General features: G+C 53.8%; 5 protein-coding genes and 1 pseudogene across 12 annotated transcripts; 1 reads left to right on the forward strand and 5 right to left on the reverse strand.

Annotated features, from left to right (window-relative positions):
* The window catches only part of LOC149747570 (uncharacterized), a 4,033-nt pseudogene extending 1,779 nt beyond the window's left edge, over nt 1-2,254 (reverse strand).
* A 96-nt stretch (nt 2,255-2,350) lies between these two features.
* CASTOR1 (cytosolic arginine sensor for mTORC1 subunit 1) lies at nt 2,351-6,998 on the reverse strand. 5 transcript variants are annotated; one of them, XM_022550980.3, is made up of 9 exons: nt 6,641-6,969; nt 5,976-6,046; nt 4,606-4,793; nt 4,388-4,520; nt 3,990-4,113; nt 3,418-3,531; nt 3,168-3,250; nt 2,978-3,072; nt 2,351-2,850 (listed from the first exon to the last, which is right to left on the reverse strand). In XM_022550980.3, the coding sequence occupies exons 1-9, from the start codon at nt 6,751-6,753 to the stop codon at nt 2,782-2,784; spliced, it is 990 nt and encodes a 329-aa protein (XP_022406688.1). In that variant the 5' UTR covers nt 6,754-6,969; the 3' UTR covers nt 2,351-2,781. The 5 variants fall into 5 exon arrangements, with proteins under 5 accessions (XP_022406688.1, XP_030620180.2, XP_089750837.1 ...); XM_030764320.2 differs by lacking the exons at nt 5,976-6,046; nt 6,641-6,969 and having other exon boundaries at nt 4,606-5,963; XM_089894711.1 differs by lacking the exons at nt 3,418-3,531; nt 5,976-6,046; nt 6,641-6,969 and having other exon boundaries at nt 4,606-5,964.
* A 2,377-nt stretch (nt 6,999-9,375) lies between these two features.
* Nucleotides 9,376-39,780, reverse strand: TBC1D10A (TBC1 domain family member 10A). Of its 4 annotated transcripts, XM_089894707.1 has the most exons (10): nt 39,455-39,767; nt 34,984-35,050; nt 20,211-20,310; nt 16,520-16,627; nt 12,979-13,085; nt 12,183-12,297; nt 12,035-12,100; nt 11,146-11,335; nt 10,863-11,017; nt 9,378-10,128 (listed from the first exon to the last, which is right to left on the reverse strand). In XM_089894707.1, exons 1-10 carry the CDS (start codon nt 39,750-39,752, stop codon nt 9,658-9,660), a joined length of 1,677 nt encoding a protein of 558 aa, XP_089750833.1. In that variant the 5' UTR covers nt 39,753-39,767; the 3' UTR covers nt 9,378-9,657. The 4 variants fall into 4 exon arrangements, with proteins under 4 accessions (XP_089750834.1, XP_089750833.1, XP_022406571.2 ...); XM_022550863.3 differs by lacking the exon at nt 34,984-35,050 and having other exon boundaries at nt 9,379-10,128; nt 39,455-39,780; XM_089894708.1 differs by lacking the exons at nt 16,520-16,627; nt 34,984-35,050 and having other exon boundaries at nt 9,376-10,128; nt 39,455-39,780.
* Nucleotides 39,781-46,895: 7,115 nt separating this feature from the next.
* On the reverse strand, nt 46,896-66,925 carry SF3A1 (splicing factor 3a subunit 1). The gene is made up of 16 exons (XM_022550715.2): nt 66,731-66,925; nt 63,882-64,003; nt 58,621-58,828; nt 57,190-57,447; nt 55,007-55,081; nt 54,129-54,279; nt 53,567-53,760; nt 52,469-52,586; nt 52,018-52,203; nt 51,173-51,294; nt 50,824-51,069; nt 50,058-50,265; nt 49,419-49,573; nt 48,320-48,421; nt 48,135-48,206; nt 46,896-47,395 (listed from the first exon to the last, which is right to left on the reverse strand). The coding sequence occupies exons 1-16, from the start codon at nt 66,791-66,793 to the stop codon at nt 47,294-47,296; spliced, it is 2,382 nt and encodes a 793-aa protein (XP_022406423.1). The 5' UTR covers nt 66,794-66,925; the 3' UTR covers nt 46,896-47,293.
* On the forward strand, nt 66,726-83,356 carry CCDC157 (coiled-coil domain containing 157). Its single transcript, XM_022550716.3, has 11 exons — nt 66,726-67,125; nt 72,742-73,000; nt 74,906-75,077; nt 75,778-76,423; nt 77,117-77,194; nt 77,548-77,738; nt 78,092-78,268; nt 78,437-78,605; nt 79,687-79,826; nt 80,278-80,366; nt 80,456-83,356. Exons 1-11 carry the CDS (start codon nt 67,080-67,082, stop codon nt 80,703-80,705), a joined length of 2,217 nt encoding a protein of 738 aa, XP_022406424.2. The 5' UTR covers nt 66,726-67,079; the 3' UTR covers nt 80,706-83,356.
* On the reverse strand, nt 82,248-90,517 carry RNF215 (ring finger protein 215). The gene is made up of 9 exons (XM_022550958.3): nt 90,130-90,517; nt 89,730-89,873; nt 89,175-89,246; nt 89,009-89,094; nt 88,431-88,587; nt 84,237-84,356; nt 84,016-84,159; nt 83,685-83,787; nt 82,248-83,595 (listed from the first exon to the last, which is right to left on the reverse strand). Exons 1-9 carry the CDS (start codon nt 90,412-90,414, stop codon nt 83,573-83,575), a joined length of 1,134 nt encoding a protein of 377 aa, XP_022406666.1. The 5' UTR covers nt 90,415-90,517; the 3' UTR covers nt 82,248-83,572.
* Between the last annotated feature and the right edge of the window lie 13,457 nt (nt 90,518-103,974).

Below are 103,974 nucleotides of genomic sequence, written 5' to 3' on the forward strand. Positions count from 1 at the left end.
CCGCTCTGGAGCAACTTGGTGAGCGTGGGACCTCACGGCCCTACCCAGCTGGGGTGGGGGTGAAAACCTTAAACCCTGAATTTCTGCTCAAATGCCTTCAAGGAGGGCTGAAGAGGTCACTTCTTCTGTATGAGCATGGAGATCAGAAAGGGTAGAAATGAGCCTGGGACTCTTCACGCCTGAGGTTTGCTCGTCTCCCGTCCCCACCCACCCAACAGCCCCCCCTGCAGATGCTGGACGTGGGGCTGAGGGGCTGAGGGACTGCGGGCAGGGCCCTCCCTGGGCATGGGCTGCATCTTTCTGAGAACAAGCACTTAGGCTCCGTGGTCCTCGGCCTCATGCTCAGGAGTGGCCGCGCTGAGGCAGACAGGTGGACTGGGGCTCCAGGTGAGCCAGTGAGCGCCCCCAACCTCAGTTATGAATGACCCAACCCGAGGCCTGGGCTGACCAGACCAACTTCCTTTTCCCTAGAATTCTCTGGAGCCTGGGTGGACAAGGAAGTGGTTCTGCGAGTCCCCCTCCCCTGGCCCAGGACAGCTCAAGACCTACCTGTCAGACAGCACCCAGCGCATCAGCTGTGCGAGAAGGCCAGGGTCATATCCCCTTCCCAGAGAAGCTGTGTTCTCCAGGCACTTCCCAAGCCCTGTGCCCCAAGCCCTGTGCCCCAACCCCAGGGATGTCTCAGTCTCCTGCACTCCCTGAGCAGGTCTCCCCATCTGTAACCTGCCAAGAGGCCGAGAGCCGGCCCAGTGACCCCCAAGGACCCTAATGCCCTGGGAGCTAACAATTCCACACACAATTGCATGTGTGTAGTGGAGACGCAGGTGGACATGCTGGCCTCTAGGCCTGGGCCTGAGTTGTACCAGCCCACCGGGGCAGGCCTGTGGCCTCGCACCCAGCCCAATCCCACGGGCAGTCGCAAGATCTAACCATTGCCAGGTTAGGACCCAGTGTGGGGGACCAGGTGAGACCTGACACACTTGGAAAACTGGGATGACAGAAACGCCTAAATCAGGCAGTGACTCACAAACTGACAGGCAGATGGACAGACCCCCAGAGCTGGACGTGCGGCCAGGAGCTCTCTAGCTACAGGTCAGGCAGCCCCAAGAATTCTGGTTCTAAAATCCCCATCTCAGCCCAGGACATTCCTCGAGCCAAGGCCCAGGGCGGCCCCTCCAGGGAGAGAAGCAGGACCCTCCCCAACCCAAAGACAAACTACAAACAAACACCCCCTTCCCAGGGTCCAAGGGTATAGGATCCTGAGGGAGTTGCCTCCTAGGTCTCAATGCACTCGGGGAAACGGAGGCCAAGGGGAAGGGGCTGGCCCAGGGCACCCGACCGCCACTCACCGGGCTGGGCTGCACTCCCTGCTCCTCTGATCTTTAGCCCCCAGGTTCCCAGGGGCAGGGCGGGCGCACTGCCAGAGGTCTGGACCCGTTCTGGCTTTTCTGGGGAGCCACCATGACCTCTGAGTACGCTGAAGTCACACCCTTCTTCCCTTCCTGAGCGCGGGCGGGTCTGGGCTGAGGGCACCCGATAACCTCCCCAGCACATCTGTGGGGCCCCATCGGGCCACAGCGGAATCCCAACTCACAGAGCAGGGAGGTGGCCCCTCTGTGACAGGAAACCCCGGCCCAGATGTGCAGAGCCTCTGGCCCCAGCGTGCAGCCATCGAGGGGAGAGGGGGCTCCAGGTGGCCTCCAGGCCCCTGTCCTGTCCCCCCAGCCAGGGGAAGCCCAGTGTACAGACTCCCAGGTGCACACTCTGACTGGCCCCCTCCCACTCCTGCTCCAGGAGAGCCCTGGTTGCAAGAACTGACTGCTCCCGTGAGGGACAGAAAGAACTCAGGCGTGGTCCAAAAGAAAGCAGGCAGCAGCCTGAAGGAGAGGTGCTTTAGGGCTCCCCTCCTTGAGGGGATTCTGCAACAGGCCAGCCACACCCAAGGTGCCAGGGAGGCTGGGGGACCCCCAGGCAGGAGGGTCTGGGAGTCTCTTCCCTGTTCTGAACCTTCTGGGCTGTTCAGAAGCAGCAAGGAATGAAGAGAAAGCCTGGACCTCAGAGCCAGGCAGCCCTGGACAGGAATCACATGACCCTGGCTAAGTCACTCCACCTCCCAGCGCATAGGTCCTTTGTCTGGAGAACAGCGATAGCTCATCTACACTCTTGAGGTGAGAACTGAGGGAGGTGAGGCCCGGAGCCAGCAGAGCGGGGAGAGTCCAGGACCTCAGGCAGAGGGGCCCTGGGGAGCTGTGGGGCAGGCATGGCCAAGGCCTGGACAACCCCAAGGACCACAGCCTGGCCTGCTCACTACAAGCTCTTTATTAACAAGTTGATTAAAAAAGAAGAGAGATAGAGATGTAAAAATACTTTTTTTGGAGACCCCAGGAAGGGAAGGCACTGTCAGAATTCACTTGGCCAGGAAAGGCAACAGAGCCAGAGGCAGAAGGGAGATCAGGCCTTCTGGGGAGCAGCCGGCCCACCCAGGGCGCTGAGAGGGGGAAGGCTCGGGCCTCAGGCAGGGAATGTGCAAATGCCGAGGCCCCGCAGGGAGTGATGGGTTGAGGGGCTTCCTGGAGGAAGCCCTGAGCACCGTGTTCCCCTGCGATGGGCAGACACGCGTGTCCACGTGAGAGCCAGTGTGTGCACGCAGCTTACATACACAGAGCGGAAGGAGGAGTCCCCCGACAGGAATATCCCAGAGCTTGAGTAAAAAGCTTTGAGAAGTCTCTGGAAGCTTGAGGACAAGGGGAGAGCCTGGAGGCTGCTGTTCCCCTCAGGGCCTCAGGAGCCCAGACCCTCCTGCCGATGCTGGAGGACCTTGATGACACTGCCAATGCCATCCTCAGGAACCTGCAGGCAGGTGGACAGAGGGAGGGGTCAGGGCTGCCCAACTTCCTGGGCCAGCTGGGGCTACCTCCTGCCACCCCACCCCCTCAGCGTCCCTCCAGGGGCCCTGGCCCCAGCCAGCAGCGCTCACCAGGGCATGGTCGAAGTTGAAGGTACTGATGTAGTAGGCGGAGATGTCGGCCGCAGCCAGGGGACCTGCGATCTGGGCCACAATCCCACACTCATCTGAGGGTTGAGGAGAGGTCCATGTGGATCGCCCTGATCCCCACCCCCACCCCCAGCCCTTCCCAAGCCCCTGACACATGAGGTGCAGCCCTCACCAAAGCCCAGGGGCTGTCCGCCGATGCGCACCATCCTCCACAGCTCCCCTGAGGAGCTGGTCAGCAGCAGGTCACTGGGGAACCTGGGGAGGCAGGTGGGCAGTGGGCAGGGCACCCCTGTCCCCTCCTTGCCCCACTATGAGCTCCCTGGGCAGGTCAGCCTGGTGACCTCGGAGTCTGCCACTCTACCCCCTCCCTCCCTGGGGCTGGCTTAGGGCCTGTGGCCCACCTAGGGTCAGGGGTCACATACTTTTTCTGCGTTTCAGCATCCATGACAATGGAGATGTAGCCCTCAATGAGGGAGAAAGCAAAGAAGGTGATGGAGCTGGACCCAGGACCACCGGAGGCTGCCTCCTTAGGGGGACTGGGGAGGGAGAGTAGGTTCAGGTGCTCTGTCCACTCCACCTCCCTGTTGGCCTCCACACCTGGGAAGGGACTGGCACAACTGGCCCTGGGCAGACCCTCCTGTCCCTGGGCCACTTTCTCCCCTTCCAAGCACCCTGACCTCCTGCTGGTGTAGGTGGGGATGGGGGAAGATGATGAACCCTGCTTGTGCCAAAGACACAGAACCCAGGGCCGGAGGGCCTGCCAGGGCACAGCTCAGGGGTGGCTCTGCCCACACCAGAGAGGAGGGCTCCAGCTGCGGCATCAGGACCTTGCCTGAACCTCAGTGCACGATACATGTGCATCGCAGGCTGCCAGGAACCCCAGACACAGAACAGGGCACAGAATCCGCAGAACCAAGGGATGGGAGGAAGGTGGTGGGAAAGAGCACGGGGAACAAGATATGAGGACAAAGAGACAAATGCAAACAAGGCCCACCTGTGCGAATAGAAGAGGACATCAATGAGGGTGGTGGCGATGGCTGGCAGCGTCTCAGGGTCCAGCGTGAGGACACAGAAACGGTTCTCTGGGCTCTGGATGGGATGCACCGTGGGGCTGGGACCTGCTCCGGAGGGGCAAGGTGGTGGCGGGTGAAAGGGCTACTGTGGGCTGCGATGCCCCCTGGTGGCCAGCCAGAGAGGAGGCCTGGGCTGGGTGCCGGGTCACGGTCTACATGCAGGTACCTGCCTGAGTTTTCCTGGCCCCATCTCCCTATCTTATGAGGGGGTCAATGTCAGCTGGTCTCCCTAAGCCCACAGACCCACCTGCACAAGGGAAGGGGCCCAGTGGGAAGAGGAGCCCCTGCCCAGGCCTGGGTGTCAGAGGGCGGCCCTCACCATGCTGGGCACGGGGAAAGCCGTTGCTGGAATCATCCCTGGCAACGGGCACAGGCTCCCCGCCCACCTCTCGATAAATGTCGAACTCCTGGGCCAGCGTGTGGATCACCACGGACAGGTCCTGCTCTCGCACCTGGGCCACAGGAGATGGCACAACACATGGGTCCCCAGGCACCCATGCCCACCCTGCCCCGCACCAGCACCTGCAGGAAACTCACCAGAATGAAGTCTGTCTGGTAGGTGGACAGCATCAGCACCGACACGTGGTGCTCGGCCAGCGGTGCAATTACTGAGCGGGCGATCTTGGTGACCCCAGCAGCCTGCACTGCTGCGCCACTGTGGGATGACACGTTCAGCACCAGCCACGTGGCCTCAGCCACTTGCAGGAACTCAGATGGGGGCAGCTCTGTGGGGCAGGGGGCACATGCCCAGTCAGGGCCTACAGGGCTGGACCCTGCCCTCAGTTTCCCTGTCTGAGCCTTGGAGAGTTCTACCAAGGTCAGGTCAGGTCTGGAGACTGGAGCTGTCTTCCTCCCCCAAGTTCTGCTCCTGAGACCTGCATGTCTGCAAGGACTGAGAGGTGCTTCAGGTGTTGGCCTGTCAGGGACTGTAACTTCCCAGTTAAGATCGGAGCTCCAAATCCAGACAGAGCTGGGTTCCAATCCCAGCCTCACCATTTACTTTTTGCTGACCTGGGGCAAATGATTTAACTTCTCTGAGCCCTAGTTTCCTCCTCTGTAGAATGGGATGACAGTATTCTGTGGGTTCACAGATGCCTTATACCACATGGCACCACCAGGGGGAGCCAGCAGACCACGTTGGCTGGGGGATGCCCTTCCCTCTGAGCAGACCCAGACTTTTCTGCTGCACAAATAGGGAAACTAAGGCCTGAAGTGGCGCTATGCGGGATGGACCAAGCCCCAGTTGGCTGGCCTGAGGCTCCAGGCCTGTCAGGATGGGTCAAGCTGGCAGGAGTAAAAGACAGATGTCAGCTCCAGGGACCAGGGAGGGACCAGGCTGGCATCCAGTCCAGAGCAGGGGCCACAACCAGGCGGGCGGCTAATTGCCCAAGCACAGCTAGGAGGCTGGCCAGGATCCTGCCCTGGGCTGGCTGCCTGCATTCCTTCCCCAACCCTCAGACTCCTGGAGTCGCCAGACCAGTCCAGGAGGGGGTGACCCACACCAGGGAGAGAAGTCCAAGGAGAAATAGTCCAAAGGCAGATGGGGGTGGTGGTGAAACAGCCACAGAAACCCGATTCTTGCCCCAGAACTGTAACTGAGGCCCTGTTGCTGGCCTGCGGCTGCTAAGTGTCCTCCACACACAGCCCCATTATAAAGCCCTCGTGGGACCCTATAAGATCAGAACCGTAACTATACCCACTTTACATAAGCGGAAACAAACAGCTCAGAGAGGGGAAGTGACTTGCTCAAGGGCACACAGCCAGTGAATAGTGGAAATGGATTCGAACCCAGATCCATCCTCCTTCAAGGCCCCAGCTCTTGCGACCTTGGATCCTAACATTCGGTGAGAATCTGGCAAAGAACGCAGTGTCCTTCCCCTACTCCCCCTCCCCAGCCCAGCCCCCACCTTTGAAGCCCTCCTCGTCCACCATGAGCGTGTAATCCTCGGGGGTCTCCGTCAGGCTGAAGAACTTGCACCTGGTTGGGGGGCGGGGGCATCTTCAGCCTGGGTGGGGCGGAGGGGGCGGGTAGACTCCCGCCGGGCGCCTCCCTGCCCCCTCAAGCCTCAGTTTTCTCCCCAGGACAGTGGGGTGTGTGCCCCATCTCCGGAATTGCGGACTCCTTTCCGCCTCCCCGACCTCTGCAGGAGCCCCCTGCCCCTCCATTCAGGGAGGGAGGAGAGGCTCACCCGCGGCGACAGTCCCGGGGCGTCGGACCTTGGGCCCCCAAGACCAGCCCCTCTGACCCGATGGGAGGCATCTGTAGAAAGCTCCCCGCTGTCGCCAGGAAGGAATGCCCCCACCTGACACCACCAGGAGTTAAGCATTGACCATCCCAGGCTGTTTGCGCCTTAACCGGCCCTGGGAGGGGGCCTCACGGGGCCGGATAGGCGGCGGTCCCAGGGAGCGTAGGCCCAGGCCGGATGGCGGCCGGGGGCGGGGGGAGGGAGGGTGGCAGAGAGGGCTCTCCCCGCCTGCTGCCGCTGGCCCCGTGGCAGTCCTAATCTCCCGACCCCGTCCCAAAGCGACAGTGGAGCCCACCCCCATATGTGCCCCGAACCCGGGCGCGCACCGGCTTCGGCGGGGCAGGAAGAGCAGCTTGATGAGCGGGTGGGTGTAGAGCCAGAGACCGGGGCGGGCGAGGCTCAGCACCCGCACCCGGTGCTCTAGGATGTGCAGCTCCATCGCGGCCCGCACGGAGCCGACCCCGCTGCCAACCTGGCCCAGGCCGTGCTGGGGGCGGGTCGGTGGGGGCGGTGCCAGGGGGCTTAAAGGAGCCGGTGGGCGGCCGAGTCCACGCCGCCACCTACGCCAGCTCCCTGACGGCCACGCCGTGCGGGACGGGCGGCCAATCCAGGGTGGCCACGCCTCCTTCTAACGCCGGAGCTACCCTCCTCTCCTTCCAGCCCGCCGAACTCCGCCCCTGCTGCCTCCTCCCCCTCGTCTGTGGCTCGGGAATCACCCTCTGACCCCACCCGCGTCGAGTGCTCTAGGCCCAGCCCGTGCCTCGCCCCCTCGCCGGGCTCCGCCCTTTCCGTTGGACGCCCGCTGCGCTGGGGTCCGGAGCCAGCGGATGTTTGGGGTCGTTTCTGTCCTTGGGCCCGCATCTTATGATTAATTTCACTGAGCCCTGGAGGGCCACAAGACGAACCGGGGCTGGGCTGGGACAGAACGCTGCCCCCAAATCCGTGGAACACGGAGGGGTGGGGTCCACTGTGCAGCCCAGGCGATCCTGTGGTTCTCAGCCAACAGTGTCCTGGCATCTTTCCCCCTCCTTCCTCTCATGGCTCAGCATGGTGCAGGGCCACCAGAGCTGGCTGGGGTGGTGGAGACAAAAGACCCCCAGCAAGGGCTGTCCAGGACTAGTGTTGATACGTACCCCTCCGTGCTTTGTGAACCCTGTCAGTGGACTGACAAGGTGAAACCTAACCTGGACTTGGTGGCCCCCACATCTGTTCCTCTCACCCAACTTTCAGAAAAGGGAGGGCTCCAGCCACCTCTGAGCAGCATGCTGTGGGGTAGGGAGCTGAGGGTGGCCAGGCCTAACACTTGCCCAAAACTCAAACTTTGGGGGAACAGGGCCATGCATCTGGGGCTCACTGGGTACTCAGCTCTCAGCAGAGACTTAAGCCTGCAGTCATTAGCAGAACTTACGTGGCCTGAGCACATCTAAACTTGCTTCATGCCCAAGCAGGCCCCCCCCCAGCACTGGCAGACACCCCAGATCTGAGGCTTATTAGTGCCAACTTGGGCTCATTTCAACATTAGGGCTGGCCTCCTCAGGTCTACGAAAACCCCAGTGCTGAGCAGGCACCAGCACACCTAGGCTGGCTCCTAGCAGGACGGAACACGCTCCAGGGGCCCTTGTCTGGCCCGAGCGTCTGCAGGCCTCAGATGCGAGGCTTTGAACCAAACAGGTTAAAGCAGGCCTCAGGTCTGACTGGGATCCAGCAGGCCTGAGCAGGCCTCCTGCCTGCTCGGGGGCCTCTACTGTAGGCGAATGGAAGTGGGGCAGCACCTTTCCCGCTGGACTCTCCGGCATGGTGGATCCCAGTGGAACACTGAAGCCACCACATCCTGGCCAGTCCCCTGGAGGGCCAGGGGGAGGGGAGTGTCCTCTAAGGCTGAGCCCCTCATCTCGTTGATGGCAGGTGCAGATGGGGTAGGGAGCCACAGGGGTGAGGGGTAGGAGGTAGGATGTGGATCGCTTGCTCTGACAGGTTCATGCGACCCTTGACCTCCTCAGGCCTCAGTATCCCCAGCTGTACCAGAACAAGATGTTCCAGGCCAAGGCCCTGCAATGCCTAAAAGCTCCCAGGGAGGCTCTACTCCTCTCTCTCCCCCCTCCCCCATGGCCTGGCCCAGCTTGGTGGCCTGCCAGGAACAGCCACTATTGTTTGACTGGAAAAGCTGCTTCCTCAGCAGAAGGGGGGCCTCTCCCAGGGACACCCTGTCCTCGCCCTTGCTGGTCATCAGTTGTGACCATAGTGCCTGCATGGGTCCTCAATGGCAGAGTCCGGTCACCCTAGTCAGGAGAGGTAGTGAGGGGCTCTGGGTACAAATCTGGATCAGCTTCATCTTTCCCACTCAGCTCCTCTGTTTCCTCATCTGTAAAATGGGGATAATAATAAAGCCTACCTGATCAAACACGTGACACAACCAGTGCAGCCAGGCATATTATAAGTGCTCAGTAAATGGCAGGCGACCTTTTATCACAGATCCAGATTTCGCTCCGCACCCCTCTAACTTTGATGGAGGCCTGGGCTGAGCATGTGAGGGCATTCATGATCACCCACCCTTGGCACCAGCACCTGACCCAGAATGAGCACTCAGTACCTTACTGGGGCCCGAAGTGGCATCCAGGCCAGCCCTTGGAGGAGGAAGACCCTGAAAGGACCTCCTTAAGGAGCCCCTCCCCTTCTGTGATGGGTAGGCATCAAAGCCTGGGAGCAGGCCCTGCTTTGCCCCAGTACTGGTGACCCTCCCTCATCCATGGCAGATGGTGGCCATGGGGCAGAGGGGATGGAGTAAGGGGATACAGGGGCCAGGAATAGGGGCTGGCCCTAGATCTGGCATCTCCTCTGGCAAAGGTACTTCTCAGAGAGGTTCTAGTGCTGGGCTGTGACCAGGATGGGGGGCTCTGGAGGGTGTGCAGAAGAGATGCTGAGCACCAGGGTTGGCACCCCCTTCCCAGTCCCTAGCTGCACAGCAGCTCTCTATACAAGCGTTGTTTATTTCTGTACAAAACCATGTTTCTATTTTACACAAAGAGCACCCCACCTTTTTCCCCTCCCTTTCCCCTCACGTCAGTGCCCTAGCCCTGGGGAGCATCCCCTCAGGAGGCGGGTGCTGAGTGAGGCCCCACCCATCGGCCCTCACTTCTGCCTGCCCCAGCTGGGCCGGCCCGAGCTCCACTCTGGAGAAAATAAATAAGGAGGCTCAGGCAGAATCTGTGCTGGGCCAGCTAGACTCTCTGCCACCCAGGGGCCAGGCAGCCAGGCCCTCAGAGAGTGGGCAAGCCCTGGAGTGTCAGTCCGTGAACCGTGTAGGTGTGTGGAGACCCCAGCCCAGGGGCCTGAGCTGCCAGGGTTACAAGTAGGTGTCCTCACTCTCCTGGGATGTCAGGCTCTCCTGGGAGCAGTGGTAGGCTGAGTCCTGGGGAGCTGAGTCTTGGGGGTCCTGGTAGACCGGGTCCTTTGGGGGCACATCCCGTGGGGGACATGCATCTCCCGCAGCAGCTGCCACCTTGGCTTGACTTGGGGTCGGGGGCTTGTCCCGCTGCCCACTCGCCTTCGCCTGCTTCCGTTGCTCCTTCTGGACCTGCTTGGGCGGCTTGTACTTGCCTTTGGAACCAGGGAGGGGGGCATCTGGGGGCAGGCGGATGGACGGTGAAGGTTGCAGGGTGGGCCACGGGCCTGGCTCTGCCTCCAGGATGGCCTTGGCACCGTGCAGCCTGGGTGGAGAGTGGCACTGCAACTCACCCCGGGTATCCTGCCAGCGCCGCAGCTGGATGAGGTGCTCACGCTCTATCTGACGCTCTGTCACTGGCAACTCTACCACCTGTGGGGGCAGTGACAGGCGGGTGGGCACCAGGAAGAACCTTCCCTTTCTGCCTTCCAGCCTGGGCCCCTGCTCTTCCTCAGCTCTCCCAGCCCTGGTCACTAAAGGCTGACCACAGGAAGGGTGGCGGGTCTGGACCCTGTGGTGGTCACAAGTCCCAGAAGTGAGTGCCAGGTGAGCCAGGCACTTGAGACCCACTGCCTCAGAGGAGAAAGCTCATGAGCCCACTTGCCTAAATATGTGTCACCTCGTTACAGCCCCAGAGAGACAAAAATCCACAAAAGAAAGAAAAAAAGTCTGGGACTTTGGTGGTGGTCAGTGGTTAAAACTTTGCCTTCCAGTGCAGGGGGTGAGGGTCCGATAGGGTCCGATCCCTGGTCAGGAAGCTAGATCCCACATGCCTCGGGGCCAAAAAACCAAAACATAAAACAGAAGCAATATTGTAACAAATTCAATAAAGACTTTAAAAATGGTCCACAAAAATAAGAAAAGAAAGCCAAGGCCGTGGTTGTAGGGCCAGGGAGGATGCGGGTGGTGGGTTGCACCTACTTTTATTCTCTAGAACCTAGGCCTGTTCCCCCTCTTCTTGTTCAGACAGAAGAATGGGGCCTGTCCACACTGCTCTGGGCTGCTGAGCACAAGGCCTCAGGGGTAGAGAGCTACCAGGCCCCCCGCCAAAGGGCCCTCAAGTCTCCCCCTCCCTCCTGGTGGCGAGGGGAAGGTGTGGGCTGTACCTCCTGGACCAGGAAGGCCTCCTGCATGATCTTGGGGCTGAGGCTCCGCAACCGCTCGATGGTCTCGTACTGGCCTTGGCAGGCTTTGAGCTTCTCGGGGGAGCCCAGTGCGTGCTTCAGCAGCACCAACCCCACCCGGAAGATGATCTTGACTCCTGCATGGGGGAAGCGGGCAGTGAGTGCAAGGGGTCCTTTAGAGAGTTTCTCTGGAAATAGAGGCCTCCTGTGGGCTGGGCTGGGCTGGGCTGGGGGCAAGGGTGCTCCCCTGAGCCCAGCCCCGTACCTTCGCAGAAAAACATGTCCCAGACACGCAGCACAGAGCTCCAGGGCAAGGTGCGCGAGAAGGCACACATGAACCACTCTGTCATGTAGAGCAGCGGGTCGATCTTCTGCTGGCTGAGGTGCCTGTGGGCCACGGGAGACACCTTCTGTAGCAGCGAGAAGAGGATCTCCCCATCCAGCTGGATGGCCTCCTGGGGGGACAGTGAAGCCACAGGGCCATAAGCATGGGCCCACAGCAGCCAGGGCGGGAACTACGCCCGGCCCCAGCTCCAGGCAGGCATCCATTCGTTCCTCAGGCGGCTAATGTTGCAGGGTGTCAAGCTCATGCTGGGTGCTGGGATACAACAATGAGCAAACCAGACACAGCTAAGTCCCCCTCATGGGGCATGTCGTGCAGAGGGCCAGACAGACATGAATTACAGAAGCAATGAGACCAGAGGGAGGGGAGAGGGAGGGGGCTAAGTGACCAGAACATGGCAGGAACAGGAACACTGGGGGAGCGTGTGCCGGAGATGCCACCTGTCAGAGTCAAGGACAGCTCCGGAGGGCTGAAAGCTGAGGGAAAAGTAGAGTTAGAAGTGGAAGGAAAGGGGCAGAGGTTTAAGCCTATGACAAGGCCGAGGCAGGGAGGAACTCGGTGCACTGGAGGAACAGCGATCCTGCCCAACAGCCTTGTGGCTGGAGGCAGCGACGGAGGGAGTGTGGGACTGATGAGGCTGGAGCCTGGGAGCCCTGACCCTGGCAGGCCTTGGGACTTCAGCCTGAAAGCAACAGAAGGCTGGGAAGGACTTAAGCGGGGACAGGAATGGCTTAGAGAGTTAAGGCCTAGACAAAGGGCACCCAGGCTGGGGCGGGTCTGAGGCCAGGGTCCAGGCCCAGCAAGTACTCACCAGTTTCTCACTGTAGTAGCCGGGCAGGTACTTCTCACAGATCTGCACCAGGCACCAGAAGGCTTGCTGTGGGCAAAAGAGACGTGAGGCCTTGCTGCTGGCTGTTCCCTGCCCGCCAGCCGCTCGCCCACCCAAGGCCTGGTGGTACCTCAGCAGGCATGTGCATGAGCAGGACGGCAGCAATGGGCGCCTGGGCCTGGCAGTAGCCCTCCTCAGGTCGGTACAGTGTGTAGGCCTTCAGCACACGGAATAGGTCCTGCTGGCTGTGGAGAGGCCAAGCGGGGCAGGAATGACAGGTGTGACTCTGCCACCCACTACCCTCACCTGTGCCCCACCAGATCGGACCTGTCTCAGAATTGCACTTCCCTGGAGAGGGATGTGACCTGATTGTGGTCACCAAGGGGTCAGTCTCCCACTGTAGCACATCGACTCTCACCTCCCCTTTGACAGGTGAAGGCAGCGGCTCAAAAAGAAAGCAGGGGTCAGGGCCAGGGCAAGATGCCAGATACAGGGTAAGGATGTGTCTGGGTTGGAAGTGTGAGCCCCTCACTCAGCAGCTGTGGCCTCTGAGCCAGGCCAGCTTTGTTCCAGGTGTCTGTCTTGGTCCCAGGGCCTGGCTTGCCATATCTCTCCTCTCCTACATACCCTCTGCCCACCCAACACTCTCTATCCTTCTTTCTCCCCACCAAAACCTGTTTCCAGAAGAAGGCCAGGCCAGGCAAGCCCTAGCACTCTGGGGAGTAAATGATGAAGTTGCCCCAGACGTAAGAGGAGAAACTAAGAGGACCCATCAGACTCAAACCAAAGAGGGGAAACTAACAGTGTAGTTTGGGGCCCCCAACTCCTGGGACCCCAAGATACCCTCAAACTCATTTTACCTCCTCTCTCCCTCTGAGGGAAAGGGCGAAGAGCCACCTCCAGCCCACAAGGCCCAGCCTGCTCACCCATGGCCCCCCCGGGACACAAACATCTCGTGGAAAGGGAACTGCCGGTGCAGGTCACGCTCAATCACATCCAGCCACTTGGGGTCCCCGGGGGACATGTCCAGCTCCTGGAAGCAAGGTCAAGAGCATCTCTTAGGAGTTAGGGATGGCTAGGAGGATACAACTGTCCCAGGTTTTGGAGAAGCACCCACCACCAGGGAAAATGTCCACCCGATCCCATCAGAGACTGGGCCTTCCCAAGGACAGGTCAGACAGAAAGCTTGGGCAGGGGCAGAGACAAGCAGAGCAGAGTCCTGGAAACCCTGACAGGTGATCCAGGCTCCAGGAAGACCAGTGTGGGTAAGAGTGTCCATCACAGCTGTGGCTTGAAATAACCTCTAGGCATTTCATTCAGGACTCAGACACCTTATGTTACACCCTTAAGATAGAAGGCGACTATCAAAGTAATGGCTACCACCTGGAAGCACCACTCGGAGCACAGTTTAAGACGGCACCCATGGGCCTCACTGACTGTCCTCCTCAACCCCCAAAAGGCAGGTCCTATCATTACACTGTTCACAGATGAGGAAACTGAGGATCAAAGAAAAGCTACTTGCCCAATGCCTCGTGGTTAGAAAAACGGTGTTGCTGGGCCTGGAAGCCAGGTTGACTCAGAGCTGTCAATCCCAACTCCTCTGCTGCCCATCTCCCTGTACAAGTGGTGCCACATATTCAGGAAGGGGTGTGAGTGTGTGCCCTGCTGCACTGAGCACTGTAATGACACCTGTCAAACCATTAGCCTTGGAGCTATCTCTGGGTGCTGGGGTTTCAACAAACTTTTACTCTTTTCTTTGAACTTCCGTGAGCATTTTAGCATGAGTTCCATTTATAAAAACAAAGCTACTACACACAAAACAGTCACTACTTGGTCATTTGAAATGTTCTATATCTTGACTTGCTTGTTGGTTACATGGGTATTTATTATTTGTCCAAACTCTGAACTGCATGGTCAAGATCTGTGCATTTTACTTTACGTAAGTTCATACCTCAACTTTAACCAAAGAAAGAAAAAAATCAACGGGAAGGAAACCTAGAGGGCTGACCAGAGAAGCAGACAAAGTACTCATAGCCTGCCATGCTAGGAAGTGTCAGGAGAGGCCCCCAGGAGGAAGGCTGGGTCCTCAGCAAACACATGGATGGGTGTAGACCCAGGTACCTGCCCAGCAGGTGACTTCATATAAGTCCCTTTTGCCTTTTGTGCCCCCTCAGTGGGGGTGTCCCAGCATTGAAATATGGACCCTCGGGTGCCAGGTAACTTGACATGAGAGAATAAGTACTGAGAGAAAAAGCTGACGCAGTGCTGGAGGCTGGAGGGTGGAGGGAGGGGCCAGGCGCTTCCACGGAGGGCCCTGGAGCAGGCATATGGCTGAAGAGGTGCACGTGCAACCTGTAGAGCCCCGCACACCCTCAAGATGGGGGCCTGTGTGTGTCCTATGCACCCTGCAGGTCAGGCCCAGGGCTGGATACTGTCTGAGTACGATGCAGGTTTGCTTTTGTCGGAGGGAGAGGAGAGTCCCACAAGTTCTCCTGAAGGCTCCAGTGAGGTGGGGACCTGGGAACCCAAAAGGTCAGTTGCTAGGATATGCTCACCGGCTACCTCACCAGACCAAGGCACTCGGCCACACAGGGGTAGGTGAGAAAGGAAAAGGTGTAGCTGAAGGGTCTGCAGGGAGAAAGGGTACTGGGAATCAAAGGCAAGTGTGGGCCACTGGGGATGATGCAGCTACCGCAGCCCCCAGGGAGCCTGCAGGCGCTGGCGCCATCATGAAGTGAAGCCAGAGAAGAAAACCAAGTAAGAAAAAGGCTGGAAGGTCCTGCTCTGCCTAAGGAAGGAGGAAGAAGTAGCAAATGCTGAGAAGAAGGAGCCACCAGGGGCTGAGGAACCTTCCCTGACAGCTGAGGTTGGGGTCAGCTGCCTGGGTCTGTGGGGGAGCACAGGAGCAGGATATGCTGCCACCACCAGCCCCATCACTGCACCCTTGCCTCTGGGCTCTTGTGCCCACAGCAGCCAGAGGGAGCTTCTCATCCCCATCCACTTCCTCTACCTCACCCACAGGCAAAGTCCTTCCAGGTGTGTTCACAAACCACTGTTCTGACCCCCAGGACTGCTTTGGGGACCCACCACTCAGCTTCAGAGCATCTTGAAGGCCTTTCTTGGCAAATCTACCTCCTCCCACAAGCAACCTTCAAGACCCCACAGAGGTGGTCAATTCCTCTCTGGACGTACCACTCCCCAGACATGTAAAGCACACAGAACTCCGTGCTCCGCTGCTCACACAGGATGCGTTCATGTCTGCAAACTGTGGAACCAGGAGGCTGACTGGGCCACCCAAGTCTTGGCTCTCATGCCTGTGCTCTGGCAGCCAAAGGTAAGCTATGGGCTTGAGGTGAGACTCCCACCCCTGAACCTCCCACTCTGCCCAGAATGCAGCCCCCTGAAATGGAAGAGATGGAAGACTCTGGAGTCCAGAGGCCACCTGAGTGGGGCACAATATTGGTGCTCTGTGGGACAGTCCAATCGCCCTGATTCAGGTCTGACCCCGGCCAGACACTCCACCAAGCCCTGATCCCCTGGGGCCAAGTGCTGCCAGCAAACAGCTTTCACCTCCTCCAGGTCAACGGCAGAAACTCTAGGCTGCCCTGCCTACTCTTCTCAAGGAACAGGTTTGGCGGCACAGGTGTGTTCACTGAAGCATGAAGCATGTCAACAAAGAGCTGGTGGCTGGCAGCTCTGTCTCATTGCCTGTTACCAGCTCCAAGAGCCTGGGAGATACCCTGATGCCTGGGGCCAAGTCTGGCAGGTGAGCCAGGGCAACCCCGGGGAAGCCAACTGACTCCCCTAGTTCCCTAGAGGAGCAGGCTAGAGGAGCTGCCCAGCCCACATGGGCCCCAAGAAGCCCCATGAATGGCGGGGGTATTCTTCACACTGGCAATCATGGAGCCAGGGGGCAGCAGGAGGGGAAGGCATGGCTTCAGAGGGTAATAACCTCTCTGACCCTGACTGGCTTCTAAACTATAAGGATACTGGTTTGGCTCTGCCATCCCTAGTGCAGACAAGCCCATAAGCAACACAGGTGAACCATGTCTAGCTGGCTTGGACAAGGCAGGAGAAAGAGTAGAGGATGGGAGGCCAAGAGGTGTTAGGGTTCTGTGGCCCTGCTGGGCAGGCCCCCAAAGGCCCAGAGCACAGGGCCCAAGGCAGTCTGGGAGGTGGCCCACTGAGTCCAAGAGAGCAAACCTGGGCGGTTGTCAAGAGGAAGAGCTGGAAGTGGGGGGCTTCAAATCTGTCCATCCCACTGAGGCCTTCTCAGGGCTGGAACCTCAGATGAGCAGTACCCCCAGGAGTCACAGACTGACCAGGCCTGGCAGTCAGGCTCTTGACAAGTGATCTCATCAATCACTCATACTGCTGAGGTCCAGGTGAGCACACAGAGGATCACTGCCACGCAAAGGAAGTCAAGAGATGAGGAAGGGAGGACAGGGTGAAGGAAGGGCAACTCACGTCAAACTTTCCAGGGTTCTGCTGCAGCTTCACCTTGCCTCCTGACAGGTATTGCCAAGCACGGCCCCGCAAAGAAGGTGGGATGCCCTTCTGGCACCGCAGACGGATCTGAAAGTCAAAACAAGGGCTGTGCCTATGCATCCCACTGGGCTGCTCCCCCAGAGGCTGTGTGCTAGCCCACCCCTTCTGCTGGTGCTTGTCAGGCCTTCAGTGAGCATGTCAGCAAAAGGGGAGAAAGGGGAAAAAGGGGAGAAAAGAGGACTTCTCCCCTGTTGCTACAATACTGCAATCAGATATGCTGCCACCAAGTGATGGCAGAGTCCCCGTGTTCCCTGGTCCAGTGATAACACAGGTATTCTTTTTATTTTTTGACCACGCTGTGCGGCTTGTGGGATCTTAGTTTCCCGACTACCAGGGATTGAACCCGGGCCCTCAGCAGTGAGAGTGCGGAGCCCTAACCACTGGACCGCCAGGGAAGTCCTCAACACAGGTATTCTTGAAGTCTACCACAGGATTATGAATCCCCGTCACCATTTACTGAATCAAAATGGAACCATACAAGTTAGAGGATCCCCATGGGATGTCACCAGGAAGGGATCTGCACAATGTGGAACACAGCTCAGCCACAGGGTGAGTAGCTCACGAGATGACCCAGAATGTGCCCAGACACATGGCCTGGGCACTTTCATGGGAGTGTTTGTTTAAGCAGCTATGTGGCAGGACACATCCGGCCTAGAGAAAAGACCTCAGCAGAATTCAGAAGGAAGATGGGAGCTGATCAAAATGGCTCCCTCTTTGTTTGGTCAAGAATCCCCTCTCTTCTGCTCTCCCTGACCCTAAGCTCCCAGGATTACCAGACTGCGGCCGAGGCAGCTGGCCTGGGTACAAGTCCTGATTCCAACCCTTGCTAAATAAAATGGCACAGGCCTTCCCCACTACTCACAGCACTGACCTTAGCCAATCACTTCTCATCAACAGTAAGATCAAAATGATAACAACTAGGATTCTATTAGAAGTGGGATGGTGGCAGGGGGGACATGCCTAGACTGACACAGTCTGTATTCAATAAATGATGGCTTCATCTCCACCCCTCCAATCCCAGAAGGATGCCTGACACAGAAGCCCTGGGCCTCAGGCTCGCACCTAACTAACTTCCCCTCACCTGGAAACCCCCTCAAAGAGTCCCATTGGAAGCTCTCAGAGGAGGGAGCACAGAAGGCCCGGGCTGCCTGATGACCAGCACAAACAAGGCAAAACTTTCCAAGGGTCAGAGAGAGTCAAGAACCAGGAAGGAGACAGGCAGACAGGCTGAGGGCAGTAGGGGAAGAGCAGAGTGGCTGGTCATAGGAGCCAAGTTGAGCTTCTGGGACTGCCTGCCAAGTAGGGAGAGGAAGGGAGCAGAAGGAAACTGCCCCAGACTCCACGAACAGTTTCCTGCTGCTGTGGGACAAGGGTCTCCTGAAGGAAGCCGCTCGGTCTGGGCAGGCTTTGGCAAAGGGAGGCCCAGAGCCACAGACCCTTTAGGCTCCCCTAGGGCCAAGCTCAGCTGGAGCCAGCCCCCACATATCACAGCCCTATCATACTTGGCCTGCCCCAGGGGAGCCCAGGAATACCTTCAGTTCACTAAGTTCTCAAAGAGGCCGCAACCTCACCCAGGCCCAAGGCTGGAGAGGTGGGGATGGAGAGCCAGGAATACAGCCAGCCTTTCCCACTCTGGCCTCTGGAATCCTCCTCAGCACAGGGGTGCTGGCGATCATAATCTCCTCCTTAGGTAGGAGGCAAAGGTGGGGATCAGCAATGATAAAGCTAGAGACAGTGCTCAGCAAACAGAAAGCACAAGGGATTATCATTATCTGAGGTAAGGCCTTAGGAAAGGAGAGATGTGAAGCCACACCCAGCCTGCTGAACTCCAGGAGGGCAGGGCCAAACTTTGAGCAGAGCCCTACAGGGGAAGACAGAATTCCAGCTAGGGCCTGCCTCCCTGCAGGGCCTGGCCCCAGTCCTGGGGACTCAGGATAAGTGCAGTGGGTCTGGATCCACTTCCTGTTGCAGGTGTTGTCCTTCCTGTGCCACAACTTCCTGACCATGGGGAAAGCCTAAGCCTGCGCAGCAAGGCAGTAAGAGCTCCCAGGGCCAGCACTGCAGGAGAGAAGCAGAGGGCTAGGGCCTCTGGGGAGGGGAGGGTGCAGCCTCCTGCAGTGGCCCCTGCTGGGCAGGAGTGGCCTTGGCCTCTAACCACAGTGCCAGGGAAGCAAAGGGGAAGAGGAAGTGATGCTGGCTGCTCTGCTGAGAGAAGCTCCCCAAGGCTCCCCTCTGGAATCCCCATCTGCGAGGGAGGCTGGGGTGAGAATTCCACAGCCATCTCCCTGCCAGCCACTAGTCACCACAGCAGACAGTGGAGAGGGAGCTGAAGCTCAGCGTAAAAGCCCGAGAACTGAGGAAGCAGGAAAACTGACCCCAGAGTCAGGCAGGAAGCAGCTGAAGAACAGCTGCTCTAAAAAAAATTTTTTTTTAAAGTGAAAGTTTTTCTATATTAGCAAAAAATGAATGCCCCAAAGCCCACATAGAACAGCAAGAAAGAGCCCTGGCCTGGGTGCACCTTTCCTCCCATGGGCTCAGGGCTTTACAGTAGAAGCCTTGCAACAGGATTGTTATTCCCACTTGACCAGGGAAACTGAGGCTGAGAGGGTGAAGTGACTCACCCAAAGTCACACAGCTAGCCACAGGCACGAAGAGAGGGAGGCCGTGGGGCTGGGCCCAAGCCGTTATGTAACCTTTGGTCCTGGGCTTTCTGCGAAGCCCTGCAGCCAGCTGTGCCAGTCTGGAGACCAGCATGTCAGCAGACAACAGCAGGCCAGCAGGGTCACTGTGCACTGGGTACTTGTGCAGAGAGACCCGGCTGTGGGACTGTGGACAGGCCTCCGCTAGGCCAGGGAGTAAGTAGACCCTGTTGAGGTAGACAAGAGTATCAACACATACATGTGGTGGGCAAGGATGTTCCTACTGGGTGATAGAGCTAGTGCCTAAATATAGCCCACTAGAAAGGACCACAGGTTATTTTCATTTTTATAAGACCATTAAACTGTGAGGTTACTTTTCTTTCTTTTTGCTTTGTCCAAGGGGTTAAGAGGGAACTCATCAAATTAATCTAGAGGGTGAAGAAGGCCCCTTATTGTGGTGGTGAAGAGTGCAGGCACTAAAGTTAGACTGCCCGGGTTCAAACCTTGATTCTGTAACCATCCATAAAGTGCGGATACTACCACCACCAATCTCACTGGGGTGTTGTAAGGATTATCCAAGTCAAGTGCCCAGCACACTGCAAGTGTATAACATACATTGGCTATTATTAGTGTTATAAAGTCCTCCCTGATAGGTGGTGAGCAGCAGTAAGGACTTCCCCCAGGAGAGCTGAAGAAAGCTGCCTGAAGGGCTTTTGGCTAAGAGCGGCTTTGAAGTTTGACTCCAGGACAAAGTTCTGTGAGTGTCTGAAGTCATCTAGGAGGACCAAGTGAAACCTGGGACCTGCCCTCCAGCCAGCTTCTGTCCCCATTTCCAAGCTGGCAGGTGGGGACACCTAAGGCAGCTGGCGGTTGGAGAAGCTCCTGCTCCTCCAAATTGATGCAGCTCTTCCCTCTTCACTTCCTCCCCGAGCTGTGACTCCCAGCCTGAGGCCCAAGGCCAGGACCCTCACCTTTTTGTGCTTCTTGGCCATCCACTTGTCCCAGTTGTTGAGCATGTCCAGCCATTTGGACTCCCTCTGCCTCAGCACCTCCAGGGGGACTTCCTCTAGCCTGTGGAGCAGAGGGCAGGGCCTGTCAGAGGTGCCAAGAGAAGCAAAGGCCCTGGCTAAGGCCCCAGCCACCAGCCTGGTCGGTCTCCATTCCTCCCCCTGCCCTCCATCCCTGCAGTTCCCTTTGGAGCTGCTAACTCATGGACACCCTAACACAGATGCGAGGGAATGCAGCCCCCTCCCTGGAAGGCATAGGCTGGAGAGACACTAGGTTCAAGTGCTCAGTCCCCCAATGCATCAAGGGGCCAGGAGTCACCGTGCCTCTCTGGGGCAGAGGCCTGAATGCCTGCACCTGTGCACTACAGCAAAGCATTCCCATGCTGGTCTGTCCCGATAAATAAGCCTCTTTGCAGGGCCAGCATGCAAGGTTCAGAGCTGGACGAAAAAACCAGTCAAACAAGTACAGAAATAACATGCTCACCTCTGCACTCTACAAAACTAGTTACTCATAGTTTCCCCAATTACGCCCTGGCCCTTTCCCACCTCTCAGCCTTTGCTCATGCCAGTCCCTTTGCTGGAATGCTCTCCGAGTTGTCTCTACCTATCAAAATCCTAAACATACTTCAAAGCCCCATCAAATGCCACTTGTATTTGTACATCTACTAACTGTGCAGTTGTCACAGCTACACAGGCATTGTTCTAGGGCCAGGGTACCTGACCCTAGAAGCACTCCTAGAAGAACTCCTGTGACAAAAACAAACTCCCAGCCCTCCTACTGGCCTCTGAATGCCCGCTAGAGCTGGTGGGGAAAACAGCTCAGCATGAAGACCCACGCCAGGCAGCACCAAAGCAGCTGAGGTAGGCTGAGGCGAAATCCCTGGCTTAGAGGGCGCTTCAAGTGAGTGAGCTTCTTCCAAGGAGTGAGACCCTGGAAATTCCTGAGTTCACGTAACTAAGGGGCAAAGAGAAGGAGACTAGTGTTTGTAGGCTGCTTCCTTATTTAGCCTACAGAGCAATACTGGTAAGAAAACAACAACGAAAAAAAATATATATGTGCACTTCTCTACACACACATACACACTCTCTTAAAATTATTTTTAAAGTAGTGGATTATGGATCTTTTAAATTACTTTTTTGTGCCTTTTTTTTTTTTTCAGTTAAAAAAGTACTGACATTATTGACTCGGCAAGTTACCAAGGGAGGGTATATTGCTTAGAGTCAAACAGCAAATCAGTGGAAGAACCCAGACTCAAATCAAAGTCAGATCCTACCCAAGTAACTGCACTCAGTGCTGCCTGACCTCCCAGGAAGGAGCTGCCTGACCTCCCAGGAAGGAGTTGAGGCACTCAGGCAGCTTGGGAGGAGGCTCGCAGGAACAGGACATGGTGGGGCTAGAGTTTGGCCCAGGCCTTGATTCTCTGATTCTATTTCTCCCGGAAGGAAATGCACTGCTCTTTTACTGGTTGGAAGAGCAGAGGGAGGGGCCCTGGCAGAGCAAAGGCCCCCAGACACAAAAGGGCAGGTCCTCTTATTAAGTGTTCTTTATCTGGAGAACTGCACAGCCCTGAGAGCAGCCTTGGAGCTGAACAGCCAAGGAGAGACAAGAGCCTTGGGCAAACCTGGCCCCTTCTACACAGGGACACAGGCTACCACCCTCTGGAACTGCTGACCCTCCCACCACCTACAGACAGAACCAGGGCACAAGGATACTCTCCTTCCTATCCCTCCCCATAGGAGAAAACCTGAGACCATACCTTTAGATCAGGTAAATTACAAAGGAGTGTAAATTATGCACGTCGCCAGGCAGCCCCCAAAACACCCAGGGAGCGGAAACCAAAGGCCCAGCATCACAGGCAAGGTCCCCTCCCATCACCTACAAAGTACTCACTTATACAAGTCAGGGGATGAGCCTTCTAGCTGACTAAACAAAAGGGGTACCCACACTGAGTCAACAGGAAGTGCTGGCAGTTATGGATGTGGATAATATCTGATCCAATCCCTCCCTAGAGCAGATGAGAAAATGGAGGCTCATAAGAGGGCAAGGCTTTCGCCTGAGATTACCAGTTTCCAGAGAATTCCCATCTGATTAAATATACGCCCATTTGATACCTCAACCCTCCAGTCTGTCTTTATTGATAAGATCTGACAGCAGGGCCCTAGAGATACCCATTCTCCCAACTACAAATACACAGGAGAACACGTTCAAGTTCGGTGTTCTTTTAAATGATTCCAGATAACAGCTTTGGCAGTTTCAAAGCCCCAACATCAAACCTCAAACCAGAATTTCAAATGGGTACAAAACAAACAACCATATTTCCTGGATTCTAAGACACTACTGATTTTAAACTACACCACTGATTTGGTAAGATCTGCTCAGAAACAAACAAAAAACCCACCACTGCTTTAAATGTACATGTCAATTGAAAGATCCATTTTGATTTTTAAAATCTTAAATTGGGAAAAATCTGAGGAAATATGGTCATTTGAGTGCCTTCTCCTCCAACAGCAGAGGAGTTTAACCCACCTGGAGAGGGTGGGAAGGAAGACACTAGAGGTCTGGAGGTCTGGTTGAACGGAGCACTCAGCACTTTACATGCTCTCTAACTACAGGTAAACTTCTCTTACATACAGGATGTGCGCCTGAAAAGCTGCAGGCTACCCATTTTTTAAAAAATCAGAAGGTTCACATACCCTTCAGTCTGGTCAGTCAGGATCTCAGAAGGCATCTGATCAGACTGCTGTCTGATATAGGAATCCCTTCTACAATAGTCCCTTGCCCTCTCTGAGGCTGTTTCCCTATACGATTGGATGGCCTGCATCGTGAATTGACCCTCAAAAGATGCCCAGAAAGGAGCCGTGAGATGAAGTTGGGGTCTGGGTATCCCTGCAAATGGCATAAAGGTGTAGAGGCCCTGAGGTGGCTTCCTCCTAACAGTGGGGGGAGAGCATGAGCCAGTTTCCAGTGACAGGGAAGCTGACCAAATGGCAGTTTAAGGAACCAAATGGCCCATGGGGGATGCTTCAGGTCTGAGAGTTTCACTCACTCTCTGACCTTAAGGTGACCTGAAGGAGTCTCTGCAACCAAAAGAGCCTAATGAGAACAGTCTCTAGTGGCCCAGCCTCTGCTGGAACTCCTCCAGGGATGGGGCCTCATTATCTCTAGGTAAAGCCACCCTTACTGTTGAAGTTTTTACCGTTAAAACTTAATTCCCCCAAATTTTCCTGGTATCTTCTATCTATAATCTCAATACCCCCTTCTAAGGCTGCACAATTCTCAGCCAGATCAGCCCCACACCAGGCACACACGTACTTATCCCTTGTCACCCACCCATCCCTACCTGGAATGCCCTTTCCTCTCCCCTCTCCAAGTCACAGCAACACTTTCAGGGCCCAATATAATAATAAAAATGACAACTTCAACAATAACAGCAGCAATAGTAGTTACCACCTGTACATCATTTACTACTTACCAACATCTTCCAAAACACTTATATATATCCATTTTCCAGAAGTAGAATCCAAGACTTAGTAAAGTTCAGTGCCTTGCTCAAGGCCATGTAGCTGCATTCAAACCCAGGCCTGCCTCACTCTACAGCCCATGCTCCTGTGTACTATACTCCTCTGCCTGCAAAGATCAAGCCCTCAGCCCCCACGCAGCCTCCATGCCTGCCCAGATCTCACTGGCTGTCCTCCAACCTGAAGACCTTCATCCTGACCTAGAACACCATTTCTCAAACGTTTTAAACTGAAACTCCCAGTAAGAAATACATTTTACTGAGTTTTTTTTTTTGTTTTTTTTTTTTTGGCAGTACGCGGGCCTCTCACTGCTGTGGCCTCTCCCGTTGCGGAGCACAGGCTCCGGATGCGCGCGCAGGCTCAGTGGCCATGGCTCACGGGCCCAGCCGCTCCGCGGCATGTGGGATCTTCCCGGATCGGGGCACGAACCCGTGTCCCCTGCATCGGCAGGCGGACTCTCAACCACTGCGCCACCAGGGAAGCCCAAGAAATACATTTTAGACTGAGACTAGACACACACACACATATAACCAAAATACATTTTATGAAACAATTTACTATTATATGTACCAATGTACCAGATATTTTCAGTTCAATTTTTATATTATTCTATTATTTTTTTAATTAATTTATTTTTTAAAATTTATTTTATTTTTGGCTGCGTTGGGTCTTCGTTGCTACACGCGGGCTTTCTCTAGTTGCAGCGAGCGGGGGCTACTCTTCGCTGCGGTGCGCGGGCTTCTCATTGCTGTGGCTTCTCTTGTTGTGGAGCACGGGCTCTAGGCACACGGGCTTCAGTAGTTGTGGCACATGGGCTCAGTAGTTGTGGCTCACGGGCTCTAGAGCGCAGGCTCAGCAGTTGTGGTACACGGGCTCAGTTGCTCCGCGGCATGTGGGATCTTCCCAGACCAGGGCTTGAACCCGTGTCCCTCACATTGGCAGATGGATTCTTAACCACAGCACCACCAGTGAAGCCCTATATTCTATTCTATTTCTTTTTTCTCCTTCTTCTTTTAATGCTGGTCACAATCCCCTAAAATTGATTTCAGCACTAAATCACTAATGAATCAAGACATGGTCTGAAATGAGCATTTCATTACAACTTGGTCACATTGCTCAGCACTGTCCCTCCCTAACTGGACTGGGTCTTGAACTTCTGTAACTCCCACCATGTACCTCACAGGTGTTCAACAGATGCCTGCCTGGTTTTCTCCATGACATTATTTTCATCTGTATTGCCTTCAGGGCTACAAGCCACTGTTGCCTACAGCAATTTTATTTGTGCCCCTAAGAGCCCAGTGAGATCCTCATAGATTAATTACTATTTCCATTAGACCCATGAGAAACTTGACCCAGTCAGAGAGATTGTATGACTTGGGCAAAGTCCAAAGCTATTAAGTGGCAAAACGAGGGCTTTCCTTTGCCATAGTGACTCATGTGTTGCTTCTCACTCCCCTGGGCAGGTTGTGAGGAAATCAGGCCGTTCTCCAGGTGCCACTGTGGAGCTCTATCTCTGGCCCCCAAACCCCTGGAGGCAGTCTAAACCCTCCTCTAGTGTTCTGACTGTCTCAGTGAGCGGCTTGCCCCTATGTAGCAATGCTCAGTGAGGCCAATATGCTGGATGGGCAAAGCTCGCAAGCACACCCTCGGCCACCACCTCCTAAGGGAGAGAGGCACAGAGGAGAGAGAAGTGGGCAGCCAGAGAGTGACTGAGCCCAGATTCTGTCGGGCTCTCAGGCTGAGCTAGGCTTAGCCGTGCTGTGCCATGCCATGGCCCAAGGCAGCAGTGACACTCCATTGACACCAGGCTCTGCAGGCTCCCTAGCCTTCTCCCCAAACCCAGAAGCTAAAGACTTCCAAGAGCTCAGAGGGAGACCAGTTCCCAAGGCTACTCAAGACCTGGGCTCTCTCCGCCTTGTCCTTCCAGCCATGTATCAATACTTTCCACCCAAGCACACCTCAGCCCCTCCGGTTGGCAGAGTCAGCCAGGTGTGGTGCCTGTGCCCATGACCCCTTTATCGAAAGGTGTCAGATAAACTTTGGTCCCAAGGAACCAGTGTAACCACCTCCTCCAAGCCTCACTCTCTAAACCAGCCCAAGCAGAAGGCCCAAGGTCACAGACCTCAGGATTGATCCTCCTCATCTCAACCATCGGTAAGGCCAGGTGGAGTGTGGGAGAGAGTAAAAAGAGTGGGGACCTTGAAGCCAACCAACCTAGGTTTCCATTCCAGATCCTCCAACTGGGAGACAGACCTCTAAGTCTCAACTTCATCTTCAAGTGGGACCATACACATACCTCATACTTTATAAGGCCTAAATGAAGAATAGATGTGTATAAGGACCCAGCCTCGTGGGTGGCCAGCTAATGGTAGCTTTAGGTGACTGGTATTTGCAGCTTACCTAGCACTTTCACATCCCTTTTCTCATCTGACTGGTCCATACACACACGCAGCAGGGCACAATTATCCCCATTTTACCCATGAAGCAATTGAGGCCCCAAGTGATTAAGTCATTTACTCAATGACACATAGACTGTAACTCTTGGCTTCTGACCCAACTCTGCCACTTTGTGACTACTCCACTCTCTGAGCTTCTGGTTCCCCACCTGTAACATGGGGGCAATACCACCCCTTCAGAGGGCAGCAGTAAAGACCACATGAGACAGTAAGAGCTGATACATTTCCAGCACTCGCTCTGTACTAGCTCTGCCAAGCACTACATAGGCACACAAGTCCCCAAGGAAGTAGTTTTTATTATCTCTACTTAATAGACAAGAAAACTAAAGCTTAGCACAGCTGAATAATCTGTCCAAGGTTACACAGCCTGGAAGTAGAGGCTGCCAACTGAGTACTAAACTATCCAATAAATATAAAGTGACCCACATGTAACAGGGCCTCAATACCTGTTACATTCCCTTCTTTTTCCTTTATCACCCAGTAAAGTAGAGAACCACTACCCACTGTGCTAAGACGGCAAGAGTGAGCAAGATGAAAGTGCAGAAAATTGGGAAATGGATGTGCAATCACAGATCCAGGGACAACAAAGATGGGGGAGCTCCCCTCTCCCACCCAGAGCTGGAAAAAGAAGTGAGAATAAACAAAAGGCTGACCTACTTTGCACACCCAGTAACAACCTCTGGAGTTCATTAAGCTAAGAGGTGGTAATGACTAAAGTATAAATAGTTTTTATGCCAGCTCCATAATAACCAATGGCAGGAAACTGGAATCAAGAGAGGGTGGGTTGGTGGTGTGCAAATGGCTGATGGTCAGGGCTGGGAGGCCTGTGAGGTTACCTAAGGAGTCCACCCACTCCCCAGACAGCCAGGGAAGCCTGGAGACCAAAGGGTAAGTGATCTGCCCAAGGCGATGCTGTGAGTCAGGGTAGAAAAGGAAGATGGTCTGCAGCAGCCTGGTGCTCCCTCCTGCGTCCTGGCAACCCCTGACTTGGAGGTAGGGCAGTGTCCAGGCTGCCTGTCTGGGTGAGACACAGAGTCTGGTTTGCTTCACTCTCCCCCACTCCTGGTACAAGCTAGTTCCGGGCCTGCATCCCTTTCCCATAAGGAATTCCCTGGCTTTGCTCCTTCCAGCCCTGGGTCAGTGCACAATGGTAAACAGTTTCTCTCCACCCTTCTCTGGCCTCAGTGCCATGGGCCTCTGCCCAACTCTCCACTCTGCACAGCCCCACCCTCCCCCCCCCCCATGTCAGAGGCAAGAAATGGTTCCTTTAAGCACCAGCCTTGCTGGCTCCAAAAAGCAAGGAATCCCCCTCCCCAACCCCCACTCAGCTAGGGAAAGGCACAGACCTTAGCAAAAACTCCCAGGGGAGCTCTCCCTGACAAACGCAGAGAGGTATGCAGACTATTCTCAACAGAAGTCGTCCCTTCCCCAACCCCCCACCCCTATGGGGCAGAGTACCACTTGAAATTCCCCACCGGCAACTGGGTCCTCAGGTCACAATCTCACTGTGGGCACCTGGGGGCCCCCATGACTCAATTACAGCCCCCCTCACCCATCCTTACAAAACTGCTAAATTTTATTGATAGAGCTTATCAAATCAGTCTTGATTCACTGCTTATCTCTGCCAAGACTCCTTCAAGGCTCCCTACTGCCCTCCTTGTTCAACAGAAACCTCAGGCCCTGGCTCCCAGGCCTTCCTATTCCCTCTACACATCCTTCTTTTTTCCCAGCCCTATTTCTAGATGGCCCTCTCTCTGAGCTGCCCTCCCTCCCCCCTCCCCCAACTCTAATTCAGTCCCACTCATCTTCTGAGGCCTCCTTCAGAATACCCTCTCATCTCTACAAAGCCTTTCCTAACCACTCCAGGAGCAGAACACAATCAGCACCTCATTACATTCCATACACATCTCTCTAGAGCCTGTGTTCCAGGCCCTGAATCTACAAAGTTGAATAAAATGTAGTCCCTGCCTTTAGGGAGGTCAATCTGGCAGAGGAGACAGACGGGTGAGTAAATAACTAGCACACACACAGGTGCTATCACAGAAAAACTAGAAGGGTAGAAGGTGCTAGGAGACTGCAAGAAGCCCTCAGGGTGGGGGTGGGGGGAGTTAGGGAAAGCTTTAAAGGGGAGCTGACTTTTGAGATGGTCCTTGAAGGGTGACAGGAAGTGGCCAGGGTAAGAAAGGGGAAAGAGCACATCAGGCAAAAGACCCAGTATGGGAAAGCACAAGTGAATGGAAAAGGGCCTGGCTTGTTTGGGGAATGTGAGCAGTCCAGTGGAGCGAGTCTGGCTTCCCCGCTCGACTGTCCACTCCACTGAGGCAGCAATCCACGAGAAGGTGCGCTCCTGGGGGACAGAGGCTCTGCCAATCACACTCTCCACAGTGTGTCCTGGCCCTAGAACAGAGCCTAGTACCTAGCTGGTGCTCAATAAATGTGTGTTGACAGATTCATTTGCTTTGTGACCTCAGGCACTCTGAGTTTCAGTTTTCTCCCCACTGAGATGGGAACACTATCCTCTACCTTGAGATCAGATGGGAAAAGCACAAGCACAGAAAGTGCTTCATAAAGGGCACTCCCTCTCTGGCCTGATACCAGCTCTGGATCTTCTTTGAAGCCCAGCACAGGGCTGAGTTCAGATGTGCTTGATGATGGCCTTTTACAACATTATAATTCTATATTCAATTAACGTAATTGAATGTTTGTTATAACACTTACCAGGTACTTCCTATGGACCAGACATGGTGCTCAACACTTAAATTATTTCATTTAATTCTGACAACAAGCACATGAAATAGGTCCTCTAATTATCACCTCCTCCGGCTTCTGCAGATGAAGAAACTCAGGTTTTCAGCAAGCCAGTAACTATCCAATGTCCAGGGTGAGCAGAGGACAGCTCTGGGAGGTATATCTGGGCCCTGCTCTTCTGCTCTGTCACTCAACTCTGGCACTGACTGCTATCCACTAGGCTGGGTGAGCACAAGCTTTGCTCCCAGGGAGCTTGGAACTTAGTGACCTCAGAGCCATATACTGTGTGATGCTTGGCAAGTCACTTTACCACTCTAGGATTTGGTGTCTACCTCTGTAAAATGGAGATTATGATGATAATAACTATATCTCACAGAGTTAAATGAGGTGGTATTGGTGAAAGCATGGTCCACCATGCAGGCTCTTCTGTGAAATGGCATTACCATGTGATTATGCTGGGAGGTTGGAAGGGGTCACTCAGAGGCAGGACAGGAAGCCAAGGATGAAAGTCTACAAGGAACACAGGAGGGTGGTGGTAATTATGAAGCAAACTCTTACTCCTCCCCCAAGTGACTGCCACTACCCAAGAGGGCAGAGGCCCCAGGCAGTCCCTACACTTGCATGCTTTGAATTGAATCTTTCAGGAGACCCAATTTTGTTCTCACTTCTGCTTTATCTTCACAGACCAAGGAGAAGATCAGGCCCTCGCATCAGAGTCCTCAGAGTCACCTGAGGGCTCTGTTCCAAATGACTCAATGAGGAACTGATTGGGGGATTCCCAACCTGCCCTGGCAGGACAGAAAGCTCCAGACCACAAGCAGAGTGGGATTGGCTCCCATTTTACCCCCAAGGTCCAAGGGTGGGTAGGCAGAGCACATGAGGAAGTCTGGATCTTCACACCCACACTGCCTTGTTCTCTCACCATTATGCCAAAGGCCTGAAGTAAACCTTAGAGGATAATTCACACTAGAATTATAAGAGCCACCATGTACCACTGAACTCTTACTTCGTGGCATACACTGTGCTGGGTGCTTTACCAACATTTCCTCCCTTAATACTCATAACCATAACTGGCATGGGGCCAGTTCCCTCTCCCAATGCCACCACCTGGCCCATTTACAGACTCAGAGAGGTCACATGGCTAGAAAGTGACAGAGCCAGGGCTTGAAGTCAGGTCTGCTGGTGTCTTGAACCCAGGATCTCCCAGGTCCAAATTTAGTTTCTCCTTTTTTGTGAAACCAAGACAGAGAGGAAAGGGAAATATACAGCATCCTCCAAAAGAGGCTGGCTAGGAAAGATGGCTTCTGGACACACAGAAGAGGAGGAACAAGAGTTTTCCATACTATGTTCCTGGGCCCCTTTCTACCCAGCTGCTCCTGCCTTATCTTGGGGTATATGTGAGGGGCTGTGTGTGGAGACCTGGGACAGGAAGTGCGCCATCCATTATAACAACTCAACAACAAAAACAACTCGAGAAGCCTACTAGGAAAAGTGTAGACACTTGGGGCTGGACTGAAAGTCCTAAGGCTGGGACAGGAAGAGGGAGGACAGGCCACACAGTGGCAACAAGCTTTGGTAAGATGGAAAATTGGGAAGAAGGAACCCTGGCTTCTAGGCACAATTCCATTACTCGTTCAGCTTAGGTTTCCTTGTCTGTAAACAGGGCAAAATAAAACTTACCCTACTGACTTCCCATTGCTCCTGTAAGGATTACTGCAAGGCAATGAGAAAGAAAGCACTTCGCAGAACAAAGAGCTAGACAAATCAAAGCATTCTTTGATTTGACTGCACTCCCAAAGACATGAGGGCCACTGGTCTGACAAAGGGAGGTCCTCTCATAAGAGGAACAGAGCATGCTGGAAGCATTGGCCTTTTGGGCTGTGCCCTGACGACCCCTTGCACTTGTGTGGTACCTGATAAAAAACTTCTCAAAGCCCCTTTCATATACTCCAAGGTCAGTCTCAGAATGTTAGAAGCAGAAGACCTCTTCAACATCACCCATTAAAACTATCTTAGAAAAAAAAAAAAAAAAAAAACTACCTTAGTTTACATGCAGGGGAAACTGAGGTTTAGAAAGATTAAGCAACTTTCTCAAGGTCGCGGAGCTAGTTAGGGGCCCAGGGAAGCCCAGGACTCAGGTCTCCTGATCCCTGTTCAGCAGTGTTTGTTTACACATGCTCCTAATCCAGTTATCTCATTTGATCCTCACAATCCTTTTGTACACAGACCACACCTTTATCTACTGTTGAATGTCTGACTTCCCTGCTAGGCTCTAGGTCTTGGGAGGGCAGGACCAAGTCCCCAGAGCCTAGCACATGGCTGCACACGTAGTATGTGCTGGATGAAAAGCAGGGAGCATTAGCCCCATGGTCAGGTGAGAGGACGTGCTTAAGTCACACACCACCAGGGGCAGTGGTGGAGCCAGCACTGGCACCTTGACCCCTGGGTTCAGAACCCTTTCCCATATTAGCCTAAATCCACATATCCAGCCAGAATCATCTCTGAGAAATGGCTGGTGGTGCCCCGAAGGGCTGAGGGGTTCACTTTCTCATAGGCACTGGACTTGCTTCCACCTCCCAGCTGAGGCACCAGCTCCAGGAACAGAATAAAGGTGAGATGAAGTCAGCCCTCAGCTGCCATCTGCCTCCCCTTGATCAGCTTAGGCTGTGCCTAAAAGCCCCAAACCTACCCTCCCCAGCTATATACCGCCCTAAGGTAGGCTTTCCAGACCCTCAGGACTTACTCCTCTCTCCTTGGAGAGGAGTCTAGCCCTTCTTGCAGCCTTCCTTGCCATCCAATATGTTTACTGGGCAGAGACCTCAAAGCTCAGTTCCACTCACCCCACCCCCTCCCAACCAGGCCAAACCCACTCTCTTACTGGAGAGAGACAAAGAAACCCTTGATGTGCCCTGAGCGTGCCAGCCATGCCAGGCACCTTGGGGAGCCCAGGGCTGTGACAAAGCAGAGTCAGCAGCAGCCCACTGTCCGCTTCAAAAGAAGGCCACAGATGGCCTTCCTTCCCTGTGGTCAGGAGGCCCCGGAATGGCTAGGGCCACTTCAGCTTGGCCAAAGCCTTCCCAGTTCCCCTCAGGCCACACAGTCAATCAGGCACCAAGCCCTACTTGCTGACCTCTTCATCCTTATAGCTCCAGGACTCTTCCAGGCCTCTCTACGGCCCTTTTGGGCTGTCCCAGCCTCCCTAACTGCTCTCACTGCCTGTGGCCCAGCTCCTCTTTATGCCATCTTCCATGCCAGCACCAGACTGACCTTGATGAAACACAGGAGGCCTCAGTCTGACATTCAAGGCTAGTCACAGTCTGCCCAACCTACTTTGCTACCCTCCCCTTGCTTCACGTCATCCTCCCGCCTCCCATTCTTCTTGTCACCTCTTGGCACACCACATTTCTCAAACAGCTGGCTTCTGGGGGGACTCTGCACACGGGTCCCCCTCCCATACAACAGAATGGCCTTCCTTGCTCCTTCTCAGGCCTAGATCAAATGCCACTTCTTTTCTCTGGGCTCCTATGGATGGAGCTTGCTGCTTCTTCTTCCTATATATTCCCAGAGCAACCACATGCCTCCATTACAGGCTTTATTGCTCAACATTGTAATGATTTGGTTGTGCTTCTATTTTCCAACCAGTCTGTGAATGCTTTGAGGGCAACAAGACACAGATGTCTTGATCAACTCTGTATCCTTAGTCCCTGTCACAGAGGCTGGTAGAGTAGGGGCTCAATAAATGTTTGATAAATAAACTCACTGCTAAGATGGATAAACTGGTGAAAGTAAAGCCTTGGCTTTCTCTCCCAGGCTCCTGAGTCTGCTGCCTACTTCCCTACATGAAGAGCAGAGAAGAGGTAAGCTGTGCCAGCCTCTGAGGAACTGGACAGAGCATGGAATAGAGTAGGGTGGGGTGGGATAGAGAAGGGAAAGAGAACGATGAGAAAAGGAAAGTCTAAGTTGGTAGCTTCCCTAAAATCCTGGAAAGGGGGCTTCTAAGCAGGTCAAGCATCAGGAGAGTTGGTTTGCCAGTAGAGCAGCCAGGAGTTTTCTCCCTGCCAGGGTGTCCCTCCCTGGGCCCAGGATAGCAGCAGATTTGCCAGGGGCAGACAAAGCAGCTAAAGGAGGCCTCTTCCCCGTCAGGTGTGCTGCCAGCAGGATAAAGAGAGTGATCAGCTAGGACACTGACAATGGGTGGATGACGACTGGGTTCTGCTCTGGTGGGCAATGCATCCTGGCCTGAGGTTCAACTGGCTTGGAGTGAGGGAGAGAATGGGCAGGTCCACGTAGCTGTGGTAGCAATGGGCTGAGAGTCAGAAGATCTGGGATCCCTCCCAAATCTGGCTCCACTGTTAACTAACTGCAAGGCTTCTCCAAGCCTCAGATTTCTCACCTGTACGGGGTGCATAATCCCTGCCTTACCTACAAAGAAACACTTCTTCCAAAAGGCACACACTGGATATCAAAGTCAGATGGTCATTATGCAGTATTTTGGGGTCAAGAGCAGTGTAGACTCTGGCCTATGGGAGGGCTAGAACAGGCCTGATCTGGCCAGGCTTCCAGGGCCTCCCCAAGGATCTTCACTGGGTCTTTCTCTGGCCTGGCTGCCCATGGACTTCGACTGTACTGAGAGACCTGCCTTGCCTTCCACACTGGGATGGGGAGGTAGCCAGGTTCCTGCTAACTGCTGCTCTGGGTGTGGGGGCCTCAGGGACTGGTGAGCACCTGGCACCCCGCCGGCTTCCACCTTAGCAAGGTTGTCACTGGGTTCAGTGTCGAGAAACAGGTTCTAGCCCCAGTTCTTCCATTTACCAGCTGGCAAGCCTTGGGCGCTTTCTTCTTAGAACTTCAGTGTACTCATCTACAAAATGGGATAACCACCCCTCTCAGGGGAACGTAAGGGTTCACCAGGGGTTAGGGTTCACTCCTGCCCACAGTGGATGGACCTCACTGACGCTCATCATCACAGCCAGAGATGGAAAGTAGGAAATGAAAAGACAGGACCGCTAGCTACTCCAGTCTCTATGAGGAGGTAGAACATTCATTGAGCATTCACTGACAACACCTATGGTGTTATCAGGCTCTTTTCAAACATCAGTTCATTTAAACCTTACAACAACCCTGCAAAGTCAGTATTATCATAACCATTTCACAGTGAGAAACTGAGGCTCATAAAAGTGAAGCAATATGTCCAAGGTCACACAAACAACCAGACTTCAGAGCTTAGGTGAGGAGGGAGCACAGAGCACCTTCTTTTCCCACCGCGGTGTAAACAGATTGCAAGGCTGAACCAGAGCCAGGCCTCACTGGCCCCCTGAAGGTCCTATTTCAGACCCAGATGCTGGGAGGACAAAACATCAAGCAGGTCCCACCGCTTTATCTCTTTCCCACAGCTTAGGATTTCCTAGCAGGCGGACACCCAGGCACCTTCCCAGGGCAGCAGCTAGTGTGCTGGCCCCCTCCTTCACCAAGTCAAGTCTTGTCTGAGGCCCTAGAACACCCACAGGGCTACCAAACCGGATTTTCCTTTGAAACTGGAGGAAGAGAAGGAGGAGAGAAAATGAAGGATCTGTGGCCCAGAGTCATAGACCGGGGCTCCACATGTGCAGCTGTCTCTTTCCAGATGGGCTACCCAGGGACCACTCCACTGCCAGCTCCACGCTCTCCTGGAAACTGTAATAGCTCAAGAAAAGAGGATGTTCTGAACTTACACATTGGAGAAGGTAGTGGAAAAGCGGGGAGGCAGGCCCTGGCCTGTCAGGAGGGCCCTGGCCCAACAATAACTGGCACAGACCAAACTATCAGGATGTCAATTAAGCCAGTTCTAAGATTTCCAAAGTGATAGGGCTGCCATAGTTGGCTATGAGTAGTGGAGGGCCCAGGGGACAGGGGAACTGAATCAGCAAAAGACAATATTGCTGTTCCAGATGTTTCTCCCTGGGCCCAGTTCAGATCCCTCTCTCCCCTAACAGGAAGCCAACACCCACGGGACCCCAGAGAGCATAGCTCCTCACCTTATCTGGCCTGAAGCACTGAGCAGACTGAAGCTGGGTGGGAAACTCCAGCTTCGGGAGGCCAGTCCTGGCAATCACATAGGAAAAGGAAAGGGAGGTCAGGGATCCACCCTTCTCAGGCCATCTTGCTCAGGCCAGAGACCTGGTATCCAACTGATATCCTTCTTTCCCCTCCTGACCAAGTCCTCTTTGCTGCAAAAGGGACCCCCCACCCCCCCACAAACAGGTCTGCTCTTCCTACCCCGAAGTGATAGGAATGGTAACATCACTCCTCCCACCCTTCCCTGCTGAGGATACTTCTTTCTCCTCCTCTGGTCCTTCCTGGGCTTCAACAACCAGCTCAGTTGCCAGCCAAGCCAAAAGAACTAATGCTGCCAGCACTCCTGTCTGTGCCCATGCCACCACAGGGTCCTTCACTGGCTGGCTGCTTTCTTGCCTCTCCCCACTCACTGGCTACTGCTCAAGGGCAGGCAGGGACCATCGTGGGCCCAGCAAAGGTTCCCTGTAGAGTAGGCTCAAAAGACAGACAAGATGTGACTTCCCTGGTAGTGCAGTGGTTAAGAATCCGCCTGCCAATGCAGGGGACATGGGTTCGAGCCCTGGTCCGGGAAGATCCCACATGCTGCGGAGCAACTAAGCCCGCGAGCCACAACTACTGAGCCTGCACTCTAGAGCCCGCGAGCCACAACTACTGAGCCTGCATGCTGCAACTACTGAAGTCTGCATGCTCTAGAGCCCGTGCTCCACACAAGAGAAGCTACTGCAATGAGAAGCCCGCACATCACAACAAAGAGTAGCCCCACCCGGATCACCATAACTAGAGAGAGCCCACAGGCAGCAGCAAGGAAGACCAAACACAGCCAGAAAAAGAAAAAAGAAAAAAAAAAGATGGACAAGGTGAAGTAGAAAAGGCCTAGGGCTGGAAATCAGGAGTTCTGGGTTTAATTCCTGGTTTTGCTCCTAATTGACCGAAGAGGTGAGGTTAATCACTTCTCTTAGGCCTCAGTTTACCTATCCATATGAGAATGGCCATCTCTAAGCTCACTTTCAGCTTCCTGATTTGAAATGTGTGCCGGTAAATGTCACTCAATAAATAAATATTAATTGAGCATTTACTTCTCTGCAGGCCTGAGGAAAAAGTGAATAAGCCTGGTCCCAGGGAATTCCCTGCCGGTCCAGTAGTTAGGACTCCACAGTTTCACTGCTGAGGGCCTGGGTTCAATCCCTGGTCAGGAAACTAAGATCCAACAAGCCGCGGCTCCCCCGCCAAAAAAAAAAAGCCTGGTTCCAGTCCTGAAGCTCATCAGTCTACTGAAGTGGTAATGACAACACAGCCTTATCCTTGCTGGGCCATCCCTGTTAGCCTCCCACACTGCTGAGGGAGTCAAAAGTGCTGACCTGAGCCAGGGAAGGTGAGGGCAGACAGGTTCTTCTAGGAAACTTCTATTCTACCTGTCCAGCACTCGATTTACTGCTGGGGCCATATGCCATATTAATGGGTGGTAAAGGCAGTGGAAATGGTCCTGACTGGGGAGTCAGAAACCCTGGGTTCAAGTCCTGGTTCTGACACTAATGTGCTGTGTGATGTTTCTTTTTTCAATTTATTCATTTTTGGCTGCGTTGGGTCCTCGTTGCTGTGCGTGGGCTTTTTCTAGTTGTGGCGAGCGGGGGCTACTCTTCATTTCGGTGCGCAGGCTTCTCGTTGTGGTGGCTTCTCTTGTTGCGTGCGGAGCACGGGCTCTAGGTGCACAAGCTTCAATAGTTGTGGCACGTGGGCTCAGTAGTTGTGACTCGCAGGCCCTAGAGCACAGGCTCAGTAGTTGTGGCGCATGGGCTTAGTTGCTCTGCGGCATGTGGGATCTTCCTGGACCAGGGCTCAAACCTGTGTCCTCTGCACGGGCAGGCGAATTCTTAACCACTTGCACCACCAGGGAAGCCCTGTGCTATGTGATCTTAAGAAAGTTATTCTCTTCTCTGGACCTCAGTTTCCTCATCTGTATAATAAGTTAGGGTTAAGCTGGTCAAACTTGTAAGATCCCTTCCAGCGTTAAAAGTCTATGATTTTATGATCTGCTCATGCCAGGTACCTAGCAATCACCTGAGTGGGGTAGCTTCTGATCTGCTTTCTTCCCCCATCCCCCTAACCCCTGGCAACTGCCAAAACTGATAGTCTTGAGACAACATTTGGCCCAGGATGGCTGAAACAGACCTTTAATCTGGAGCCAGAGTCCCTGCCATCTCCACTGCAGCCATCAGTGCTAATGTTTCACTTCTTTGGGATAGCACATGGTCTCCTAGCTCTCAACCACGAGACTGGGTTCAGGGCAGTCACCCTGAAACTTCCCATAACTTCCTCTTTTACGGTCTTGAGCAGTGACTTACTTTTGGCTTTTTTTGAACAACAATATAAACTATACAGGGAACATCCAAGCTTTCAGACACCAGAGATTTTAGGTTGACCAACAGGGTCAAGAAAGTGAGGTAGGCAGAGAGGAAGGGATGTGGAATCCCACCTCAGCCCCAGCGCTACAGACACCAATTATGCAGACGGTGTCATTGGTTTGCGGTTGGAGGGTGGGAAAGACAGATGTCTGGCTGCTTGGCTGGGGACTACAGCCAAAGGGAGGTGCTTCCACTGGGGCCTCTCTGTCCACAAATACCAGAGGTATGCCCTCATTTTCTCATCAATTTTCAGACCCTTAGAAGGAAAAGAAAGGAAACAACATTTTCCTAGGCCACTACTTGAGCCAGGCATTATGCTAGGCACCTTCGAATACTTGATCTTATTTAATCCCCACAGTAATCTTGGGTGTAGGTATTACTGTTTCCCTTTACAGTGAGGAAGCAGGCTCAGAGATTCAGGAACTTGCCCAAGGTCACAAAGCCAGCAAGAGTGATTTCTTCCTAAATCTGGCCTTTTTCCACTATATCACACTGCTCTGTACCCTGATACCTGGTTAACTGCCTGATAAGCATGGAGTAGGAATTCTTATCTCCCAGAATTCACCAGCAAATCTGAGCTCTTCCTTCCAATCACCCACAAATGCAACTGGGAACTCCTTTCCCACTTTTCTAGACCTCATGTCTCCCAGGACCCTGATCCCTGGTGTCTGCTCTCCAATTCAAAAATATACCCTAAGTACCCTTTGGGTTCTCACAAGCTAATCCTTGGGGAGCTGTGACAAAGCTGCAAGTCAGGGTGAAGGATCAGAATAAGGGGTGCTCTCTGAGTCCTGGACTGGACTAGCCTTAGCTTGCTGTGAGCAAGTGGGAAGAGGCTGGAGGAGAGAGATCCAGTGGGTAAAAGAGAACTCTCCTTAGGGGAGGGGCCTGCATTTTTCTCCAACTCTCCAAAGGAGAAGGAGGCCTGGTGAATGTGAGGCTTTGGGACTGTGGAAAATCCCAGAAGGGACCTTTATGGGGTGTGGGGTGGGGATCTTACAGATGGTTAAGGCTCTTCCATAAGTCATAAGAGAGCCTGATAGGACAGCTGGGATGGGAATGGGGTCTAGAGTCCATCTTTCCCAAGGGCATCACCAGCCCATACATACGATCTCTGTGAGGACTGGACTCAGGGAGTTCTGTGGGGGCAGAATGTGGCTGCTCAGCTTACCCCACTTGGAGGGAAGTTGCTGCTCCACAGCCTCACATTGCTCTGCCTGCCAGCTGGGTGCCTGGGTGTGGGAGATCTGGGTGTGCTATGAGCAGGGACCCTGCTGTCTCCCTGCCTGCCCCACAGTCTGCATTTGGAGAGGAGGTGCATGTTTCCACAGCATACACAGAGACAGCTGACAGTCTGTCCTAGAGGTGAGGTACCATCATCCTGTGGGTACTGGGAAGGGGCAGTGCCTGCCCACCTGTTGCTGGTGACAGGGAGAAACCTGCCTCTGAGGGGGGAGAGGGGGGCACTCTCTGACCCTTCCATGAGGGGAAGGGACTGTCTGTCCCAAGCTGACCAATGTCAATTCATCCAGAGGTCCGTGTGTCTTGAGGTGAGGGTCAGTCTGTCCCGGAGTGCAGTGGATGCAGGGCAGCCCGTCCCTCTGAAGTCTGCCTAAGGTGTCTCCCTGAAGTGGGGGTAGTGGGGTGCTGAGACAAGGGCGTCTGTGGGTCTTTTGGGAGGCTGGGTATGGAGAATAGCAGCCTGCTGGGGGAGGGGCGGCCACTTGTGAGCCTGTCAGGGGCTGGCTGACTCAGCCAGCCCTAAGGCGAGGGTGGCAGCGCTGGGGTTGGGACAGGTATCTGTCGACCAGCCCGCACTGGTGAGGAGAGCCCTGTCGGCCCTTCCTAGGGGTGGGTCAGTCCGGCTGGGGGGGAGGTGGGGGTGGGGCAAGGGAGACAAGGGGTCGGTTGTTCCTGGTTGGGAGACGTGTCTGTCCTTTCTGAGAGCGGTTCTGTCCGCGTCGAGGACCCCCCGCGGGTCCCGCCCCCGGCCGCCGGCCCCCCGGCTCCGAGCCCCGGAGATACTCACGCGCCCTCGGCGCCCTGCGAGCCCACGATGAAGCCGAACTTGTCGATGCGGCGCTCGGCAAAGCCGTTGGCCTCTGAATCGGAGCCCAAAGAGCTGAGTTCGTCGGCGGCTGCGGCGTCGGGTCCCGGGGCCAAGCTCTCCCGGGTCCCCGACAGGTTCCCCCCGGCTGCAGGCGCGCGCGGCCCGTTCTCTCCGTGGCTCTTCGCCATCCCGGCCGCGCCCGCCGCCTCAGCCTCAGCGGCCACCTCAGCCACCTCAGCCGCCCGACCTCCGCCGACGCCACCGACGCCCCGCCCATGAGCCGCGCCCATTGGTCGCCACAAAGCCGGGGGCGGGGCCCTAGGCCTTCCCTGGCACCTCCTCCCCCCCATGCCCAATGGGCGCCGCAGACCCCGGGACCCGCCCACCTCCCCCAGGCTGGCGCCAACAGGCCCGACGTGAGGGGCGGGGCAGCCGTCACCCGAAGCCCTCCCCCCTGGGCTGCCAATCACTAGAACACCTGAAAAAGCTTCTCGGGCCTTTCCGGGTTAGCCCGGGCCTGGTCCGACACCTGCCGCACCGCCCAGGCCGAGACCGAGGGCTCCCTCTAGGAATTCCGCCTCTGCCTCCTGAACCCCCACACTCCTCGCGAGACCCTAGGGACGTGGGTGGGGATTGTCCTCCCATTCATTTATGAGGAGCTCTGAGGAGACGCGGGATGGGTCCGGGGACACGCCCAGGGACACTCGGCGGCTTAAAGACCTAGGCTGAGCTAGAAGTTCAGCAGCCCCTTCCTTCCCCCTGCTCACTGTTTCTGGGGCTTTAGAGAGGCCTAATTAGTAAGATTAATGACCAACGATTATTGAGCTACTCGCTGCCCCGAGTTCTACCTACTTTCTCTTCTAATTTTTATCTTTCCAACAGCTTGAGATATAATTAATATACCATAAAAATCGCCCGTTTAAAGTGTATAATTGTTTTAAGCATATTTATAGTTGTGCAACCATCCCCATTATCTAGTTTTAGAACATCTTCATCACCCCAAAAAGAAATTCCTATCTTTACCAGTCACTCCCCATCCTTCCTCCCCCAGTCCCTGGCAACCACTAAAATTTGTCTCCATAGTTTTGCTTTTTCTGGACATTTCATATTAATGGAGTCATACAGTATTTGGCCTTTGTGTCTGGCTTCTTCCACCTCGCATGTTTTCAAAGTTCATCCATGTTGTAGCATTATCAGTTACCTCCATTCCTTTTTGGGGCCAAAAACCATTCCATTGTATGGACATACCACAGTTCATCTATTAATCTGTAGATGGGCATTTGGGCTGTTTCCACCTTGTGGTGATTGTAAATAGTGCTGCTATAAACATTTGGGTAGAAGCTTTCGTGTGTACATTTATCTTCATTTCTCTTGGGTAAATAGCTAGGAGTGGGAATTGCTGGGTCTTTAACCTTTTCAGGAACTGGCAAGCTGTTTTCCAAATTGGTCACACCAACTCTTATAATCTTTTAGCAAGGAGGTAGATACTATTTTTAGTCCCACTTTACAATTAAAGAAACTGAGGTGCAGGGAAGTGATGTCAGCTGCCTGAAGTCCCAGAACTAGTTTGTGGCAGAGCCAGGATTTGAACCTAGCTCTTACCAACATTTTCTATTGGGAAGCATAGGCCAATTGTATCTAGACTTAGCTCCCAGCAGCCTACTTCTGACCCCATGGATTATCAACTCATGGAGTCATAATGATAGCTCCTCACTTAGGTCCAGCACTTTTTGGCTCTTAAGTCACAACTATGTTGTCATCTGACACTCCCCTGTAGACCTATCAGGAGACAGGCCCAGAGAGGGGAAGGGACTAGAAGAGCCAGGCCTGAGCTGCAGAGCCTGGGACAGGTTGCTAAGGGGCCCAAAGCAGCCCTAAGAGGGGAGGTCTTAAGCCCTGAGTGATCTCACCAGCCGTTTCCTTAATGCCATGTGGCCCAGACATTCTTAAAGACTTCACTGTGCAGTCTTGACATTCCATAGGCTTCTGTTTTCCATAAACAGGGCAACAGCAGACACATGCTATTTTGGTCTTAAACTCTCAGTCTGGGAGGACGTGTTCCACCTCTATAGTAGTTCCAGAGTGGTGGGCTCTTAGTCCCAGCTCCCAGGAAGGACAGAGTAGGCCTCGCAACAGGGTGTGGGCCTATCCCAGGGAAGGGAGAAAGAGGAGTCAGACGCACATGGATCAGATGTGAAGCACCAAGCCTGACAAAGTACCCACAACCCTTTGACTATAATTCTGGTTCTAGGCTCATATCCCAAACACGTTCAGCTCTGTGAGGCACATGTACAGTGATGTTCACTCCAGGGTTATCTGGGGTGGGGTTGGAGGAGCAGGCCAGAAGCATCCAGGTATCCTTCCTTGAGAGACTGGATAGATATTGACCTCAAGTTAAGGCCTTGATGCTCCAGCTTCTGATTTTCTTACATAAGACCACCCAGGGGAATTCCCTGGTGGTCCAGTGGTTACAACTCAGCACTTTAGGATTCTGCAAGCCACACTGGGGGTGTGGCCAAAAAAAACCCCACCACCCAGGATTCAAATCTCTGCTGTCACTGTGTGACCTTGAGCAAATCACTTCTCTCTGAGCTCATTTCCTTATTTGCAAAATGGAAATGATGAAAAAATATCTCCTTGGAGTTGTTCTGAGACTTTTAGTGTGATGGTACATGGTAAACATCTGGCACATGGAGATTCCCAGTAAATGGTAGCCAGAAGTCGTGGCATTTGTAGTTTGCCAAGCACTAGCAAATTCATTACTGTCTTGAGTGTCTCCCACCACAGCCTGTGGCTGCAGCAGGGGAATTTTCCAAATTTAACTAATGGCACATTGCTTGGGAGACTTCGCTTCATGGCTCTGCCCCTCAATAACTGGATGTTCTTATGCAAAACTGTTTAGCTTCTCAGACCCTTTCCTCTTCTGAAAAATAGGAAATGTCAGTAATTACTTGAAGAGTCAAGCTTCCAGCACACAGTAGATACTTAATGTTAGCTCTTTACACTTCAAAATCCAGAGCTCTTTAACTTATTTGATGTTACCCTAGTAACCCCTGGGGGAAGGGGTGGGCAGAGGTGAGGGCAGAAGGAAATGAGGAAGCCTCTGTGCAGGGATCTGGGAGAAGGATGTATGGGAAGCAGGGCAGCAAGTGCAAAGCCCTTGAAAGGGAAGCAGGCTCAGAAGATGGTGTAGTTAGACTGGAGAAAGAAAGCAGAAATGAATGAATGAATGAATGGTCCAAAGGAATGCCCTACAGAATCACATGGTTCACTGGAGTATACAATAAGAGGCCTTTGGCAATGCTGTGAAACATCCTGGTAGACTGGCTGTTGTAAATGTTCTTTTGAGGATGAGATGCTTGGCCAGGGCTACAGCAATGTGTTGAAAAACTCGAGTCTCGGGGCTTCCCTAGTGGCGCAGGTTGAGAGTCCGCCTGCCGATGTAGGGGACACGGGTTTGTGCCCCGGTCCGGGGAGATCCCACATGCCGCGGAGCAGCTAGGCCCGTGAGCCACGGCCGCTGAGCCTGCGCACCCAGAGCCTGTGCTCTGCAATGGGAGAGGCCACAACACTGAGAGGCCCGCATACCGCAAAAAAAAAAAAAAAACTCGAGTCTCATCCTACTGCGGTCATTCCTAGAAGTTTTGCCTCAGGCCCTAACACGAGTCCCTGCACAGTCCCCTCTCCTGGATCCTGGAATGTGCTTGGGAAATCTGTCAGTGTTCGCCAGGAGCAGACAGATGTCCAGATATCAGCCTTTATCCATAATGAGAGCAGAGCTGAGGTTCAGAAGGTACGTAGCTGGTGCCCAGGAACCTATGAAAAGTAGGCAAACTATAAAGCTTCTTTATCCCTACACTGAGGATAACAGTTAAGAATCTTTTGGTAAGTGGCAGAGAACACAACTCAAATGGGTTTAACCCAAAACTGCACTTAGTGGGTCCCAGAGCTTAAAAACATTCACAGGTACATAAGCTTCAGGAGCAGTTTGATCCAGAGACTGTCACCAAGGATATTAGCCTTGTTTTCCCTTTTTCTTTGTCTTTTCCTGTGGTTGCTTTATCCTCAAGCTACAGCCCCTCATGGCAGCAGCTCCAGGTTCACATGCTTCCTCCATCCATACATACAATGGATGACTCTTCTGGTAGCTTCTGCTCCATGGTGGGGAGGCTGCATTCCTTCACTCCATACGAGGACACATGCCTATCCCTAATCTAATCATCCCCACAGCTCAGAGCTAGGGAACACAGACTTGCTTAACTGAACTTAGCTTAAGGCAACAGTAGTACCTTCTCGTAATATGATAAAGAACAGGAGTGTAACTTGTCCTGCTTCGAGATTGTATGACTCAGGGTACCTAGAATTACTTACATGTATTTTTAAAATAAAACAATGTACATACAGTTAAGATCAAATCCCCAAATCAGTTAAAAATCTGAACTTTAAGAACTTACATTTCACTTTTATTTTTAAAAAGTAACTTTTAAGAATCTTAAATATTAACTCATGTACTTTTTATTATTTTTAAATAAATTTATTTTTGGCTGCATCAGGTCTTCATTGCTGCACGTGGGCTTTCTCTAGTTGCAGTGAGCAGGGGCTACTCTTCGTTGTGGTGAGCGGGCTTCTCATTGTGGAGTACAGGCTCTAGGCATACAGGCTTCAGTAGTTGTGGCACGTGGGCTCAGTAGTTGTGGCTCATGTGCTCTAGAACGCAGGCTCAGTAGTTGTGGCGCACGGGCTTAGCTGCTCCGCGGCACGTGGGATCTTCCCAGACCAGGGCTCAAACCCGTGTCCCCTGCACTGGCAGGCGGATTCTTAACCACTGCGCCACTAGGGAAGCCCCTCATGCATTTTTAAACATGAGCTATATTGTACTTTTTTACCTTTTTGATTTTTGCATTATAAGGATAAATGAAATATTATCTGTAAAGATTGCTATAATTACAGTATATCACATATTTCAAGTATCCTAATATAACTTTTGTACACATTCTCTTAATACAATATGTAATTTTAAAACGTGAAATGGGTCTAATCATTAGTAGCCTCCTCTGGACTACATGGTAATAAGTGCTCATTTCAAGCAGCTGGTGGAACTGAAAGTGAAATTTCTTAATGTCTACTCCTCCTAGAGTCCTCTTCATTGAAGTCTTTAAAATTACAGTGAGCCTGAAAGCACCAAGACATGCCCGGTTTTCCCAGCAATCTCACAACAGGAGCATTTCTCCCCATTTCACAGTCTGGTCTGGCAAAGTGGTGAGGACAGTGTGGTCACCAGGAATAGAAGAGCTGCTCTGGCCTTCCAGAGCCCTCACTGGACTTGGGTATCCACCTTATCTAAAAAAATGGGCCAGATAATCCTCAGAGGAATGCAATGAGAATCAGAAAAACTGTGCAAGCAAGGCGATGCCTACACGCTGCGGGTTCTAAACAAGAAGTGCAGAGCACTGGGCTGCACGCTGGGCCTGCAGCCACTGACGATCGCAAAGCTGGTTTGGTCAATGGGTCTTCTGCAACTGAGTGAGCCAGGACAGATGTTCATTCAGGAACTCCAGGAAGCTGAGATTGGGCCCCAGAGAGCAGCTCAAAGGACCCATTCACTCACATTCCACCCAGCAGCATTCCTGGCCTCCAGTCACAGCCTCAGTCATGGAAGGCCGGTGAGATCTGCCAACCTGTGAAGGAGAGATTGGCCCCAGAGCCAATCCTAGGAAGAAAGAAGAGCTTGGAGTACGGGACTCCCCCAGCTCTACTGACCCCTTTCCCTCTTGGAACAAGACCCAGGGGGTGTTCAGGGGATTTCTGGTGTTAGCTGGGGAAAAGCAACCAGCAGTGGGCTCACTTCAGGCACCCAAACCTTGAAGCTTCAGGAAGCCAAATTTCAGCCCTGGCCCCTAGGGGAAACTTCTAGCTACCAGGCGGGAAGCAAATGTCAGAGTGAGGAATAACATCCCACTGACCAAGTTTAAAATGTGAGCAGTTTGTAAAGGAGCCACATAACTGGCACTGCAGAAGGGCCACTTGAGCCCTAGGTCTAGAGTTGGAAGCTTTGAGCTTGGTGAGGGGGTGGAGGGGATGGTGACTAGAATACTGTGACCTTGGGAACGGCCTCACCCCTCTGGGCCTGGGAGATGACTGCACAGGATGAAATGGAAGGACTGCAAAGAAAAGGCACTAGGAAGTCTCAGGGGATAAACACATGAGATCTTCAGAATGAAATCAACTTTAGGTTTAAAACCAGGAAATGGTTATCAACAGGCTCTCACCTTCCTCCCTGTGAACGCCCACCCACAGCAGCACCTACTCCCTGTGACAGCACAACTCCAAAAATAACAGCCTGTGTCTGGCCCTTACTAGGGGGCAAGGACTGACAAGTGTTTTGCACACGTTCTCTTTTTTATCTTCTTACTGTGTGACTGTGGGCATGTGATTCAGAATCTCTGTGCCTCAGTTTACTCAAGTGTAAAACAGGAACATCCACATCAGGATTACATGAGTTAGGGAGTTCCCTGGTGGCCTAGTGGTTAGGATTTCAGGCTTTCACTGCCATGGCCTGGGTTTAATCCCTGGTCAGGGAACTGAGCTCCTGTAAGCCACATAGTGCAACCAAAAAAAATAAAAATAAAAATTTACATGAGTTAAAATTGATAAAGTGCTTAAAACAATAAGGAGTAGTTGGCTAAATTTTATAAAGTTCTTAAAATAGTTCATGGCCTTGGCACAATGAAGTATTTTTAAAATAAACACATTTTTTTAAAAAAACCTCATCATAGGGCTTCCCTGGTGGCTCAGTGGTTGAGAGTCCACCTGCCAACGCAGGGGACGCAGGTTCATGCCCCAGTGTGGGAAGATACCACATGCCGCGGAGCGGCTGGGCCCGTGAGCCATGGCCGCTGAGCCTGCGCGTCCGGAGCCTGTGCTCCGCAGCGGAAGAGGCCACAACAGTGAGAGCCCCGCGTAGCGCAAAAAAAAAGAAACAAACAAACAAACAAAAAACCTCATCATATACTTGTGCTCACTCAGGATAAGCAACCTGCCCAAGGTCACTTATCAGGTGATGATGAGTGATCCCTGGCCTGCAGGAAACTGCCACCCTCTAGTCTCATCTGCATGCTGCCCACTGACCTAGGAACTGCATCCCATCTGTCTGTGTTCTTTTGTGGTCCTGGCATGTGGAAGGCATGTTATACGTATTAGTCTGTTATACATACAGGGCTATGCCTTTGGGGGATCCATGTGTTTCAAAAAGGCAATAAAAATATATCGAAGAAAGAGTCATAGAAGACTTGATGGCAGCAAGAATGTAGTTAAAAGCCCAGCATTCCTCAGAACAGAAGAGGAGCCACAAGGCACTGTGCCATGCTCCTAGGTCTGGGCAGGGCACAGGTGGCCAGGAGACAAGTCTCATGACATTAACTTCACGAGAAGGGTTGGAGAGGTTTATTAGCCCATGGCAAGATACAAAATGATTAATGATAACAACCATATTCTACCAGCCAAGTGTCACTTGGCACTATGATAACATCCTATAGGACATCCCTGGTTTCACATTCCCTAATGGGCTACCTGAAGAAATGACCCCTCAAATCAAGACCCAAACACAAAGGGATTCCAGGGGCCACTGGGGAGGAGAATGCCTGAGAAAGTCCTCTCTGATCTATGTGGGGAGGGAAACTCTGCAGGACAATTTGGATTTCCAAACTTAGTAAGAGGGAAACAAATGTGCAAGGCAGGGTCTCCTGGGTCTGGGACAGGGGTAGGGGACAGGAGAAGCAAAACGGCAGTAGTTGGGACCTGAGAGCAGGTTTCTCTCCTCTACTTCTTCCTCCCGCCTCTCTCCTTGAGCGCCAGGTGGATGATGGCACCATTAGCCATGTTATAGTAAGCCAGCGAGTTGGAATCCTTGATGAAAATACCCTAGAAAACAGATGTAGTGCCTCAGCCCAGGGCAATCTGGCCTTGAACTCAGAGAGCAGCCTCACAAGTCCCAACACTCTGAACTTAGCAAATACAAGGGCTTGAAGGAAGGTGGGGTGGGAAAGGGAGTGGCACAGGGCAGAAATGAAGGTCTCTGGTTCCTCCCAGAATGCTTTGCTTTTCCTTCCTTCCGACCAAGCCATGCTGTCAAGACCCCAAAAATCTGGCCCTGACCAACCCCATGGAATTTTGACTCTCAAATCATAAGACCTTTAGAGATCAACTAGTTCAACAGCCTCACTTTACAGAGGAGGAAACTGAGGCCCAGAATGGGGATTTGTCTACGTCCAAAAAGGGAGAACACAGCAGTCCTCTGTGACCCGGCAGGCACCAAGGTGAGCTGGACTATCACCTTTGTGTCCAAGCACAAAGCCAGGCTACCTGAGACCACACTGACTGGGATGGCTCTACCACTGGGACAGAAACCTACCAGAGCACTCCGAAGTCTGGTCCCCAGATGTCACTGAGGCATTCAAACCCCATACAAGACTGTGCTGTGACCCCGCCAGAGCCTCACCCTGTCAGACTAACCTGTCCCAGCACCCCCCACCAGCATCATCACTTCCAGGATGGACTCAAATGACCACACCCAGGTGTCTCCCCACTCCTCTGATTCCACAAGGGATTTATTAGCTTCTCGGACAACAGAGAGGGCAAGGACTAGAGACACCCAACTCACCTCATACTGCAGCTTCTGTTTCCCTGCCGGCATGCCCGTGGCTTCGTGAATCTTCACCTTGATGACAGAGACCTATGGGATCGAGGAGAGGTCAGTCACCTCTTGCTAAGGTCAGCTGCAGGAAGCTTCCCCCTGACTCTTTGGTTCCCCTGTACCTGATACCAGTTGGGGAGAGCAACTCATACCTGGTCTGTGAGTGGGAGGGTGAAGACCAGCACCTGTCCGTTCAGCTTCCATTCCGTCTTATCCTGCATGTTGGGCACCTGGACTTTGATGGACACTGGACCCTGCAAAACAGGAGGTGGCCATTATGCCTGGGGAGGCCTGAATCAATCAGGAACTACGCTCTCCTATTCCTGGGCCAGTCGAGATAATGTCACCTGTCCATCAGGGCTCCTGGACTCTGGCCTGTTTCACTACTGACACCACTTGTAACATACAACAAATCACTCCCCCTTTTCAAGAATTGGTTTCCCTTCTTTAGAACAATCCCTGCCTACTGGTAAGGCTGGAGCTGAAGAAGAGACATGAAAGTGCTCTGCAAGCCTCAAGAAGTACCACAGGAGGAAAGAATATGAATTGCGAGGTCAGAAGACCTGGGTTCCCAACTCAGCTTCCGTGCTAACTAGGTCTCTCTGAGCCTCAACGCCATGTCTGTAAAGCAGTTGATCACAACTGCTGGATGGTAATGTTGTGAGCATTCAACAGACCAAGTACCTGTAAAATGTGTGGTTCTGCCCCAACACTTGAGTAGGTACTCAAGAAATGGAAACTACCATCAAAAAGGAAAAAAGAAAAAAGGTTTGGTCAAATGCACTGGGTGGGGCAGAACGTTTCTGCCTCCTCACTGGAGCTTCCCCAGGCAACAGCAGTGCCAAGATTCCCAGCTCTTATTTCTAGTACCTCCACAGGATCCCCACAACACACCACCTTCTAAGGGCTGGACCTGGAGGCAAAGGCCACAAAGAAATTAAGAATCACACCCAGGATTCCCTCCAGTGTCCAGAACCCCTTTCACACCTGAGTCCTACTGCCTGTGCAGCTGGGTCTCCCTGCTGGCCTCTGCGACAGCTCACACCAGGGGGACTACTGACAGCTGTCTGTTCTGGCTGCTGACCCCCCCATCTAGTGTGTGCTCAGAAGTTTCACGGGCCTCGAATGGCTGGCCCAGGTCCCAGAAGCCAAAACCATGGAAGAATAGGGTGGGCCAGGAAGCGTGTGACTGGGGCAGGACTGGACAAGCCCCTCGCCCCATCTAGACACTCCAGGCTCTGGGATGCACACCTTGTTTCTGCGTAGAAACTCCTCTTCTGGCATGAGGCTGTCCTCGGTCTTCAGTTTCTTGGAGGCAGGCTCATCTTCCATGGGAGGTGGTGGGTGGACAGGCGGCATAGGGGCTGGAGCTGGGACGGGTGCCACAGGTGGTGCGGGCACGAAAGCTGCAAGAACAGGAATAAGCAGCCACGTGAGTGGGAGGAAGGGCCCAGGACTCAGGGCTGGTGAGAGTGAAAAGGGGATTGCAAAGGTTTCCCATTTCTCCCAGTCAGAGGTGTGAAGGACCACTCCTTGCTGAGTCTGGCAGCCAGTAAGTTACCTGGCAGGGGGACCTGGGAGACTGCCCAGATTGGGTAGCAGGAAACTGAAGGAAGGGCAGGACCGATGGATGGAACAGGTGGCAGCCAACAGCAAGCATCATCAGACCTCTGTGCCTGTCCAGGCTGACCCCTCTGGGTGCACAGACCCCAGCTCTGCCATATCAGCCTATCTCCCCCAGGAGCCATAAGTCCCTGGCTCCCAGCTCAGGGATCTCTCACATGGTGAACTCAAGGCTCTCCTTTGGGCTAGACCACCAGCTGGAACAGCTGGCACTACCATCAGCCACTGCTCTGCTCAGGGCTTGGCCTGTAGTCCTGACCCACTGACCTGTCGGCACAATCATGGGTGGTGGGCGGGGTGCCATGATAGGAGGGGCCGAGGGAGGCATGGGCACCACGTTGATCCTGGGCGCATGGATGATCGGTGGCATGGGGGCGATCACCGAACCAGGAGGCAGTCGGACCACTGATGCCATCGGGGGCCGGGGCATGACGGGTACTGCAGACACAACTGTGGTACGGACGGGAGGTGGCATCTGTGGGGGTGAAGACCCACAGGTCACAGGATGCCAAGGCTGCACTCTAAGGGCACACACAGCTGGCAACTGGCCACCTGCAGCTTTGAGGATGGGGCTGGACAGCATCGACTCAGCCCCCTGGGGCTGTGAGTGCAGCCTCACACTGGGCCCTGACAGGAACTATGCTGAGAGAGGCCCAGGGCAACCCTCTTTCCACTTGGAACTCAACCAGCTGCTCTTGGCAAACACTGAGAGAGCCACTGAAGACACTGACCTCCATTTAGCCCCCTGGAGTCAGGCCAGCAGTCCTCCAAGACCCATTAAGCCCTCCAGCCCATCCCTGACCCAAGCCTACTTCTCACATTTGCCACTCGCCTCCCTCCCTGTTCCAAGCCTCCCACACAGATAGAAGATCAGGCTGGAGGTTCCCACTTCTAACTAAAGGGTTCTTTTTCTCTCAACTTGACCCACTCAGCGCTTGGGCCCGCTGTGAGATAGCTGCCCTTCTCAGCCTGCAATGTCTAACCCCAAGAACCCAGCTCTGAAAGACCAGTCACAGGGTGGCTGCTGGCTAACCGCGGGTGGCCGGGGCACCGAGGTAATGGGTGGGGCTGAGCTGGGGATGTTGGTGGCTGAAGACGGAGGTGGTGGCTGCTGGGGGATTTCATTGGGCTTGCTGGGGCCAATCTTCTCTTTGGTATCATCTTCTGGCACCAAGCCCTTAGCCTTGTGGATGGCCTCGATCTGCTCCTGGAGGGTGATATTGGCCTGGGCAGCCTGCTGGGTCCGGGCCATGCTGCCGGAATGGCCATCCCAGGTCACCTGCATGGGAAAGCAAAGCCACAGCTTGTCAGGGCTCCTGGAACTGAGCCCAAGTGTGAGTCTGACGGGGGGGGGGTGGCACTAAGAGTCATCTGAGCTGCACCTTTTCCTCTGGCTTCTGGATCTCCTCCTCGCCAATCTTCTTACCAATGGCCGTTTCCTCTACACCAAAGATGTCGGTACGCCGCTCAGCCAGCTGTTTCAAGCTGCTCTCAATATCCAGACCTGGATATAGTCACAGAACGGAGGCAGGGGACAGAAAGGGAAACTAAACCAGATGCCCTTCTGACAACACAGCAGCTCTACTAGTGCAGGGTGGAGGCTGTTCTCATGGGACAAGGCTATCTGTGGGTCCCAATGCAGCACGCCTGTCCTCTGAGCCTAGGGAAGGCTGCCCAATGAGCACTAAGCCTGTAAACCAGGGCTTGTCCAACCCCTTGACTTACAAAAGGCAACTGAGAAGACAGGGTCACATGAGTGGCGTGGCAAGTAGCAGAGTCAGGAATAAAAGCCTAGTCTCCTGCCTCCAGGACAGTTTCCTCCCTCCCTATCATGCTGCTTCTCACACACAGTCAAGGCACCGTGTCTCATTTCAAGGTGCTCAGTGTACTCCAGCCATCAGAGCCTTCATTCTAAGACAGCCCTGAGAGTGAGCACCTCTCCCAGCTGTAGTGAGATCTTGCACTAGGATGTCAATGGACACATGCTATCCACATCAGGTGCCTGGCTTTGGAAGAATCCCTATGAAGAGTCCTTCTAGAAAATGGGAAGTTATTTTGTAGTGTCATAGGCTACACCTATCCTCAAAAGCTTTTATTGACCTCAATTGTTACCTTCTATGTTTGATTAAAGCATAAAGTTGATCAGAGATTCCCCATGGGCCAAAGTGAGATGGGGCTGAGTCAAAGAAGGGGTGTGGACAGAGTGGGGGATGCCCCCCAACCTCACCTGGTGCGTACACCTCATCATCACTCTGCTTCTCACGAATGGAGCGATCTCGCTGCTCCAGCCAACGGGGGTCAAGAAGCCCAATGCGCATGTGTTCCTGCATTTTGCTGGCAGGGATCTTCTCCCCAGTGATGGGGGACACGAGATATTCATCTGGAGCAGGGGCTGGAGGCAGGGGCTTGGAAGCTAAAAAGCAAAAGAGATCCTTGAGTGAGAATACTGGGTGGCAGCCCAGGTTAAAAGGGTGCTATTTCATTCGTGCACCATCCATTCAGTGCCACGCTGTACCTGGCACTATGCATTGCACCAGAGCACCAGAGATGACGAAGTCCCATTCCCCATCGTGAGGCCTATGACAGAGAAGCTATCAATGCCTTTATGACAAGCCACCTTGAGCCCTCCTAAAAATGGACAGGTCTGAGGAACATGAGGGCAGAAGAGCAGAACCAACCTTTTGGGTCATAGTCCTTCCGGACAATGACCTGGTCTGGAGTTGGGGGCAGAGGCGGTGGCATGGGTGTCTCTGGAGGTGGGGGCACTTTCTGCCCTTCTTCTTCATCATCTGAACCCTGAAAAGCAAAGTAGTGGCAGGACTCAGAGAGGGGCTGAGAAGACACCTCCCTGCAGCTGAGCCCTGGTGGCTCTCAGGGTGGCAAAGAGCCTAGGCCCCTGCCAGTCAGCATCCATGTGCTAAGCCTCCCAGGGCAGCCGAGGCCAGCCGGCAGCTGGCCAAGCTGCTTCCTCACAGCATGAATGGGAGTGCTGGGGGCCGTGGTGCTAACGCTCTGCCCAGGCATTTCCAGCAGCTGGCGCCAGGCAGTCACAGGAGGCCAAGGGCACTTAACGTGCTGAAGAGGGGTGCGGGGAACAAGTCAGCGTTCAATGGTAGCTCCTCAAGAAGCAATGCTGGGAGGGAGAGAAAAAGTCAATTCCCAGACACATGCATCTTTATTCTCAGGCTGCACACAAATTCTTTCCGAGGGGAGGAAAGCAGTTTGGCTCTGCAGACTCTATGCCTGCTTGGAGGGCCTGCCTCGATGGGGGTAGACGAGGCCAAAAGCCACTTAGCAAAGCTCTGGAGGACTTCCCTGGCGGTCCAGTGGTTAGGACTCCGTGCTTCCACTGCAGGGGGCATGGGTTCGATCCCCGGTCGGGGAACTAGGATCCCGCGAGCCACATGGTGTGCGCCCCAACCCAGAAAAAAAGAAAAGCTCTGGAAACTGCTGATCATTTGGGCCTCAGCGCAAAAGCGTCAAAGTACATGGTATAGAGGTTTCCCTAACTGAGAGCCAGCCTGGGGTCGGCAGTGAGCAGGGCCCCTGGGCAAAGGAGGAAGGTCATAGAACACGGCCAGCACAGCTTTCAGATCCTTGCCTATGAATGAATCTTTGTTGCCTGAGCTGGAAAGAGGCTCTGTGCTGCCTGGGCTTGGGCAGCTACTCAGCCAGGACTCCTTCTTCAGGAACCCACACTCCCTTTCAAGATTCACAAGGGAGCTGGACTTCTCTGGAGGAGAGCACCCCCATCTCCCTGGGCTCCAGGAGCATACCTCATCCATGTCTTGCACTTGGGTGTCCTGGTCCAGCTGGGACGGAGGCTCCTCCGCCTTCTCCTGTTTCTCGTCCTCCTCATCAGACTCGACCTCCATCTCGACCTCCTCACTCTCCCCAAACTTCTCATAGCGCTCCTGAATGAGGATTCGGGCCCCCAGCTCCTCTGGGGTGGTGGGGGGAGGGAAGTTCCCTGGCAAAGGGTGAGCCAGAGTCAAAGGCAGGGTTCACACAGACGCTCCTTATCAAAGGCCCATCTATCTGCTCTCTCTACACTGTTAGCTCTCTGAGGACTGGGACTGTCTGATTTCTCTCCTATCTCCAGAGGCCCACCCGTTGGGCCATTATTGTCAGGTACGATAATACTTGTTCAACTGGGTTTAACTGGGGCAATGGGGTAGAAGTGAAGTCTTCCAGAAGCAGAAAAGAAACAGATACCCATAGAACCCTCTGAGGGATTCTGCTGCTCCTTGGGGACAGCTGGAAGAGATCTCCCAGGATGGCTCCAAGCTCCTGGCTCCCCTAACTGGAGTCACAGACCTACCTTCCTCATAGACCTACCTTGCTCATTGGGTTGGAAGTCCACTGTTTCCACCACCACAAAATCATGCCAGTCAATCTGAGCATAGGCCACCCGTTCCTTTTCCTTCTCCTCCTCTTCCTTCTTCCTCTCACGCTCCTGAAACTTGGCCCACTCCACTCGGTAACATACCTGAAGGGATGGGAAACAGCGTGGTGCTGAGCTGAATCAGGGTCTGCTCCTGAGGAGGCTATCATCTCCAAGGCCTTCACCAAAGCCAACGTCTCCTTCAGAACAGGAAGCTGATCTGCCCATAAAGGGGAACTTCCTGGGGCAGACTATGGTATTTGTACCTGGTTTCAGCCAGGCCCAGAGTTTGGACAGGATGAAAATATGAAATACCACAGAGACCTTCTGTCTGGGGCCCAGAGAGACCTTCTGTCTGGGCAGCTGTTTGTTATAACCTCAAAGTTTCCTGCTTGAGTTGGCGAGTGGCTAGCAAACTCCCTCCCAGAAGTTTGCATGACAACCAAGTGCCCACAAAAACAGCAGCAGTCTGAAAGCCTGCAAAACAGAAGCCTCAAGCAGCCACCCAGAACAGCCAGCACCAATATGCCCTCTCTCTTCGACTCTGAAAACCTGGGACTTCAAAAGGCAGTTGTCACCAGAGAACCCGTTCAAAAGCTGGCTTCTAGCAACAGAAGAAAAGAAGAGACTGAAGCAGACAGCAGAGCAGAAAGTTGGGAAGCAGAGAATCCAGGTTTCTTGGTCTTTGTAGCCTCAAGGCCTTTCCTCCCACCACGACTGTGCCTGGAGCATAAGAAGGTACTGGTTCGGAGACTACTTCCAAACACACAACAGAACCTACACAATGTAACGTTAGTGCCGTCAGTAACTGGTTATAAGAAATTTAGTTTACCTGGTCCAAAACTTCCCGGGGGTTCTCTGCCTCTTTCTTGAGTTTGGTAAATAAGCCTTTGGGTGGAATCAAGATCTGAAACACAGAAGATTTAAAGCAACTATCAGTGCAGCAAAACACGGGACAAAGAAGTGGCCTTCCTGGGCCTGTGGAAAGGCACAGGAGAAAGGAAAGCATGGGATGCTGGGATCCAATCTCAGCTCCACTTGGCTGTGCAACTTTGGGCAAGTTACTCAACCTCTGTAACTTGGTTTTCTTCTACAAAATGGTGACACTGCCACTTAAAGTTGGCATCATCAACTTAAAAGGTTGCCAAGGGTAGCAGGAAAGTATGCAAAACCACCACCAGATCGCTGAGCACACAGTCAGCATGTGATGACTGCTCTCAGGGGGCGGATCTGCCCTTTACCCTTCTGCACATGCCAACAGGCCGCCTGATGACTTTATTGAAGACTACAGCCCACAGGCTCCACCTCCCTAGACTTCTAGCCCCTGCTTTCTGTTTACCATTTTCTCCATAGTATTTATCACCATCCGACATACACTTATGTTGCACTTGCTTATTGCCCCTTCACTAGACCAGTCTCCACAAAGACAGGGGTTTCTCTGTCTTCGGCTCACTGCTACATATCCAGCACCTAGAACAGTGTCTGACACTCAAAGCATATTTGCTGAGAACGAATGCTGGCTTTGTTTAAAACAGTCAGTCTTTCCAACTGCCCCAAGTGTATCCACTCTCACTGGAAAAGCAGCTCAGCCCCACTCCATCCTCTCTGTCCTTCTTCCTCAGGAATTGATCTGCTCCTAGAGTTCCCAGGCCTAGAGACACACCAGTGCCCTCAGATTAGAGTAATGAATGTCAATACCCAAATTCTGAGGGAGAAGGAATAGGAAAGTTAACAGAATAAAAAGGAATCTGCGGACCTTTAACTCTGGAAGCAGTCCACTGACAGGAATTAACCCAGGGCTCACTTAAAATTGATACTGTGTAGTTACAATAACCCTTGGGTCTTATGACTTGAATGATTGTTATTTCAGCTACTCTCCTAGCTTCTGGACTTCCTAAACACAAACATTTTTGTCATTCTTTCTAGTTATATACTTAAAGTGAATGAAGTTAGAGGATATCATTACATAACCTTTCAAATCAGATCTTTTTTTTTTTTTTTTTTCAAATCAGATCTTTAACATATTGTTTCTAGATATCAAAAACAGATATGCAAACCATGCCACTAAAAAGGAAAGACAACCTCCCTTATGTGTGTAGCAAGAAAAATGTTCCACAGGCATATCTATACCAGTATACTTTTTAATAAATTAGCGATCTGATTATTTTAAATACCAGTATTGACTTGTCTGCATTCTTGATTGCAACAACGCAGCATGATAATTAAGATCTTAGGGTCTGGAATAAAAATGTCAGCACTCAAGTCTCTGCTCCGCAACCCCCTAGCTGTGCAACCCTGGTCAAGTTAACTTCTCTGTACCTCAGTTTCCTCTTTTGTAAAATAAATATAATAACAGTGGCTACCTTATAGGTTATTAGGGATTAAATGAGAAGATACTACATAATATAAGTACTCAATACTGGCTACACTTATTTATTTTAAATTGATTCCCAATGCCTATTTAAATGATGCTTCTAATTCAAAGTACTTTTTAGGGTGGAAAACAACAGAGGTTTCAGAGTCAAATGTTGGTTAAATCTCAGTGCAGCTACTTACTAGCTGAGAGACCACAAGTAAGTACTTCACCTCTCTGAGCTTTCTGAAATAGGAAGGAAAACACTTACCTTATGGATTCTTGTGAGGATAAAATTAGGTAATAATAGGAGGCAACTATTAAGAGCTTGCTTCTTCTCAAGCCCTACTGAGGCAACTGAAATTTAATTTAAATGTACATAAAAGCAACTAGCATCACTTGGCCTTATCACGCAGCAGGCACTCACCTAATTAGTTATCAATCACGCGTTTCCTTTCTCTTTAGAAACAGCAGTCTACGTTGCATTTACTAGGAAAACTGAATAGAAATCAAGATTTTATACTGAACTGGGATATTTAACATCTGCTTGGGGGCCCCACACAGGAGCGGGGTCCTTGCAGACAGTGAGTGGATAGAGTGCTGATGGTAAGATGCCTTCCTTCCCTGGGCCCAGCACCCTGGCCCCCGCCCTGCCCAGGCACCTTGGTATACTGTTCCACCAGCTTCGTGAAGTAGTTGAAAAGGCTGTGTTGCGGGCGAAGGAAGTCAAACTGGTAGTTGCGCTGCTCTTTCTGCATCAGCTGGGTCAGAAACTGGCGCCCATTCCTGGCCACAAACTGAGCCGTCAGCTTCACCACGTCCAGGTCGAAGGCTGAGATAGAGGGGGGGTCTGCAATGAACTCGAACTCGGGAGGGGGCTCTTTGGGCACGATGGTTTCTTGGATCACTTGGGCTTGAACCTAAGATGCAAAGGGAACGTGAGGCAAGAGGCACAGGGGTGGTGGGACTCCAGAGAGGTGGCGGGGACGCACCCCCGGCAGACGGCACAGACCTCTATACTTCTGCTGATCACGAACACGCCATTGGCACGTGGTGTGAGAGAATCCTAACTCACAAGGGCACCGATTTCTTGGCCAACTGTAGCCTCGACTCGCTAAGTGGCTTTCTGAATGAGAACCGAGTCCCTCTGTATCGCTGCTGCTGCCCTGAAACTGAGGACCAAAACTGGGTGGCAGAAGATCTAACAGGAACACAGCTTATGAAACCCCGCCCAAGGGAGAGAGAGGATGTAGTAAGCTCTACATGTGTGCAGAAGACCCCACTGGACAGAAGACTTCCACGTTTGTTACCTCATCTGGCCACTACACGAACCACGAGGTGGACAGAACAAGTACTGTGAATTCTTTTTATAGATGAGGAAACTGAGGTCACCTGAGGCCCTAGGAGTAGTAAATTGCAACACAAGGTCTCAGAACCTATTCCAACCTTTACTTCCTACTGTAAAACAAGGGGCAGCCTTTGCCACCATGGCTCAGGAGTGAAGCAAAGAGAAACGACTAGTCCAAGTCTACACAGGAGGCAAAATGTGTGGGCCCCTCCTGTCCTCACTGACAGCCCTAATCGTCCCTAGTGCTAAGGGGGTATTAGGGCAGGCCAGAAAGAGGGGCCCTGGGAAGGTGAGACAGTAGGAGGGATGCCCAAGAAGGGGTCCACAAGCCACACTGCAACACTGCCCTCACGCCACGGTCAAGGAAAAGAGTAGGAACTGAGAGCATGGACTTTAGGGTCCTGACTCTGCAGCCTTGGGTAAACTGTGCTTCCCTAAGCCTCAGATTCCTCATCTGAAAAATGGTCACTTTACTGGCCTCCTCACGCAGCCGCTGTGAGGCACCAATGAGACAAGGCTCCCAAAGCACTGAGCACAGAGCGAGAAGGGCAGCATTCAGCAAATGCCAACTGTCAGCAACACTTTGCTGTGTGAGTCTCAGCATCTGCCTCTGTAAGATGGGGATAAAGACCTCAAGTTTCTCCCTGGGTGGTTGTGAGGTCTGGACAGCAGAGTTCATTATCTTCCCCTCCCTGTCCCAGCCTCCCTTAGCCCTGGGGAAGCGAAGGGAGGGGCTGGCTCCAACCTTCTGGGGCAGCTGCTGCTGGGTGGCTTGCTGCTGCTGCTGCATGACCTTGGGGATGGCAGCCGAAGGCTCCTGGGCTTTCCCCTCCTTGAACTCGCTGACCTTGTGGCGGTAGTAGGCATGGTAAGGGTCATTGGGGTTCAGGAAGTTGAACTTGGGGTTGTTGATCTCGTTCTGTCGTATCCTAGCTTCAAATTCAGGTCCGTTTCTAGAAAAAGGAAAAAAGAGAAGCATTAATACCACAACCCTTGCAGCTGCTCAGACCAGAACACTGCCCATGCAAGCCCCATTCTTGCCACCACCCATCACTCAAACTAGCCCATCCCTCAACACAGCAGAGGTCCTCTTCGAGACTCCTGGCATCAGCGGCCAGTGCCCCCTGCCTCCTTCGGCCTGCGCAGGCCTCCTCTACCACAGGGTCTCCAGACCTCCATCATTCCTGCAGCTCCTCTGCCAGTCTTGCCATTTCCAAAACCATCTGGACTATTTCTTTTTTCTTTTAATAAAATTTATTTACTTTAAAAAATGTACCTGGGCTTCCCTGGTGGCGCAGTGGTTGAGAGTCCGCCTGCCAATGCAGGGGACACGGGTTCGTGCCCCGGTCCAGGAGGATCCCACATGCTGCGGAGCGGCTAGGGCCGTGAGCAATGGCCACTGAGCCTATGCGTCCGGAGCCTGTGCTCCGCAATGGGAGAGGCTGCAGCAGTGAGAGGCCCGCGTACCGCAAAAAAAAAAATGTACCTAAGAAGGCACGGGAATGCCCTGGGGTCCAGTGGTTAGGACTCCGTGCTCTCACTGCCGAGGGCCTGGGTTCAATCCCTGGTTGGGGAACTAAAATCCCACAAGCCATGGCACAGCCGAGGCGGGGTGGGAAGGCATGTATTACTACTTCAGATAAAAATCATTATGGCTGGGCTTCCCTGGTGGCGCAGTGGTTGAGAGTCCGCCTGCCAAAGCAGGGGACATGGGTTCTTGCCCTGGTCCGGGAAGATCCCACATGCCGCAGAGTGGCTGGGCCCGTGAGCCATGGCCGTTGAGCCTGCGCGTCCAGAGCCTGTGCTCTGCAATGGGAGAGGCCACAGCAGTGAGAGGCCCGCGTACCGCAAAAAAAAAAAAAAAATCATTATGGCTTTACTAACAAAAGGCAGTCATAAAATTCAATACAATGAAAACAAAGTAACATGGTTAAAGTTTACCTGAAGTTTGCTGAGACTGAGGCCAGTTCTCTTAGTTAAAAGTGGGATGACTGAGTGCTGGGGAGGTATTAAAAGATATGCTAGCACCAAACTGAGACTTTGTCCTTTGGGTAACAAGAAAAAAAAAATATGAAAATTTAATGGGATTTAATGCCTTGTCCAAATATTGGCTAAAATCACCTCATTTACTACTGGGTGAGGCTCATATAGGAAACACTGTTCTCCAAGGACCACATCTGTGCTGCTGCATTAGGTGCATTCAGATGACAGGGGAGTGGTGAGAAGGGCAGGGAGGTCACCATCTCTCTCTGTATCTGGAATAGTTTCCCACATACACCCTATGTCCCCAATTTGTATGCATTTTTTAAAAATTAATTTATTTTTTATTTTTGGTTGCATTGGGTCTTCGTTGCTACACACGGGCTTTCTCTAGTTGTGGCGAGTGGGGGCTACTCTTCATTGTGGCGCGCGGGCTTCTCATTGCAGTGGCTTCTCATGTTGCGGAGCACGGGCTCTAGGAGCACGGGCTTCCGTAGCTGTGGGTTGCGGGCTGTAGAGCGCAGGCTCAGTAGTTGTGGCGCACGGGCTTAGTTGCTCCGCGGCATGTGGAATCTTCCCAGACCAGGGCACAAACCCGTGTCCCCTGCATTGGCAGGCAGATTCTTAACCACTGCGCCACCAGGGAAGTCCCCCAATTTGTATGCCTTTAAACACTCAGAATGAAAAATGTCTCTCTCATGATGTGTAGGGAGCCCTTATTTTTTTTAAAGAATCCCAACAGTAATATTTCAAGGTGTCACACATCCACAACATCTGTGGAAATGCACTAACCTTAAAGACACAAGATGTGGACACATTCAAGTTTTGGGTTCACTACTGACTCACCAAGTTACCAAACTTCTCTTTGACTCAATCTCCCATGTGTAATATATGGCAAAAACCACCTTCTCTCTCTACTTTGAAATACTGAGAAAATCGAATTAGTTAATGAGATGCCAAAGTCTTTTTGAATCATACAGTGGCCTGCAAATGCCACAGACTGTTACTCCTATGAAGGCTAGAAGGGGCTGGCCTATAAAGATGAGAGATGATCTGGGGGGTTTCCATCACTCCTTTGACCAGGGCCCTGCACTGAGAGGTGCCCCAAACACACCAAGGGACAGCTCCAGAGGCTGGTGGCACCCGGGTCACTCCACTTTCATACCCTGGCCCTGTCAGTTGAAGACAGGGCAGGAGACAGGGTGCAGGTGATGCTGTGCCCCAGTTTAGCCACCATGGCAGTGGTCATCAGCACCCTGGCTAGCTCCTCCACAAGTTCTGGTCACACTCTGCAGCGTGACTAACACCATGAGGTCTGGATGTGACAGTGCATTAGTCCAGCTGAAACCCCATGCTTGAGGAAGAAGCATTCTTCCACCCCCTTAAATAATGCAAGCCACACAAGGACAAGGGTAAATGTACATTTAAATATGGCTAAACTAGGCCACCATACAAAGGGCTGCTAGAAAAGGGGGCTCTGGTTGTCTCCTCTACCACCGCCTCCTAAGCCGTAACCTCACATCTGGGAACAATCTGAAATATAAAACGAGAACGCAGGCATATTCATTCCAAGCTACTCTGTTGCTTTAAATTAGCTTAATGTTAATTTTAGAATTATATTCTCTAACACAAGGAATAGATTTCAGCAGAAAAAGACATGATTCTGACTCAACCTAGCTGGTGGGACTTTTTAAGAGTAATTTCCCTTAGTTTCTTGACAGTAAAATACAGGGAAGGGAAGACCAAACCTAGAGAGAAAAAACTCCTTTTGGAAAACCACACTGGGTTGGTGATTTTTTACTCTATGCTCAATCAATACATGTGAACCCAACAGAAGTAAAGCAGAGTGTCCTGCATGTCTGCTTTTAACCCAGAGTGAGATGCTGCTCTGTCCCTTCACGGCAATGTAAACAAAAGCAAGTCCACAGATTTCAGAAATGCCTATAAGGCAATCATCATAGTCAAAAATAGATCTAGAGACGTGGACATATAGATTTATTATTAAGGGAACTTGGAGAGATTCTTATTTTTGGGGCTGGCACAAAATTATTGGAAAGCTACTTGGCAAAATAAGAAATATTTAAAAATGCTCTTTTAGCCAGTAATGTGCCACACAGAATTTTCTTCTAGGAAAACAATCTAAAAGGGAAAGAAAATGCTCAGAGACTTCCCCATAGCTTCATTTGCCAAACTGAAATGTTGGAAACAACTTCAAAGGAAAATACAGAGGAGTCAGCCAAGTCAAGGAAGGCCCATCACCTTAACATGGTGCATCCTTTCCAGAGAGGACCATGCAGCACCAGGAGACCGTGGAGCAACACAGGAAAATGCTTACAACACAGTGCAAATGGAAAAAGCAGGATATGAAAGTATCTCTACTAGTATTACAAGAATCTAAAAAAGGATGCCAAGGGCCAGAAGGAAACAGGAAAAAGTGAAAACAGCTAGTAGAAGCTATTCTGGTCGCGAGACTGTGGTGATTCTTCCTCTTACACTCTTTTCCTATTTATTGTTTTAAACAGGAAAACATATCAGAAGGTGGACTTCCCTGGTGGCGCAATGGTTAAGAATCCGCCTGCCAATGCAGGGGACACAGGTTTGAGCCCCAGTCTGGGAAGAGCCCACATATTGCGGAGCACCTAAGCCCACGCACCACAAATACTGAGCCTGTGCTCTAGAGTCCTCAAGCCACAACTACTGAGCCCATGTGCCACAACTGCTGAAGCCCACATGCCTAGAGCCCGTGCTCTGCTACAAGAGAAGCCACCGCAATAAGAAGCCCGTGCACCGCAACAAAGAGTAGCCCCTGCTCGCCGCAACTAGAGAAAGCCTGCACGCAGCAATGAAGACCCAATGCAGCCAAAAGTAAATTAATTAAAAAGAAAAAAAATCAGGGGACAAGGGGAAGAATAAGCGTTGCTATGAAATATTAAACTTATAAACACAACACCTGCTGCCCTAAATCTGACATGGCCTAATAATGTTCAATCAAGCACAGAGCTGTTTTAACCCAATATCCAGGTTGGTCAAAGCCGTTGAAATGTGAAAGGTTCACCCGCATGCAGCCTGACACAGTGAAAGACATCAACCAGAGTAACCTCTTTCTATGTTTCATTTTAAAAAGAGGTTGAGAAAGGAAGGACCCATCTGTTAAATGATGTATCGTGATGGGGATGCTGCCTCAGGGTCAAGGTGTGGCTCCCTGGAGAGCATATGCCCTGACTGAGGGCAGCAGTCTGCTCAAGGCCAGCTACTGCTTCCACGCAAGGAGCCATCCAATTCATCAAGAGAAGCCAGAAATCCAGATTTACTGTGCAATCTCATTTTTAAACAATGACAACTAATTCAAAAGTTAAAAAATTATATATTGTTAAGAATGAACAAAAAGATCTGTAGGCTGGATGTGGCCTGCTGGCTGCCAAAGGAATACTTGAAATGCCCTAAACTAGGGGATGGTTGACCTTTGGAGTCAAGTGGCCATCAAGAAGACTCCATCTGAGGAAGTGTAATGGGGAGGAACAAGAGGAAATCAAGCGGATTTTCATGCCATCTGAGGTAATAGCTACATGATGTACCCAAACTGCACTCAGTCCCCTCACCCCTGCCTCACAACAATTCTAGGTGTTATTTTATTCCATTTTGCAGATGGGTCAAAGGAAATGCAGTCCTTGCACAATGAGAATCATCAACTCCCTTTTGTCTTCCTAAGGCCAGAAGCTCAGATACAGACACACATTAACCATGACAAAGCAGCGTTCCAAGTATTTCCTCAGGCTCGGTTTGGAAGCACAGGTTCTTGGTGACTCTGGAGCTGGGTGTGCCTTGTACTCTGCCACCACCATATCATGTTAGCGATGCCAGTCCTGCCCACTGCCTACCTCACACCATGCTGTGGTTTTAGATGAGCTGACAGGCCTAAGCCAACAATACCACTCTAAAAACCCAAGTGTTACCCCTGTGCAAATTCAGGAGCTCTTGATGCTAAAATCTACCCGTGACCCACATGAGCAGGAGTAGCTATGTTACCTGGCCACGAAGCTGGCAGTCTTGTCAACGATATTCCTGACCTCTGGAGGAGGGTAAATAATACCCACCACTGGCTTGGAAGGGGTAGAATCCTCCTTTGAAGATGCTTCCTCTTCTGTGGGCTGTGAAAACAGGAAAAGGAAGGTCTTAAAGTTCCTGGCTTGGTGCCAGATGCCCACCATTAAACTCCTCTAGGATATTATTGAGAATACAGACTCTCCTGCCCAATTCATCGAGACTTTCCTTGAGTCAGGAACCTCTGCTCCAGAAGAGCCTCTCTCTCAACTGCTCTGTGCTTGCATGGGACTTTCCCAGGGAACCAATGAAAAGAGCAGCCTCTCTGGCTCCCCTCCAGCTAGAGCATCTCTGTGACACTGGGAATCTGCATTTTTACCAAGTGTCCATGTGATTCAGATGGAGGGGGGAAATCTAACCACGTTCTGAGAAACCACATTCCAGAATCCAGAAGGCCATGCCTGTATCCCCACCCTTGGATGTGGCTGATACGGGATATGTAAGAATTGTCTGCTGAATAAAGAAATGGGAAACTCCTTGCTGGCCACTTCTTCTGCCTTGAATGCCCTTTCCCTCTGCATCCATTCCGTAGTCTAAACCATCACTTAATGTTCAAATGTTCTGTGAAACTCCACTGGAATACTCAACATTAACTGCCCCATAAATTCCAATATTCTTTCCTCACCAGCTTCTTCCCCTTAGTAAACAAAGGCTCAAGTCTCTCATTTTGGAGAAACAAAGTTTCTCCTCTACCCTTATGCTCCTTTCTGCTACTGCCTTCTCCCCGCCTTCCTCTGGTAGCTAAACAGCCTGAGTTCTCTCAGCCTTGCCGTTCCCACTTGCTCAGCTCCCATTTGATCCCCCTTCATTTCAACTGCTCATGCCAAAGTCAAAAATGACGGCCTACAGCCAGCTACATCAGTATACCGTGTGACCAGTGACCGCTCCTTCACAAAACTCTCAACTCCCAGGTCCCATTCTCACCTGTATTTCCTTCTTGCTCACCATTCCATCCAAGTTTCTCTCCTGGCTCCTGTTTCACCTCCTGCCCTATAGTGTTAGGGGTCCCCAAAATTCTGTTCTTGGTTCTCTTCACACTATACACACTGTCCTCAGTCAGGCACTTACAAAATGTCCTCCACTTCCCCTAGCACCTATAGGCTGAACCATTCTACCCCCGTCAACGTCCCACATCATTCTTATGTGCCACAAAGCTTTAGATCCAGCAGTTCTGGGCACTTTCATCTCTAACCGCTTTCCTCACGAACGGCCAACCATGCCTCCAGTCATCCCGGGCAAAAACGTGGGTCTCTTCTCCCTTCCTCAGCCTACACATTCAATGATAAGAACATTTGTCAAGCACAGAGTAGGTTCCATATACTTTCCTAAGCACTTTAAGCGTATTAAATCTATAACCCTTACAGACCTCTAAGAGGTTAAGTACTCTTATTATTATATTATTGTCTTGTCATTTTACAGATGGACAAACTGAGGAATGGAGACCTTAACTGGCCCAATGGCAGAACCAGGATTCCAATGCATCACTTTGGAGGGAGAGCCTGCACCACAGCCCTTTTGTGATCTGAGCTTGCCCATCCCCTCTGTCCCATGCCCCAGCCACAATCTAGGCCAGGCTCTCAACATCTTTTGAATAACATGACTAACCTGTCCTCCTAGCAATTCTCCCCATCACTGTTTACCTGAATTTCTGAAACACAAATATGTCACTATCCGGCTTACATCCCTTCCTTTTCTCCCAATAGCCTGCTACGAAAACTTCAAATCCCCAGAAATACACCTCTTAACCACCACTTTCCCAACCCTATGCTTTAACCTTCTTTACTCTTGACAAGAGGCACCATCTGATTCCCACCTTGGTATCTTGGCACTTATCTGGTATTACCTTGGTTACTTTTCCCCAAGGTACTGGGAAAATGCCAGGGATACATAGGTATTTGCAGTGGTCAGCATACAGGATGTGCTCAATAAATGTTTGCTAAATGAATAAAGAATGGTATTTCCCTTCCCAATCACCTATCTGGTGAACTACTGATTCATTCTTCTAAACGCAATTTACCTTTCACGCCGGTGGGCTTCACCTACCTTAATCTCCCCTATATCCCACCAAAGCAATGTTGATTAGAATTCCTGTCTCCTTTGTACTTGATACTTATATCACACTGCAATTACTGACCCACGTCTTTCCTCCTTAGCTGACTGAGATCTTTTGAAGGGCTGGCTGAAACTGTATCATTTATGGTAACTGAGGCAATAAACATTTATTGAGTATTCACTTATATCTGGCTCCCCACTAGTGTGTGAGCTCCCTAAATAAAGCAGGAACTGCGCTTCATTCATTCCGTCGGAGCCTGGCACAGTGTCTGGCTTAGAGTAAGCACTACACAGATGCTGAGAATTAACGTTCAAAGATGCACCGTGCAGGCTGGGAAATTAGGGACTCCTGGGCAAAGACTGGGGGCCGGTGGGCCCAATTAACACAGAAGACCGGTGGATGCGCTGGATCAGTGCTTCTCAAATTTTAATGAATCACCTTGGGAGCTTGTTAAAATACAGATTCTGATTTAAAAGGTCTAGGGTGGAAACTCAGAATTTCTAATAAACTCCCAGGTGATGCTAGCCGGTCCGCGGACCACACTTTGAGAACTCCTGTTCTAACAGGCTTGTTTCGCTATCAGAAGGTAGACGGGAAGCGCGCTGCCTCCTGGGACCTGGAGCCCCTCCAAGCCCTCGCAAACCGCCGTTTCTTCCTGCACGAGTAAAGAGGGCCCGCGCCCGAGGGGAGGGCCCAGGTCGAGGTGCGGGGGTCGTGGTACCTGTTTAGGCTCGGTGGCCGCGGGCGGCGGCGGGGGCACCGCCTGCACGGGTCCGGCCGGCATGACTGCGACGCTCAGGGCTGCCAGTCCGCCTCTGTATAGGTGAACGGTGTGGCGTCAAAGCGGCCTCCCCGCACCAACAGTACAACAAGCTCGCAAGATGGCGGCGGCCGAGCGAGTCGTCGCCGAGGGGGGCGAGGCTGACGCACTTCCGGGGCCGCCCCTTCTCCGTGACGTAAATTCCCGCCCCTCCCTCTCGAGACACGCCGTTGCCGTGGCAGCGGTCGGGGACCCGGGATAGGTTTTGCCGGGGATCCCAGGAGCGGCAGGCGCACCTAGGGGCAGTTTCATGAGCCGACCAGACACAGTGGCTGAGGCTGCGACGCCGGAGACTGGTGAGACGTTTTACATCTCCCGCCGACGCCCTCGCACGCACCCCACGGCCCCGGCCCCCCTACCCTTTACTCCACCAGAAGATTCCTCTCTCTCTCCGACCCCCGCCTTCCAAGGCCCCCGCTCTCTCCCATTGGCCTCCCACTTTGGCCAAAGACCCGCTTCCCTATTCCCCCAGCCCCCTCTTTTGCTTTCAGGCCCACCTCTTTCAGACCCCCTTCCCAAATCTCAATCCCTAATTCCCACGGGTCCCTTTTCCCACGGGCCTGCCTTTTCCAGTTCCACCCCTGGCTTCCATAGTCCCGCCCTCAAATCCCGTAGACCAACTCAAATCAAGGCTTCCTCCTTAGGCTCCACCCCTCACGCCCGCAGGTTGGTCCCTGCGGACCACTTTCCCGCCCCGCAGCACACCTCGAATCCCGCCCTTTTCGCTTCCCCTCCTGAGACCCTCTCCTCCCTTTCCTCTCTCCCAACTCCTGAACTCTGGCCTGGACTTCAATTTCTTCACCTGTGAAATGGGGGGTGGGGGAGGGGGGATAGGAAAAGATGCCCTCCCAAGTCTCCTCCCCGTCTCTCTTCCTCACATACACACCATAGCTGGTTTATGTCATTGTTATTATTAATGTTGAATTATAATGATAGTTAGGATTTATTGAACACGTACCATGAGCCAGACCATGTGCCAAACACTACATGCATTACATCATTTATTTCATATAGCAACTTACTTACAGGTGAGGACAGAGAGGTTCACATCCTCAGTTCACATGGTGGAGTGAGAATCCAAACCCAGGCCATTCTTCTCTATTAGTGCAGTTACTTACTCCTTTGTCTTCACTGGATTCCTTCAGTGTCCCCGGGATCCAGGCAATTAGCACTCCTGAGTCAGAGACTGACACTGCCATTTAGATGGTTTTAGAGTTTCTAAAGTGTTTCCATGTGTGCACTGGCCAGGAGGGAGGCATAATCTTTACCTGAGGGGTAGGGTCCCAGGGGTCTCGAGAGAGAAGCGGGAGAAGAGAGGGAAAGGACTCGAATGTTAAACGGTAGTGCAGGAAAGGCTCCTTCACTTCTCTGCGAGTTAAAAGTCCACCTTGGGCTGAGGGGCCTGAGGAGAGGCAGAGTTACCTGCTGCTCCCACACCAGGGTAGTGGTGGCTCAATTAGTGCCAGCACTTGTGTGATCTCAGGAACAGTGCGGGGCTGGCAGCTTCAGGGAGAGGGTTCTACTCAGGACCCAGGAATTACAGAGAAAGCCTGTGTCAAGTGTTCCTTCACTTGACACACACACACACACACACACACACACACACGTTTCTCAAAACAGGCTTGTATCTGCAAATCCCCACTGTTCAGAAGAAACGACGTAGGGTAACCTTGGATGTTTTTCAATGTTGTGTTTTGCTCTTGTATATTCTTACTGCTTTGGCATTTGCTGCTGCTCATCAGAACCAGAACCTAACATATGGCCCCAGATGGCCCCAGATGGCAGCTGTAGTTATTTGAGGGTGAACAGGTCACTGTTTCTTCACGTCTGCACAAGCAAGCTCCTGAGTTCCAGGTGCTTTGCCACCTGAAAACCCTTCCTCCCGGGGTGGGATTTTTTTGCTTGCTGCATTTATTTCCTTCTTGCCATTCCAGGAAGGAAACCCAGAATGTTTCAGTCGGTTTTTCTGTTTGTTTCTGCCTCATTCTTTGGGGACATAACACCTCATGGGTGGCAATATCTTATGAGAGACCATCACTGAGGCAACATTTGTATGTGGGAAGTGGACCTGTGTGTGTGTGTGTGTGTGTGTGTGTGTGTGTGTGTATTGTGGGGACTCATCACCCCACCTGTGGGTGGAACTGTAGAGCTGACACACCAAGACTTGCCCCCTGCAGAGACGCTCAGACATAGATGGTGCTTCCTGGGGGACAGTGCTCTGTGTGCCCTGCTCTGTCCCTGACACAATGCCCAACATATAGAAGATACTCAGTCACCATCTGCTTAATGAACACAGGATCTGATCCCCTACCCCTGCACTGTCCAATATAGTAACCACCAGCCCATGTGGTGCTGTATATGAAAATGGTGACTGGTCCAAATTGGGATGTGCTATAAGTGTCAAATAGACATTGGATTTTGAGACTTAATGCAGAAAAATAGACAATATTTTATATTGATTTAACATTGAAGAGATATTTTGGGTATATTGTTAAGTAATATGTTATTAAAATTAATTTACCTCTTTCTTTTTAGTTTTTTTAATGTGGCAAGTATAAAATTTTAAAACCCATACATGGCTTGCATTATATTTCTTTTGTCCAGTGCTGCTCTAGAAGTAGTATGGCCTGAAGATGTTGGACTCAAGAGTCCCAGCTCCCTGAGTGATCTTAGGCTAGCCCCCTAACTTCCCAAAGCCTCAGTTTCCTCATCTGTTTAAAGGAGGTGGACTTGGGGACTTCCCTGGCGGTCTAGTGGTTAGGACTCTGCGCTTCCAATGCAGGGGGCGCGAGTTCAATCCCTGGTCAGGGAACTAAGATCCCACGTGCCGCGTGGTGCAGCCAAAAAATAAAAATAAATAAATAAAGGAGGTGGATTTGGGAAGTGGCCGACAGTAGGTCCTGTAGTCAAAGCCAGCGGTGCTCAGGCTCAAGGCTGGCAACCCCACCTACCCTTTCCCTCGCCCCATCCTCCAGCCTGAAACAACCCCCTTCTTCTGGGACAGCCTCCTCCCTGCCCCCCACTCCCAGGAAGCCCTCCCTGAGTGCCCACTCCCTCACTCTCCCTACATCCACTCCCAGGGACTGCAGAGCTGGACACGGGAAGCCAGGCACCTGGCTGAGCTTCTGACCCTGAGCCCGAAAGCCCACAGGCAAGTCCAAGAGCTGGGGGCACTCAGACATCCAGCTCCACGGACAGGCACCTGTGCAGAGGTGAGGACAGGGCCCAGTCCTCTGGGAGGCCAGAGAGGCTGGCTTGCCCTCAGGAACCACTCTGGGGCCTCTGGGTTTCCCTGCACCTGTGGGCACAGGCAGGCCCTCAGGTCCCAGCCCAGGTGGCCAGGTCATACCGCAGTGAACTAAAAAACGGCCTATGTGCTCGCAGGGAGACAGATTCCCAACTGCAAATAATGACTCAATGATTCCATGCCACTGTGGTGTGTACTGGGAGGGAAAAGCACAGGCTGCTTTGAGAATGTGTAACAGGGGACCTCACCAGCCCGGGGATCTGAGGGAGGCATCTTATTTAGACAGAGTATGGGGAGGAAGCATATTCTACGGGGGTGAGACGCCGAGGTGCGAGGGGGTGCTGGGGAGGGGAGAGGGCGACCCTCAGGAAGGCTGGGGCAGTGGTCTGGGGGAGGTGGGGGGTGTGGAGCAGTGTTGATGGACAGAGGTGGCGGGTTCTCAGAGTGGGTGGGATGTGGAGCTGGCAGCACTGGGTGCCTGGATGTGGGGATAAAGGAAAGGGATTCGAGGAAGTGCCCAGGTGCTTCCAGTGAGGGTGCCATTTTCTGCAATGAGGAAGGTTGGGAGATGGAAACAGGTTGGAGGAAGAGAGGTTTCCCTGCCAGGCCTGGACTTCCTGGGGGCCTAAATCCTGCCCAAGCAGCCCCTGCTGCAGGGTGGGGCTTTGGTGCAAGGAACTTTCTGCTGCTGAGAAAACCACAAGGGGCCCCCACTGCAGGGTGGGGAGGGACCAGGGCTCAGCATCCACAGGGCTGCTGGCTCTGACACCTGCTGTCAGAGGCCTGCGAAGAGCCACGGGAGGGGCCAGACCTTCTGAGTCAAGGGCCAGGGATGGTTCATCCAAATCACTGTCTTCAGATGTCCACACACGGCAAAGATGGAAGGGAAGCAATCTGTGCGGGCCGCAGGGGAGAAAAGGAAATATGGAAGGTAGACAGCAGCTCCAGACAAGGGTGGTCTTTGCTGTTGTTACTGCTAGTAATAGTAATCACAGTAATAATAGTTACTATGGCTGCAGAACTTTTACTGGTGCCTTGCCCTGGACCGAGCACTTTTTTATTTTTTTTGTTTTTTGCTGTGTTGGGTCTTCATTGCTGCCTGCTGGCTTTCTCTAGTTGTGGTGAGCAGGGGCTACTCTTTGTTGCAGTGTGCGGGCTTCTCATGGCGGTGGCTTCTCTTGTTGCAGCGCGTGGGCTTCAGTAGTTGTGGCACGAGGGCTCAGTAGTTGTGGCTCACGGGCTCTAGAGTGCAGGGTCAGTAGTTGTGGCACATGGGCTTTGTTGCTGCGCAGCATGTGGGATCTTCCCAGACCAGGGAACCAACCTGTGTCCCCTGCATTGGCAGGTGGACTCTTAACCACTGCACCACCAGGGAAGTCCTGGACCAAGCACGTTACTTGCAGATACCACCTGGCCTGATGGGGGATGGTGTCCCCATCTTACAAGTGAGACAGCTGGAGCTCAGAGGGGTGCGGTGACTTGCCCATGACCACACAGCCAGAAAGGGGCAGGACTGGGACCCCTGTATCAACATATAATGGGCCCCCTGTCACCAGAGTGATTAGGATAGCTATCCATACAAATTTTCAGGTGTTCCTCTCTTACACTTCAGGACTTGTTTTCCTCCCAAAGTCAAGGTATTTTAAATTTTCTTTGTGGATTCTTTTTCTTTTCTCCGTTCAATTACTAGTCGTTCATTTGTCAGTGAGCATCTGCAATAGGCCAGGCCCCAGGCTGCTATACTGGGGATACCACAGTGACTGAGGTGTGGTGAGGACCTGTCCTAGAGAGCAGAGGCCGTTCCTGCAGAGAGCAATCAGGGCCAAGATGGGGAAAGCCCAGAGGGAGTATCTAAGCCAGCCTGGAGGGTGGTCAGGGAAGGCTTCCTGGAGGAGGTGATGTCCGGGAACCCTGAAGGATGAGAGGAGTTAGGCAGGTGATGGGAATTGGATGGGGGAAGCATGACTCAGATGGAAGAGACAGATGGGCATGGATTCAGAAATGAGTGCCTGCACAGGAGCTGCTGCTTGTAGCTGATGGTATGTGGAGGGGAGGGGAGGGGAGGGGAGGTGGCGAGAGAGGACAAGGGGAGGGGTGTGCCTGGAGGTAGCCTTTCTCCCAAGGGCCAAAGTGAGGCCTGAGGGGTTGTTGGCCAGTGTGATGTGGTCAGATAGGCTTGGCCGAGGTCTCCATAGCAGAAGTGGATCAGATTCCAGTGGGCAGGCCTGTGGCCCAGCTGGAACTGCTGCTGCAGTCCAGGCAGGAGACGAGAGTGGCCAGGGGTGGTCCAGTGCTCCCTGTCATACTGTAGCTACAACTGACTTTTTGTTGTCAGTAGCCGGTCCAGTGCTTTGCTCAGGGAAGGAAGGACAGCAAGTACAACCTCATACACAGCTGTATCCACCCAGCACTTAGCAGGGGCCAGGCACACACAGGTCCTCAGAGGGACTTGTGGACCGAGGAAATCAGTAGTGTGGGCGTGGGGTAGGGTGGATGAGAGGGAGGCTGGTGAGGTCACCCACAAGCAGGTCCCAAAGGGGCCAGGGAACCGACTTCTCCCCAGGGTCGAGTTTGGATTTCAGCAGGTTTTCTGGGGTTTTCAGAAGCTTCCTCCAGCAGCAGCCACGTGGCTCTGGCTAACGGGGATCCTCTCTGTCCACCCCAGGAGCCACGAGGATGGCACACCTGCTGGGCAGCCAGGCCTGCATGGACAGCCTGCGCAGGGACCTCACCGACCTTCAGGGCACCATCGTGGACGTGTTCTCGCGTGCCGGGCCCATGCACTTCCCTTCCTGGAAGTTCCCTGACCGCATGGCCTGTGACCTGGACATGGTGGCCCTGCTAGAGCACTACGACCACGTGCCAGGTGACCCCGAGTTCACGCAGCTGTCCCACGCTGTGCTGCTGGAGCTGGTCATCGACAGGTGAGAGCCTGGACCAAACCTGGTCATCTCAGGATGCTGGCACCCACCCCATAAACCAGTAGCAGCCACAGGATCCACTTCTGGCGGGGTGATGACATTGATGACAACAATCACCTTTGACTGAATGCTGTCGGGGGCCAGCTTGGTTCAGGGCCCTCATAGCGATCTCACCTGTGTCGTGCTGTGCTGTGTGTCTTTTTTTTTTGCAGTATGCGGGCCTCTCACTGTTGCGGCCTTTCCCACTGCGGAGCACAGGCTCCGGACACGCAGGCTCAGCGGCCATGGCTCACGGGCCCAGCCGCTCCACGGCATGTGGGATCTTCCCGGACCGGGGCACGAACCCACGTCCCCTACATTGGCAGGCGGACTCTCAACCACTGCGCCACCAGGGAAGCCCCTGTGCCGTGTGTCTTATAGTCCACCTTCAGGGAGTTGCTGGCCACCCTGTTGGTCTCTGTGACACCACAGCTCTGACGGCTACTTCTCCAGCCACCGCCAGCTGCTTCCTTAGGGTTTCTGTGTGTCGAGGACATTACAGCTGCTGCTCAGACTTTCCATCCCAGGCTGTTTTTCCTGTCCCTTCCATGTGTCACAGGGCCAGACACAGGATGTGCTTTTCCAAATCCTGGCCCTGCTGGGAAGGAGGCCAGTGGATTCCCCTGCAGCCCCACCACTTCTACACTGTCTTTCACATTAGCATGGTCGTCAGCCTCCACTCCCTGGGGACCGCAGCCCAGGCTCCATGTGCTCCAAACCCTGCATGCTAATGAAGTCACGGGGGCCAGACAGGCAGGGACCCCAGCAGTTTGGGGATGACCTGCTTGGAGACAATTAGAAGCCAGGGTAACCACTCAGAGGCCTGGAGGAGCCGACGGTGTGAAAGCACTACCTGGACCCTGTAGGGGGCTGAACATGTGTGAGCCCAGAACACACCTTCCTTCCTTGCTGTGCCCTCTGCTAGGAGTGCCCCGCCTACTCGTCCCTGTGCTGGCCAAGCCCGTCAGGGCCCAGTTCACCCATCCGCCTTCTAGAAAGCTGGAGCTGACCCGCCTTCCCACCCCTCGCCTGGCCCGTCTGTCCAGGTCACTCTCCACCCTCCAGTGCTGCTCGTTCATTGTCCCCATTCACAGAGGAGAACACCTTGGCCCAGAGAGGGGTACGGCCTGGAGCAGTCAGCAACCCTCCCCCAGGCCCTCTCTGCCCAAGGGCACAGTTGGTTTGGGATGACCCTCCTGCACCTGCAACAAGTTGAGGTCACTTATCTGCCCATATGTTTTGTAAACACAGTCTCTTCTTTTAAAACAGCCTGATTCCCATGCAAATACCTACTTCTCTTCCCAACACCCCTTTTCCTTACAATTAGCCCCTGACTCAGGGTAGGATAGGGACCTGGCTCTCTCACTTCAGTCTCCGTTGTGGCAGAAGCAGCTCATCCCACAGGAGAACCCCCACCCCCAACTAGAATCAGGAAACCGCAGGGCACAGTGTCCTGCACACTCACCCTGAGGCTGTGCGCAGCCTCCTCCGCTTTGGGGGTCTCAGCTGGGTCCTCTGCAAGGTGAAGGCTCTGAGCCACATGGTGGAAGGCAGCCACTTACCCAGCACTTTCTGAGGACTCTGGACACAACCGAGGCAAGGCCCAGCCTCCCAGAGCCTCCTAGTCCAGTGGGGAGCAGCCAGGCAGAAGTGCTGCCACCCAGGAGGCCCCGAAGGGGCCCCAAGCTTAGCCTTCAGGGAGGGCTTCCTGGAAGAAGTGGCTCTTGGGTCAGGCAGAGTGTATTCTGAGACGCTCCGAGTCCCTGACGCCCGGGCCGGTTCCCAGAGCAGGAGGCTGCTGGTCGTGTGGTGTGAGGGCACACTGGTGCTGGGCTCGGCCCCAGCCAACCCTCCCGTCTCTGCCCACAGGCTCCTGCTGCTGCTTCAGAGCTGTGCAAGCTACTTGGAGAACCTCGGCGTGGAGCAGACGGTGCCCCCCGCCAGGGCTGCCAGGCCCTGCATGTCCGTGGGGCTCACGGTGCAGCGCTTCTGGAACAGTCTGCTGAGGCTGGTCATGCTCATTCAGCAGGTGGCCCCCCAGGTGGGTCAGCCACCCGCTTCCCCAACTGCAGTCACCCTCACATCAGTCCACCTGCTCCAGGCTCCTCGCACACCACATGTGCACCGCATCTGTCGCTGGCTCCACTCTGGAGCCCCCACTCAAGGCCCATGCAGCCTGGCAGTTCGCAATGCAGGCCTTGGGGGTCACGTGTGGGCCATCTGGTTCTGCAGTTTACACTGTGGGGCTTTGGAAAAATCCTACCTAGTCTGAACCTCAGTTTGTTCATCTGTGCAGTGGGGGTGATAACAGTCCCTACCTCCCAGGGCATTGTTGGGGAATGGTGTTTGTATCGACCCCATTTGTTATGGGTTATTCCATAACCCTCACAACCACCTGGTGGGCAGGACCACTGTCACCATAATGGGAAGGAAACTGAAATTGACAGTGGCTTCAGCAACACAAGAGCAGACAAGTCCACTAAGCAAGGGCCCAGTACCCGGCAGCTGTGTCTGTCACTGTATTACCCTCCCAGTGCCATGCATGTAACAGCATGGAGCCTGGGCTTGGTAAGCTGAGGCAGCAGAAAGGAGAAGGCATGCTCTCTCACTCACCTTGGTATCAGATATCATCTGAAGGTCTGAGCATCAGGAGTGGCTGCTGTCACAGAAATCCCCAGAGAGCTGGTCACCTCCCAGGCCCATCTCCCTCACCTGCTTTCCCTTTCTCTTCCTGACTACAGAAAAGGGCAAACCAAGGGGAGACCCCCACCTCCAAGCCCACAGCCAAGGGCGAGCCAGCCAGGAGCCCTGAATTTGTGACTGCCAAGCTCATCAAGCCCACCTCACCAATGCCAGGCTTGCCCCAGACCTGCCAAGAGCTGGACAGACTCCCTGTCAGCGTCTCCCTGCAGTGTCCAGCCAGGACGGCCAAAAACACCAGGAGTGTCCACTCCCAGACCATGGAGACAGCCCTGGTGCCCTGTGATGCATGCACCAGCGTCCAGGGCAGCCTGCAGGAGGTGGGCAAGATGGTCATCAGCCTGTGTCAGAGCCAGAACTTGCCCTCGTCCTTAGGCCAGTTCCAGCATCTGGTGCAGGACAGCATGGGGCTCAGGCCACTGCCGGCCACCACCATGGGCCACTGGGCAGCTGAGCAGAGCAAAGACCTGGCACGCCTCAGCAAGCACATGGGAGCCCTCACTCAGCTTGTGGGGCCCCTCAGGGCCCAGCTGGAGGAGGCTAAGGGGCAGAAGGACAGACTGAGGAAGCAGGTGGGCGAGCTGGAGCAGGCCCTGCAGCAGGAGCAGGGGGCACAGCGGCGGCAGGCGGACGAGGCCGAGCAGCGCCTGGCCCAGTGGGAGCACGACAGGCGGCAGCTGCTCGCAGGTCTGTGCCTGAGGCCGGACCCTCAGTGCCAGGCTCTGCCACAGCCTGAGCATGGGCTCCCCCAGGAGCAGTCCCCGCAACGGGGCTGTGGGTGCTGGGAGTCGGTGTGGAAGAAACCTGGACTGGGGGTGGGCAGCAGACGCAGGGAAGGGAAGGCAGGGGAAAAGGGGTGTGCTCATCAAGCTGGTTACACTGTGGGCAACTGGAGCTTAATCCCACTGGGGAACGCAGGAGCCTGTGTAGGAGTCCGAGTCGTCCCACGAGAGGGGTGAGGGAGCGGCGTATTCATACACTCACTCCTGTCGGTCACCGAAGGGGACTTCTGGGAAGTTCATCCCCCAGGTAGCTCCAGCCAGCTGAGGCCCCTCTTTGGCTTCAGTAGAAGCCGTCAGGCAGAGAGACGCAGCTATTGCACTCACAGTGGGCCAGCTCCTGCTGAAGTTGTGAGGCCTGAGGGAGTTGGGCAAGTCACCCCCATGGAGGACACTGAAGCCCAGAGAGTCAGCCAGCCGACAGGAAGCAGAGTGGACAGGGACCCAGGCCTCCTGGCACCTCCCCAGAACTCCTCCCATAAGCCCAGGCACTCCTCCACCCCGGCTAGGGCTGCCACCATGCTGTGGGGTGCACTGGACGTTGAGGCTGCCAGCCAGGCCCAAGGGAGCCTCTGAAGGGCCTCTCTCTTGGCTGCCATAGAAACAAGTGACCTCAAGACAAAGGTGTCCACCCTGGAGGGGGAGCTGAAGCAGCAGCGGGAGTCCACGCGGGCCGTAGGTGAGGAGCCCTGCCATGGAGCCCTGTACCGTGTGCCATGTGCTCGGTGGCTGGACCAGCACCCTCTGTCTCCTGGGCTTCGGGGGCAAAGCTAAAGGGAACCACAGAGGAAGCAGGGTCTGACAGGCCACACTGTTGGGTGATGCCACCTCCCACCCAGAGAGTACCTTCTGTTTTCAGAACCCACCTCAGGCAGGGTTCAGAGCCCCATTTTGTGGCTGAGGACACTGAGGCCCAGAGATGTGCTGTGACCACTGCCCCCCTTCCCAGGTCTTGTCCTGGGTCAGAGGCAGTGCAGGAATTCCCCAGGGCTCCCCCACTCTACCCCCTCCCCCGCCCGCTCAATCCTGCAGAGACGAAGGCCCAGGAGCTGCAAGAGGAGGCTGAGCACAGGGCGGAGGCTGAGAGGCAGGTGCAGCAGCTGGAAGAGCAGGTGCAGCTGCTGGCAGGGCGGCTGGATGGAGCCAGCCAGCAGATCCGCTGGGCCAGCACAGAGCTGGACAAGGAGAAGGCCCGTGTCGATAGCATGGTCCGCCACCAGGAGGTGAGGTCAGCGCCTGGTCTCCTGCAACGAAGGGAAGAGAAAGTGCTCCCCACTGACAGGGGGGAGACACTGGAGACCTAAGGAGAAGAATTCCTGAGTGGCGACTGTGACTGGAGAGAAGTGGGGGCGAGGTCTGCTTTCCAGGGGGGGGCGGGATCTCCAAGCTTGGGGGTCCTGGCCTTGCCAGGGTTGGGGTCTGCTCCCTTCTTCCCTCCACCCCTTTTACTGCACACATGTGCACAGACAGATGTAGCACAAGGGGGTGGGCTTGGATACAGCTGCCTCCTTTGTCCTGCGTGTCTGGGCCTGGCCCCATGGGCCTCATGGCCTCCCTCCTGCCCATCCCGGCTCAGTCCCTGCAGGCCAAACAGCGAGCCCTGCTACAGCAGCTGGACACCCTGGACCAGGAGCGTGAGGAGCTGAGGGGCAGTTTGGCTGAGGCCGAGGCCCAGCGGGTCCACGTGGAGAAGCAACTGCAGCATGTGCGGAGCGAGAGGGAGCAGGGGCAGTGCCAGCTCCGGGCCCAGCAGGTGTGAGCAGGCAGGGCGAGGGGGCAGGGGCGGTACTTCCCTTTCTCTGGAGGAACCTGCAGCCAGCTAAGCACCTGCGGGCCTGCCCCGTGCCTGGGGAGTGGAGGTGATGGGGTGTCCCCAGCGGGCTGGGAGGCTGTCCTCAGCTCTGAGCCTCCCCTGCCCCAGGAGCTGCTGCAGAGCCTGCAGCGAGAGAAGCAAGGCCTGGAGCAGGCAACAGCGGATCTGCAGCTGACCATCTCGGAGCGAGAACGTGAGCTCGTGGAGTTGAGGGAGCGGGAGAGGCTGCTGGTGGCCTTTCCGGACCTGCACAGGCCTGTGGAAGCCCAGATCCAAAGTAGGGGCCCGGGGTTGGTGCAGAGGGCACGCCGGGGCTGGGAGTGGGCAGCTGAGGGCTCATCAGGGCAGGACACGGGTCCACAGCAAGGGTGGCAGAGCCCCCACAACACACAGGTGCTCTGTGTGTTACCCACTCCTCTGTGTGGATGGGGACACAGAGGCCCAGTGGGGAGCTGACTGCTCAGGGTCACCCAGCCAAATCCAGACCCAGGTCTGGCTACCTGTGTAGCCTGTGCTCTTTACCACGTCACAGGCCAGTCCTTGCTCAGCTTCCATGTCCCCTGTCCTGGCATCTCCCCAAACTACACCATGGGGCCAGCTCCAGGGGCACAGCCCCAACTGTCCAGTGTCCGTGGGAGTGCTAGGGACCCATCTCAGTGGAAGACTGACTGCCCGGCGGCCTGGGTTCTCGTCCCAACCCCTCCAGTCCCCTGAAGCTCTGGGGTGAATCCCCGTGCAGAGCTGTTGGGATGATCCACTGCAATCTAGCTTGTCATGATAAGTCATCACTTGTGAGTGCTGGGCCCTTGTGTTAACCTGTCAACCGCCCCGCGAGGCAGGTAGCAGCCGCTTGTGACAAACCAGGAAACTGATAACCAGAGCAGGCAGCACCTTGCCTGGGTTCAGAGTCAGGGGGAGCATCTGTCCCCCCAGCAGTGGGAGAGAACATCCTTGCTGAATTCCTGAGACTCATATCCAAGAGCGGGCTGTGGCTTTGAACGAGTCACTGTCTCCCAGGCCCTCCGGAAACAGGTGGCCTTGGAAGAGCTTCACTTTCTTACCTATGTGCTAAATTTTTGGTGAGCTCCAGGTCCCTCTCAGCTCTCAAATTCTGCAAGGCTTTGGTCACCTCCCAGCAGGCAGGGGAGTAGGGAGTGCAGGGGGAGGGGGGGAACAAGGCCTCAGGAGAAAAAAGATGAGGTGGGAGGTCCAGTATGCTAACCCCGCCCACCTGCAGGGCCACCGGCAGGGGACCCTAGGCACGTACCGGCTGGCGTGTCTGCCCTCTGAGGTCCTGTCTCGTTGGGCACAAGAGGCAGACCTGATGGGGTGGGGTGCCAGATAGTAGGTCTCCACAGGCTCTGGCAACGTCACGGACGACATGGAGAGGCAGGTGCAGGCCAACGACATCCGTATCCGGGTCCTACAGGAGGAGAACAGGCGGCTGCGATCCATGCTGTCTAAGATCCGGGAGGTGGCCCAGCAGGGGGCCCTCAAGGTGGGCAGCATGGCTCCCCCACCTGAAAGGGGCCGGCCCTTGGGGACTTGGAAGAGGCCCCCAACCCAGCAGAGGTCTTCAGCTTCCCCCAGGGACTCTGCCGTCAGCCCAGCTCATTGCACATGGGGCTCTCAGGTGGCTTTAGGCTGTGCTTTTGTGAACCATCTGCCACGATTCAGGAAGGCATGAGGATGTTACCGTGCTTTCTAGCTCCAAATCCCCCCTCTAGCCCTTTGAACCTTTATTTCAAGTGCACCAGGAGCCTTGTGAGAAAGCAAACCTTCCCACCCTTACCAGGGCTAAGGACAGGCCCTGGAAGGCTTTCCAAACCCTGCCCCTCAGAGGAAGGGGCCATGGCGACAGGTTCAGGCCCTCCCGCCTTCTCTATGACACCCTCTCTGTTCGCTGCAGAGGGGATCCTGGGCCTTTCTGAGCTTGGTTTTCTTTGCAGCTGATCCCACAGGACCAGCTCTGGGCCCCTCCCAGCAAGGGAATCCACAGAGCAGCACCCCCAGCCCAGGCCCAGAGAGCATCTCCAGGGTGAGTGAGGCTTTGTCAGAGGCGGGGCATGTGGGGGTGGGGTGGTCCCCCTCCCTCACAGGAGATCTTGCCGTCTGATCCTCCCTCAGGCCCCTGGGCAGGCAGCACTCACCTGGCAGCAGGACGGCCAGTGCGGGCAGGACCCTGCCGGGCCAGCCCCAGGCCTCCCCGCCTCAGCAGCCCTGCAGTCGACCCAGCAAGTCCTCCCTAGAGGATGTGACCCACTCGACCAACTGTGCCCAGAACCCCATCCGGGCCTTGGCCAGGCTAAGAAGGAGACTGTCACCAAGCCGGGGCCAGGCCGGTCCTGCATACCAGCCCCAGGAGCGGCCCACGTAGCCTGCAGTGGGGTGGGGCTGGAGGGCGGGAAGCTGGCAACCCACCCCATGTAATAAAGCCCAGGCCATCTGCTCACAGCAACCTTGGCCTCACCACACTGGCTCAGCAGGGCAAGAGTCCTTCCTTCCCTGTCCTGAGTCCCCGGCCATGTGGGTCATTGGCCAGCAGAGGTCTGGCACACTGTGCACCCTCAGTAAATGGGAGCTTCCTGCCTCCCTCCTGACAGGGGCAGTGGAGGAAGAGGACACACTGAGGGCAGAAAGAAGCTTCTAGCACCTGGGCGATGTGAAAGCAGTCTTTTGATCCTCACTGCAAAGACTAAGGGGTAACATGGACTCAGTGACCCCCACCAATAAAGAGCAGGGTCAGGGTAGGGGGTGCGCAGGGGAAGGAGAGCAGCCGCCACGGTGGGCCCAGTGAGGACACCTGAGGCAAGGAAGGAGTCAGAGGCCGGGGTTCTGGCTCAGGCTCACAAAGGCAGGCAGGGACCACCCAGCTGTGAACCTGGGCATGGGGACATTAAGGATCCAAGAAAATCAGCCCCCCTTTCACTGTGGAACGCCTCACCTTCAGGAAACACAAGTCAGAAAGGGTTTCTCTAAATCCAGGAGGTTGGATCCCCAGGAGGCCACTGAAGGCAGGGCAAGGCTTCACCCAGCCAGAGAGCGGGACACCCCAAGCCAGCCCTGGCTTTCCCAGGCCTGTCCCTTGGGGCCAGGGCACTGATGCTGCCAGGCACACCAGGCCTGCAGTAGTCCAGTTTTCCTCACGAAGCCTCCAGCCTGTCCTGAGCCACCCCGCCTGTGAAGGACAGGCACTAAGACCTTGCTGAGGAGTTCTGGGTGTGGGGGTGGGACGGGGGATGCTCTTGGCTTTCTATGACAGTTTTCCCTGGTCAGGAGGCCAACAAGTAGAGCACCTCAGTTTACAGAGAAAAGTCAAGAAGAGCTGTGTATGTAGCTGAACTGGCATGGCCACAGGCTGCCCAACTCTTGCTTCTGTGGAGCCCGGGGGCTCGCTGAGGGAGCCTGGGCTGGCTGTCTGGACTGGGCCCCTCCCAGCTGAGAGCCAGCCCTCTGGTGTGCTCCCTGAGGCAGGGGGCGGACCTGTCACAGCCCGGCTCCTCTCTGCATCCATTCAGTAGCTCACAGGTCTGTAGGTCAGACGTCCGGCCCTGTGTGGGTGGGTTCTCTGCTCAGGGCCTTACAAGGCTGAAATCAAAGCATCTGCCAGGGGCTTCCCTGGTGGCACAGTGGTTAAGAATCCGCCTGCCAATGCAGAGGACACGGGTTCGAGCCCTGGTCCGGGAAGATCCCACATGCCGCAGAGCAACTAAGCCCGTGTGCCACAACTACTGAGCCTGTGCTCTGGATGGAGCCCAAGAGCCACAACTACTGATCCTGCACACCTAGAGCCCGTGCTCCACAATGAGAAGCCACCGCAGTGAGGAGCCCGCGCACCACAACCAAGAGTAGCCCCCACTCACCGCAATTACAGAAAGCCCGCGCACAGCAACAAAGACCCAACGCAGCAAAAAATAAATAAAATTAAAAAAGCATCTGCCTTTCTTTTGCAAGGTGTGGGGCAGAATCCAGGCTCATTCTGATTGTGGGCAGAATTCTGGTTCTTGCAGCTGTCGAACTGGTGTCCATTTCCTTGCTGGTCGCTGTCGGGGCTACTCTGGGCTCTCAGAGGCCATCCAGCTTCTTGCCGCATGGCCCCTCCATCTTCAAGTCGGCAACAGAGAATTTCTCAGGCATTGAATCCCCTCCATGGTTCAAATTTCTGAATTCCTCTCCTTCCACCAGCTGGAGAAAACTCTCTACTTTTAATGGGCTCACATGGTTAGGTCAGGCCCACTTGGATGCTTTCCCATATTAAGGTCAACTGTGCCATATAACAACCTAATCATGGGAGTAAAACCCATCAGCGTCATAGTGCCAGGATCGCATAAGGCGTGTCCATGAGGGCTGGGGGAATCTTGGGGGCCATTTTAGAATCTGCCTCCCATGGGCAGTAGACTCCAGGGCGACTTATCTTAAAACATCCACACAAATTTTACATCTTACATTAAAATATATCCATGTTTAATATTAAATCTCCCGTACCCCAAATCTAAAAAAACAGATGCCCCTGTAAGATGTACCACATTTATCCTGTGGCTTCAAGTATCCTGGTCAGCAACCTGTAACCCCACGGAGAAGCACAGGACTAGATGGTTTCTAAGGCCTCTGGTTCCAGCCAGGGCCCAGAAGGGAGCCCAGCTGGACAGGCCATGGGACCTGCAGCTGCCGGTACCCAAGGACCGAGGGTTAGCAGGCAATGGAAGGGCCGCTAGGTTTAACATCATAGCCTTCAAGATGTGTCATGGAACATGGTCAGGTTAGAGTGCCCCCAAGGCCAGATAGCTCCTCTCCCAACCCACCCCCAATAAATAAGCACAAAACCTGGCCACTGCAGCCTCAGGCCCCAGGGATGCCCTGACAGGCAGGCCAGAGAGCTCCCAGAGCCCTGGGAACAGCAGCACTGCCCACACCCTCTTCCCCAGGTCCCTGGCCAGAGTCCTGGGAGCTGTCTGAGTGGAAGGCAGGCACACCCCAGGATGGCAGAGAAAGGCCCCAAAGCAGCCTCTCTTCCTGCTGGGTCTGGGCCCTGCATCCTCAGCCTGGGGGCTGTGGTCCCTCCATCCCAGTGTGGATGTGGTGGCCACCTTGCCCCTCAGCAGGGGAGGCCCCTATCCCTCCTTCCACCCATAGGGTTTTCTGTCCTGTTCCCCCTGCCATCTTGTTTCAGGCACCCAGGGCCCAGGGCCAGGATGCAGGTGGAGGGATGCAGAGATCCCACATGCAGAGATCCAGCTGGGGCAGCTAATCATCTGAGTAGCGGTTCCCTGCAGGAGAGGAGAAAAAATATCAGGGAGGGAGGTGTCAGGTGGGAACCAGGTGGAGACGGTCAAGGGCCCCCACCCTTGGTGCTCACCCAGGACGTTGAATTTGCACAGCGGGCAGGTCTGCTGGATCATCAGCCAGGGGTCCACACAGTCTCGGTGAAACTCATGCTTACAAGGCAGCACCCGGAGCCACTGCAGGGTCGGGGAGAGGGCTCAGGCCTCCAGTGGGGGTAGCAGGCCCCACGCCCACACCTGAGCTGGGGAACTGAAACCCCTGTGACCTGCCCCACCCCCATGCTGCTTTCCATAGGTCTGGTGGAGCTGGGTGAAGGCCTGATGGGGTACTTCTCAGGTCTCTTGGGAGCAGGGTAGGGGGCATCACGTGTCAGCCGAAGGCTGGCCTCTGCCCAGGGCACTAACTTGCTTGTTGCAGAAATAGTCCAGACACACGGCGCAGGTCTCAGCACCAGGCTCCGGGGGATCCTGTGCCGCCCGGCCCAGCCGGCAACGCCGGGTCTTGAGGGACGCCAGCCTCTGCACCACCTGGCGCTTGAGCATGTCCACCTGTGGGGTAAGGGCACACAGTTCCCGAGGGCTGGGGACACCAGGGCTCCCGAGGGCCCCCGAGGGCTGGCTCCTACCTGGCCTCGGGGCTCCCGCTGGCTCTGCCGGGATGCCTGCCGCTGAGCTTGGACCACGAGGCCTGTGCACAGTAGCATGGCCACCAGCAGGATGGTGTTCCACAGCTGTTGCAGGGGCTTCTGGGGAGAAGAGCAGGGTGTCAGGGGCACTGGAGCCACCCCACCCTCTTTACCCAGTAAATCCACCCCAAGGACCAGGCAGATGAGGTCCATGGGCACCATGACCCCAGAGGCACCAGGCTTCCTCTTCTGAAGCTGCTGTCCCTCGCCCCCGCCCCGTGCTCTCTCAGGGGCTGCCCCAGATTCACCCTACATCAGTGCTCAGCCCAGGCCAATCCTGGGCAACAAACCTGGTGTTTGTGCACTCACAGAAGCATCTACTGGCAGCCTCACAGACTCCCCAGCCCAGGACCCCCATCCCTACCCAGCACTCCTCCTGGTCTGCTTTCCTGGCTGCCATCACCCACCCACCCACGCCCATCCAGGCTGAGCATTCACAGCCTGAGAGGGCACTAGTCCCTAGGCCCTGTCTCCTCACTCCCTAGAGGCCCCACACGCCCCTCCTCTCCTCCCCACTCTGCTGCTCTTCAGGTGCCCTGCTCAGGCCTCACCCGCCCAGGTCCCGCCCACAGTCACAGGGATCTCACCTGCAAACCCGATTACACAGCACCCCTACTTGACCCTTCCCTCTGATGCTCCCCTCCCGCTTCCTCCGCATTCCCCATCCTCAGGAGGAAACCCAAACTCTTCTACCAGGGGGCCCTCAAGGCCCTTGATCTCCACCCCTCCCCCCTCCCCCATCCCATGCTCCCTGCCCCTCCCACGTCTGTGCCTTTCCACACTGTTCCAGGTCTTGGGAACTAATGCTCTTCTTCCACGCTCCCTCCCTTGGCTTATGGCTTTGGACACCTCTTGCTCTGGAAGCTCTCCCTGACCAACCCTGCTAGGCAAATGTTCCCCCCTCACCTCCCCTGCCACCCTCCTCATACCCACTCTGCCCTCAGTGGTCCTCCAGCTCCCGCTGGTGGGAGGGAACCACGTCTGAGGTACCTCACTTTGCCTTTGAGAGGCCCTCAGGGGGACACAATGACCTAGACTGAACTGCCACCAAATCCAGTGCGGCAGACAGGCTGTGACCACTCAACAGCTGGCTCAGGAGGTGACACAGCGGAGGAAACAAGACCCAGCCGCTAACCCACCAGCACACGGGCCTGCGGACGTGTCACAACTAATAAATGCATTCATTTAAAAGTTTTCTGCCTTGGGCTTCCCTGGAGGCGCAGTGGTTGAGAGTCCGCCTGCCGATGCAGGGGACACGGGTTCGTGCCCCGGTCCGGGAAGATCCCACATGCCGCGGAGCGGCTGGGCCCGTGAGCCATGGCCACTGGGCCTGCGCGTCCGGAGCCTGTGCTCCACAACGGGAGAGGCCACAACAGTGAGAGTCCCGCGTACAGCAAAAAAAAAAAAAAAAGTTTTCTGCGACCGTGTTCTTCCCCAGCCAATGCTGAAGTTCAACTGCCAACACGTGGTGGGAGAGGGGCTGAGAAATGATTTGATGGGCAAGGTGCTGTTAGGGTCAGAAGATGTTGCTTTAGTTCAGGGTGGAAGCACTCTGGGGGCCACTGCCAAGAGGGGTCTGTGAGCCCCAGCTTCACACTCTGTCCCACCCTCGCCCCCTGGCTTGTGTCCGCGTCCCCTTTCGTCCATGGAGGGATGGTGACACCTGCTCAGGAAGCTCTCCTGAAGCCCCTAGGCTGAGCTCAGGCGCCTTCACCATGCCTGGAGGGCCATGCCCCTCACCAGCTCAGTAATCACCCCAGCAGATGACAGTGTCTCTGGCCTAGTTCCTCCCCTGATAGGGCCGCATGAGCCCAGGGCTGGAGCTGCCCTGTCCTCATACCCCCTGCCATGCTGAGCCAGGCTGACACGTGGCAGGACTCGCACGACCTTTACTGTAAGCTCTCTGGGGCAGAACCTGGAGCTCTGTGCTTTGGAGCGGCCAGTGAGTTCTGGGTGGGCCGAGGGTGTGGCTGGCCTGGAGCTCTATTGGAGGCCAGAGACCCCATCTCCCCAGGCTCGGTGCATCTTGGGGACTCCCAGGTGAGGAGGGAGGGCAGAGTTGGGCCTTGTCCATCAGAGCAGTAGGACATGGTCATCAGACTTTTCTGATACATGGTGACTACAGCTCTGGATGCCCAGAGGCTGGAGGAGTGGTGGCTGGGCCCTGGGGCTGAGAGCTGGCTCTGGCTGTCCTTCAGACACCTCAGCTACCGTGGGCTCCCAACACCTGTACTGGCCCGCCCCGGCCAGCAGCAAGGCCAAGGCTGTTCAGCGTTGCCCTCACAACCAGCCAGCCTGACCTGACCTACAGTACATGCCCACCTCCTGGCCTCTTGGGCACGCTCCCAGCCTGATCCTCTCTGAGCTCCAGGCTTTCTGCCCGCACCTCTTCCCAGTCTCTCATCTGACAGCCCCTCACCAAATGCCTGCCCCTCCCAGAAGTCCATGTGGGCTGCCCTCCAGGGGGAGAGAGAGCGGGCTCGCTCCTCTTCCAGAAAGCCCTTCCTTCCACTCCCGCAGCCTCACTCCCCGCTCCCTCTGCAGAACTGCGGTTCATGCTGCTCAAGCGAAATTGTGCTCTGGGCTGCCTCCGTGTAAGTTCCTCTTCTCTGCCCGTCTTTGAGGCCTTGAACGGCAGAGCCCGGGTCTTCCAAGGCCTTTTGTACCCTCCACAGCCCTTCTCACGGACCCCCAAGTGTCCTAGAATATCAGAAGTCACCTTTGGTGACTGTTGACTTATTCGAGCACTCATAACAATAAAGGTACTGTTGGGGAGCAGCTACCCATCTGCTCAGTGCCCGCCGTGAGATTTACATACACGATCTCAACAATCTTGTGGCCGTGTGCTATACCTGTTCACAAATGAGGAACGTGAGACCAGAGGTTAAACACCCAGCCTAACATTGCTCAGCTAAGGTTTCAGAGCCTCATTCCAAGTCTGCCTGACTTGAAGCTGCCTTGCACGGCTCCCCATCCACCAAGGCATGCTGGAGGCTGCGCATCAGGAGAGCGGGGAAAGCCTGCCCTGCAGACTGGGGATTTGAGAAATGCTTGCAGACACAATACCTTTGACCCTCTCTATGCCAAGCACTGGGAAAGCCAGAGACAAATAAGACACAGCCTGGCCTTCAGGAGACAAAGTCACAGTCCCCAACAGTCACACAGGATGGGCTGTCCTAAGAGGCCTATGAGGGGGCTTCCCTGGTGGCGCAGTGGTTGAGAATCCACCTGCCAATGCAGGGGACACGGGTTCAATCCCTGGTCTGGGAAGATCACACATGCCGCGGAGCAGCTAAGCCCATGTGCCACAACTATCGAGCCTGTGCTCTAGAGCCTGTGAGCCACAACTACTGAGCCCACGCACCACAACTACTGACCCACATGCCTAGAGCCCATGCTCTACAACAACAGAAGCCACGACAAGGAGAAGCCCGCGCACCACAACAAAGAGTAGCCCCAGCTCGCCGCAACTAGAGAAAGCCCACGCACAGCAACAAAGACCCAATGCAGCCAGAAATAAATAAATTAAATTAATAAATTTCTTTTAAAAATTAAAAAAGAATTAAAAAAAATAAAAGCAGTAAAAAAAAAATAAAATAAAAAAAATAAAAGCAGTAGGGGGGCTGGGGGCCCAATGTGAGGGAGGCTTTCCGAAGAAGGCAGGAGGATGAGTTGTGAGGGCTCTGGCTGGTCTGGGACATACAGAGCTGGAGAAAGAGGATGTCCGAGCCTACAGACAAGCCCCGGTGGCAGGAGACCGGGGCGTGAGTGGAGACCGGTAAATGGCACAGAGTGGCTGGAGTGTAGGGAGAAGACTGGGAAAAAAACAGGGTGAGTGATCAGGAGAGCTGTGAAAGACAGGTAAGAAGTCTGAATTTCTTTCTGCAGGTGATAGGGAATCAAAGAGGGCTTCTGAGAAGGACAGGGACATGACAACAGCAGCAGCTAAAGCTGACTGTGCATGATCCCGGGTCAGGCACCACACGGAGCACCCACCCAGCCCCTGAACCCTCACAGCAGCCCTGGGAGGTGCAAGGGGTGGTCCTCCCCACCAGGGCAGGAAGACGCCACAGGACTGGAGACAAGTCATGTGTGTGGTCCCCCCACCCCCACCTTCTCTCTCCAGGCACTCACCTGCTCCTGGGCCCGACTGCCTCCCAGGCACACCAAGTCCTGCCATCCTCCGTAGCTGTCCTTGGAGAGGCCGCAGGTGGTCCACAGGGTCAGCTTCCACTCGATGTTGGCTGACAGGGACTCTCCGCTGGTAATCTCAGCTGTGGCCTGGGTCCTCCTGAGAGGGGAGGCCAAAGGGGCCAGACAGAAGGGCTCTTGGGAGGAGAGGCCCGGACCCACTCACCCCAGCCTTGTGGGAAAAGGATACCCCTGAGTATCACGCCACAGCCCTTCTGCTTTGGCCCCCACGCCTTTCCCAGCCAGTGGTTTTTCTAGTTCTCATAACAGCCGGCCAAGGAGGCCCTAAGCACAGGGAAGAGTCAATCAGGAATCTGGCTTCCTCCTTGCTGGAGCCAATCACCTCCACCTATAGAGCCCACAGAATCATCTCCTTCTAGTCCTCTCACCCGTTTTTCAGACTAGGAGGCTACAGTCTCAGGCTAACAGGGAAGGCCCTGGTCCCAGGACCCCTGAGCCCACGACAAAGCCAAGGACCCTAGCACCCAAGCCCAGTCCTTTGAGCCCAAACCCCAACTCACTGCAGCAGTGCCTCCAACAGCTTGGTGACATTGGAAGAATAATGGAGGACAATCACTGGCCTGAGCAGAAGTTGGGATATGTCCAGCTGTAGGGGGACAGGGAGGTCAGCCAGGCCGGGTCACCCATTCCCCAGCCTATGTGCCCCAAAAGCCTGATCCGGTTTACCTCTCGGACCACGTTGTGGTTCAAGATGAGGAGAAGCAAGGCAGAGGCTCCCAGGAAGAGCGCCCTCCGCATCTGCAGGACAGAGGCAGAGGCTAGCACACACCCTGCCCACACACCTGTCTCACCACCTGTGGTCATAGTTGTTCTCAGCTCCTGGCTCTGCGGTTAGCATTTCCTCTGGACAGATCAGCTATAAGCTCCCTGAGATCAAGGGCAAAAACCCTTATTCCTCTCACCTTCCCCCCAGATGCTCTGTGGGACGCAAATAATACTGTGCTTTCCCTGGTCCAAGCAGGGCAGGCTTGCCCACCGACTCCCAGCAGGAACTCCCCACTGTATACTCTCAGAGTCTGGTTGAGCTTCCTGACTCTCTCGAGCCTCCTCCCACCTCTCTGCTGCCAACCACACTGACTCCAGTCTACCCCTGGGGTCCCTTGCCCCAGCCAGGCCCAGGGCTTCTCTGGAAGCTCCTTAGGGGCCCACCTGGTAGTCTGGCTCTAGCAGTTGCCTTGAAAACCCTTCCTCCAGCCCCCTTTCCACATACACCCCCTGCACCTGCTGAACCAGAGCCTTAGGATAGGCCTGTGGGCCGCTGTCCTGACTCTCCTGGTGAACCTGGGCCTCCTGCTCCTTGCCCACGTATGCCACTGCAATCCAGTCTTCTACGGGCACCTCCTGCTCAGCATCCACGATGTCCACCTGTGGGGCGAGGGGCCATGGTAGAAGGAGGAGGGGGAGGAAGGGGGATCGGTCACACAAGCGATGCAAGGCCAGGGTTTGGGAATGAGTCTGGAGGGGAGGGCATCTGATCTCAGGTTCTGGAAGCCGGAATGCTGGGGGCCTGGGCAGCCTGGGGAAGGGGCGCTGGGCTGACAGGGCTTGGTCCAGGATGAAGGCTGGATCTGGGTGCAGGGTCTACGGCGGGGCGGGGGCCATATGGCTCAGCGGCGCTCACCAGCAGCAGACGGCCACCCAGAGGGAGCACCGGGTCGGCCTCGGGGCCAATCCTGACGCCCTCCAGCAACAGCGCGTCCTCCCGCGGCAGCCTCACGTCCACCCGCACGGCGCGGGCCCCGCCCCGCCCCGCCCTGGCAGTGGGCTCGCTGCCGTCCGCCGCGGCCCCGGGCCCCGCCAGGCCCAGCCAGAATGGCAGCAGAGGCAACAGCAGCAGCAGTGGCGACGGCTGCGGCGGAGGAGGCGGCGGCGGCGACCTCGGCGTGGGGCGAGCGGCGGGGCCCATGGCCGGACACAGGGGCGCCGGGGGTCCTGGGAGCGTGGAGAAGCGGAGGGAGCCAGGCCGCAGCCGGACGGGGCGGGACGCCGGGAGGGGCGTGGGTGTGGGCGTGGCCGGACGGGGAGGAGCGCCGGGAGGCGGGGTGGGCTCGCGGCGGCTCCCGCGCCCAGACCCGGCCGCGCGCGCCCCCTGGTGGCCGTGGAGAACACAGGCGCCGGCGGTCAGCGGGGCTGCAGCCGGGCGGAGCCCAGGTCAACTAGCAGAGGTGGGAAGTCAGAGGAGACGCTCCCAGCTTTCGGTTGTCAGACGGCGGAGACCAGAGGAAGGGAGACCGACGGAGATAGTTGGAAGATAGTTGGCGACTTGGGGAGCCGGAGGCACGATCGGGCCCCAGAAGGGCAGCAACGAGGAGCTTCTGGGGGTCTGGACGCTAGCCCTTGCTCTGGAGCCACCCGACGGTCACACGGTTGGCCTGGTTCTCCATTTCTCCACCAGACTGAACTCCAGAGACTGGCCTGACAGGTGTTCGGGGGGTGGGGAGGGGCGAGATTGAGGCAAGGGTCCTGGAGGGGCAGAGAGAGGGGCCAGGGACCCCCAGCTAACACAGTTCCACAGTGGGGCCCAGAGGCTGGGTCTTCAGGCCTTGAAACGGGCACGATAGAAGACCAGCACTGCCTCACCCCCAACAAGTCATGTCTGATGCCCACCGGAATGTGAAAGTTCCATGGACGGTTCTAAAATTCATCCTTCTCTCCCAGGGGTTGCTGCTGCTAGGAGCTGGCTCAGTCTGAAAACTTTAAAAAAATTGTATCGTGATAAAAGGGCAAAGGCCTGAGGAGCCATGACACTCTTTCCCCCAATATTTTATTATGAAAAATTTCAAGCACGCATAAAAATGGAAAGAATTTTACAGGGAACACTTGTATAACCACCAACGTTGAACTATCAAGATGCTCCTGAAGAATAAGATGGAGAGAATAAGACAGTCTGATACCAGCCTGAAGTCAGACAAATAGGGCATCAAATGCAGAAGCCAGAAACTGACCCACACACAAAAGCATGGCTGTGTACGAAGAAGCGTTGCATTTGAGGAGAGGGGAGGAGGCAGTAGGATGGACTGTTTGATAAATTGTGCTAAGGGAATGGGTTACTATAAGGAAAATAAATGGTATTAGACTCCTACTGCACATCATACACAATCAATTCCATGTGGATTAAAGACCTAAATATGAAAAGTAATACCCTAAACATTTTTAGAAAAAAAACATAGGAGAATATCTTGGTTACTTCAAGGTCAAGAGAGATTTTTTTTTTCTTACAACTTTATGGAGATATAATTGACATACAACACTGTATAAGTTTAAAGAGTTACAGCATCATGATTTGACTTACGTACATTATGAAATTATCATAAGTTTAGTGAACATCCATCGTCTCAGATAGATACAAAATTAAAGAAATGGAGGACTTCCCTGGTGGCATAGTTGTTAAGAATCTGCCTGCCAATGCAGGGGACACGGGTTCGAGCCCTGGTCCGGGAAGATCCCACATGCCACGGAGCAGCTAAGCCCGTGCACCGCAACTACTGACCTTGCACTCTAGAGCGTGCGAGCCACAACTACTGAGTCCGCATGCTACAACTACTGAAGCCTGCATGCCTGGAGCCCATGCTCCACAACAAGAGAAGCCACCGCAATGAGAAGCCCACGTACGACAACGAAGAGTAGTCCCTGCTCACTGCAACTAGGGAAAGCCCGCATGTGGCAACAAAGACCCAACGCAGCCAAAAATAAAAAATAATAATAAATTAAAAAAAAAAAGAAATGGAAAAAAATTGTGATGATAACTCTTAGGATTTACTCTGAACAACTTTCATATATAATATTCAACAGTGTTAATTCTATTTATCATGTTGTACATTATATCCCTAGTACTTATTTATCTTATAACTAGAAGTTTTTTTGTTGTTTATTTTTTTGCGGTACGCGGGCCTCTCACTTCTGTGGCCTCTCCCACTGCAGAGCACAGGCTCTGGACGCACAGGCTCAGCAGCCATGGCTCACAGGCCCAGCCGCTCCGCGGCATGTGGGACGCGGGATCCTCCCGGACCGGGGCACGAACCCATGTCCCCTGCATCGGCAGGCGGACTCCCAACCACTGCACCACCAAGGAAGCCCTATAACTGGAAGTTTGTAGTACCTTTTGACTGCCTTTATCCAATTCCCCCTCCCCCAGGAGAGACTTCTTACTACATAAAAGCAGATTATAAAGGAAAATATTGAAAAAAATTCATCCACAGTAAAAAATGAAAAACTCTGTTAACCCAAACATTGTAATAAAGCGGCAGGGAAAGCCACCAAATGAGAAAAGGTATTTGCAACCAAATGATTCATATGCAGAATATACAAATACATAGATATGGGCACAAGATACAAATAGGCATTTGCCGAAAGAGGAAACAAGAATGGTCAATAAATATGAAAAGATGCTCAACCTAATCATTAATAGAGAGATACAAATTAAGGTCTTATGAGAGATCAACTGGCAAAAATTTGAAGTCTGACAATGCCAAGTGCTGGTAGGAATGTGGATCTGTACACTGCTGATGGGCGTACAGCCTGGTTGTGCTGGTACAGGACAGCCACGCTGGTAATAATTGTACATCAAATAAAACTGAAGTTGCACACTCTCAGGAATTCCACTCCTGGGTATACTGTGCACTCTAGAGTAGTGGTTCTCAACACAGACTGAACATTAGAATCATTTAAGGATCTTCTAAAAACTACTGATGCCCAACCTCTACTCCAAATCAACTGAATTGTTATCTCTGGAGGTGGGGCCTTTGTTGTTGGAAATGCTAAAAAGCTTGCACACCAGGTGACTCTGCTGGCTGAGAACCATTCCCTGGGCATGTGCAGAAGAACATCCCTATTTGAATAGTAAAAGACTGAAAACAGCCCGACTCACAATCACTAAAGAGATAAATCGTGATATCTTCATGTGTAGCATACAATGCAATAGAGAAAAATGAATGGACTAGGTATGTGTATCACCATGGATAATTCTAACAGAATGCTTAGCTCAAAAAGCAAGTCTCCAAATAATACATGCTATTTAAGTTCAAAAAAATCGACTTTAGGTCAACATACAAAAATCAGTTGTGTTTCCATACACCAGCAATGAATAATCCTAAAAGGAAATTAAGACAACAATTCTACTTACAATAGTATTCAAAAGAATAAAAATATCTGGGAGAGACTTCCCTGGCAGTCCAGTGGTCAAGACGCCGGGCATGGGTTCCATCCCAGGTTGGGGAACTAAGATTCCCGCGTGCTGCGCAGCGCAGCCAAAACAAAAAGAATTACCATCTGATCCACTTCTGGGTATATCCAAAAGAATTGAAGGCAGGGACTCAAACAAGTGTTTGTACACCAGCATTCATAGCAGCATTATTCACAATAGCCAAAATATGAAAACAACTGTTACTGAACCAGGTTCGTTTTGCCCGTTGCACAAGCCGAAACGCTGGGACACTGAGGTTTGCAGCAAAGAAAGGGTTTATTCATAAGACAGCCAAGTGAGGAGATAGGAGAACAAGTCTCAAGTCTGCCTCCCTGAAGGCAAGGGGCTCTGGGGTATTTATGGGATGAAGATAAAGCAAGCAGGGCGGTCTGAGGCATGGGGAGTGTGGGGAGCGTAGGGAAAGGCGATTGGAAAAAGGGGCGGTAATCTTCATTCTGCACAGGCGTAACTGAACTACAGGTCTCTGCACGTTCACAGCACAATCTGAGGGTGGAATTTTGGCCCTCTGACATCAAAAGGTCACCAAGCAGGCACTCGAGCATGCCCAGTTGGAGGGTCAGTGGTCCTATCCAGTCTTAACCAGCTCACCTCGAACTAGGCACAGCTGACTCTAAGCTTCTGGAAAACAACTCGGGCAAATCTTATTGTTTAGGCCACTGCTGCTTGGAGAACATGCATCTTAAAATGACCTTGATTAGTGAAGGCAGGTGAAATGGATTTGACTCATTACCCACAGTTTTGCAACCAAAACGTCCATCAGTGGATAAATGGGTAAACAAATTTTGATATGTCCATAAGCTGGAATATTATTTAGTCATAAATAGGAATGAGGTGCCGACATCCATGACAACATGGATGAATCTTGAAAACATTTTGCTAAGTGAAAGTAGCCATACACAAAAGGCCATGTATTATTGTATGATGTGTCCAGAATAGGTAAATCCATAGAGATGGAAAGCAGATCGGTGGCTGAGGAGAAGGGGAAATGACAAATGACTGCTTCACAGGTACGGGGTTTCCTTCTGGGGTGACGAAAATGTTTTGGAACTGCATAGAGGTGCTCGTTGCCCAACGTTGTGAATGTACTCAATACCACTGATTTTCTTACTTTAAAATGATTCATTTTATGCTGTGTGAAACTCACCTCAATGGCAAAAGAAACCGGAGGACTGTCTGTATTTTTAATGAATGCATTCACTTGTAACAAAACTCTAAAAGTATCAGGCAAATGAGAAACACAAAGTTCAGTTCACCAGTGTGGGATGTAATTGGGGAGGGACACCCTCCGCAGTGGTCTCGGTGTTCTGCTTTTTAAGTCACATGACTGTTCGTTATATCATTCTTCTTTGTATAGGTTACTAACATTATTTTGTATGTCCTAAGTTGCAAAATGCACGGGGGAGGCCCCTTGGTGTCCACGGAGAGTCTTGCTTCTCTGGTTCTGTGAATGTCCCAACCCCTCTGTCAGCCCCAATGACAAGGTTGCAAGGACACACCCTGTAATTAGCCAGGCCATTGGCTCCACTGTCTCCCTGTCCCTGTTCCCACCACTTTCTCCCTACCCCCCTCAGGCAGGGGGTCCTTGCTGCCCCCCAACACACACACACTTACCAGATACAGATCCCAGCTCACACCCGTCCCCCACCTAGAACGCATCTCTTCTTCCCCACAAATGTCCACATCCCAGCCTTCCGTCAGTGGGAGCCTGAGGGCTGCTGTAAACTTGGTGAGTGACCAGTGTTACCCTGCGGTCTGTCCTCCCACGGGGTAACCCTGGTGATCCTGGAAGAGACAAAGGCTTGAGGATACAGTCTCATTGTGGGAGGGTGTAGCCCAGGCCAGCCCAGGCCAGCCCAGGCCCTTCTGCTGCTGGGTGGCGTGGGGTTGGGGGCGGTAGAGGAGCAGTAGAGATCAGCCTTGCTGCTGATGGGAGAGTAAGCCCAGGAACAGAAGCAGCAACGGACCAGAGATTGACTACAGGGAGGTGAATGCCCAGAGAGGCCCTGCTTGGGAACAGAGCATCTAAAGACAAGAGAGACCAGGGCTTCCCTGGTGGCACAGTGGTTAAGAATCCGCCTGCCAATGCAGGGGACACGGGCTGGAGCCCTGGTCCGGGAAGATCCCACATGCTGTGGACCAACTAAGCCCATGCACCACAACTACTGAGTCTGCGCTCTAGAGCCCATGAACCACAACTACTGAGCCCATGAGCCACAACTACTGAAGCCCGTGCGCCTAGAGCCCGTGCTCCTCAACAAGAGAAGCCACCTAAATGAGAAGCCCGTGCACCACAACGAAGAGTAGCCCCTGCTCACTGCAACTAGAGAAAGCCTGCATGCAGCAACGAAGACCCAACGGAGCCAAAAATAGATAAATAAATTTATTAAAAATTAATAAATTAAAAAATAAAGACAAGAGACCACAGGGGAGGAAGGGATCCCAGAAGGGATCCCAGCTTGGGGAGGAGGTGGGTCACGGGGCCTGGTGCTGACCCTCAGGCCACTCTACTCTCAGGGATGGATGGACAGGATGCTCAGCCCTGCAGACCCCTCCAGAGAAGCCAAACCCCCAAATCCTGGCTTGCTTCACTTCTGGGGCAGGGTAGGGAGCTGGTAGGGACAGAGCCATCAGTTTCCCAGCCTGTGCCTCCAGGCAAGCCGCTTCCCTTTTCTTGGCCTGTGTCCGCAACTGGGAGTTGGACTAAAAATTTGGGGGGTGGGTCTTTTCACCAGGCATGCTGTGATCCCAAGTGGCTTGTGTCTTGGAATACAAGGTTTCCTGGCTCTGGGCTGGGCTGTGAACTGTGTGGAGGAGGCCCCCCATCCCCCATCTTTCCTCATCCCCCCTAAAGTTGCAAGGGGACAGAGAAAGAAATGAAGCCGTTAATGAAAGTGTGAGACATGGGGTGCCTTACCCCAAGCACTAATGGGGCAGGGGCAGGGAAATGGTTTAGACTTGGTACCAGGAACGTGATACGTGGTGAGGCTGGCACGAGCCCAGGGCTGCTCTTCCTCTGCTGTGAAACTAATTCTTCATTGTGATTCCAGGCTGTGCATAAAATGGTCAAGCATCCCATGAGTCCACGGATGGTGGTGCTGGCAGAAGGATGAAGGGCAGGGAAGGCAAATCCATGTTCAGAATACAGGTCTGCTCCAGTGAGCACGAGCCTCGGCCCCTGTGATGGAGGAGCGCCAATGTGATTGAGCTGCCACCAGGTGGCAGGCTAGTCCCCAGGGAATGGGGCCACACTGGGGCCCAATGTTGGGTCTCTGCTGTTTTTACAAAGGGGCCTTGAGGAAGGCAATGCCTTGCTCACAGGAATGTACCACCCATGGGGGTGTGAACTAAAAAGGCTGCCTGCCATATCAGTAAACAAAGGATGTTGCAGCCATCAAGCTACCACCACATTATAGCCACCCCACCAGTGAGCCCTGAGGGAACTCAGGATGAGAAAACAAAGGATGCTGGCCCCATGTAGCTGAGGTGCATATCAAAGAAATAATTTCAGTGAGCCCAGGCTCTTCCCATACACAGAAAAGTGCCACATTCCTTAACTTAAGATATCTGATTTTCTTATCTTAACAGGAATCTTTTGATGTTCTGACTACCTGGTCTTTGTTGCAAAAACTCCTATGTATCCTTGCTTCCCCACCTTCCTCTTCAGAACAGTTTCTCAGAATTATCTGAGATGATGTGTCCCGGGTTTAAGTCCTCAGATTTGGCTACCGAATAAAACATAGCTTGTAGGTTGTGCATTTTTTTTTCAGTTGACAGGGGCTTCAAGCCCAGTTGTAGCAACAGAGGGCTAGGCTGGTGGGAGGACTGTATTTTCAGAACTCAGAGGTCCCTGAGATCTCTTCACCTTATAGGCACAAGCCGCAGAACACATAAGAAATCACCTTAGAAAAATCTTAGACTGTCCCTTGGTTGCCTGGTTTCATCATCACCTCCCTCTACTCACCCAGACGCCCAGCGAGGGGTGCTGACCCACCTGAGATCATACAGGGCAGGTGCAGATAAGGAATGTAAATGTGGTGTGGCAAGAGGAGGGGCTTCAGAGTAGAAGGTGTGTCAGGGTGGTCAGGATCCAGTCCTAAGGGGACAGAGTGAGAGTTGGGTCATGCCCACAAATGGATGTTGACCACCTGCGGGGTTCTAGGCACTGGGCATGTAGCCATGACTATGACCAGCAATGGCTCCTGCCCTTGAGAATAGATGGTCAACCATAACCATGTATTTCAGACCATGGTAAGTGCCACCTGAAGGAGATAAAAATAGCATTAGAGAGTGACCAGGGCTGGGGGCTGCTTCAGCTTCAGTGCCAGGGAAAGAAGGACTGTCCAAGAGCAGTGTAGTGAGGTTTAAGACCTGAATGGCAAAAATATCTGGGGGAAGAAGCAGGAAGTTCAAGTAAAACAGCTGATACATTTACTATGTTCCAGGTATTGTTCAAACGAATTGCATGAACTAGCTCATTTAATCCCATCGCCACCACATGAGGTAGTAAGATTGTCATTGCCATCTGATGGAAGGGAAATTGAGGCATGGAGGTCAAGTAACCCCAGTAAGTGATGGACCCTGGACCTGAATGCAGGTGGTCTGGCTGCAGAGTCGGTGGGCTCACCCTGAGCTGTCCTGCTTCTCAAAGGCACTGGTCAGGAATGAAAAGTCTGGCTGTAGAATCTGGATTCTGTCTTGGGTGTGGGTAGAAATGACAACCCACTCCTCCCAGGGGAAGCCTCCAGGCTTGTGCCAGTTAGTGGCAGAGCCAGGGCAGAGTCTCCAGCACCCCTCCTGCCCTCCCCTCCCTTCTCCTCCTCACCCCTCCCCTCCAGGAGCCCTGAAATGTCTGCTCCCTGCCCCCAGCCTCTTGGTTCACAGCTAAGTGGGCCACCTCACTCTAAAGGGATTTGACTCCTGGAGAGAACTGGAGACTGGTGAGAAAGGGCTTAGGGATTAGACAATGATACCCGGGAAGGTAAGGGACTTAATTAGGGGGGTTCGGGTGTGGGAAGTGGGGCAGGGAGAGGATTTGTGTCTTTGCAAAGCCAGGGTAGACTGCGGAAGTGAGGAGGAAGTGGGCTCCTGGGGAGGAGCCAGGCGGGCTTGGTTTCTCATGTTCTGTTGTGCCTTCAGAAATAACACATAATAGATTATAGTACTGATAATCCCTCCCATTTGTGCACCCACCACTTTTCCAGCCATTATTTCGCTTGGAAATCTCACAGCAGCCCTGGGAGAGAGGCAAGGATTATTTTTCTCCCCAGGTGACAGGCACCCAGAGAAGGCAGGTAGGTGACTTTGCCACTGGAGGAGCTAGGGTTTGGCCGCAGGTCTCCTGGCTCCAGGTCCAGGTCTGCTGCCTCTGCTTTCACAACATCAGTGCAGGGGGAGAGGCAAGAGCAGGGGATGAAGAAGCTGCAGCAGAAGTCATCGGGAACTCAGGCTGCCACCTCCTAGACGGAAGTGCCTGAACACTTCTGGCCTCCTTGTTTGGGGGCGGGGGGTGGAGGGTCAGTGGGGGAAGCAGGAGGGAGAAAAAACCGTAAGGTAATAGACAGGTTGCCATCCTGTATTCTGGGCAACTAGGCAGGGCTGCAGCTGGAACCCGAGGGGCCTGCAAAGAGGGCTCCTTATCCTGCCCCCTCCCCTAGATATAACCCTCTCCCCAAGAGAGATCCACGTGTGTCCCTTCAACCTACAAAGGCACTCTCACCCACAGTCTGAACTTACCCTGGTGGATATTCTATTCTTGTTCAACATCAAGGATGCCCAGTCACGAGAAGAAGAAAGACCACCCACCTTGCTCAAACATCTCAGACTAGGCCCTCCCCACCACTCAGAGGTCCTTCCTGACGCCCGGCCCTCCTACAGCCACATCCCCCCACACCCTGACTCATTATCTGGCCCCCACTGACCCCTCACTTCTCCACAGCCTGATCTCAGTCTGGGCATGCCCCCCACCAATACTGTAAGTTCCCCGGGCATAGTTTTTGACTCCATGATTAGCACAGCGCTCAGTTAAATAAGTGCCGAATGAATGAACAAATGTATGAATGAATGAATGAACATTTGAATAAATGAATGAATGGTTCCCAGGCCTCCTGCTCCCTCCAATCTGGCAGAACCCTGCTCAGCTATCAGGTCTCTGGGAAACCAAGGATGATCCCATCCCCTGACTGGACGGGGACCCTCCCCTCTGCACCCCCTATGGCGGCACTGGCCCCTCTGTACCGAATGGCCTTTGGCCTTGGCTGTCCCCCTGTGGACCAGGAACTCCTGGAGGGCAGGACCTGCTGGCCTCATCCTCTGAGGTGTCCCCATGCCTGGCCCCATGCCCGCTGCATAAGTGCTGGTGGAGCAAAGGCATGAAAGGTGCTCTAGCTTCAAGCTCCACTCAGGAGCCGAAGTCTGGGCTGCCTGGGTCGGGGGGAGGGGCAGGCACAGGAGTGGGTCCCTCACCACTGCTTCCTCATTCTGCTGCTGTCACCTCCACTGTCCGGGCCGTGTAGTCCTGGGTGGTGCAGATTTCTTTATTCCTTCCCCACTTTGCTGGAAAAAGACTTGAGGCAGCACGTGGGCAGGGCTGGGAGGAGGCTCAGAGTCAGGGCCTTTCTGCATGGCCACCCACAAGTACAAGGGCTTTCCAGAGAGTTCCAGCTACCCCAGCCTCCTGGAAGTAGAGTGTTCCGCAAATATTTGTTGAAGAGTTTAAAGGACTGTTCTCTCTGACTCTCAAATCCCCGTGCCAATCTCTGCACCACCCCTTCCCCGTTGGCACCACAGAATCAGAAGGCAGGGCACCCAGGGGCCTCCAACCTCCTGGTCAATGCCCTTGTTTTAGAGAAGAGTCATCCAAGGCCCAGGTCAAGGGCAGATGGCCCCAAGGAGGCCCCCTGCTGAATAGTCACTGCAGCACATTCACTGAAGAACATGGTCTAGGGACTTCCCTGGTGGTCTGGTGGGTAAGACTCTGCAGTCCTAATGCAGGGGGCCCCGGTTCGATCCCTGGTCGGGGAACTAGATCCCACATGCGTGCTGCAACAAAGGACCCTGCATGCCACAACGAAGATCCTGTGTTCCACAACTAGGACCTGGTGCAGAGAAAATAAATAAACAAACAAATGAATAAATAGTTAAAAAAAAAAAAAAAAAAAGAATGTGGTCTAAAGCCCAGGCTCTGGACTCCCAGTCCAGCGCTCCTGCCTGTGTTCAGAGCCGCCTCCCAGAGGAACCTCAAGCCCTGGGCACTACCTCCCAAGACTAGAACTGTTACCCAATATGCCTCCTAAATCTCTGGGTTCCAGCGGTCTTCTTTCAGCTGTCCACATGCCATGCCCGGCAGGGTATACTCAGAACAGCACACCCATCACAGAGCTGGCAGGTGGCAGGGCCTGGATCTCGCCTCCGGCCTGCCTGATCTGTGAGGCTGGGCTCTTTCTCTTGGGCCAGGCTGTTGCCTGACAGTCACCACTACAAGACAAAGCAGTCAGTGTCAAGGCCAAGAGAGAGGGGCTACTGGTTGGCAGAGGTCATGCTGGGTTGGGTGGATCAGGGAGAAGTTCCTGGAAACATCCCTGGATCAGGCTTTGAAGGCCAGGGAGGATCTGGCGGGAGGAAACAGGAGACGGAAGCAGCTCTGAAGAGGCAGGAGGGCAGAAGTGCATCTGAGGAGCAGCTTGGAGCTTCTCTGACTGAAATTAAAGTGTGCAGTGGGGAGAAGTGGCAGTCAAGGCCACAAGGGATGCTGGGATGAGCTCGGGGTGGGCCTTGAATGCAAGTCAGTAAGGTTGGGCTGACTCCTGAAGGAACTAGGGAGCCGTTGCAGATTCTTGAGTAGGGGAGCAACATACCTAACAGGGAGGGAGAATTGCCAGACCAGGATTGGGGGGATAGAGAAAAGGTGGGGATGTGGAGGAGGGAGTTCTCTTAGTAACCAGCCTGGAGGAGTTTAATTATAGATAATAAATATATAATAAATAAATAAATATATAATCCAGATTTTGATTCTAGGATTTATTTGATCAGATTAGCCGCTCCATAGTGGGCTGGAGATAGGTAAGTTTCAGTGGCCAAAGGAGAAGCAGGCAGCCCCAGGGCCTGGGAAGGGCAGACTGGAGGAAGGGTACTTCATTTAGGCCTTTATAGTGGGTAAATCCAGATTTCTTGGGAGAGGGGGCTTGTTTGGGGCTGGGGACTGTTTCCTGTTGGGTGAATGTTTTCCTTGTGCTTTCCTGGGAAGCCTCTGCAGGCAGTTCCCAGGCTAGTCCAAACCCCAGCCCGTGGGCACCTGGGAGCATTTGGCCTAGAAGCCCGAGACTTGGGTTCAAGTCACAACTGCAGGCACTCTCACATGACTGCCTCTCTCCCTCAGATTCCTCAAGAAGTCACCTGACCTACCTACCTTAGGGGGTCACCATGGTCTTAAATGACAAGCTAGGTCTGAAAGTGTCTTGTAGACTGTAAAGTGCTGAACCAACCTAAGCAGTTGTTCTATTTTCCTTTGAGTAGGTCCTTCACTGAAAAGAACATCTTGCCCCTGGAAGGGTCTAAAAGAAAGATCTCAGCCAGGCACGCAAGGAAGTTGGCTGTGCCCTGCCCTGAGCCAAAGCTGATGGGTCTGTAACCAGGGCAGGACTGCTAGGACTGCCTGAAAATGCTTCACAGGGGTGGAGCGGGGGCCTCTCAGACACCAGGCTGGACCCAAGACCCTCACTCTGTGCCTGGCTGCAGACCTCCATGGTGGAGGCCTCGCCAGGTGCAGAGCGAAGTCCTCCCAAGTGTCTTTAATGGGCCTGCTGTAGCCTGCCTCTGCCTTCTAACCCAGAGAGCCAGGGGCGGTCTGCTTTCCACTCTCCTGGAGTGCAGAGTACAGAGGTGGCAGGGGTTTTGCTCTGGGAGGTGTGATGCTCACAGGCTCCTAGGCCTCGCTCTGCATGAATTCCAGGCAGTAAGAGGAGGGCGCGACTCAGCACCTTCCACGGGCCAGGCACCCCGCAAAGTTCTCCACATCTGTCACGCCACTAACGACTTTAGGCAGGCCATGGCCTCTTTGGGCCTGTTTCCACGGCTGTTAAGTGAGGTGAGCTGCTTGATCCCTGAATGATCTATGTTTGAGTCTCTTTCCCAGGGCTCCCCCAGGACCTAGCTCTGTGCCTATGGGAGTGTTTCTTACATTCATTCATCCATTCGGCATTCATTTATTGAACAGCCCCTGAGTGCAGGATGCTGTGGTGGGGGGAGGGGCTTGTGGGGATTCAGGGGTGAGTAAACAGGGTCCTGTGCCCAAGGACCTCATGGTCTAGCCGGGCAGATGCTCCTAAGCAGGACCACATCAAGGTCCTGCTGGTCCTCCTGGCACAATCCTTCTCTCCCCTCCTCTCTGGTTGTAGCCATGCTTCCTACCTACCACCAGAACTTTGCTCGTGCCTTTGTGCCAGCATGGAATGAATGAATCTCCTTTCCATTTCCTTCCCATCCCAGATTTTTAGGGCCCAGTCCAATGTTGTTCCCTCCATGAAGCCTTCTAGGATTATTCCAACCCAAAGCAAATTCTCCCCCCTTAAGCTCCCAGGTACTTGCCGGCTTTCTTTGGGACATTTATCTCGTCCTTGCATTCTAGTCGATGGTGCCTGTGTCTTACCTTTGGGAGTGCAGGATGGCATCCGACTTATTTCGGGATCCCCAGAACAGCACCTAGGGCCTGGCACGCAGTAGGAGGAAAGAATGGCCAAGGCATGTGACCAGCTGCTACCCTGGAGGTAGGATTAGAGTAGGGGAGGGGGGAACCCAGACAGAGAGGGAGGGCTGGTGAGCTCAGAAAGTAGGAAATGGCTTCATTGTATGGGGAAGGGGCATGGCAGGACAGTCAGATGGCATCTGTCCCGCAAATCAGACTTGCAGCTAGCTACATGGGAACCCACAGCTCTGGCCCCTGGCTGTGAGTTGGGGGGGGAAGCAGATAAGCTGATAGAAGGCCCGCTTTCATTGGGCCATCGCTTTCACTGTGGCTTCCTCCACGTCCACCCTGCATCTCCACCCCGAGGCTGAAGCCTGGCCAGGCAGGCAGCAAAGGGAAGCTCTGCAGAGCGGACAAAGGAGCGGTCACATAGGGGAACCCTGTGCTAGGCACTGCCCTGAGTGCAGGGCAAGCTATGTACATTAGCTTGCTTTATCCTCTCATGCTGACTCAGGGTCCAGATCATCCAAATCCATTTAGTGAATGAAGAAGCTTGGATTCAGAGAGGTGAAGTTGCTCCCTGA

The sequence above is a fragment of the Delphinapterus leucas genome, chromosome 14 (genome assembly GCF_059928025.1).
Source record: "Delphinapterus leucas isolate spDelLeu-1000000601 "Yukka" chromosome 14, BTC_Dleu_Yukka2, whole genome shotgun sequence".
NCBI classification, from domain to species: Eukaryota; Metazoa; Chordata; class Mammalia; order Artiodactyla; family Monodontidae; genus Delphinapterus; species Delphinapterus leucas.

Bases quoted from the DNA above. Each gene is read 5' to 3' on its own strand.
- CASTOR1 (XM_030764320.2), bottom strand. From the start codon at position 5,064: ATGGTGAGGCTGGGATTGGAACCCAGCTCTGTCTGGATTTGGAGCTCC. The intron at 4,521-4,605 runs GTGAGTTTCCTG...CCTGTGGCCCAG, and splicing joins ACCAGACAGACTTCATTCTG to GTGCGAGAGCAGGACCTGTC. The intron at 4,114-4,387 runs GTGAGGGCCGCC...CCTCCGGAGCAG, and splicing joins CTTTCCCCGTGCCCAGCATG to GTCCCAGCCCCACGGTGCAT.
- TBC1D10A (XM_089894707.1), bottom strand. From the start codon at position 39,752: ATGGGCGGGGCGTCGGTGGCGTCGGCGGAGGTCGGGCGGCTGAGGTGG. The intron at 11,336-12,034 runs GTGAGTACTTGC...CTGTCCCCCCAG, and splicing joins GCTACTACAGTGAGAAACTG to GAGGCCATCCAGCTGGATGG. The intron at 10,129-10,862 runs GTACAGCCCACA...CTGCCCCCACAG, and splicing joins AGGCCTTCCTGGTCCAGGAG to GTGGTAGAGTTGCCAGTGAC.
- SF3A1 (XM_022550715.2), bottom strand. From the start codon at position 66,793: ATGCCGGCCGGACCCGTGCAGGCGGTGCCCCCGCCGCCGCCCGCGGCC. The intron at 57,448-58,620 runs GTTGGAGCCAGC...TTTGCATCTTAG, and splicing joins AGCAGCAGCTGCCCCAGAAG to GTTCAAGCCCAAGTGATCCA. The intron at 52,204-52,468 runs GTTGGTTCTGCT...TTTGCTTTTTAG, and splicing joins GAAGGACTATGACCCAAAAG to CTTCCAAGCCCCTGCCTCCA.
- CCDC157 (XM_022550716.3), top strand. From the start codon at position 67,080: ATGAGCCGACCAGACACAGTGGCTGAGGCTGCGACGCCGGAGACTG. The intron at 67,126-72,741 runs GTGAGACGTTTT...TGTCCACCCCAG, and splicing joins GGCTGCGACGCCGGAGACTG to GAGCCACGAGGATGGCACAC. The intron at 79,827-80,277 runs GTGGGCAGCATG...TTTTCTTTGCAG, and splicing joins CCCAGCAGGGGGCCCTCAAG to CTGATCCCACAGGACCAGCT.
- RNF215 (XM_022550958.3), bottom strand. From the start codon at position 90,414: ATGGGCCCCGCCGCTCGCCCCACGCCGAGGTCGCCGCCGCCGCCTCCT. The intron at 89,874-90,129 runs GTGAGCGCCGCT...CTCGCCCCACAG, and splicing joins TGGGTGGCCGTCTGCTGCTG to GTGGACATCGTGGATGCTGA. The intron at 83,596-83,684 runs GTGAGCACCAAG...CCTCTCCTGCAG, and splicing joins GTGCAAATTCAACGTCCTGG to GGAACCGCTACTCAGATGAT.